The sequence below is a fragment of the Orbicella faveolata genome, unplaced genomic scaffold, assembly GCF_042242905.1.
Source record: "Orbicella faveolata isolate gen_17 unplaced genomic scaffold, um_ofav_v1 contig_36, whole genome shotgun sequence".
Lineage (NCBI taxonomy): Eukaryota > Metazoa > Cnidaria > Anthozoa > Scleractinia > Merulinidae > Orbicella > Orbicella faveolata.
This window is the reverse complement of record NW_028301565.1, coordinates 15466877-15589468: the sequence shown is the minus strand read 5'-3', so window position 1 is coordinate 15589468 and position 122592 is coordinate 15466877. Positions and strand designations below refer to the sequence as shown.

General features: G+C 39.2%; 8 protein-coding genes and 1 pseudogene across 11 annotated transcripts in view; 5 read left to right on the top strand and 4 right to left on the bottom strand.

Annotated features, from left to right (window-relative positions):
• The first annotated feature begins 4664 nt into the window (after window positions 1–4664).
• LOC110055903 (pancreatic secretory granule membrane major glycoprotein GP2-like) lies at window positions 4665–8090 on the top strand. Its single transcript, XM_020762329.2, has 4 exons — window positions 4665–4921; window positions 5957–6262; window positions 6967–7331; window positions 7942–8090. The coding sequence occupies exons 1-4, from the start codon at window positions 4825–4827 to the stop codon at window positions 7945–7947; spliced, it is 774 nt and encodes a 257-aa protein (XP_020617988.1). The 5' UTR covers window positions 4665–4824; the 3' UTR covers window positions 7948–8090.
• Window positions 8091–10328: 2238 nt separating this feature from the next.
• Window positions 10329–17701, top strand: LOC110055899 (uncharacterized). Its single transcript, XM_020762324.2, has 6 exons — window positions 10329–10429; window positions 12671–12857; window positions 15162–15330; window positions 15652–15785; window positions 15898–16281; window positions 17577–17701. The coding sequence occupies exons 2-6, from the start codon at window positions 12794–12796 to the stop codon at window positions 17579–17581; spliced, it is 756 nt and encodes a 251-aa protein (XP_020617983.1). The 5' UTR covers window positions 10329–10429; window positions 12671–12793; the 3' UTR covers window positions 17582–17701.
• Window positions 17702–19276: 1575 nt separating this feature from the next.
• LOC110055921 (uncharacterized) lies at window positions 19277–24269 on the top strand. Its single transcript, XM_020762350.2, has 5 exons — window positions 19277–19703; window positions 21881–22049; window positions 22504–22637; window positions 22721–23094; window positions 24076–24269. Exons 1-4 carry the CDS (start codon window positions 19553–19555, stop codon window positions 23092–23094), a joined length of 828 nt encoding a protein of 275 aa, XP_020618009.1. The 5' UTR covers window positions 19277–19552; the 3' UTR covers window positions 24076–24269.
• On the bottom strand, window positions 23314–25869 carry LOC110055920 (scavenger receptor cysteine-rich domain-containing group B protein-like). The gene is made up of 3 exons (XM_020762349.2): window positions 25757–25869; window positions 24901–25239; window positions 23314–24554 (listed from the first exon to the last, which is right to left on the bottom strand). The coding sequence occupies exons 1-3, from the start codon at window positions 25788–25790 to the stop codon at window positions 24253–24255; spliced, it is 675 nt and encodes a 224-aa protein (XP_020618008.2). The 5' UTR covers window positions 25791–25869; the 3' UTR covers window positions 23314–24252.
• A 5973-nt stretch (window positions 25870–31842) lies between these two features.
• On the bottom strand, window positions 31843–100177 carry LOC110055922 (uncharacterized). 4 transcript variants are annotated; one of them, XM_089274461.1, is made up of 35 exons: window positions 99943–100177; window positions 98843–99090; window positions 98610–98729; window positions 97236–97396; window positions 95758–95869; window positions 94994–95035; window positions 93502–93654; window positions 92079–92169; window positions 90623–90849; window positions 90076–90228; window positions 89606–89696; window positions 83518–83756; window positions 82768–82920; window positions 81959–82049; window positions 81077–81303; window positions 79780–80084; window positions 79293–79431; window positions 78364–78692; window positions 77662–77800; window positions 76689–77008; window positions 76401–76551; window positions 73830–73937; window positions 72589–72702; window positions 72160–72273; window positions 71818–71931; window positions 70883–70996; window positions 70550–70663; window positions 50198–50311; window positions 38573–38686; window positions 38085–38198; window positions 37750–37863; window positions 37467–37589; window positions 36782–36892; window positions 36147–36197; window positions 31843–31960 (listed from the first exon to the last, which is right to left on the bottom strand). In XM_089274461.1, the coding sequence occupies exons 5-34, from the start codon at window positions 95828–95830 to the stop codon at window positions 36169–36171; spliced, it is 4320 nt and encodes a 1439-aa protein (XP_089130587.1). In that variant the 5' UTR covers window positions 95831–95869; window positions 97236–97396; window positions 98610–98729; window positions 98843–99090; window positions 99943–100177; the 3' UTR covers window positions 31843–31960; window positions 36147–36168. The 4 variants fall into 4 exon arrangements, with proteins under 4 accessions (XP_089130587.1, XP_089130588.1, XP_089130589.1 ...); XM_089274462.1 differs by lacking the exons at window positions 31843–31960; window positions 36147–36197; window positions 36782–36892; ... (6 more) ...; window positions 98843–99090; window positions 99943–100177 and adding exons at window positions 65331–65485; window positions 66311–66361; window positions 66929–67039; ... (1 more) ...; window positions 68964–69077; window positions 69788–69901 and having other exon boundaries at window positions 97236–97369; XM_089274463.1 differs by lacking the exons at window positions 31843–31960; window positions 36147–36197; window positions 36782–36892; ... (7 more) ...; window positions 98843–99090; window positions 99943–100177 and adding exons at window positions 65331–65485; window positions 66311–66361; window positions 66929–67039; ... (1 more) ...; window positions 68964–69077; window positions 69788–69901 and having other exon boundaries at window positions 97236–97369.
• On the top strand, window positions 42033–45235 carry LOC149102400 (uncharacterized; annotated as a pseudogene).
• On the bottom strand, window positions 45363–46713 carry LOC149102399 (uncharacterized). The gene has a single exon (XM_089275145.1). It carries the CDS (start codon window positions 46524–46526, stop codon window positions 45405–45407), a length of 1122 nt encoding a protein of 373 aa, XP_089131271.1. The 5' UTR covers window positions 46527–46713; the 3' UTR covers window positions 45363–45404.
• LOC110055919 (uncharacterized) lies at window positions 54037–62188 on the bottom strand. The gene is made up of 4 exons (XM_020762348.2): window positions 62090–62188; window positions 59327–59629; window positions 54683–55180; window positions 54037–54577 (listed from the first exon to the last, which is right to left on the bottom strand). Exons 2-4 carry the CDS (start codon window positions 59599–59601, stop codon window positions 54271–54273), a joined length of 1080 nt encoding a protein of 359 aa, XP_020618007.2. The 5' UTR covers window positions 59602–59629; window positions 62090–62188; the 3' UTR covers window positions 54037–54270.
• Window positions 100178–114830: 14653 nt separating the features above from the next.
• Window positions 114831–122592, top strand: part of LOC110055975 (uncharacterized) — an 11214-nt gene continuing 3452 nt past the window's right edge. Inside the window, exons 1-8 of the mRNA XM_089274513.1 lie at window positions 114831–115305; window positions 115547–115616; window positions 117107–117198; window positions 117573–117630; window positions 118275–118388; window positions 118940–119041; window positions 119332–119377; window positions 119663–119749. Of these exons, the coding sequence (XP_089130639.1) occupies window positions 115208–115305; window positions 115547–115616; window positions 117107–117198; window positions 117573–117630; window positions 118275–118388; window positions 118940–119041; window positions 119332–119377; window positions 119663–119749 (667 nt within the window). The 5' untranslated portion in view covers window positions 114831–115207. The remainder of the gene's footprint in view (window positions 115306–115546; window positions 115617–117106; window positions 117199–117572; window positions 117631–118274; window positions 118389–118939; window positions 119042–119331; window positions 119378–119662; window positions 119750–122592) is intronic.

Genomic DNA, 122592 nt, shown 5'->3' with positions numbered 1-122592 from the left:
CGACACTTGTTATTACATTTCACGACAGGTATTACAATACACAACAAGTGTAATTACAATTCACGACAGGTATTACAATTCACGACATTGTTACATTTCACGACAGCACACATGTGTCGTGACAATATTTGCGCGTAATCCATGTGCGTGTTGGGTGGGGGGGAGGGGTTACTCCCAGAAAATTGGGTGGTGGTGTGCGGCCCGCTTGCCAAAACCCTAACACTATTTATGACCAAAACCTGCGATTTTCCGTACCCTATTTATGACCTCATCCTTATATCAAAACCAGGAGCTCCAGATCAAAACACTGTTTCATTCATTCATTCATTCATTCATTCATTCATTCATCCATCCATCCATCCATCCATCCATCCATCCATCCATTCATTCATTCATTCATTCATTTGCCTTTTTCCTTAATGTACAGTATTTATAAATATTTTAATGTGAGGCGAGGTGACCACTAGAAACCATCAGGCTTTTAGTTGAGGCCACCTCGTACATAACAATACGGTTACATAAATAGTGCAACAGTGTGCGGCTTTGCCAGTTCAGTTCAGTTTTTTCTTGAAATTGGGAAAACTTGACAATGAAGTGATTGTAACAGGAAGGGAATTCCAGATCTTTGGACCTTGGTAAAGAATTGTGAATTTTTTTAGATTAGTCTGGCAATGATGCACGCGATAATCATTGGCTGTTCTGGTGCTATGGCATGAATTTGACAGTTTGTAAAAAAACAAGTTGAAAAACAATGGAGGCAACGGGTTGTTATAATAATCATGGGTACATAAATTTAGCTATTTGAAACGTGTTGATTTGATAAATGTCTAAAATTCCTAATTTGGAGAATAAAGGAGCAGAATGTGCTCTATAAGACCGGCCTTATCGACTCCCGATCGCTCGTTTCTCCAAGGGAAATTAAAAAAGATTCTAGTTATAGGAGTTCGAGCTATCAGAAGTTGAGAACAAATGACCGGAAATATGGAAGAAACGGTGTTTAATGCTTTTTTGTATTCATGCAGTGCACATTTAAATCAAATTTAAGAGACTGTCCGCGTAAGAGGGCTAAAGCAAATTTTGGACCTTTACCGATTGGCCTCATTTGTTCAGTGAAAGTCAACCATTACATCCAGTCTACAAATATCACACTGATTTGGATTAATTCGATTTTTTTCATTTTTTTGCGAGACGGTTTTCAAGGTGACCTCGAAACAGGCTAATTTGCCTTGGGAGACTCTGACATTTAGCTATAAATATCGGACGCTGCCAAAACACGATTTTTTTATTCCAACAGGCTAAATGTTTTACATGAAAAAGTTTTGCCTTTCTTCGATATTTTAAAGGTTTAACAATTATATTCTGTCAACGTTTGACGGAATTATGATTTTTTTTTAAATACCTCCTGCGAACTCAGGAATGTGCGAAGCGTAACATACCAAAGAGTTAAAAGCTATTTTTGCAAATGCATTCATTACCCGTTGCATTGTTTCTTCCTCCAGCTGACATTTTAAAAGACTTAAAAACGATCCGTCCTCGGTCGTGACATCGTCACTTTTTAGGATCGTAGCTTTAAAGATTTCGAAGCGAGAATCGTAGCTTTCAGTATTTCAATGTCCATTGCCAAAGCTAATGTTCCTTAGCTTGATAACTTCCATTTTACCGCTCCACGAAGGTCTTCTCGTTAAAATTGAACGAACGCCGCATTACGCTATGCTGCCACACAAAATTGGTATAGTACGTCCTTCTAGTCTTCCCATGTCCATTTCTCGCAGCTACTGTTGTCTAGCTTCACAACTTTCCATTTTACAATTCCACGGATTGAACCGAAAACCCATCTTCGTGCTGCGTTAATTATAACCGCCATGTGTAAACTCCATGTTATGGGACAAAAATTTCCCTTTCTAGTCCCCCCACCTAAAACCTGCCAAAGGTACAGGACGAAGTGTCTAGGACAAAAATCATACTTAGCAGGTGAGGGATGGGAGAAAACTATTTAATCCGGTTTTAATGAATAAGTTTATCAGAATGGGATGAGTGAGTGAGTGACTGAGTGACTGAGTGAGTGAGTGAGTGAGTGAGTAAGTGAGTGAGCGAGCGCCATCCGACTGCCTTCTAAGTTCATGGATGTTACGTCATCTATGAGCAAAAATGAGGCCAATCGGTGACGGTCCAAAATTTTGCCTGATCCATTCTTACGCGGACAGCCTCTTAAATCTTTTTCAAATGAAAAGATAGGTCCGCAATGCGTACATGTGTGGCCTGCGAGTCCACTTGCAACATGTAATAGAAGTTAAACTGAAGGGGAAAATATGAGCTAGGATTAGGCCATAATAAGTCTATTTGGATTAAATTTACCGTAACTTACATTAAAAACTTAATTCCAGACATTGGAAGAAGTAACTGTCTGGATTTCGCTCAGAGGGGAAGTATGGAGTTACAATGTCTCTCCAGGGATGACCACTACTCAATATGATGGTCAATAAAAAAAAATAAAAAATAAAAAAAAAAACAATCAGAATTGAAATTCTTATATTTTACCTTGAGTGACAATTGTACAAATGGTTAGCAGCAATCAGGATACGGCCTAGTTTTTACTGGATCATGACTGATAGAGTGGTAAACGGAATCAGAAAAAATGGAAATGCTGTCGAGCTTATGACTCTGCTTACGACTCCGATTTTTGTTTATTTGGTACTTAAACTGAAACAAATCAGTAAACATCAGCGTACATCAATACTACACATTGTAAAAAAAACAATAAAAACCTATAACAGCAAAACTATGTAAACTAACCTAATCTAACTAACCCTGATTGCCCGTGAATTCAGGCAACTTGAAAAATTAGTTCACAATGCCAGGCACATTTGTTGTTGTCAATAAAATTGTTTATACGGTAGCGCTTGCTGACAAGTTACCTGTTAAGGTTCAGAAAAGAAATCGCTACCCTTGAGACAATTTCTGGGTCAGAAGGTAGCAATATTGCCAAAATGTGGCTTTCCTTGTACTTTATGGGCTGTGTACGGTTTGCATGGTATTGTGGTAAAATGAACAACCGCCATCTTTTTTTGTTTTGTTTTTTTAATGGGGGATTTAATTTTACTGATGCATACATGGAGGCAACATTGATAAATTTGCCTATTTAACACGACGGGACGGAATTCTTCTTTTCCTCAATAAAGCAGGGACACTCCCAAATGTTGTTATTTTAAAACCAGTTAATAAATATCTTAATTAGATAATGTTACCGCTTACATTGAACAGAAAACTGAGAGAGAGAACAAACGAAAGTATAGAGAGTGAGAGAATCGGAACAAAATATTTTGAACGAGTGCTCTGGAATATAATTTTTCTTTGAAAGGAGTTCATGATAACAGTTTTTGAGGTTCAGAAATAATTAAAGACTAGGTACATTTGCCCTTTAAACAGGAGTTAGTATGATATGATGCTAAATATAACGGAATGGTGTATGGTACGACGGTTCATCAGCGGAACACTTAATATTTTTATCGTATGTAAATTAAAGTTTCATCCTTTGATCATGATCATGATGGCATTATACATGAAACGAGTTTTGTTTCTAAACTAGTAATTTAGGGAAATTTGTTTTACAGGTAGACTGGCATTAAAAATGGATTAAAATATAAAGAGATTCTATAATATCAAGAGATTACATTGATAATATTTTAAAATGATAAAGCTGCGAGTTTTCAAGTCCCCGAACAAATCTTAACAACGTATTGACAATGGCACCGTGTGCACAGAAAGTCTCCGATGGTGAACCAAACTTCCTTCGCGTGAAAACTCAACAGCAAAAACACATAATGGAGGGCGAGCGCGTGTTCAACTATAAATAAAGCTTATCCGATCAGCTGTAATATAAAACTAAAAGTAAAAAAAAAAGTTGAACATAGTGTCTCTTATAGCTAACACGATGTGTTGCTTCAATTAAAGCCCGGAAGAAGCCGCCTCTTCGATCAAAAGCCTGATACTAACTCTTTGAAGTGTTCTAGTTTCTTCACTCGAAAAATAATTGTATCCTGTTCCAAGCTAAACGAACTCGAAAGAAATATTTATTATGTTTTGAAGTGTAGAATTGGCATGTAGAAAAGATTTTTCTGCTGTAATAAGAGAGCGACTTCGTATTAAGGTTACGACAGAGAGTGTCTTGTCAGATCATGAGAAATCTTTCGGTGACAAGGGACAAAAAACTGTGTCCGGTTAACAATAATTGATATTGATGTTTTAATAAAGTTTGCTTTTACACCTGTAGCTGGAATCCATTGAAATGACTTCAACGTACACAATCGGGGACACTGTTTCAACTTCTTTGACATATTTACAAAAGTGTTCAAAGAAACGCAATGCGGGGTATGTTTTGAGCAATCTATCCTCATAAGAACGCCAAGTTTCTTTGAAAATTATAGAAAAAAACCGCAACAGAAGCGATAAGAACGTTGCTGTACACGGAACTCATAAAAATACTGAAAACATACTCTTTCCGACAAAATTTGAACGAACAAAGGGACATGATATCGATATCAGCGGCTGCATGTTTGATGTATCTTCAAATAGTGGACTTACAGTAGCCAGGTTATTAGCAGTCTCCGTATTGACTCTTGATTGACAATTTCAAGTTTTCTCTGTGTAAGCTCCCTTTCTTCAGACAATGTCAACTAGCTCGAATGTTAGCCAGCTAGTATTGTGAAGGTTTGTTTGTTGAACGCGTTGGTGAACTAATGAATTTAACAAAGCAAGATTTAAAAGGTGAAGCTCAGGAAGACTTTGACTCATAACATCGGATTTCTTCGATTAGGACTGATTGTGATGGCTACTTGGTTTGTCTCACTTCGGCTTGTTTTGTTTCTGAGTATGATTCCGTCAGCGAAGAATACAGATCTAGGTTCATTCGATGACAGCGAAGGTAAAAGAAGTATTTATTACTGTTCGTGAAAAAAAAAACAACAAAAACTAATCCTTTGATGAGAATATATGTTCACCCCCAACAAAAAAGCGTAACCCTATTTAGCGATAAGACCCGTTTAGACGAAACAATTGAATAAATAAGCTTGTGTATACAAAATAAATATATAGACCGTGAATTTTGAATTTCTCCGAAATGTGAATTCTATCCTTTGTTTCAGAAGATCGATATATCGCTACTATAAATCCGGAAAATGTATAATTCAGCAATACGGGAGTTTGTGATTTTGTTATTGCAATTCCAACAATTACATATATTAGACTATGTTGATAAGTTTTTTCTTATATGAAATGGGCTTCTTTATTACATTATGAGAAATAGCTAACTGTTAAAAGGTTTTTTTTTTTTTTTTTGTATACGATGGTCTAGTATAAACCAAATCTTGTAACACGTTTTTTTTTGAAACATAATTGCGAAGCTAAAAATTAAACCCCGATTGATCGAACGGATAATCTAACGAAGCGGCCGCCATTTTGTTAAAAGCACACCGTCAGGCTACTCGCTATCTATACTAGAAAAGGGAGTGAGTAGCGTGACCAATGAGAAAACGGCATTTGCAAAAGAATGCTAGTGGCTTAGATACTTACTAACATATGATTTTCTATGATCATGCTAAATATTTGAGTTACCTTTTCCCAATTAACTGAAAACACGTGATTTGCTAAGTTGTTTTTGTCACTTATGGGCTAACCTACTCACTTGTTGTCATACAAATTCATTTCTTTTTTCGTCTTCCTATAATTCCCTTCGTCTATCTCTATCTCTTTCCTTCGTCTATCCCAAATGATTATTGTAGTGTTTTCCTCCTGTTTTTGCTTTTTTTTGTTATATTTATGACATGAATAACCGGAGAAGAACGGTGGCAAGTAATAGACTTGAGTTTAGCAGCTCAATAATTCAAGTTTAGCAGCTCAGTAATTCAAATTTCAGTCATTCATGCCTTTTAAACCATTCTTTTCTCTGCTTTGTAACCAGATATCATTTATGAGAGAGTCGGTTGTTTCAAGGACACCATGGCGAAACCCAGGCCCTTACCAGTTCTTGTTAAAAACTACCGCCGGCCATCTGAGATTGACTGGAAGAACTTAAATAGGACCATAAGAGCATGCGCCAAGGAAGTAAAGGAGGCTGGCTATATGTACTTTGGCCTTCAATTTTATGGCGAATGCTGGAGTGGACCGCAGGCTCATTTAACCTACGATGAAGATGGAGAGTCAAAACATTGCACACTGGGAGTGGGAAAGGCACGAGCTAACTTTGTGTACAAACTTGTTTTTAAAGGTGAATGGACTTGGATTTGCTTTAGGGCTTGGGAATAATTGGCGGCAATTAGGTCCAGTCCTTTTCATAATTGACCAAAAAGGAGGCTTACAACATATCTTATAGCAAAGAGCTAGAATTTACGTGCTCAAGAGTATGATAGAATTCGAAAGTCAGAGGGGATCAGAACGATAAGCCGAGCATGATTTGTCTTTTTAGCGTGAATTTGAAATGCCTTATTTTATTTCCTTCGAGGCTTAACAATATTTATATTCCGTCACGTTCTGATGCTTAAGCCATTGAGGTGTACTGTGTTCTCCATGTCAACTGATTTAAATCCAAACCAAAAGCACACATCATTCAACACAACATAGTGCAACACTTTGGTTCTGGCATGAGAATGGCACTCATTTCGCCACCCTGTTTAACAAGATCTTGATCCTTCTCCTCACAGCATCTTACTACACGATACAACGATGCAACATGTTTGGTATGCTACACGCGTCTGCTAGAGCCTTTTTTTCTCCTTAAAATTATTTCTTTAACTCATTTAATAATGTTGTCTTCGTCTTCGAGCAACGAATATGACCGCGAGCGAAAGTTTCGTCCTGCGCAGACTTTCTCCTAGGTGCGTATTTCAGACACATTTTGTTCAAGGAATCACGAGATTATTCCAAATAAATGCTGACAACTACATTATCTCTGTTAACTCAATTCATTCCCAGAATGCAACGAATACAAAGCTCTTCAATCAGAGGATCGTTCTGTTCACCAATCCTACACCTCCTCTGCAGCCTGTGACGTCAGCCTTAAGGCCGCATGGTACAGATTCATGGGTAAAGCAGGCAATGCCATGGCGAACTCCTGTCCACGACGCTTCCAGTGCGGAACCATTGTACCGGGTTGGCTGAACGGAGAGCTTCCTTCTGTTCAAGAAGGGATCGTTTCCAGAAGGGTTTGCTTTCATCAGAGCCGAAATTGCTGCTACGAATCAATTGGGGCGAAAGTCCGAAACTGTGGAGTGTTTTATGTCTATTATCTTTCCCCTGCACCATACTGTCAACTGAGATACTGTGGCAATGGAAGGACGGTAAGAACGACGGAAGTGTCTATGTAAAAAAAATCTACTACTCTACAGAGTTAAAATAATATACAATGCAAATTTTATTAGCACTCCCCAAGGGGGCTTTTCAGTACTAATACTACTAAGTAGTATTTGCTCTTCATCCTTCATCGTACTGTTACTTTCATTGCAAGCCATTTTGTTATGTACGTAATAGTTTTGCAGATGTATCAGGAAGCCCTAGGCCTGAAACAATGGTCTGAAAAAAAAAAAAACTCACATCTAATCAATGAAAATGTTAAGCCCAATCAAAGTGTTCATATTGAACCTCAAGCAACAAACTTGGAGAAATTTCAGAACATAGTCACGAAAAAGCCTTGATGTTGTCTGGAGAAATTGACTGATGGGAATAATATGGCCTTACGTACATGTATATCTAAAACTGCCCTGATTATATATTCTAACGCGACAGAATTAGCATGTGTTACAACACGTGCTCCAACCATCCGAGAGTACCAATGAGTTTTCATTTTCTTCAGTTAAGTGCAGTATATACTTGTTTTGTCCCATATATGATTTGCAAACTGTTCACAGTAATTTAGCTGAGTCCTTGTTTCTTTTTTTTTTTTTTTTTCAGGATTGAACTACTACACAAAATCGAGGAGAGATAATTTAAAACCACTAAGATGAAAAAAGAAAAAAAATAGGAATATGCAATAAAATGGCTGTGATAATCTAAAAATACTTTTAACCTGGTAAACTAATTAAAACAGCTTTTCAAGTTGCTTTTTTACTCCTGTTTTATATGACTGACATCGTCACTACTTTATCATAAATGCAGACAATTCCTACCCCCACCCCACCCCCACCCCTGCCTTCAATGAAATCAAATCTATCTGATGTGTATTTTAAACCCAAAAAAATTCTCAATAAAAATACGTATATATTATTACAGCAACCTTTAAAACTTAAGAAAGGTTCCAGTCGGGAAACTCTGAGGTAGTTTCCGGCAATGTTTTAGCCTAAAGATTAACAGCATTTCGAATTCAGTTAAAAGAGCATGTTTCCTATTGCTAAACCCGTAATTTTGTGAGATCACGGAAAAGCCTGGGTTTCTCGCGGGACCTTCCGGAATGCAAAGAACGTTTGCGCACTAACAACAGAGGGATTCTCCTTAATAGGTGTTTTTCTGAAGATCTGGGCCATACTAAAAGCCCCTTTTTTTTCTCCCCTTAAACAGTTCCATTTTCGTAACATATCTGCAAGCTACTGTGTACAAGTGCCAAGTACGCACTGCTCTAAAAACCAAAAAATGTAGACGTGTTACGTCCTTGTGACAAATCCAGAGAACAACAAGGTAAGTTGGGATTAAGCGGACAAAGTGTGAATAGTGTGACGCTGCAGTCAAGAAACGATATTATACTAGTCTCATGCAACGACAATTACGAATTTCTTCTAAAAACCAATAGCAAAGAGCTAATCTAAATTGTAAGTCAGTAGCCCATCATGACACTACTAATGGGTTTTAAATTGGTATGACTTAACTCCAATAAATATGAAAAGTGATTTTGTAAAGAAATTTGATATAAACTTCCTAATTAAAAGACGTTCCCCATCCCCTCCATTATGGGTCCCATTATAAGCCTTGAAGTGCCGAGATCATTTTGTTGCACCCAAAGAGCCTTCCTTTACTCCACGCCTCCAACCACCTGCCCTCTTTACTTTCGTCTCCCCTATCTTCGCTTTTGACCTTCTCTGGATCCGTTATCTTCTCATATTACTAGCAAAGTAGTACCTGGGGCGCTTGTCTGGCTAAACTAATACAGCTGCTAAAACCGCAATATGGCCTATACTGTCTTTAAATTGTAGAAACATCAAAGAGTGACGCCGGTCAGGAGAGACGAAAAGAGTATTTTGACGAAAATAATATTTTAACAAACACATCCTGCATTGTGTAAATGGGAGAACTATTATTAATATTTTTGGTAAGAATATAGGGAATTCTCATAAAATTTTAACAAATGAATAAAATGTTCGCCTCAATTGCTAATAATTATGGAATGCGCTCTTTGTGAATTCATATTCAGATTTTAAAGAAATGCAGTATTTACGTTAATGTCATTTTGTGCAATTGCCGTAAGACTCAATTAAAATAATAAATGGGTTCCTCACTGACTATTTGCGAAGCCCACGAAGGTAAAATGGCTCCCACGACAGGGCGGATTTATCAAGGCCGTGACCAAAACCATTCTAAGAATTAAACATAGTCCAAACAGAGGACATCATTAGTAAACCTCTAATAAACTCCTAATCAAGTATCACTGCCCACTAACCGCCAAAAACTAAATGGTAACCGCTAACTAGCCACCTCATTATCTACGCTTAAAAATATGGGTCATTTGTGCGCGTGATACGCGACAGGTAGCGCGGTCTTGCAGAATCTACGTGAAATATTTCAATGTTCATTGCTGTAATCGATCTCAGTCTTTCTTAATCTGAATTACCCCGAGTCCTTGATTTATGGTTCATTGCTATCTCTTTATTATATTTATGGTTTTACGTTGGCAAATGATCGGTTACTGGTTTCCTTAAAGCCATAATACAGCTCCACGTCGCAAAAAGCGGCTGGTAAAGCCCAGGTGTCAGCAAATTAAATAAATCATGGAGGTTTCAAAACAGACGAGAAAACTAACGGTAAAGCCTTTGCAAAACGGCTCTTCAAGCTATGCCCTTAAATTGACTGGACATAATGTTTTTTCCCAGCTGTATTTTGCAAGAGGAAAGCGAGAAAAAGGAATAATGATCTTAGCGCGATTTGGATTTTGAAACGCATTGCTAATTAAGAGCGTTTAAAGACCCATTAGTTTTATTTGTTTCGGAAGGGAGATAGGAAATACTTTTATTTGCATGTCTCTTAATTTCCTTGATTCGTGAGGATAATATTCTTAAGTAACTAGCCAAGCCGTCCCCATTATAATTAATGTTGTTACGATGTTTATTTTACAGCTGTTAAGTTCTTGAGATAGTTTGATCAGAGGGAATTAAATAACTCCCCCCAGCGGTACCATACGACATTTGCACGCGACTTCTAAGTCCCTTAAGAGTAAAGAGAATCCTGAATACAGGTAGGAAAAAATGCTCATTTATTTTTCTAATTGTTGTAGATGAAGCTACTCAAAGGCAATGAAAGTGGTAACAAAATCTTCTCTATTTTAAGGAGACTGCGAGCCCCTAAAGAAGACAGAAACCGTCTTTCAATATATTATGTACTTCTTGATTCACAGTTGACAAAATTTTTTTTCACACTTATCTTAATAGCGTAAATTTTCAATACTTCTCGTAATTCTGTATTGAGTTAAAAATAATTCGCTTCTTACTGCCTATGCGTTAAAATTTTTGACGAGTCAAATGTGTCTACATGAATCGTGAACTGTTTCACTCACGAAGCGGAAGGTGTTTTTTCTTATTTTATTTTATCAGGGAACTGCTCAAAAAAACCTTCCCGAGTTTTCTGCATGCGAGCCGTACAGATATTAACAGTGATCTTGTAACGCCCTCAATGGTGTGAATTGCTATTCTCTGATAGACAGGACGATGTAACGTGAGAGTGAGGAATATATTGCCAAAATCTTTCAAATGCCGCGTTTTCACTTCGTGCACCAAGATAAAATTTTACTCTTTTCAAAACCCATATGTAGGTTTGGATGTTAAAGGAGCTACATCACAGTTTGCGCACCTTGAAAAGTTGAGCCTAAATTTTTCAAGTTTATCGCGGTTGTAATCCGTGTTAATCTTCTCCATCTTTTACCATCCTCGTTCCTTTATTGTTTATGATTATCCCTTTGGTGTTTTATTATCCTAATAAACTACTATTTTCAGGTTTTCTTTCAATTCAAAGGTAATTTTGTACGTCGTTAAAATAACTCAAACTACCGCGACTGAGCTCCTTTTAGACGGCCCCACTGACGCAAATTGTAATATAATTTCGCGCACAGTGACTCCGAGCGCGCTTTGTAAGAGAATATGAACGTGACTGAAAACAAAAATCCATTTCCTAAGAGAGTAAAGGTGAATTTGTAGACTTAATTAATTCTAATATATATGATACAAACAAGAAAGTTCATCTACTATTCATCCTTGTCGTTGCGTTTTCTTGTGCATCTTTTTGCAAGAAGCATTGAATATTATCATGTTGTCAGCAAAAATATGAAGCAACTTCACACTTCCAAGCTCAGTTTACTAAATACTTCATTTTCGGATTTTCTCAAGACAAAAGAGCATTTATCGATGAGTTGAGTGATGAAAATGAAACCTAAATAGCCTTAACTGAACGCGCGCCTATAAAGCACATGCAGAGGAAGTGATAGAAATACTGGCCTTCGTCTCGTGTTTCTTCTGCCTTCTTTTCGCACTCTCGTCACTTCCTCGCGTGCCTCTTAAAAGAAGACGTGTAATAAGAATTCTTTATTTGCTAATTATAATAAGCCTCCACAAAGCACTTTATTTGTAAAATGCGCAATGCGTGCTAAATTGAACGTCGTTTATTTCCTTCCGGGAACACATTAATTTTGATCTCGTTAAGATCGGCCTTTCGGTTAGAGTCTTAGTCATAGGTACGTTTTCTACTACTCAGTTAAAACATTATAACGATTCCAGTCCATTATTTCACGCTTCTTGACAAAACAAAGCATCCTAAGGCTAATAAGAATTTTATTTGCTAGCCATACAAAAAACACATGGTTTAGTTTTCAAAATTCGCAATGTGCGCGACGGCACCTAGAAAAATTAAGGTTTACTGAATTCAATATTTCAGCTAGTTATTGGTTAGAGCTTGAATGTTCTGCAGGGCTCTTTTTATAATTGCTTAGTTAATTTATGACTCAATCGTGTATTTCTAGTAAGTGCTTAAGCAGTTAAAACAAAGGCAAATGTCAGAAGTCTAATGATGCACCAGAGCTATGTCGAAAAATAGCAAGATGTCCCTCGATTTGCTAAAATTCACTTTAATTTACTGTTTTAAATGTGTAGAAAATCGCAAAATCTAGTTTTTCTTTATAACCATGTTCAATTGTAAACTAAGATCAGCCGTATGGTCTGTGGTATGATGTCTTTGTGTTAAAAGTTATGTATTGAGATATTAATTGCAGAATATTAATGACAACTTTGAAAAAAGAACTTATGTAGGAATCCAATATCTAAAGTCGAAATCATTGAAACATCACATGGTACTTTGGTTTCTAATGTTATAAAAATAATATTTAAAAAAATCCCTTGCTTCCAATATTAGGATATAATGTTGATCCACCGACGGAAAGGCGTATTGTTGTCGGACACAGTCAGTCAATCACTTTTATTATTTTCACTAGGTCTACAGACAGCTGCTGACAAGTTATTCATTCACGACGGCCACATCACAAAGCGGAGCCTGAATCGACACCTGTCGTTCACATTTCACTTCCCTCGAGCTTCACTCCATAACATCAACCAGAATGAATTGGCCACTCTTCGTTCTTGCCTCGTTATTTTGTCTCGGATTCCCCACCAGCTCGACAGGTTTGTGAAATAATCTTGTTTCCGAGTTATGGGCTTACAGTGTAGAATTTTGGCCCAACCTTTCAAACCTTGGTGTAAAAGAGGAAATATCACTTACTTGTTATGACAATGACAGAATTACGACACTTGAGTCAGCATGAATGGCAAAAATTATCTTGCCTCGGAAACAATTTAATTTTCTGTCTTTTGGACGATAAACATCGCTAAAAGGGACTCGCAATGGTTCCGGCTTCCTCTTTGTTCTTTTGACTGAGGATCCAAGTTTAGAAAAAGCCTTACTAATTATGAGTAATGTGCCGAAGTTTCCCGTTAGTTTATTTGTGTTTCTTTTTTCACATGGTCAAGTTAACTTAATCTCGGCCCGGCCTAGACCGAATAATCGCGTTTAGAACATTACAGAAAAGCGCACGCAGCAAGAGAAGAAAACCTTAACGTGTCATACAGGAACCTTGAATAAATTTGAAGATATAGCCCACTCACAGCTGTGGCTCACAAATATAATTCTGTCCCAAAGGAAAGTTTTTCTACAATAAGCAAAGGGTCTACAGGTATATGCTTAAAAAGTGTCCTTATGCGTTACCGATAAGGTCTGTTTCAGTGTTTTAAACCTTAGAAATCGAACTAATACATGTTAATTTATCCAATTAAAGAAAAGTCAAGCAGTGCACTTTTTTAATATTTGCGTTTGGGTTCATCGTTTAATAAACTCGTGGCTGAATGCATCCCAGACGTGCTCTAGTAAGTTTGAATAGTGATGATGAATGACACATAAGGAGGACATTTTAGAGATATTCTCACGAGTGTGTAATGTTTTTGTTTTAGGAAGTTAAGGATGTTGATTCATTGATATCAATTTTGGCTAAGTATTGTTTTGAAAAAATATATGATCAATTCAAAACAAGTCAAACAACGAATGCTAATTTTGTTATGTGATATGAGAAAACGGTTTGATTACGATTGTAGATTTGTTGAAAAGATATTGGCTCCATAAGGGATTTATGGATCTTCGAATCAACCGAAAGTTTCCAAATAACCGAAACAAAAAAATCCAGTAACTGCATGGCATAGTATGCTAATCAGACACAAAAAGACGACAAGATTCGCCCATAATACTAATTCACTGAACAAATACGTTTAGACAAGTTTGCTCCGGTCTTCTGTGTTCATAAATCGGCTACTGCACTTATCATTCTTCCGTAAACACAACACGTCAGTAAATGAACGCGATCACTGCAAATTGATAAGCGCACTGCCTACTCTGAATCTCAGCTGCAGAATGCGTGGCAATAAAAGAGCGATGATAAGAGCGATATGTAGTATGACAGTGGCTCCTGGAAAACAATTTTTTGGGTCTTCAGAGAGAATATGTAGGATGCGATTAACTTGCTCTACTGGCAATTGCAAAACAGTAAAAACATTATTCTTGACGTGATATTTGGATGAACTGTTTAAAGGGACACTATCATAATTTTTAGCATGATTTTGAAAATCTCAAAAACATATATCAATCATTGAAAGCTGAACAATAATGGCTTTATTTTGTAGAGCAGTACTCGGCAAATGATTAGAACCCATGAGGAAGAGAGGATGGAACCGAATTGTGACATGGATTAAAAACAAGTTTGGCTTGAAAATAAAATCGTTGATTAAATTTTGCAAACATTTTGCTCCAGTGTGGACTTTCTTCAAGAAATTGCTTTTAATGATTTAGTTAGAGCTAACTACGTTCTTATTACAAAAAGTTAAGGACCATTTCGTGAATTTATAACAGTTTTAAGCAAATATATCGTGACAGTGTCCCTTTAAGGGGTATATATTTGTAGAGCCTTTCATAATGCACGGTAGAGAGGGCGTAGGTAATTAAACGACTGTGCAGTTGATATATTTAACCATAATTCCACGAGCGCGCATTGGATATGAGTTGGATAAAGCCATCACATATCCAACAAGCTCAAGTGAAATAACTGTTTTATTGAAAAACGCCCCCAAAATATGAAAAACTAATATAAAATAAGAATAAAAAAGTCCCAAAAAATCAGGCGTACGCTTACCACCTTTGTAGAGCGCGGTATAATGACTCACACAGTACCATGATGGTTAAGCCAAAAAAGGCTCTTGAATTGCATTATCCAATGATCCCGTTTTTAATAATGTCCTAGATACATTACCCTATAGTAAAAATAACTTTGCAAACTGGGTACGTACTTCAGAATAATAAGCTGGTCTCGAAGGGTTTTTTCTGCCTTCTAGGGTCAAACTTTCCTACAGCATTTTTTGATCACTTACGTTTTTATTTCCCTTTAGCTGCACCTGAGTTTGTTCAAGTTGGTTGCTTTAAAGATATGTCTCGACAAAGAGCTCTGCCAAAACTACTGGTCAGCTATCGTGGAACAATAGATTGGAACACTGATTTAAATTACATTGTCAGGAAATGTGCGCAAGAGGCGAAGAAGAAGAATCATATGTATTTTAGGTAAACAATTAAGTGACTACTTTAAAATTAAATCTAAAGTTAATAGGCTTGAGCAAGATACTCGTCTCTTGTCCTGGAGCAATTCCCCCACCGCCACCCCTCCACCCTCCACCCCCCCCCCGACTCCAAAGAAACTCCCAAAAAAGGATGCTTAACCAATGTGCATGGCATAATGTTTCTGAATCCATCACCATGCTATTTGACATAGTAATAAAGTTAGCATAAATTCAGAAATTTACGTATTGCTTTCAGTGCTTTATTTTGTTCTCTTGCCTGAAGACTATTTCTTTTCCCAATAAAAAATAAACTTTGTGTCTGTAGTGTCCAGTTTTATGGGGAATGTTGGAGTGGAGATACTGCCCCTATGACGTATGACCGCTACGGAAAATCTACTCGATGCACCGCAACCGTTGGTGGAGAGTTTGCTAACATGGTCTACAGATTTGTAGGAGATGGTCAGTCAGTAAAATTGTTAATACTTGTGGCCTGTTTACCTTTGATTCTAGTTACCATCGATTCTCACTAACAATCAAGCACTGTATATATGTATTTTTTTTTTCAATTCAGAAAAAGAGTGTTTAAACTACGCCACACTTAGTTCAGCTAGTCGCTCCTCTACTTATCAGCTGCCCATAGGAAGCACGCCATCTTGTGACGATGGTCTCCCATCTGGATGGTACCGCTTCTCTAATCCCGCGGGCGATAAAATGGCATCCACGTGTCTTCCGTCTGGAAAATGTGGAACCGTGGTCACTGGTTGGTTAGAAACGGCTCATCCCAGAACGGCTGATGGGATTATTAGTGGCAAAGTCTGCTTCCGCTGGGGATCAAACTGCTGTCAATGGTCTCAAAACATCCATCTACGAAACTGTGGAAGGTTCTATGTTTATAAACTAGGAAAAACATTTGCTTGTCCTATGGGCTTCTGTGGGATAACTTCATCGAGACCAGGTAAGCTGCATAGTTTTTATATCGCTGTTTATCTATTATACGTTTCAACTCGTCAGCTTATTCATTTCAATGCGGTTCGTCACTGACTATGTAATATTAAGGGTTAAAATGTTACCTCCTGGACGTACAATGGGGGTCGGAAATCACCCTCACCTCCACCTTGCAAGGTTTTCAGGCCATCTTTCAAAGGTAGAAATTCGTCACTGGTAGAAATTCGCCGCGTATCAACTGTTTCTCCACGTCACTTAACACTGCCATAGTAACAAGGTATCCGCTGACCAGTATCGCGGGCTCAGGTTTAGAGCTAATCGAGGTCGCGTGATTTTTGCAGTTGGCCGGTGACCGTGTACTGGTTTTCGATTGGATCGCAGGCTCAAGTCAGGCTATTACTCTGGGGGAGAAGGAGGGAGTACGTCCAGGAGCAAAATTTGTTCGCAAATTAACCCCTGGCGCGTTGTTGACTTTTTTCCCGACGTATGCCTTGCACAATCGTCTCTTCCAAAGTTCTTGATATATTGCGTAGGTAATTTCTACAATCTTGGGTATGCTTATTGGGTATAGTTTGTTAAATTTAACTGGAGAAAAAAGCGGAATGCTTCCTTTCCAAACGATTGTTTATAGTTGGTGTATCTAGACTTAAATTTGTGTCGGCCAATCCCACCGTAGCATTTGTTCCCCTGTTCTGTTGTTACGGTGGCTTGGTATAGGATGCCCCTTGTGAGGCACTGGTTCTTTAACCGGCACTCCTCAGCATTCAGCAGCCAAACTGAACTCAGCAAACATATATGGAAGTTAAAGAAAGCCAAGGTGAACGATCAGATAGAAAATCCTGGACAGGGCGCAGTCATACTTCAACGCAACTAAAAGATGCAAATTGTGCACCTTAGACACAAAAACTAGCCACTAGCAACAAAAGATCAGAACTTGCGAACACTCGCAGGCACGCAAACAAATTCTTACAGAAAAACACCTAGTATTGTGAAAGCACGTGTGACGTCAAGGGAGCTCTATACAAACCAACTAATTAACTTTGTCATCTAGATCCTAACGAGTGGGAAACACTCCCACGAAACATTTCTGTCGATTGAAAAAAACTGAACGAGAACCAGTCCACTCTCTTTAGACAAAGCTCCATTCCTATCAAGCACTCTCGAGAGCAACTCGACCATATATCGAGAATATTAGTGCTTTTATATATATTCGTTATCTAAAAACTTAATAGCATAATTGAATTACTAGAAAACCCAGAAGATTACGTTCGTTTAAATGTGTCATAATTTCTTTTATATTTGCAGGGTAATTTACTAGGTTAAGAAAGACCAAGGAGCGTCAACAGAGGAAAAAGGATACTCAAATTTAAGTTAAATTACGATGTAATAATTCAATTGTATTTAAGATATTAAAATGATAAAATGAAAAAGGCTTTCGTTTCTAGTGGGTGAATAAAACGATTTTTGTGTCCAGGTCCTTATTTGATTAAATATTTGTTCAATTCAAGAACCTAAACTGTATTTAGTACATCCAAAACAACTGTCCCTTGGCTTTAAAAACTTTTTTCGTGTTTGATAATCTGATAATCAGATTACAACGGAAGATGCTTTAGTAATGAGCTAAATCTGTAAGAAACGAACTGCGCCACACAAACACGCAAAACCAATTTTTATTTTTCTTGTAAAAATCAAAAAAACAAAAAAAGATCTTCCCTGCAACTGACGTTTTTGTTTGATTGTTTACTTTTCCAACGCGACCACAGGCGAATGAAAGCTCACAACAACATAAGAAAGGCGGGAGACAGAAAGAGAAAGGGAGAAACAAAAAGCTGTAACTAGTTGCTTTGTACCCATGCCCAAAGAAACATTCAAAAATGATGATGCCTCGAAGTGAAGGGAGTGTTAGCTGTCAGGATGAAATTAGATCTTTGAGGGTTAGACCATACAATCTCTCAGTGTCGTGTTTAGGCAGAATGCAGACGTTCAAAGGATAAAAGTCACACGATGAAAGGTTTTGCTATTTTTAAGATTGACTCGGTATGGAATATAGTATATAGAGGATATTATACGGTGGCGAGAAGATATAAATTTTATGTTCTCGTGGCAAGAACAATATCTCACTCGTTCGCTTCGCTCACTCGTGAGATATTGTTCTTGCCACGAGAACATAAAATTCATATCTTCGAGCCAACGTGTAATGTTCTTTTTATTATATGGAGAAACCAATTCAACAAAAGCAAAAGGCGGGAATCGTGACGTCATTGAACGATACGACACTCACAAAGGTGACATACGGAAAATACGCCACTCGGGTCCCGAATGAAGTGGCGTATGGAATCTACGAGTGGTTTAGTTCCCAGTAAAACACTCTTCTCCATATAATAAAAGATAATATCAAACGATTATTTCTGTTATCCGAAGCCGAAACGCTGTTATGATCAGATATCGAATCATATTTTACAGAAAAATAAAACTTTCGGTGATTGGCGCTCATTTCTGCTTGATCTTTCAACCAAGCTATCTAAATATTGGCTAAACACATGCATCAAACAGTTAACCTGTTCTTTGAAACGCCTACCACAAAGTAAACTAAGACATAGCATTTCGTTAAGAGTCTTCGAACGAGAACCGAAAACTGAACTAGCAAGAAAAGAAAAGCGGAAACAAAAATGAATTTATTCGCCGTTCACTGTCAAAGTGGAACTGAGAACAATGTTTATTGTTTTAGCAAGGAGGTAAACGGTCGAAACACACTTTTTTGTGCATTTGGTCAATACGCTAAAACATTACATGCAACGTTGATAATATAGCAGTAAAATAACGCCTAAAATCGGTTACTCTATACAACCTTCTCATCTGAAAGAGTCATTCCATTCATCAAGAACAGAACTTTTTATATTCAGAAAATAATTCGTAAAGACATGAATATATCTAGGGCATTCATTGAAACCCGCTGAAAATCCGCGTAGGACTGGGGCGCGCGTCTAGCAAATACTTGGTTAGCCTTCGTACAGGCGCACACGCGTCTCAAATTTCCTTCCTGTAGGTTAATGCTCGGTTGTTGCAACGATTAAAAAAAAGATAGGATGTTCTAGAGTTCCGACAGCTCAGAGCAAAATCGTTCGAACCGTGAAGAGTGTGATATCACACTTTCATTGTCAGTGATAATTGCTGAATCAGCGGAGGAAAAGGACTTTGGATGAAATAGAAAAGGAATCAGAAGCCAATACAACTGATAATTTTCACAAAGTTACCGGACACTCAGGGACAGCTGACACGTCATGATTAAACCCAAAATTTGGACACCTGACGCTATTATTTTATTTCTCTCCTCACTGTTAGAGGGTTCACAACCTCAAACAAGAATGAAGAACATTTTGATTGTTCTTGTCGCCATCCTCTTTTGTTTGGGATATCCTACCAGCTCTACAGGTTTGTAAAAACACATTTGTTCCATACGACTCATTTAAATTTCGGACACGGACAAAAGAAAATGCGTAAAACTTAATTATTAGTACTAAATGCATTCTGTTTAGATGCAGGAAGACATCCGAGTGTGTTTTTATCGGGTACTACTAAAGATTAGCCACGCCTTGTACAATTTTCAGCAATATTCTTGTATGCTCTTTCCTTGAAATTATTTGGCCCGTTGAGATTCTCGTTAAGAATTGCTCGTCCTCCGTTGTTCTTATTCTCACAGTAATTTCAAACAGCAAAGTTTGAGCTATTAGGACGACACCCCTTTTAAGCTCAGAAAACTCTTGACAAAAGATATGGTATCTGAAGAGTCACCTTTTAAGATCAGTGAAATGTAAAGTTATTAGTAAAACCTTGCATAGGTTGGAAGAGGATCTGATGCTTGATAAATGTCTCCGCAAGTTTTGTGTATCTCTGCTGTTTATCAGTGAATCTGTAATCGGGCAAATGTAAGCATTATAGCAATTGTGTGCGGTAACTGCGCTGTTTTTAATTTTTTATTCGTCCAAGCCGGATAAAAAGTGTGAAAACTGTAACTTCAAAGTCTTCTTCGCACGTTGGCAGGTGTACAATAAATGAGACTATTCAATTAAAAGAGAAGAAGACTTCCTTTTTCATTTTGCGTAAATGAATTCTCGTCACGCGCTGCAAGTTTCAATGGTGATGTTAATCTGTATATCGGAAACACATTTCAGATATGTTGTTAAAAGAAGTTCCTAACATGGATGGTTTGATAAGATAAGCATGTCGACCTGATGTCAGTTGTAGCTAGGTAATGTTAAGGAGTCAACTAAAGAAAATTACGAGCTCCTTAATTACCTTACATCACAATGGCCTCTTTTGATCAGAGGTGGGAATCATGATTAATTAACTTTCTCGGATGCCGGTCTCAAGTTGTCTTCTCGGGCTTGATCCAAGTTCGAAAAGCGTATACATTTTTTTTCAAATACAAAAAGCGCAAAAATTGTCGCTCGGGCGCCTGGATTTACCATAGTAGGTACGCATAAACAGTTTTCAAGGAAAGATCATCACTAACCCATTGGAATACCTGAAAAAGGAATCTTTACATACGTTTTTGTTTTTAGAAACCAGATCGGCGCAAGTGTTACTGTGTATACCGAACTGAATACCAAACAACAGGGCAGAATAAATTCGCTTCTTAATAAAACTCACCAAATTTGACATGCAGAGGACAAATATTTAAAGAAGATGTGACTAGATGTTTGTGCGTCAGTACCAAACTAAAAGTAATAGGCGGAAGTTCAAGCTGCTCTGATCAAATTTCTCTTCAGTTGTCAAACTTAATCACCAAGAGAGTTGTGTACGTATCTTGCAGGTTGCTCTTTACAATTATTGTCTTAAACTTTCTTAAGAACGACACCACCAATTTTGTTTTGCCAAAGTTGTTTAAAGCCCAATTCAGCTAATCGACGATTAGCGAGAATTTTTATTTCAGTTTGCAGCTTTTCGGTGATGTTTTCTGTTTATTTTGTTGATTATTCAGTTTTGAGTTTGAATAATCTCGAACTACACGAAAGCATAAGAATAAGCATTGAAAAACATAAACATTGAAAAACATTGTTATACAAGAAAAATTAATTCTTCGGTTAACTTAAATCCTAGGTTAACGTTATACGGCTTTCGAACAACCCGGCTCTGGAGTTTAGTGCTCCTAATATAACAGAAGAAAACCAATGCTCGTGTTTTACATCGAAAACGCCACATTGAAAACGATGTCCAGGATGGAAATATTAAAAACAAAGACCGTAAGACGGCACTAACTAGTCGAGCGAAAAGGGACGTTTTTGTAAACGCTGATGTCATTGCTCTATTTGTCGCATGCGCAAATGATGGTTGTGGTGTTTTCGAGGAGCGCATTTGCGTTTTAGCGTGGGAAAAACGCTTGCATATTAAAACAGTGCGGAAACGCGCGTGTACGCTTTGTATTTGGTGGAGAAGATAGTTGTCCCAAGCTCGTATGGCAACTGTTGCATGGACACACAATTTATTCTTCAGCAATAATAATAATTTTTTATTGTTAGCATCATCTCAGTATATTTAAGTTGATTGTGTTAAGGATTTCGAATTTTCCTCTAGGATTTTTTATCGCTTAAGTTTTTATTTCCCTATAGCTGCAGCCGAGTATGTTCCAGTGGGTTGCTTTAAAGATACATTTCGACAAAGAGCTCTGCCAAAACTGCTGGCTAACTATCGTGGAAATATAGCCTGGAACACTGATTTAAGTTATATTGTCAAGAAATGTGCCCAGGAGGCGAAGAAGAAGAATTACGTGTATTTCAGGTAATTAAAGCTGTGTAATAAATCTTTATTTGCAGCCGATCGATAAACTAGGTAGATAGCAATAACTAAATACTCGACTTAATCATTCGCAGCGTATAGCTTCGCGACCGTTTAAAATTTTGTATGCAATTAGAGGATTTTGAAAATTTGAGACGTTTATAAGGGGAAGTGGGTTTGACCACAATGAAATTGCGAAGGGCTTCAGTCTACATGGGGTTAGTTGTGTTATTGTCGTTTGTTTGCGCCTTATCAACCGAGGTAAACCGTCGCATTTTGGTCCAGGTATGGGTACCAGACTTTAGGGCTATCACCACTTTGGTTTAGGGTTGGTTGTGATCTATTCTGGTCATCAATGAAGTTGAGTTTCATGTTGAATCAATTGAAACGAATTGCTTCTTGAGATTTGGGAGTTTCACGGAAAAAAGCATTACTAATAATATGTGCGTTCCTGTAGCGTCCAGTTTTACGGAGAATGCTGGAGTGGAGAAATTGCCCAACAGACATATGACCGCTATGGGAGATCTTCTAGATGTACCAGTCATGTTGGCAAAGAAAACACCAATATGGTGTACAGATTAGCAGGAGATGGTCAGTATAGTTAAAATTTATGACGTGTTTGCTAGTATCGTTAATTTAACTAACAATCAAGCAATTCTGTTTTTCTTGTTCAGAACAAGAGTGCAAAATCTATTCTAAACTGGACACAGATGATCGAGCCGCCTCCATCATGACAGGCTCTACCGCATTGTGTGATAAGCAGCTTGCAACGGGATGGTACCGGTTTCTTCCTCCCGCCGGAAATCGGATGGCTTCCGAATGTGTTCCGAGCAGGAGATGTGGAACTGCAGTCACCGGCTGGCTGTCATCCTCCCACCCCAAAATGACTGACGGGATTGTTGATGGCACGGTCTGCTTCAACTGGAAAAATGAATCGAATTGTTGTCAGTTTTCTCAGAGAATCCAGGTTCGAAACTGTGGTAGGTTCTTCGTCTACAAGCTGGTAAAGACGAAAGGATGTCCAATGCGTTTTTGTTCCGAGACCTAGGTAAACTCTTCATGTCTTTCAATTCCTTTTTGAGCATTTCGTATGTATGACAATTAGAATTTCATCTGTCTGGTAATTTTGCAAGTTAAGTATCATTGATTCGTTACAGTACCAAGCTCTCGTTGGACTATTTTTAAAGGAGCTATACCCCACGGTTTGTACATCTTGAAAAGTTTAGTCTAAATTTATCAAGTTCGTCGTTTGTAATCCGTGTCAATCTTCTCCATTCTTAACCATCCTGGTTTCTTTATGTTTTATTATTATCTCCTTGGCACTTTAGTTTTTCCATCTCAGCAAACTACTATTTTCATATTTCCTTCAATTTTAAGGTATTTTGTACGTGGTCGAAATAACTCAAAGTATCGTGATTGAGCTCCTTTATGCTATTACACGCAAAGTAATTTGGGTGAGCATGCAATCTGATTGTTTAACCACCCACTACAGTCTGAAGCATTATATTTATTTGTAGTAGCGGAGAAGCCAGAATCAAGTGCCTTTCCTTTTTCCCTGTTGTTCTTGATTTTCAATGCGTAAAATGGACAGTTCGCTCGTAATTGTTCAAATGATACAGCTTCGGTGAAGAATATCTCTTTCTGAATGCAATTCTCTCACGAGCTGAATTTTAAATCTGGAAAATTTTTAAGGACCGGGTCTTTCTGGAAGAAGGGAACCATGGCCACTCTGAAGAGTCAAATAATCTGCGATACTATTGTTAATTAATTTTTTTAACAAATTTGTGCTATTTTTCCTAGGCGAATACACAACATTGTTTGAACTGTATAGGCACGTGATGTTCTGGGATTCTCTACTGATGCACGTGTTTGACAGCTAGTCCAAACGATCTTATTGTATGCAAGCACTCAGTGAAATAAATAACTGGCCTTCTACTAAACTTAACAATTTATGGGTAAAATGTAACGGATTGTGTGGCTTTATCTACATGATTATTCGGTTTAATAAGTTAATTTTTGCTCTTTTCAGTGAAATTTCTATGGCTGTTAAAGCCCCAAGGAGCCTCCATCGATGAAGGAAAAAGGGATCACCGCGTTTCATTTGAATCATACTGTAAATTAATGCCTTATTTGAGCTTTGAGCGTGTAAAGTCGACATTTATTAAAAATGAATTAAGTAAAATAAGTGAAAATAAAAGCTTGTCCGTCAGTAATGACACTTGACTCCAGCGTCATTTGAATGTGTGCAGTTACCAGTGTTTCCCCAACCAGCGTGCTTGCATCGGAATATTGAATCATCGCTTGCTTGACAATTGACATTGCTAAGCCATATACGACCAGTGCCTTCTGCATATTTGGGGGTTGTCAAGGCATCGATGAAACCTAGATTCCGACACAAAACTCTTGCATCTGTGAGATCCCAGCCTTTATCGCAAATTGTTCCCCACTGACGAGCATAAAACACTTCTACTCGGCCTTCATTGCGGCTTGCTCCACCCACCAAACGGTCTGGAAGATCATTAAAAAAATGACATAATAAATGACTTCAGTCGCAACCCCTATTGTAAGGATTGAGGTTTGGAGTGGCAGTACGTACGGTACGTATTTAAAACTCGGATATTCGTCCTCTCTATTTTTAAAATTTTCAAAAATACATAAAATTTTATTTTTGATTTCCCTTACTTTGAAAAAGCGGCACCTTTGCAATTTTCAAGGGAGGATTAATGACAAACGGGTGGGGAGGGGAGAGTACAAGAGGTGTCCCAGCCATTATTACTTGTAGCTTGGTAACACAAGCAGAAAGTCTTAGAATCAGGCTGTTTAACAGTTTATCAAAGATTGCATGTTTATTTACATGGTATCCTTGGCTGTGGCTCAACTGAAGCCGCTCGGCATGCAGCGCCAGCGTCGTTTGAGTGACTACAGTCGCTGTAATCTTTGTGAGAACAAAGTGCTATATTCGTTTCGCTGCCTTTGCATCTAACATCACCAAGTCGGACACGTCCTTTTCCAGGCCCATACTTAGCACCTCGATACGCAGCTAGGGCACCTGGGTAGCCTAACATACGACACACAACATTCGCATCACGCATGTCCCACGCATGGTCGCAGACTGTGCCCCAACTCCCTAGATGTAGCACTTCTACTCGGCCCCTTCTCGAGTCTGAGCCGTTTACAAGACGTACTGTCATATCTAAAATGAAAGAAACTGGGGAATTATTTTTTTAAAAAAATCACTTTCATCATTGATATTAAGCCTATTCAGTTCTCACCGACGCTTCGCAACTTGAATCAACATTATTCTTAAAGTCACGTGAAACAATGTTCGTCGGTTGTCAAGTCTGGTCCGTTGAAACATATTGTTCAGCTTTGGTCCTCGCTACAACACTATACGCGAAGCTCGTCAACAGTGATTGGTTGATTCTGCTTATTTCGGGAATAAGTCGCATGTCAGATCGGGTAGTGCTTGAGAGAAGTTTGCTCTAAGTTAGCGTACCAGTTTTGTTGTAAACAGTTCGTACTGTAAGACCTGAAGCACTAAGCAGAGTCCCATCCAGTCAATTCTCTGTTGTGTAAAGTCCATGATGTTCGATAGCGGCTGATCAAATCGCCACTACTTCTCTTTCGTTTGTGTTTAGTCAAATGTTGAGGTTTCTAATACAGTGTCTTCCGTGCCTACTTTGGCTTATAAAAAATGAAGCAAAATGTACCTCTCTTTACGAAGGCATAAACAAAATTTGCCATTTTTCTTCCCACTCCATAAATGCATCTGGTGGAGGTTCCTTGTTTGTTATACGTGCGGTGGGCATTCAGTCCGCTCCAACATTCGCCATAGAATTGAAGACCAAAATACCTGAGACCTTTCTCGCTAACCCTACGAGCACAATCGGCTATGGTGTTATTCAAATTAAACCAGTCGATATGACCTCGAAAATTAGCGATCAGCTTGGGGAGTGGCCGGGGACTCCTACCACGGTCCCTGAAGCAGCCAACTGCTTGGAATTCAGGGATGTTGTGTCTCTGCAACTCGTGTTCCGTGCTATGTTCTTCATTTTGCGACAGACAAAAAAAAAAAAAAAAAAAAACAGGCAAAAAGGAACGATTACTATTATTATTATTATTATTATTATTATTATTATTATTATTATTATTATTATTATTATTATTTAGTGTTATTTTAGTTTTCAACCTAACATAACTTCAATTTCATGAACATTATTTTCACACTAAAGCGTGTTCATTTGAAAGCGCATGCAAAGTTTTGGATCCGTTTTCGTCACACTGAGATGATCAAAAACACTCATCGTGAATGAGGAGTTCTCTCGTATGATTATGATGGACAGTGAGATCAGATGCGGTAAAAAACGCTGACATCATTTACATTACATGCATAAACGCCGTAGCGGTTGCGCGTCAGCGCTTCTCAGTTTCAAAATGGAGACAAGAAAAACGTTGTGAAAAGTGTGGACGCGAAGCTTGTGACAGGTTTAAGCTACGAAAACAGCTCACCAGAAATTTTCCCTCGTGTTTGTTACAAAAAACGGGTATTTTATTTTGTTTCCTTTTTATTCGTTTCTTGGTTTTTCTTTTATTTTAATGATAATTGGCTGAATATTTTATTCGTAATATATTTACTTGCCAGACGCAGACTGAGAAGAGGACTACCAATGAAATTAAGAGTCGAAGAGACTGACGCATCAGCAAACCAAACATCAATTAAGTGTTGTCGTTGTCGCCTGAAGTCAAACAACTGATCAACACACAACTGATCAAGACACGACATAGAACAAATTCACCTGTAGCTTCCATAACTTGGGCACACAGAAACACTAGTCTGAAACACAAAATAGCCAATGCAGAGGACGTAACTGCAATGTTACCCTAAATTGAAAAAAGTCAATCATAGTTGAGTCCAGTGGAAACTATATTTCGATAGTTAAGTCCAACGAAGACAAAGAGTGCTAAATGGAGTTCGGCAGGTAATTCGGTTCAGGGTCAATAATAAAAAAACACACACAAATAACACCTCACGGCCTATATATATTATCTCGTAACAGGATTTTCGATCCAAAGCAGAGAGAGAGAGACGTTAAGAACGGCCGGTGGGTGAACTCAATATATACAAATTGTGCTTAAAAGTCAAACATTTGGATTCAAGAAGAGAGTCCACGCTCTTGTTTTTGAATTTCTTTGCTCGAACTCCTGCTGTGAAACGTTGGGCCTTTGGTTACACAAGCAAAATACTTTATGCAGTCGTAGAATCGTTTCACACATAGCCTAGCCCGCTTATTTTCTCAAAGGCAACTAAATTATCAAATAGAAAGTGCCAAATATCATAATGGAGAATCACATACCATTTATTCGGACGCTGTGACGCAAATGGCGCAAGCAAGAACAGTGTCCAAATTCGAAGTGAAAACAGTGAACTGCTGCGTTGAACCAAAAGAAATGATGCTTGATTTTCCAGTAAATGAAGGGAAACTTGTACAGAAAAACAAGTCAAATTTAAAATGAAAATTTTTTCAGCCGTATGTAGAGGGTACATACACCTGTAACAAAGACAATGGACACTTATCTTTCAAATCAACAACCTGATGCCATAAGGCCAAGCTTCGTGGCAGATGACAATCATCACAGGATATATCACCAACTTAATAAAAGTAAGAACAATGTGGATGAACCGCCAATGCCAACAACACACCTACAGGTGTAGGTGACAAGATCATAGCTGGATTGAGGTGTAAATTTCCACAATCGAAACAGTATTATCTCTTATAACCATCATGATTGTAGCCTTCTTTCAGCTCACCTCAAAGAAATCCAATGTTACTTATCTCATGAAGCTAAAGAGGAGATTTGCCTCATCGATTTTAATCATGATGAAGTTCTGCCGATAAGCATGTAAAGACTGTAAAGTGCGCTCTAATACAGCGTAATCTAATTTCCTGGGTTAAAAATTGTCCCCACCGATTAACTATTCAAACTGAGAAGATAAAAAGTGTTAGAAGTTATGATAGTTCTAAATAGCAATAAACAAGGAGAAATAATGTAGAGACTTAATAGTAAGGTGTCTTAAGATCAATGACTTGGTACAACAAATATCGTAAGAATCTGTTGAAGGTAATAAGTCCGATGACCACGAAAGCCAGACTCGGACACCATTGTAAGAGACGTCACGTGTTACCGAAGGCGCTTGCTCCATCCCGGAAGGCGTTACTAAGAACCGTTTAAAGCAGGAAAATATCCGCTCGCTTCAACACTGGTAATTATTTTCAAATTAAAGACAGAAGCTGGCTTCTTTCTTTTTTCAACTGAGAAACATCGAAAGACCGAACGCGTGCAAAAATATTTTTTTCCTAAAGAGGGAACTTCAAAATTTGGGAAAACTCGTCAAATCATATTTGTCACGGCAACCTCAAGTTCTGTTGAATATGTGCCTCATATAGATTTAAAGATGGAAACAAAACCACTGAACGGGTTTTATCTAGAGCTAAACCACTTTTTTAAAATTCTGAAGAAAAAGAAACCTTGTAGTAAAAGCTTAAGATTCTCCTCCGAATGCAATTTGTTGAAGAGAAATTTACACTTAAGATCTTTAGAGTCACTTAAGATCTGTAATAACCTTTTTATTTGGTCTGGGGGATATAAAAAACATCATAAAACGCATCCACGATAATAGCAAATAAGGTTTAAATTAATTTGCGTGCGTTCATTTTATAGCGGAGCTCTTGTGCGCCGAGGGTGCGCGAGTGGAGCCCCACGACTGGGAAAATTTGGTAACCTATCGAGCTAAAAACTGTCCGTCCGCACGTCCGTTCCTGTCGCCCACTGTTTTACGATCGTCCCCAACTACAAAGAGCCTGAAACAGGCTACCGTCCTTCCTTTCTAACGTCCGTAGACACGTACGCTACTTACACAAATTTACAAGCTATCACGGCCTTGTTTTCGTTCAAGAAACAAAAAATTACCACTTTTGGTGTTAAATGGAAATAAAAACACCAAACAATGTGTTTAAGCGGAACCGAAGAGGAATATCATGAAGTAGAGTGGCATAAAGACCTTTCTGGTACAGAATTCAACTGTACGTCAGTGTTTTGAGGCTTTCAAGATTCCCAAAAAAATGGTAATGCACACTATTGTTTTGAAGTTGGATTCGATTTTTTAAAGGACAGGTAAAAGGAGTCAAAGTGATTGGGCAAAAAGCATTCAAATTACGTTTTAGCGTAATTAAATAACAATTATTCACCACAGTGGAGGTACAAGGTATTGGTGGATATTGTATCCCATGCATGCACTAGCCTCAGACACCGAGAGAAGCAATTGTCCAGTTAGTATATAGACCCATACCAAAGCAGTAGGATGAAGTACCCGAAAAACATTGACACAGAAGACGACAGAAAGTCCTCCGCGCATAAAATGTACAGCGGTGCAAGATTAAGTCACATGATTCATCAGGATATCAACAAGAGAAATTACAGATGCGTTTCGCCTGTTTGGTGAAATTACAAAACGCGAGCAACGCGGATCGTAGATCTATCGAAAAGAATAGTTCAGTTCAGTCCTCACAAAGTTTACTAGAAGTTAACGCCCGTCGCGTTTTCTAAAACTTAACTTGCAGGCACTTGTCATGTTGCTTCGAAAGGAGTTGCAAAGTCTTCCGGATTTGAAACCATACTGTAAGACATTTTACAAATATTTATTGTTTTAATTTTTCTACCATCTAAACAACGACACTTGAGTTGCTTTGTCCAAGTTGTCGTCTGAATTGCAATTGTAAACTAATAAAAGTTAATCTTGTGTCGGTTTTCGCCGAAAAATCTCACGGCAAAAATAATACAGCGGCATCTGTAAATACCGCAAAGCTTCTAAATGACGAAGGAAAAAGGCCATCCACAGCATGTACGTAATTTGAAACGGTTTGCATTTGCTTAAATCATAGGTAATCCAAGCATAATATTTGCATTAATGATATTTTTTAAAATGAATGAATTTGTATGGAATTTAGAATTGACACTTTGTGCCGATAAATAATATCGATATCACGAAATACGTTCACGTAACTTTATCTAGTGTTGCTTTCTATCGCTACGTTGTCTCACTAGCTAATCTAAACGAGTTTTGGTCAATGTATCCTACCTTTTGACTGCCATCGTTGTTTAACTATGCTGCCACGTGCCGCCACAGTTTAACTTGCTGAAGATAGGACGTTGCATTTTGGACGAGTCACTATATTACTTTTTTGCTATATAACTGGTATAACTGGCTGACTGGAAAGTGTATAAGCGATTTGTCTCATGTCTCCTGGAAGAAGGGAAATCGCACACTGCAGCTGATGTCGCAATAGCGAAGTAGCACGCATAATATTTAAATTATCTCAAAAACATTTGCATATATAATCCACAGGGAATTATATATCTACACCAGTGGCGGAACTAGGGGAGGGGCCTGCCCCCCCCCCCTCCCTTATTTGGGGTGAAAAAAGAAGAAATGACTGAAGGAAGAAAAGTCGGCAGGGCAAGTAAATCAAAACCGCCCCCCCCCCCCTCCCCCTCCCTCTCTTAGCTCAAAGTCTGGATCCGCCACTGTACACCTATTATTTTTAGTGAAAGGAATTCTCATTCTCATACGTATAATAACGAAGATCATGAACAAGAAAACAATACCGTGAACTGCCGTAACAGCTCCCCCTACACTCCAACTACAGTGGAATCCCGATTTTTCGAACCCTCATGTTTTCAAACCTCCCGATAACTCGAACCAAAAGTCATTTCCCTCTCCTCAGTCGAACGCTGTCATTTTAATTTACCCCCGATTTCTCGAAATATCCTATTTTTCGAACCAATTTTCGTTTCCCTTGAAGGTTCCAAAAATCGGGATTCCACTGTATATAATTATTATGACAAAAAAGAAAGATTCAGCCTAACCTGTTAGTAAAAACCAAAAACAAATTTGATAAAAATGATTCTACTAAAAGAGCAGCACGCCAACTGCCTGCCCTTGGTAATAGAACATTAAGTTGACAAGCAAATAATCAGTTTTCCCTTTGTATTTAGAATCAACCTTCCCGAAACTTTGGTTGGTAGCACAAATGGCCTGAGAATAAAAGTACTTCCGCTAGCATCTCAGCATTCAGTAGGCACATCTTGATATGTAGGCTGCACACTAAGGCGGGGATTCTGAGAGTGACTGGTATCTATTCTGAATTTCTGTATCTAAAGAAAATTCTCAAGCAACCAGTATATTTAACAATTATTCCACGAGCGCGCGTTGGCTATAACCATCTCATATCCAACAAGTGCGAGTGGAATAATTGTTTTATTGAAAACGCCCCCAAAATACAGAAAACTACACTAAAATAAAAGTAAAAACGCCCCGAAAAATTTGTAGAGCATGGTATAATGGCTCATAACCCATGATGGCTAAGCCAATGAAAACTCTAGAATTACATTTACCAATGATCCAGTTTTTAACAAAAGTGTATATTTTATCACCATGCTCTACAAATATGGTAAGCGTACACGTGATTTTAGGGGCGTTTTTATTTTTACTTATTTTAGTTTAATTTTTTTTATATATATATTTTGGGGACGTTTTTAATAAACAATTAATCCACTGGCGCTTGTTAGTTGTGAGATATTTATAGCCAAACAAGGGCGTAGCGCCTTGTTGGCTATCTATCATTTCATATCCAACGCAAGCTCGTGGAATAATTATTAAGTAGTTCTGTGTTTTCTGCTGACCCAGCTAACTGAAAGCTTTGTAAAAATAATAATAAAAAAACATGGCACAGGTGTATTTATTTTCCAATGGAACTTTATTGTTTCGATCAGAAAAAGCGGGCTAAAATGTTGAAATCCTGTATTATGAATCTTCGTTTAAGTATTTGCTGTCTTGAAAATCTTTTTTTACGAACCTAAGAAAAAAAGAAAGTAAGTTTATTAAGACAAATAATACATTTTCATCTAAATAACGAGAGCGATGTACACCAATCTTCAATCCCAAAAGGTATTTCGTTTTACCTTTCTTTTAATTTTTAAACTAGGATATTAGCCAGAGTGGCAGTGAAACGATCAAGTGATAGACGAAATCAAGTGGGGATAGTAAGATAGGCAATGGAGTCTCGCAATCCAAGATGATGTTCTTGAGGCTTACTAGCCTGCAGTGCAGGCGTCTTATTGGGGCGAGTTAGCGTTACAACCTTGCGACCGCCTTTTTAGACCGCCATGTTAGATGGTGGGGGATGGGGGAGGGGAAAAATGAGAAGACGCCTGCCCGAAAAGCCCGTTAAAATGCGAAACACCTCCTGATTAGTTGCGCTTCACTGCATTTCCGGAAATGAGCGGGTAACCAATCAAAATGAGGTTTTCTCGACACCGGAAGTCTCACAAGGGTACACACCACGAGAAGTTTGTACTAAGCCGTAGGATGTCTTGCATTCTCACAGAGGTACGTGTTGCGCTAGCGACTTCAGACGTACAGAGTACTTTAGAAATACCGGCAACTGGTGAGATCCAGATGGAGGATCGAAACCATGGTCTTGCCTGAACTAAGCCGAACAATGGCATATAAAACACGCAAAACAGTTAACGGGACTTGCGCGTAAACAGCTACACTTGAGTCATGTGGTGCCAGAACAACCAAAGGAGGAATAAACCTATACATCGAGCAAGAGAAACATAAGCTCGATCAGATAGCTGCAAGAAACATAAGAATGTCTCTAGAAAAACGTATAGCTTTCTCAAAGTAAAGCTACAGCGTCTCCGAAGGAAATCGCACGAGAACAAATATGATATCCGTGATAAGGATCTACCTACTGTGCTTGTAAACAGTTCTAGTCACAGCCGGGCCCGGTGTCACAATATAGAATGCAAGTAAGCAACATGTTCACGGTAACGAACAAACTGGAAGGACAAAAAGCTCGATGAAATTGATGCAAGAAGCATAAGAACTTCTCTTTAAGACAGACTCATAGCTTTCAACAAGGAAAGCTACAGCTATCTCTGGCGAAGCCGGACAAAGATAAATATGACACCCGTGATAACAAGCAGCATAACTTGCAACAGTAAATCAAACAGCCGGGCCCGGCGTAATAATACAAAATGCAAGTAACCAACAGGCTATCTTTAAAACAGGGAACGAGGAATCGGGGAATGGGAATGGGGAACGGGGAACGGGGAACGGGGAACGGGGAACGGGGAACGGGGAACGGGGAACGGGGAACGGGGAACGGGGAACGGGGAATCTTTAAAATGAGGAATCTTTAAAAGCGGGAATCTTTAAAATGGGGAATCTTTAAAAGCGGGAATCTTTAAAATGGGGAATCTTTAAAAGCGGGAATCTTTAAAATGGGGAATCTTTAAAAGCGGTAATCTTTAAAATGGGGAATCTTTAAAAGCGGGAATCTTTAAAATGGGGAATCTTTAAAAGTGGGAATCTTTAAAACGGGTAATCTTTAAAGTGGGGAATATTTAACAGCGTTAATCTTTACTGAAAAGTGAAAGAGAATCTCTCAGTTTCCCACCGGAAGCTATTTATTCTCTCACATGTATCAACTCAACAGGTACAGAGACAGTTGTGGAATTTATTCATTGCAATTTTTTTGCACGCTATTAAAGCACATCGGTTTAGCGGGATAGTGGAGCGGTTCAAATCTCGATTCTCACTCTGAGATCCGCTAGACCGACCAAAGAATCTAACCGCCTGGATTTATCTTAACTCCGGACTGTGACGTTTAGTTTCGCAGCGATGGATATTTGTCGTAGCCTTATCATGTGCTAATGGAAGGACTTACGACTTAACGACAAATATATGGCAGGGAAAACACGTTTTTGATTGTTTAATCGATAAATCAACAGTCCCCTCACATGACGTCGCTAAAATTCAAACTACAAAACTATCAATCATACTGAGATTTTACTTTCATGATGTGTAGGAACAGCTGAAAACTAATAGTCATACAAATTTTTGCTCCAAGTGGGTTCTTGGTTTTGTAATAGACTGCGCTTGAATTTCTAATCTTTTGCCTGACGCGGCATTTATATGACGGGCAAGAAAGCTGTCATGTTGGTTAAAAGAGTGACTTATTTCGGGGAATTTGGCTATCTGAACAGTTCATGTATTAAAAAAAGTATTATTTTTAAAATGTTTTTGAGTTCCTGAAGAGATAAATTCACGCTTTTGTAGCAAAACTCAGTGACAGATGTTTCGGTTGGTTTCCGGCCGCCATCCGGATGGGCGCCAGCATGGCGTCTCCATCAAAATCTCTATAAATTTGGGTAAAAAAATTCTCCACATGTCTTGCGTAAGAAACATTGCTGTGACCTGAATCTTAGCGAAAGTCATTGCATATTTACCTTCTTTCTCTTCAAGATTCTGGACTTTATCATTTGAAATGTTTTGATTTTTATTTTGTTTATTTTGAATAGCATGACACTGAAAACCGGCAATAAAGCAATTCGATGCTCGATGCCCGAACGATGTGACGGCGAATTTCGCGTATAATCCGTCATTGCGTGCTTAATGATACCTCTTTCTACGCCATGCAGTCATGCGAAGACAATTTCAAAGTGCCCATTGCATTCACTTTAAAGAGGAAAGAATCGGTCGCTTTGAAGGTCTTCCACAGTTTAAGTGGAATGACCTCGGCGAACAAGATGTGATAGGGGAAGGGTCGTTTGAAGCCGTTTTTATCACAAAAACCAGGAACAAGGACGGAAAGTCAAAACAGTGGTTGACAAGAAATCACCCGCTTTTAATAAAGATTCCCCATTTTAAAGATTCCCGCTTTTAAAGATTCCCCATTTTAAAGATTCCCGCTTTTAAAGATTCCCCATTTTAAAGATTCCCGCTTTTAAAGATTCCCCATTTTAAAGATTCCCGCTTTTAAAGATTCCCCATTTTAAAGATTCCCGCTTTTAAAGATTCCTCATTTTAAAGATTCCCCGTTCCCCATTCCCCGTTCCCCGTTCCCCGTTCCTCATTTTCATTATCCGATTCCCCGTTCCCTGTTTTAAAGATAGCCGTAACCAACATGCTCACGGAATATTTCAAACTTTGTCCCTCCAGAGCTAATATTTAGAGAGCTTAGAACATATCTTGCAATCAAATGAGCCAAAAAAAGTAGCACGTGGCCAAAAACAGAGGTGTCAAACTCAACAAATTACACGCGGATAACAGCGGAAACCACGCAGACCTATGACCTCTAACGGCTCTACTCTGGTGAAATGTCCTCCTAAAAACAGGATTACTGCTCAGCGAAATATTCAAAGATCCCCCTATCGTACAATACAAAAGGGGCAGATCCTCAAAGATATACTAGTTCGAGCAAAACTCTCAAAGCGGCTATGACACGTGGATAGGGGTTGTGTAGGCCTGTCAACCCATTGTTATCACTGTAGATCTTTTCCGGATACCAGTGTGGAAATTGCGTCTTTTTGCTCCGTTCGTAATTCGCGAGACATTCCAAGTTCACATAAACGCTTGAGAGATTCCTCGAGAGCGGAATCGAAACTAACAACATCACTTTCGACAGAGTTTGCCATGTTTCTTACCCGCACGAACGAAACGAAACTGACTGACAGACAATTGACAGGCAGGGTCAAGCCGCACCAATCAGAAACTCCGTTCGTTGGCAGAACAATGACCTCGGGCAGGCGAGACTTTCTTCGCTCCACCCCTCCCCTATCCTTCCTCTTGCCTATCATTCACCCCCTTGGTAAAACTTTCTTTCTCTCCCCAGTCTTCCACTGCATGAAAAATTCAAGATGGCGGCTAAACTTTTTACGATGTGAGCGCTCGCTCGAAAAAATCTCGCCTGCTCTGCAGGCTAGAGGCTTACCTATGACAAACATTCACTTTCCGCACGTTAAAAATTTGATTAATTGGACGCAAAACACATGATTTAAGATAATTCCTTTTAGCCTGATAAGCCTGGGTCAAATGTCGAATGAGTCGAGCCTATTGCAATCGAGCAAAGCTATCACTGTTTTTGCTCACTTGCCATAGGCTTGTCTGTGACTCAAATGAGGTTCGCCGTTTGACCATGATCGTACAATTGCTATTTTCCAAAAGGAAGTCGCTTATTTCACATATTAATTTACCTGTTCTTGGGAGCATGGCATATTACTCTTCACATTCATCTATTTCGGGCTCTGGACAAAAGGAATTAAATCTCGTCAAGGTATGGAATAAAACAGATTAATTTACAAAATTATTTCGGAATACCACACTTATTATACTTTGTGAGATTTTAGTGGGACATAAAAGCGACTTTAGCATCGCTAAAAGGCAAAACGTACGGAAATTTAAACAGAAAACGTGACAGACAGATAAAAAATGAACTTAATAGAGTTTCAGATAACCGAGCCTAGATCTTTACCTATTGTTAAGGACCTATATCAAACCTTTTTTGATATTTTGAATTTGAACGTTTTAACGAGCAATTGATTACCGTGATGTCGTTAAGTAATGAAATAGATGCTGTTTTCAATCTGCTACAATATGTGTTTAAACTGAATTCCGTGATTCATAAAGTAATTCCTTTTTTGGCTCTTTTGTGGAAAAAAAATCACACGGAATCGATAACGGATCATTTGGTAATGAGAAATCTTCGCCTTAGCAAACTCAGATTACTAACTTACGAAATGCACAGGAGGTCTAATACGGCTATTTACCCTTACGCTATTGATCTTGTTGTAAAAAGAGCTATGTAAGCCAATAATTTATCATTAATTACCCTCGCAAGTTGACCCAAGCCATCCAGTAGCGCAGTCACAGCGGTAACTTCCAATGAGATCCACACATGTCCCACCATTTCTGCATGGAGCAGGTGCACACTCGTTGATATCTGAAAATTGGAAAATTGCACTCAGCTACGTTAGCCACCTATGCACAGAAGGTTTAAAAAAATTTACGTCTGAAAGCGGTTTAGGTTTGAAAGGTTTAGTGAGCGATATCGATCGATGATATCAATATGTTTATTGGTCCACCCCGAAATAGCTTTTTAGAATCACTACAATCCAAGGGAGGCAAGAATTTTGGAGCAATTAAATTCTGAATGACTTATAATTATAACCATTATGGTATTTTCACAAAAGTGAAATTCTTTTAAAAAATTTGCACATAATTTAGTTAGAAAAACGACTTCAGATTGTTACGAAACATTCTCCCTTCCTCTGCCGATAAGTAAAACGACTAGCTGGCGATGAAGCCAAGATTGACAAAAGTGGATCAGCCACCCAAGCGCCCTTGAAAAACGGACGTTTTGAGCGTGGCCCTTCGTCGGAGTATAATAGTGTAACGTTCGACACTCCAGCTTTTCAAACTGAGAACAAAGGTTAACTTACTCTAAAAACTATTGACGGTGGGGGAATGTCAAAATTCACGATCCTGCGACGATTTTATGAAATTTTAGTACGTACCTGTTTCACAGTTGCTTCCAGAATATCCCGTTTTACAATCACAGCGGTAACTTCCACCAAGATCCACACATGTGCCGCCATTTTGGCAAGGATCCGGTGAGCACTCGTTGGTAGACTTGATATCTGTGAAAATCGCTTAAATGGATTAGCAAACGACTACAATGTAGTTTACAGTGCATAGACGTTTGAATGAAAGTGCATGTTGCTTGTCAAAAACTTCCTTTCGATTCTCAACAACGGTTATTAATTCATGCGTTTCAATTTTACAACTGACTTATCACACCTGTCTCGCAGTTGCTTCCAGAATATCCTGTTTTACAATCACAGCGGTAACTTCCAACAAGATCCACACATGTGCCGCCATTTTGACAAGGATCAGGTGAGCACTCGTTGGTATCTGAAATAGTTAATTTCAACAAGGGTAGTCAAAACCTTCAGCCCTAAAAGAGACAGTAAGCACCCTTAGCTCCGCACAAGTATATCGATTGTCCGGCAATTGTAGATTATGTAACGTCCGTAGGAGAAATGTTCCCGATATATCTATGGATAATGCATTCGTGCTCAGATCAAATGAAAATAATCAAATCGAAGGAAAGATCTCTCTTAGGTTGTTATCACCTGTTTCACAGTTGTTTCCAGAATATCCCGTTTTACAATCACAGCGGTAACTTCCAACAAGATCCACACATGTGCCCCCATTCTGACAAGGATCAGGTGAGCACTCGTTGATATCTGGAAAGTGGAAGTAACGGTCAGAAAACTTTAGCTACAAAACATAAACACTTCAAACCTTTAAGAGATGAAGACCCATTTAGCTTTGTGCACGGATTGCCCATAGTTGAGATCGTATGACGTCCTTGGAGGTTCCTTTACCTCTATAAGCAGTCCATCCATGCACAAGTGAAAATGACTACATTTGAAAGAAACAACCTTAAAGAACAGCTCTCGTTTTATGAGATTGTTATCATTTGGCCATTACGCAATATTCTCTTATTTAAAGCAGTTTTGTACTTCTGTCTGATTTTGTATTTTTGTTCATTAAATGAATTTTATGTAACATAAATAACCGTAAATAAATTGAATTTAATTGAATTTAACTATATCACCTGTTTCACAACTGTTTCCAGAGAATCCTGTTACACAATCACAGCGGTAACTTCCAGCAAGATCCACACATGTGCCGCCATTTTGGCAAGGATCGGGTGAGCACTCGTTGATATCTGAAAATTAGCGATAACTCAACACTTTCAGCCCTAAAAGACACAGTAAGCGCCCTTAGCAGCTCACTAGTATATCGATTGTCCATTGGAGATTATGTAACGTCCTCTGGACAATTGTTTCGATGTATCTATGGATAATCCATCCATGTTCAAATAAAAATAACTAAATCGAAAGAAAGAAAGAAAGAAAGAAAGAAAGAAAGAAAGAAAGAAAGAAAGAAAGAAAGAAAGAAAGAAAGAAAGAAAGAATGAAAGAATGAAAGAATGAAAGAAAGAACGAAAGAATGAAAGAAAGAAAGAAAGAAAGAAAGAAAGAAGGAAAGAAAGAAAGAGAGAAAGAAAGAAAGAAAGAAAGAAAGAAAGAAAGAGAGAAAAAGAAAGAAGGAAATAAAGAAAGAAAAACAGAAAGACAGAAAGACAGAAAGACAGAGAGATCGTTTCCCAAATGTCCTCGTTCCTTTTGCTACTTTTCGTTAAATCTGTTAAGTCTTAGATAGAAGTTGAACTGCAATTTCCCAGTCAATATAAAATTGAAAAACAGCAACGTTGTTGGATTTTGAAACAAAGTTGAAAAATTAAAGGTAAACGGTCCAAACTGTTCTCTCACAAGAAGACACTTGACTGAGACATGGAAGGGAATGACTAAGTTAAATCTGTAAATGGTTTGAACCCAGGAGTATCAGTAGTTCGTATAGTGTGATCGTCCGGGTGAGTGTAGTTCTGAAAAGAACTGTTGTTGGTGACTGACGTTTCGACAACCTGAGCCGAAGTCATCTTCAGAGTCAAGTGAATAGTGTTTGTCAGTCGATGATCTTATAAGTCTGGTCCGTTGAACGTGATTGGTCAGTATAGCCATGATGGTATTGGCTGAAAGACTCGTGTAAAGTTTGTCATCAGTCATTGGTGGGTTTCGATCCGTCTATTGTTAGTCAAGTAGGTCGGTTTTGGTCCGTGTATTGTTAAGTCGGTCTGTTAGAAGTCCGTTTGTCGGTTTCGTTTCTGTCGTGGATAAGTCGTTTGTAAGGCGCCGGTAGTTGTTGACATCTGTTAAGAGGCGTTTGTTCTAGGTTAGTGTACCAGCTTTCCAGAGTCAGTCGTTGAAAATAGTTTGTACTGTAGGTTAAGCACTGAGCAGAGTCCCAGTCAATGTTGTGGTTTGTCAGTTGATGATGTACAGCAATGTGATTGTTGGCATCACCATTTCTCGTGGCTCGTTTGTGTTCAGTCAGTCTCGTGTTAAGGTTTCTGCCAGTCTCACCAATGTAGGAAGCCTGGCAGTCGGAGCATTTGATCTTGTAAACTGCTCCCTGTCTGTCGTTAGGTTCGTCTCTGTCTTTCACGGTAGTCAGTAAGTGTCGTAACGTAGTTGTAGGTTTGTGGGCTACACGAATGTTGTAGGGCTGTAGGATCCGCGAGATGGTCTCAGAAGTGCCCTTAATGTAAGGTATAGTCACTGTAGTAACAGGCGTTGGGTTCCTGTTCGTAGCGTCAGCTTCAGTAGGTCGGTAAATGTTTCGTCTAATAAAGTCAGCGTTGTAGTTGTTTTTGTGAAAAACACGTTCAAGGTATCTGTTTTCGTCACGTAAGCTGTCCGGTGTGTCACAAACTAGTTGCGCTCGTCTCGTCAAAGTCTTTATAGTCGTGGCTTTGTGTGAAGTCGGGTTGTAGGATGATTCGTCAAGTAATCTGTCGGTATGCGTTGGTTTTCTGTACACTGTCGTTCGTAGTTCGTTGTTGTCGCGGCTTACCAAACAGTCTAGAAAAGGAAGTTTTCCATTTTCTTCGATCTCTTTAGTAAACTGGATGTCGGCGTTCTGTTCGTTTAGGTGGTCGTGAAAATCGTCAATTTCGTCTTTGTGAACGGCGGTAAAGGTGTCGTCAACGTAGCGTAACCAAAGCGGTATCGTCTGTCGGCAAGTTGCAACATTCGTGTAGCCCACTGTTACTACAGTGACTATACCTTACATTAAGGGCACTTCTGAGACCATCTCGCGGATCCTACAGCCCTACAACATTCGTGTAGCCCACAAACCTACAACTACGTTACGACACTTACTGACCACCGTGAAAGACAGAGACGAACCTAACGACAGACAGGGAGCAGTTTACAAGATCAAATGCTCCGACTGCCAGGCTTCCTACATTGGTGAGACTGGCAGAAACCTTAACACGAGACTGACTGAACACAAACGAGCCACGAAAAATGGTGATGCCAACAATCACATTGCTGTACATCATCAACTGACAAACCACAACATTGACTGGGACTCTGCTCAGTGCTTAACCTACAGTACAAACTATTTTCAACGACTGACTCTGGAAAGCTGGTACACTAACCTAGAACAAACGCCTCTTAACAGATGTCAACAACTACCGGCGCCTTACAAACGACTTATCCACGACAGAAACGAAACCGACAAACGGACTTCTAACAGACCGACTTAACAATACACGGACCAAAACCGACCTACTTGACTAACAATAGACGGATCGAAACCCACCAATGACTGATGACAAACTTTACACGAGTCTTTCAGCCAATACCATCATGGCTATACTGACCAATCACGTTCAACGGACCAGACTTATAAGATCATCGACTGACAAACACTATTCACTTGACTCTGAAGATGACTTCCGCTCAGGTTGTCGAAACGTCAGTCACCAACAACAGTTCTTTTCAGAACTACACTCACCCGGACGATCACACTATACGAACTACTAAGTTAAATCTATCAATGTTTCAAAATCCGTGAAATCCGTCTTTTCCGCCGTGTTTAGTAAAAAGTTTCACTTAACTGCCTCCCAGTACTGGAAGTTTCCACCGAAGGTTTTTCCTATTAATGGCGGAAAGGACGGATTTCGCGGATTTCGCGGATTTTTTAAATTGGTTTTATTTAATTCTTCTCTTTAAGACTGTAAGTAAAATATTATTAATGATATATTATAATATATTATTTATATTATACTTACAGTTTTAAAGAGAAGATTTAAATTAAATTAAAAAATCCGCAAATTCCGTAAAAAGCGAAACACCTTTCAAGGCTTACATCGTCGTTCAAGATGCAGAGGGCTCGTTATCCATGCCGTCAACTAAACAGCAGGACGATAAAAAGCGCTGCGTTGTGCTACTTGAGCCCGGTAGTTCTGGGAAAATGTAGTATTATCAGTGCAAAATGTGCTTGCAAAGTTCAGGAGGAAGGTTTTGAAAATGCGTGGAATGGCGTGTGTCGAACTAGAGATGCCTGTGATAAAGCTCTGCAAGGTTTGTTTATATGTGTGTTGTTTGAAATGTCGAGCTTTTCTGTCGTTGTTTTGGTGGAATAAATTGATGCAGATTCAGTGAATGATATCTTGTTTCGTCTATTTTGCAGGCATAAAGAATGTCGCATTCTTTTTCAGCGCCATTAGCACGCAAAGTCTAAAGAAAGAACAAAGCAGGAAAAAGCACAAGTCGAGGAAGAGGGGAGCGATGATGCAGACGAATTTCCAGATTCGAGTCAATTGGGAAATTCAACAAGCCAAGAATGGGTTGCAAGTCACTCCACAATCATAAATCAGAAGTTGTGCCCATGTGTGAGTTACTGGATCGCTCTGACCACGCCAAATGGTGCGCCGTGTAGTCCTCTTGTTATCCACCGTGCCCTCCTGGAGTGCAGCGTGGATGTCTTCGCAACTCAGGTAACAACTTTATTCCAATCGTAAAATTGACATAAGTAACACTAATCAGTGATAAAGTGTAACAACTCTTTTACCGGCTTATTACAAGGCATGAAAAAAATAATAATAATAAATAAAAAATAGCGAAAGTCAGGCTTTACATCAAACGTATAAGTGCCCAAGATAATTCCAACGGTTAGATTCAACAACTTTTATTTAGCCTGGAATTTCAAAGTACACTAACGATGAATTTCCTCGGTACTGAAAATCACTGATCACTTGTTGACCAGGCGAATGCTGGTTATTATGAAAGAACCGGAATCAACCTCTTAAGTATTTCTCAATCTTAGGTCCCCTGTCACGAGGGTAAAGAAACCGGAGCGATGAAAGAGCTGTTTAAAGTCCTTAAAGACCACAAGAACCCGTTTATGGAGGATTTGGTGAATTCGTCTTACCAGTATTGCTTTCGGGATGAATTTGAAAGTTTCGTGGGGGACGCTGATTCAGTGGATCTCGACGAATGCGGCACGGAGAACGTAGTCCGAATTTGTCTCGTCGATCCCTCGTTTTATTCCAGTCTTTCGTGGGCTTTGAGGAAACTTCAAGATGTAAAACTGGTCATCGACCAGTTCGGCTTCCAATTAGACGGCTCGGCTGTTCCAAGAGAGAATGAGATCGTCTACGAACAGGTAAGATTGTCCGATAAACTCACAGTGCTTGTCAATGACATCGGTATCGCCATGAAGAGGCTGGGCTACGCTTTGTACGGTGGAAAAGTGTACAAGAAATGCGACAAGGCAAAGTACACCTATTCCTATAAGTGCGAGGTGGAGGCGTTCGTTAATAGTTTGGCGGCTAACGAATCCTTCAAGGCGCGACTTCTAAAGGACATGAAGAAAGTCATCGATATCCTAGCCAACCCGCACTGCGAGGTCATTCGACCACTTTGCGTAGATTATAATTTGATTGAGGTTAACGATGGCAAGTGCTGGTCAATCAAGGAGCGTCGCTTCCTGGAGAATGTGATCGCGGACAAGGACATTGGTCATGTTACACCGCGAGCGTTTTTCCCGTACGATCCAACAAGAGAGCCAGAACCGAAGTATTTCAAAGAAATTTTGGAAAACAGCCTCAGAGAAGCTGAAATTGAAGAATTCTGCGAAGATTTCTTGAGGCTCTTGAATCACAATCAAAAGAGACACAAAGACAAAGTTCCTTGCCTAATTGGCGCTGCTAATAGTGGAAAGACGAGTTTATTTCAACCAATTCTAGGCCTGGTACATCATGGCAACATAGCGACTATCACTAAACGGCGCGTCTTCAATAAGGCCATGATCAATCACTTCACAGAAGTAATCTTCGTGGACGAAGCGAATCCTTCCACACTAGATGTAGATGACTGGAAAATCCTAACGCAGGGAGGTTACACGGCCTGTGACATCAAGTATCAAACAGCTAAGTCATTCATTAACCGTTGCCCGATGCTTTTAACAGCGCAACAGAAACTTGAATTCGGACCAGAAGATCAACCAGCAACGGACCGTAGGCTAAGGAACTATGTCTTCAAGAGTCTGCCTAACCCAAGGAAGAAAGCTGCAGAGTGGCTCAGAAGGCACTCCATGGATTGTGTTGTGTGGGCCTCGACGAAAGCGCGTCCGACGACAGACCAAGAAGAAAGCTCCGACAGCAGCTTGGAAGAAGAGCAAATCGGTGACGGCGTTCTTAAAGACGAGGATAAGGACGCTTTACGAACACTGCCTCTCGCAGACGTCTGGACTGACGCTCTTGAAGAGACGGGCGAGCCAGCCACAACAGCTGACGCTGCCAGTGACGATAAAGTCGACTCGGATGACGACCAGCGCATTCGTAACTTGAGGACAGCACTTGGGCTATCTTCCCCTCCCTCCCTCCCAAATTGCCAGCATCTTGCACACGCGCATCAGAGAGAAGGAAGAAGAGAATCGGCGGAAACATGAACTACATGAAGCAAGAAGATATTTCCTGAGAGAGAGGGGTGTCAGCAGCGAGATTGCCGAACTGTTGCCAGAAGACCCCGACGCAGCGATGCCAAGTCAAATTCAAAGACAACTGCAGGAGCACTGCGACGAACAAGAAGCGCACCAAGGGCAAGAAAGACGCGAGAAAGCCCGTCGAGCGTTCGAAGGCACCTGGATAAGAGCCACTGAGGTCGAGCTAAAGAACTGCTGCGACGAATATCAACGCAGTAGCGATCCCACGGTTCGCTTGAACGTCAAAGATTGGATGAAGGTCCTGTGCGACAAGTTAGAAATGCATCACGAGTCCTTGGGCACTTTCAACACTGCCGAGGCTGTCCAAGAACGAATCAAGGTGTGCACCGCTCTTGGACTGCTGAGAAAAGAGCAGCACCACCTAGTCACAAGCGTTGCTGAAAGGCTGCCTGTGTTGCCTGTCCTCAGTTCAGAAACCGAGGGAGTACAGCAACATGCACATGAGACGGATGACGAGCAGAGTATTTTCATCGCGCAGCAGTGTAATGGAGTGGATGAGACGGAAGAGGTACAGAGTATTTTCATCACTCCTCTTCCGAGCACAAGTGGTGCGTCTGTGCCTCATTCAAGCTTCGACGACTGTGCAGTCTCTGCTGAACTACTTCGAGCTAGTACTTCTAACAAAAAGAAGCGAAAGAGGCAATCCAGCAGTCAACGAGCACTCAAAAAATCCCAGAACGTTCTAACTCGATACTTTACTAGTCAAAAGTAAAAGCGGTTTTTTTTCCTCGTAAGATAGGCTGTAGGGTGGTCTTTTTCAGTAGTTTGATAATTAGGATAGAATTAGAATTAATAATAGATAGGATAGAATTAGGCACTCAGAACGCTACATGTACGTACGATAACTCGTTACAAGAATAGACTTTTGTGTCCAAGAAATTAGAGTTTATTACAGTTTGATCATTTATAAAACGCGTTCCGTAGATGTGTTAACAGGCTAGCTGTTTGTTGAATTGCGATAATTAAATGGTCCAGTTTCCTCTGCATTTTAGTTGGTGTGCATTTGTTGTTTTTTGCCAGTTGAATTGCTAACCGAGTGGCATTTTCATTTCAGCCCTTTTCTTTAGAGAGTCTGCTGTTCTTCCGTCTTGAAATTGGAAATCGTCATCTCTCAAAATAGCAGTCCACTGTCCAAACCCGTGCTTGGTTATCCCTTCCTTTAGAAAATCGTCCTCTTCTTTTGTGAATTTCAAAACACGACGAATGTTCCTCTGAGAGCGCAAGATTCTTTTAGGCAGGGCGTCCTTATTGGGGGAGGAGTTGATATTTTGCACTCTTCCAACTGAAGGCCCGGCGTCGGAAGTTGAATCTCCGAGTCTTGCGTGGATGTCCTCGTCCACCTCTGAACCCTTGGCACCTTGAAGTTTTTGTAGGCACTCGTGACCCTTCAAAGCAACTTCACGGGATCGTTGCTTTTGATAGTGAACTTTGGCAACAGCAGAGCTGTGTTTTTGGTCTTCCGACAAAATCCTCTGCTCCTCGCTAGTGAGCTCATTGAGGCTCTGCGTTTCAACAATTTGGCGATAACGCGTGGGATGGATGTACTTTCCAATTGCATCAAACACCAGTTTGCTCATGATCTCCCCCAATTTACCATGTCGGCCTCCATTTCTGTTGACGAGAACGAAATCGCACTGGGGTTTAAGCAAAGGTCTGACGTTCGAGATGTAGCCATTGAGAACTTGCATGTTTGCATCGGTCAGAATCAAAGAATCAAATCCATACTTTCCAGCAGTCTTGAACGTTTTCTGATCAATGAATCCACCCTTTTCCTTAGCTGTAGCAATCATGTCCACCGTCAAATATTGATAAGTCATGGGACGCGACCCCTTCACTTTGATGAACAGATACATGGCAACGAATTTCGTGGCAAATGTCAAGTCTGAAGGGTTAACTTGAGTTGGACTCGATTTGCAAATCTTCACGGTATTCTCGTAGCGCGGCAGATGGAATTTCACCACCTCCAACAACTCCTCCATTGTTGCCCAATGGCCTCTCGCTTCTAGTGTTTCGATGTCTAAATCTTGTGTCCACTGCAATCTCATCATCTTAGCAACCGTCTTTCGCGCTCTTTTGAGGTACAGCTCTGTTGCAGAGAACTTTCGAAAGACTGCCTCTGATGCGCCATGAAGCTTTCTGAAGTCGATCATTTCAGAAATGGCATCTATGTAGCCTAAACGTCCACCATGTCCAAGCTTGCATTCGTCTTGTAAGTAGTCGATAAACTTGAACAACAAATTTGGAGAACACAAACTAAAGTCCACCACGTCAAAAGTCAACTCTTCCTCGTCTTCACAACAAAATCTAAGAAACTTAAAGCATCTTGTCACTAAAACTTAAACTTAAACTTAAAGCATCTTGTTGAGCTGCGCGATCTTTCTTCCAACCGCCACCACTTCCAGTCAACCATCTCGTGAATACTTCGCCAATGTCACACGACAATGAAAATGAGGGAAGTAACTTTCCGGCATGTTTTGTAGTCTCACTTGTTTGATCTTGAATTGTGTTCACCATTGGAACATTTCTTGCTACCTTTAGCGAATCTGTGATTTCTTTCGAATTGGGCTTTTCATCGAAATAAAAGAACCAACTGTGCTTGGTATTAAGGTTACAATATACCTTCGGGTCGGCAATTTTCTTCAAATTTGGATTTTTGGGTCAAAGTAGTGGTCGAAGAATAATCTCTAATTTCTGAAAAAAAAAATTGAAAAAGGCTAAATATAAGCGGAGAAATGGCCGTTTTACGTTTTCACCGGAAGTAAAAGTGTACCTCTTGATTGACAGCTCTATGGTGCGTATGCAATCAACCGAGACGTATTCGCGGGAATTGCCTGTATGGATGTCACGAATTGACTACTCAGTTGATCAGCATTGTTGTTCTGACTACCCAGAATTTTTGGTATTAGGTGTAACTCTATTAAGTCATAAGTAGACATAGACCACGTTGAAGCCATGGACCAATTCGAAAAAGCGAAAACAGCGAAGAACGAATGAAAATACATCAAGGAGTGAAGAAGCGAAAGTTCGCCTCGAGGATGAAGCTATAGCTATCGTATAAGGCGGGCAAAATATTCATGGAAAGAGAAAAGAAAGGTTCCGTATAAAATTTCGGAACTTGACAGCAATAACAGGGATGTTGACAGAAACTCTTCTGATGAGTACGATATTGACGAAATCGCCGGACTCATTGAGACCATTTGAAATATTATCCATGCACAGTTGACCACACACAGTTGCTCCCCGCGCTTTCTTTTGGTTGTTTTCCTCGCTCAGCCACTCTAGCGTTCGTATCCTTTTTAGTCTTCCCCATTTTGCCAGACCACTGAGCTTCAAGAAAAACCGAGCTACAGAAAAATTACCTCTCCGTCTTCGGTTCCTTGAGCGCATTGCAAAACACAAGAGTTTTTTAGAGATTCGCGCGTAAATTTCACCAGGAGGTTAACGGTAGTAAAGTTTCCCTGCACTGATTGGCTCAGTTATCTGAGAACCCAGTTGAAGGCGTTTGTGGGTGGAGTTTGTTTGCGAAGCAGAAAATTTTTCTTAGCGCTGTTTTCTCGAATAAATTTTTTCACTTGAAGCAGACACTTTAAAGAGTTCTAACTCAAAGGGAATTTGTTCAATTGCCCTCAAATTTGAACAGTAGCTAGCTTAACATATAAACTTAAAAAGCGTGTCTGGGAATTGTTAATTTCGAAATATCTTTTCTTCGAGAGCGATTTTTGTACGATTAGTCCACATTTTTTAAATCCTATTTCGAAAATGTTCTGTAACTTTTTACTGCAATTGAATATGCCAAAACGCAGACACGTTTTTTAAGCGCTTTGGGCCCTGAAGCCGAGGAAAAAATTACATTGGCGAAAAACGAAATTCGCTTTGACTTGTAGCTTTCGAAAGGTGATTCGGTCGCTCTCATTTAGTGGTCGTGAAAAATTCGACAATTCATTTTATTTCACAATTCTTGGTATAGTTTGATAGCCAGCTCTATAAGCTTTAATTTGATATAGGGGTTTAGGTATCTAAAGCTTAAACTGCACGCGCTACATCGCTCGCACGCAAGACACCCCTGAAGGTATACTGTAACCTTAACGTGTTTTCTGCACCCTCTTTGACTTTGAAATCCACCATGGTCACACTCTTGTATTGGGCAGTGATACAAGCTGTCGGTTTCATCCTTTTCCAAGTGAAGCCGTTTTGGTTTGGGTGATGCTCCATCGATATCCGACCAATTGACCTTGCACTTCTAGCTCATTTTGCCTTTTGAAGAGCATTTGGCCAACACGATCTCCTTTAAATCTGACCCATAACCAAGGAGCCGATGACAAGCAAAGGAACTGCATATATGTTTGTATTTGCCAAGTCATGCCCTTACTTGCCCGCCCTCATTACTATTGTGCAAAATTCATGACAGTGACATGCAACCAAACTTGCCCAAGCAGGTCTGAGCGCGCCCTATTGTTTGCCTTACAAAGTACACCTCCATTTTGGAACAAAATAGGAATGCGCAGAGAAATGGTCCGAAATCTGGTCCCAAATGACCAATTTGGGAACAATGTGTTCCATTCACAGAGAGGAACTCGGAAGAAAAGGTCCTAAATTATCAATTTGGGAACAATATGTTCCATTTACAGATAGGAACTCGGAACAAAACAGTCCTATATTTCGTAATAAGTGGCCAATTTGGGAACGAACTGTTCCATTCACAGATGGGAATTCGGAACAAAAATATCAATTTGGGAACGGTATGTTCCATTGGCAGATGAGAATTCGGAACAAAACAGTCCTAATTTACCAATTTGGGAACAATGTGTTCCATCAACAGATAGAAACTCGGAACAAAACAGTCCTAAATGACCAATTTGGGAACAATGTGTTCCATTTACAGATAGGAACTCGGAACAAAACAGTCCTAAATGACCAACTTTAGAACAATGTGTTCCATCAACAGATAGAAACTCGGAACAAAACAGTCCTAAATAACTAATTTGGGAACAATTTGTTCCATCAACAGATAGAAACTCGGAACAAAACAGTCCTAAATGACCAATTTGGGAACGATGTGTTCCATCAACAGATATCAACTCGGAACAAAACAGTCCTAAATGACCAATGTGGGAATAATGTGTTTCATTTACAGAGGGGACCTCGGAACAAAACAGTCCTAGTTTATCAATTTCGGAACAATGTGTTCCATGCACAGAAAGGAACTCGGAACAAAACAGTCCTAATTTATCAGTTCGAGAACAATATGTTCCATTTACAGTTGGGAACTCGGAACGAAATGTTCCTCTTTTACACTAGTGTGAACGTTTTGTTCCTACCATGTAAAAAATCTGGTCCTCTTATAGTCAATAGGAACACAAAAACGAGGAACAGTCGATACTTGAGGAACGTTCCTTTTGGAATATAGGAACAGCCAACAAAACTTAAAATCAGCGAAAAAACGAGGCAAAGACTAAAGAAAAACTCAAAAAAGCGTAAATCGAGCGCTTAGGTGAAAAGGAAACAATCTTTAAAAACTGGTGAGGTTTGTTTCGCTCAAAGGCAGCGAAACACGCCATGATAAATTTTTGGGAAATGTAAAGGACAGAAAGACAGAAAGACAGAGACAGAGACAGAGACAGAGACAGAGACAGACAGACAGACAGAAAGAAAGAAAGAACGAAAGAAAGAAAGAAAGAAAGAAAGAAAGAAAGAAAGAAAGAAAGAGAGAAAGAAAGAAGGAAAGAAAGAGAGAGAGAGAGAAAGAGAGAAAGAAAGAGAGTAAGAAAGACAGACAGAGAGAAAGGAAGAGAGAGAGAGAACCTGATTAGGTTGTTATTACCTGTTTCACAATTGTTTCCAGAATATCCTGTTTTACAATCACAGCGGTAACTTCCAACAAGATCCACACATGTGCCGCTATTTTGACAAGGTGCAGGGGCACACTCGTTGATGTCTGAAAATTAGAAATAACGGGAAATAATTTTTCATTAAATTAGATTTAAAAAGATCCATTCTTAAAAGAAACAGTAAGCCCCCTTGGCTCTATTTTAAGTGTACATTTTAGATCATGTGGCGCCCCTGGAGAATAGATCATGATAATCTCTTTGCGTAACGCATGCTTAACTTTTTACGTGAAATTATTTCAATTAAAACAAACCACCCTCTAAGGTTGTTATCACCTGTTCCACAGTTGCTTCCCGAATATCCTGTTTTACAATCACAGCGGTAACTTCCAACAAGATCCACACATGTGCCGCCATTTTGACAAGGTGCAGGGGCACACTCGTTGATATCTAAAAATTAGCAATAGCGAGAAGTAAATTTCCACTTGGGTAGATATAACAATTTCAGCCCTAAAAGAGACAGTCTTCACACGAGCATATAATTATATTGATTTATTGCTCATTGCAAATCACGTGAAGTAACCCGAAGAATTGTTCCTGATACGTCTTAAACTTGCATTCATGTTCACCTGAAAATAATTAATTGAAAAAACCCTCTAAAGTTGTTATCACCTGTTTCACAGTTGGTCCCAGAATATCCCGTTTTACAATCACAGCGGTAACTTCCAACAAGATCCACACATGTGCCGCCATTTTGACATGGGCCAGCTGCACACTCGTTAATGTCTGGAAAGTGGAAGTAACGGCCAGTAACCTTTATTTACAAAAAAACACACTTAAACCCTATAGGAGATAAAAACCCAGTTAACTTTGTGCATTGATTGTATGCCCTTTTATCTCTGTAAGTGAAATGACTACATTTGAACGAAACAACCCAAAGGAGCAGCTATCGTCTTATGAGGTTGTTGTCACCTGTTTGACAATTGTTTCCAGAATATCCTGTTTTACAATCACAGCGGTAACTTCCAACAAGATCCACACATGTGCCGCCATTTTGACAAGGATCAGGTGAGCACTCGTTGATATCTGAAAATTAAGATCTGTTGTAATCTACATGCTTACAAATGTTCAAAAGGATAGTGGTGAATCACATTATGTCAAGTTTCAGCTCATTAGTCTTTATATTTAGAACAAATTATTTTACCGTTAAATAGACTCTGATATACGCCAGGGGAGATAAGACATTTGGAGTCACAAGAGTAAAAATTTGTAGATCATCCAATGGCAAACGTAAACAGAATGAGACATTTAATCATAGGGAAGAAAAACTGATTGTTAAGTTCATACCCGTTTGACAGTTGTTGCCAGAATATCCTGTTTTACAATCACAGCGGTAACTTCCAACAAGATCCACACATGTGCCGCCATTTTGGCAAGGGTTAGGTGAGCACTCGTTGATATCTGTGACAATCGATTCAATAGATCAGCAAGGAACCAGTTTATAGAGGTTTGAGTGAAAGTGCATGTTGCTTTTTAAATAATTTTTCCCGATTCTCAGCAAAGGCAGTATTAACCCTCGGTTACGCAGCAAAATGTAATAATAATCGCCGCAAAATGTAGTAACATTGACGCAAAATGTACCAGTATTCAACGGAAAATGCTAAAGGTAATTTTTTCTAACTTATAATGTAATAACACAAAATTTAAAGTTTCCGAATGACACGTGTGATACTTCGAAATGAGTCTCATCAGAACTCAGTTACCCACGTTAACGCGAATTGAATAACAGGTCTTCAGGTTTTGTTCTCAACTCTTAAAAGCAGGGCATTAGCTAGCAAGATGCAAGACGAGGCATTTTCCTCGTCAAGACTTTATCACCAAATTTGTAAAAAAAAGTAGTTGGTTAGAAAAGTATCCCTTGGGTTTAGCCCCACCTCCAAAAATGTCTTACTGTTCAGTGATGATCCCCCACTCTGTAGCCCCAGCCCATCCCCAGAATACACATGCCATATGCATTTTCACTGTAGACCATGATTTGGGACTTTGACTTCAAGATTTGACTTGTTTTAAATTATGCGTTAAAAAAGTTATTACTTTTTGCGCAAAAAAGTTATGACATTTTCCGTTGAATACTGTCTTACATTTTGCGTTAGTATTACATTTTGTGGTTATTGTTACTACAATTTGCGTCAGTGTTACATTTTGAAGCGCAACAAACCCTCGGACGTACAAGGAAACTCGTACGCCACCGTGGTACAAGGTGGGGGGAGGTGGATGCAACCCCTCCCCTGGGCTTCGCTCTGCTAGGGCGAAACGGAAAATTTGCATTGAGTAGATAGGGCTGTTCTCATACTCTACAAGATGAGCCCATTTTTTGCCTATGAAGTCATCGATCCGCCATCTTGGATTTCATTGTTCAAGAAATAACGAAAATTAATACAAAATCAACCCAAGACACTCATGAAAAGAAAAAAATCAAGAAATCATGCAATTTGATGAAGAAAACTGAAAAAAATAGTGAATAATGTCACGAAAAGTTCATTTTTGCCCAGACTTACACGAAATTTGCGGTTGTAATCCCCCTTGATAAGCCTAGGTGCTTTGAGGGAAAACGTGACAAATAGGTTTTAATTAAAAAAGTGCGGTTACCATGGAAATTCTAAAAATCATAGACATGCAGCTGACATATCAAAATTTCCGCGAAGTAATATATCAAACACGAAAGACCGTGTTTGACCACATTTCCAAACACCGAGAAGAGAGCTGAAAATACGACGCGCAGCGGAGTATTTTGGACGAACTTCGAGGTGTTTAGAACTGGCGTGTCATACTTGTTTCACAGTTGTTCCCAGAATATCCTGTTTTGCAATCACAGCGATAACTTCCAACAAGATCCACACAGGTGGCTCCGTTCTTGCAGGGATTGTTGCTACACTCGTTTATATCTGTAAATAAATAGTTTATTCTTAATGCATGAGAATATGGACTGCTCCCACATTACTTTGCATCTGTAAGATAAACTGAAATGTATTTGAAATTATAGCAATTGTTATAGGGCTGTCATTGGATGAGTGTAGGCCATTTTATCGTTAATTCTTAATTTGTACTGCAGCACAAATTAACGCGCAAGCGTGCGCAATTTTCACAGCCATATACTATTGTGCAATTTTGAGAGAATTTTCAGATAATTATCACTCGTAGTGTAAATTCATAATTGCACTCGCATTCATACGATTTCCCATACCAATTAAAAAAGGAGGAAAAACAAAAGACAGAAGATTCTTTCTCACTTGTTTCACAGTTATTTCCAGTATATCCGGTCTTACAATCACAGCGGTAACTTCCCTTAAGATTGACACAGGTAGCTCCGTTCTTGCATGGGCTGTTGGTACACTCATTTACATCTGCAAAAGAAACAACAACAACAACAACAACATAAGTGCAAACGTTGCCGTGTTTGGCTACAACGAAACAACACAATCCGACAGATCTTCATCGGCCTTTTACCGTTTTTCTTTAAACTATAGTGTAACCAAACAACTAGCGGTAAGGTATGCTATAACCAGTGTATTACGCAAAACACTAGAGGTGAAGTACATTTATGTATAGCCGATGACAGAATTCAGAAACATTTTCCTCGCTTATCCACAGAATTCTTTTCTTCATTTGAATGCAGGATAAACATACTAAACTAACTACAATATTATTTCTAAAATACCGTTTTGACAGTTGTTTCCATGGTATCCGGATTTACAGCTACAGAGATAACTCCCGGCTCGATCAGAACAAACTCCACCGTTTTTACACGGGCTCGAAATTTTGCACTCATCTGTAAATTATGTTTGAAAACAAACAAAAAATGAAATGATCAAAGACGATATTTTTAGCGTACTATTAATTTTAAGTTTTATCAGACCTCAGCAAAAGGGTCAAGTTATTTACTTATTTATTTAATTATTTATTTATTTAGTTTTTAATATCACGTCGATAAAATATTGTTAACTGTTGATGCAACATCAGTTTGTCTCTCAAGAAGATCATCAGCCAAGTTGCAATTGCTACAATTTTATTAAACAACATGGTAACGTTTCTCACCTACATTCATCTTGCAACATTTCAACGTCTCAATACAATAGAGTCTATCACAGCCTCCTCTGTAGATTCCAGCGATATAGTAACCCCCTCGCTTGCATTTGCTTAGTCCTTTATTGTCAAACGAAGATAAGATATTCTCGTTATAGCAGTGCTCATATCGATCTGGAAATGTATTCGGTTTACAGCATTTAGCTTCTTCGATGTTATGTAACCAAGCGCCACTGCCCCGATAGAAACCTTGGACAAAGTAACCATTTGGACAAACAGCCCATGAGTTCGTTCTGATAAGAAAACAAGGAACAAAATCACCTCTTGTAAATAGAATATTACAACCACCCTAGAAATCATGGTGTTTGAAACCCTACGATCGTTCTTCCTGTACTTACTTATCGAGAACTCCCCACCAATTGGCTGTTTTACACTTCGATGCCGTGTTCTGATTTGGCGAAGGAGCTGGGCAACATTTTGCCTCCTCCAGTAAAGAGATCTTGTCGTTTGATCCTCTATTATTATTCCTCCAAAGCCCAGTAATATAATGCTTTGACGAGTCGCACTGAACCCAGCCTTTCTTGTCAAAGGCTCCCCACCAGTTTGCAAACTTGCACCCGTCGTACATCATGCAACATTTGAACTTTTCGATGCAGTACAGTTTATCGCAACCTCCCTTGTAGAAACCTGCCATATAATATTCGCTATCACAGTTGCTCCAGCCTTTGTTGTCGAAGGATTTCCCGACATCCTGGTCATAACAGCGGAGATAACTACCGGGCAAGTTGCTGGGCTTACAGCAACGGCCTTCCTCGATGTGACGAAGAGAATTTCCAGTGTTGCGGTATAATCCTTGCAAGAAATAACCATTTGGACAAAGGGCCCAGCGGTTGTTGCTAAGGAAGAATATTTAACAATTAGATTGCTGATGAGCTCGAGATTATTATGAGCTCTACTAGTCGTTTAACTAAGGCTTTAACCAAGTCCTCTTCACAGACACTTGGAAAACTCAACGAGGCGGCCACAATTTTGTAAACATCTGCACACTGCTTGGCTACTCAGTATCCAGAACAGGACATAGCTAGTGAGTAGCGTAGCCAATCAGAGAAAGACATAAGTGAGACGGAGAACGCTAGTTGATTTACACTAAATGCTGATGATATGTGACTGAATTTGGATAAAGTGCCTACTACTCTTTTCTCTTGACCTCTTTTACTGCATATGAAGATTCAATGAATCGTTACTTTTAAGTCACTTTAAATCAACTGATCCCTCGATTGATGTTAATTACGATTTCGTACTACTGGCGTATTACGTGTTTGGTTGTTTGTTTAGTTGTTTGCTTCTTTGCTTGATCGGTTAAATGCGCGTTTATTCCCAGCAGCACCTTCAAAAATTACATTGTGAACAGCAAAAACATAGTCAACCGACCTTATTGTATTTCTCGATGGTTAGAAACACAGCATACACATGTAGCGCCATTCCTTTTGATGTGCTAACTTCCAACCATAATAGTCAAAAAGTATATCTATATATATATATATATATATATATATATATATATATATATAAATGTTTGAAAGAAAATTCGCCCTGAGTGGGATTTGAACCCACGTCCCCCCGCATACTAGTCGGGTGTGATATCCACTACACCATCAGGACAACCATGCTGGCAACACGGCAATCGAAGATGTGATTTACGTGGCATGGAACGTGGTCTCCCGGGAAATTTTCTTTCAAGGTGACAAGGTAGGGGAAGCCTATAACTCCGTTTTGGTCGTGTATCATGAACTTGATCCTTAGTTGGATTTCAAAACGGAGTTAAAGGAACGTTAGTGATAATGGAAATTTGTGTCCTCTGTGGTTGGTGATTCTCAAATCAGTTTGAAATAGTGTCGGAGATACCTTTTAGCTGCAATGCAGTTGGCCGTGAGCTGTAGTGAGCTATACTTTGCTCGCTACTGTGCCCTGATACGGACTGGAACATTCGCATCGGAAAGCAAGGTTATGTGTTTTTTTAACTGATTTTAAGAAGTGGTTTTGACGTTTCATTCCAGACAATCTCTGTGTCAACAATTATTTTGAGACTGAGAAAACTTCAATGTTTTAAATAAATTAATCTCATAAACATTTTGTTTATTGGGTTTGTTAAATTCGAGATAAAGCAATGGTTTACCAAGACTAATTCTGTCTGCAGGCATTTGATTCTCTCGAATGGTCCTTCATACATGGAACATTAAGATCCTACGGTTTTGGTGCTTCGCTAATTAACTGGGTGAAAACCCTGTATAGTCATACTGAAAGCTGTATTCTGAATAATGGATGGGCAAGTAATTTTTTTGAAATTCAAAGAGGTGTTAGGCAAGGCTGCCCGCTCTCACCTTATTTATTTATCCTATCGGCAGAAGTGCTGGCCACGGCAATTAGGAAAAATACTAATATAAAGGGAATCTCTGTAAATAATGTGGAAATTAAGTTAAGTCAGTATGCCGATGACACAACACTTATATTAGACGGGTCACGTGAATCTCTCCTTTCATCCCTTGCAATGCTTGACGATTTCAGCAAAGTCTCTGGCCTCAGACTCAATGATAAGAAAACGGAAGCTCTATGGATTGGCGCAAGTATTGGAAGTGATAAAATTCTGTTATCAGGAAAAGAGCTTAAATGGCCAAAAGACAAAGTAAAATCCCTAGGTCTATGGATTTCAACAGATCCCGAACTATCTGCCTCTTTAAACTACAATGAGAAACTTGAAAAAGTGAAAGAAATCCTGAGATGCTGGAAATACCGCCGACTCACATTGTTAGGGAAAATCACTGTTATCAAATCACTAGTGGTCTCCCAATTGGTTTATCTACTCTCGCCTCTTCGCTCAAACTACAGGGTTTTAAAAGAAATAAATGATTTACTCTACACTTTTCTATGGAATGGTAAAGGCGACAAGATAAAACGGAAGGTAATAATCAATGATTTCGGTGGTGGTGGCCTAAAAATGATTGATATTAGTTCCTTCAATAAATCTCTCAAAACCACATGGATTAAAAAATATTTAGATAACAACAATAAGGGAAAATGGAAAATCTTTTTTGATATAACCCTAAAAAAATATGGCTGTCAAAACTTTTTTTCCTACAACCTCAACGTTAGAGACACCTTATCGACAATAACAACTTCGGATGCCTTTTTAAAAGAACTATTAGGAATCTGGGCGGAAGTTAACTTTGAACCTGAAATAACATCGAAAGATCACTTTCTGGATCAACAACTTTGGCATAACTCCCTAATAAAGATAGCCAACAAAACAGTTTTTTTTTAAAAATTGGTTCACCAAGGGAATAACTCGGGTGAAACATCTTTTAGGACCGGACAACAACTTTCTCTCGTTAAATGATTTCCGCTGTAAGTATGAAATAGACCCTCGCCCTCTCAGCTTCTACGGATTAATATCGGCTGTAAAGTCTCTTCGGACTGATTCTAATTTTCAAGATTTACAGAACACCGACCACGAATATGAGCCACTTACAACAAGAATTTTGCAGGTCAAAAAAGCAACTACAATAATATATAAAAAACTGATTAGTAACAAGAGTTTAACCCCAGAGTCAAGTCAAAAGAAGTGGCTAGAGGATTGTGGCCTACCAATAAATGACAACATAAATTGGAATGCTGCCTATATTTTAGCTAAAAAATGCACAAAGAGCACTAAGCTGATAGAGTTTCAGTTTAAATTCTTACATAGACGTGTACCAACCAATAACTTTTTATTTAGAATAGGTCTACAGGGCGATGAAAAGTGCAGTTTTTGTCACACCTCCTCTGAGTCAATAATTCATCTTTTTTGGTCATGCCGTCAAACATCTCACTTTTGGAATAAACTTACTGAATGGCTGAAAAACTTAAATTTACTTCCTAGAGATTATGCTTTGACAAATATCACTGCTTTGGGTCTGAGGCCAAATATCTCTCAATTTGCGCTTCTTATAAATTACTGCTTTCTCTTAGCACGATATCGCATATGGCTCGCTAAAACAAAAAATGATCATCCAAATCTTACGCTTTTCATATGCACACTAAAATTACAATATGAGATAGAAACAAAAAGTGGAGACACGAAGAAATGGAAACCTCTTACAGGATACATGAGGATTTAATTAATATTTTAGATTATATTTTCTGTAGGGTTATCTATCTCCTACCCATTAATCTATTTCTAATCTCCTGTCAGATGCATAACTCATTTTACTTTTAATGTACCACATGCCTTTGGTTTGTTTTTTTATGTTTCTGTACTACAACCTCAAGCTGTAATGATAACTAGCTATTTTTCTTCTCAGTTTTTTTTTTCTTTGCCCCTTGTCGTCACTGTATTTCTTAATTGTGTAAGTCGTGTAACTGTATTTGTTAGTAATGTAAGTCGTTTAGTTATTGTAATTTAAATAGTGTAAATAATTAGAGCAATATAATGTAAATAGAGTTAGTGTTGTAAGTAAGCATTGGTTTCCCTTGTGTTATCGCAAATAAATAAATAAATAAATTAAAAAATAAAAAAAAAAATAAAAAAAAAAGACTAATTCTGTGTTTAGTTTAGTCTCGCTCGACTGCCGACTGAGACCGCTCGAGTATTTTTTCTGAGTCATTTTCTACAACAGAAACGGCTTTATCTTTCTTCTTCCTGCTATACTATGCTTCTGGTACCTGTTCAATGCCTGGACAAGACTTTCTCGTACCTTATCTTTTGCCCAGTCATGTAAAACATTATCTAAACTCTCAAAACTTTCCGCCATTTTAAAACACAGAGGGAAAAACTTTGTAATGATGACGTCAATCGTGCGTCTGTCCTCTAATAGATCATAGGCGAGAGCCAATCAAAATGCGAGAATAACTTGGGTTATTATATAAATATATATATATATAAAAGAAAGCCACGTACTGTTCGCTCAGCTCCTCGTGCGAAGGGCAACCTTCATTCAATACGAAATCAACATTTTTCCCGGTAACTCTTATTTTAGTCGAGGTCGATTTATAGTAATGTTACTAACCTGTCCAACACCCTCCACCAGTTTGCATCTTTGCAAGTTGATGCTTGATTTTGATTTGGCGCGGGAGCCTTACAGCACTTTCCTTCCTCCAGTAGAAAAATTGGGTCGTCATTACGTTTGTTATTTCTGTAAAAACCGGTCAAGTACTCTGTAGTAGCGCCACATTTTGACCATCCTTTTTTGTCAAATGATCTCCGCCAATTTGCTGTTCTGCATTGACTCCAAACGGTATCCGCCATCAGCAGAGTTACCAACAAGGAAAGGTTGAGTTTCATGGTAGGTCTTAAGCCGCCTCTGCTGTACCTGCATGTCGCAACGATTACAATAAAATAACTGTTCAACTTCCTTTTCAGCTTTGTATACTCTTTCTCTCTTTCGTTGTTGTTTTATATTCCGTCAGGAAATTTTTGGTTTTACTTACATTGGTGTAAAATGAACACGGGACAATTGCATTCGTTAGTGTTTACCAATACCTTTGGGCATTACGTAATGAACACGGGCAATTGCATTCGTTAGTGTTCACCAATACCTTTAGGCATCACGCAATCCTTTTGTTTTACTTGCCATCGTACATTTTTCATATATTAGTTTTTCGTTCATAAAGTTAAATTCTAATCCTCGGTGTGTGCGGTACGAATCGGAACTTCTTGGGCATTTTCGAATATCGAGGACACTTGGACTGTAAGGGCATCGTTTAAAAGTTTGGTTTATAAAATCGTGTAAAATAGAATAAATGTTTAATCTGGTAAACTAAAAAAACCTCTAAAGTTTTTCTTTTCGTAGTTATTGTTAGAGTTAGGGTCCGTTATGTTGACGTCCTTGTATACTGATTTTAGTTTTTAATAACAATAACAATAATAATAATAATAATGATAATAATAACGACAATAATCTTTAAGCAGGGTGCGTTCATCACAGTAGTGGTTTTCAGAACGGTCCTACGTTACAAAAAAATGTGTAAATAGGCGTTTAAAAAAAAACTGCAAAAATAGAAATTATAATATACAGGTTAAAATGGCAGATAACAAATATTAAAAAGTGTAAAATCAATTATACTGTTCAAGCATTTTAAAATGAAGATACACCGATGCATATACCTTCTACACTCGTAAGTGTTATAGGTACTGACTTACACCGAGGATGAACCAACTTTTCAACATAGTTGAGGAATTTCATGTTCACAAAAAAAGAAAACGCTATGTTAAATACAAAGGAATATTAAACATTTTGTGTTGGACTTCCAACTTCATTTGATCACGAAAAAGACAGATGGAGGGAAAAAATGAACTAATTTAAATGCTTGCTCCCCAATTAGAGCTCTTCCACACATGGCAAGGTGAAAATATAATCAATCCACTTACTATTCTTTCGTTTAGTTTTGTGTGATTTTGAATTAGAACTGATTTTTGGGTCACAGGGCGCTTTTAGAGTTTAAAACGTGCATGGCATTTCTTATCTGATTGGCGTGAAAAAAACAAGGTATTATCATTCTTGTAGCGCGACTCTTTGCTTAAGGTTGTGATGCAGTTTTTTTTCTCGCTGTTTTATTCCTACATGTATCTTCTCATAAGTTATATCAAAATCAGTCTACTGTCCAAGTGAACTAATGAAACGTCGTTGTTAAAGCTTGTGTCCTAGCGTGCTCTTAAAGGAGCTCAGTCGCAGAATTTTGAGTTATTTTGGCGACGTACAAAAGTACCTTTAAATCGAAGAAAACCTGAAAATAGTAGTTTAATAAGATAGAAAAACGGGTAAGAGATCATGATGAATCATAAAGGAACAGGAGAAGTTAACACGGATTGCAAACCAGGATCTTGAAAAATTTAGGCTAGACTTTTCAAGATGACTGAGCAAACCGTGACGTAACTCCATTACCAATCTTGTCTTCTGCGGAGTCATTGCTTTTGATAGAAATCCGAATTTTAATGCCATGGAAAGCATGAAAGAAAACATGAAAGAAAGCAAAAGACAATCACAACCACGAACAAATTTCACAGGACACCTTCCCGGTTCATTTTCACAGCTACAACTTTAAAGAAGACATCTTCACGTACTGTTTTCCTCTGTCATGGAGGCACACTAAATAAGTAAAGCCACCTGATATGATTGGAAATGTGTAAGACAAAAACCCTACCCAACTTTAACTAGCTTTTCTGTAGTTTAAATTCCCCACAGTGAAAAAGAAAAATATCATGATGTCCACTGCATAGTTTTCATGTTTCTTAGTTCAGTGCATGTATAAGACCAAAAACGTTATCTTAGTGTTAGTTGAAAAAAGTGGTCCATTTCAAGAAGTCTTTGGACACTTAAAATTAATACTACTTTTTGTTTATGTCACGATATGGTAAATGTCTTTAAAATGGAATTGAGCAGAAATGACGTTCCCTCCGTAACACTACAACACAAGCCCAAAGCACATAATCCACACAAGCTTTGCAGTTCCGACGTAGATCCAGTTAACACAAGTTATGCCTAAACAATTCATTCATCTCTTAACACATGAATAAAATGTCCTTTGTCGATCATCAAGTATATTTACCGAATCGGGGCTAATACTAGGCGATATAGTAAATTTATTGTCGTTCATGACCACAACAGCACCAAATTCGGAGGATTTCGTGTTGAATATTCTATACAAGAATTTTTAAATCTTTGCACGTACGTGAAAATAGCTTACTTGCTCGTTAGTGGTATCACGTAAATAAGGTATAATAATGAATTCTGATCCTTTATAGACCTTAGTGATCAGAAGAACCAACGTACCTTTGTATTCCCTTTTCACTCACTAGCAAAATATCGTTTTGGTCTTTCAACAGCTAACGCCGAAGTATTTGATGGTGCTTAGAAAAATTATGTGGTCTAACGAATGCTACTAACAGCTGAACTAATATTCTTTGTATTGAACGTTTATTAAGTTTTCACTAAATGCAATTTTTTCTCTGGAATGTCAAAACATTGCATCCCAATTACGTGCACAAAAGCCAAAAGTTATTTCTTGTTTTCAGAAGCGTTTTGATTCTTGTTAAACAATTCTTAAACATGTTTTTGATTCAATTGCTATCGAAATGACTCTTAACCTGTTGCTGTAAAGAAAAGATTAGTAAAACATGTTATAAGATTTTGAGCACCATTAATTATCACAGCACTGTGCTCATTAACGTCATTCAAGAACCTAATTATAAGAAACCCACTCGCGGTAAAGTAGTAAAATAGGGCCTCTATTAAGATCCATTTCGTATAAGTAAATTATTTCAATGGGCGAAAATAATATTATATATCTTTTAATTACAATTTCATCCGCGTAAACTTTTGTCGCGAAATAATCTTGAAGGGTAAATAAATTACACGGCTCACGCTTTACTTTAAATTTCGATTTAATCCTAGAGGTTTTAAATTGTAAGATGAATTAAGACAAATTTAAGCTACTTTATGAAACGTATCTGAATTGTATTTGTGATTTTACAATGCCATTCATCAAGTTTCTCTTAATTTCGGCAAAATGACCATTACACAAAGCGTGACAGTATTAACAACATTTTTACTTTATGTCAAAAGAACTTAGAAGTGTCACTCCACCGTCACGTTCAATTGGTTCAGAAACCTTGCGAAAATCTAAAGTAATTTTTAAGTTTACATTGCTGCACGAAATCGTGTTGGTTCAGCTGGCACTGAATGAATATTTTCAATTTATGTGTTTTACACCGTATGCCGTTTTCTTATTACCCTTCTCCATTCGTTTGAGCTTCCCAAAATAAATGGCTAAATTCTCAGTTTTGAACCCTTTAAGGGAAGTTTAATAGGTATGGCTCTGAATTCCTCAGAAAAGTAAACAGAAAATAGGAAAATAGGATTTATTTTTTTTAATGATCATTTCTTTCTTTCGCGTTCTTATTTTCACATAATTTGTCAAGATCGTATGCGAATGTATGTTGTTGATCATTAGCTGCACTAATAACCACGTCGCATGTTCGTGAAAAGATAATCTCGTAGGTTAGGCAACTTCAAGCCCTAAGTCTGAAGTGAAAATTACTTGATAAGCCGTAACCATTGCCTGAAACATTGATATCTAAAACGGCGATGAAGAGGGTTGATACTCCAGCAAATGCTCCCATGTAAATTTGTGGTTGGAAAAAAGACCACTTTACAAAAGTGATTAATTGAAGCAGGACGAAAGCAGTCAACAGAAGTCGAAACAGGATAACAAAATAAGTTAGAATGAGTAGAATATAATCAGTCGACCAGAATACGAGATGAATCAACAACCCACAAACAGAAAAAGAGCGTGTTTGAGAAACACAATCCAACACAAGCAAAACGAGAGCGACATTTAGCTTAATCATAACATTTTTACTTTATCGTTCCCTACGAATTTACCCATTTTAATGATCTACATAAGCGTGGGCGTTTTCATCGCTTGTGTGGATATGCATACTTTAGATGATAGATATCCCAATATACAAATTCAGCCAAGCCTAAAAGTGGAGATCCTGGTAACAAATAATTAATCATAAATAAATGAGGATTTGTTTTTCTTGGATCAGAAACTCAAAAAATGATCAATTGTGAGCACGTGATTGTTCAGCGAGTGGTTTCACTATTTTTTTCCAGTTACATTTTGACAAACTATAGAGAGATTAAAAATGACTTTACGTCAAACGGCAAAAATTAAACTTTTGCCGTCTGTTCTCAGCTGTCTGAACGGTAAAGTGAAAATATTTGTATTTGTGGTAAATAGTAGGAGACATTGGTCTATTTTTGTGTGATTTATTTGAGGATTACAAGAAACGAATAAAAAATCAGAGGTAATCTTGGCCGTTTAATGTCTGCAGTAAACATCATGCGTAAACTCTCTTATACCTAATGTGTACCCAAGATTGCAGAAATTACCTACGCAATACATCAGACTTTCCAAGAGACGATTGTGCAAGGAATATGTCGGGAGAAAAATCAACAACGCGTCAGGGGTTTATTTGCACCAAAATTTTGCCTTTGCGTCTACTCACTCCTTCTCCTATAGAGTAATAACCGGGCCTGAGCCCGCGATCCAATTGAAAAACCAGTACCTGGTCGCGGTCAACTTCAAAAAAAAAAGCTCTTGGCCAGAGCCCGCGATATGGTCACGTCATACTGGTCAGCGGATACCTTATTTTGACAGCTGTCAATTAATCATAACATGACCTATTAGTCAAGGTATCGGTATGGGGGTAGGTGTACGGACGTACGTACGGACAGCCACGTGACAACCAAAATTTTTGAGATCGATGGGTTACCAAATTTTCTAAGGTATCGGGCTCCGGTCGCGCGACTTCGGGGCGCAGGAGCTCTGCTATTAAATGTGGTGACTGCCGAAAACAATAAGCCAACCCATAAACAAAGAAAAGCATTTAGCCGATGAGTTTTAGAACAAAGGCAACCGTCTAATTAACCTTTCATGTAATTTGCATTTTTCCATTTTTGACAGGTTTGTGGCTTACGGGGTTTTCCGGTGTCGACATCGAAAAAAAAAATTCCAAATCAAATTCTCGAAGTACCAAAGATAAAAGAGTACCCGCGTGCAAGCCACTCGAAGGTGTCCGGAGTTTGAGAAAATTCCACTCAAATATAAACGAGGCTTGGCCTGGGTTAAATTTTGAGCATGTTGCTTTATCATACATAATACCCATTGAAAAAATTATATCACCTTGATATGATAAGAATTTAAGTTATCCGTGGGGAGACTTTAGCAGCATCTGATGTTTCACTCTTAGTTTACATTTATCATTCTTGGCTCATTTAAAAATTTATTGTGAGCGAGATGAAGACACCTTAAGAATCGCCGATGGCCAAATTAATTACCCTAAAAGATTAAGGATGCTAATTACATATTGATTACATATTAATAGTACATAGTAGGATCATTACCTAACCGAGATATCACATCATCGGTCAACACTCCGCTTTAAGAGAATAACCAGTTTGAGACAGAACATTAAATTCGCAACTCAAATAAAAGATAAACACAGGCTTAGTTTACTCGTGTATTTATTTTGCTTTGTTGTTCACTACAAGTTTACTATATCAGCAAGTGCATCTTTATCTCTTTTCTTGCATATATGCTGTTGAAGTATTACATATCCACATATTTATAAGCCTGCTAACTACCACATGTAACGAGCCAACCTACAAACAAGGAAAATTAAGTGTAGTTGAATGAGGTTGAGTTTTAGATTGAAATAGTTTTCTTTCAAAAGCAAATATAAGACTGCCGGAAAAACTAGGCATGGTACATTGTTATTTGCACAGCACGTTGCTTTGTTCACCTCTTAATTTTAATTTCTTAAATGTAAGTGTGTTTTATCATTTAGCTATTGACGTTGTCATTTTTTATAGATGCTTATATCAATTTTTATTCGAAAGGGGGAGGTGGTGTCAAGATTTATAAATTACAGTGATTGTTATATTTTAATGTCCTTACTTAGTAGGAAAACGCTACTTCACTTGAAGTAAGTTGTTACTGTTATGTGTTATGGTATAAACAGGAAAATTGTCCAGAGGATAGAAAAGATATTATACATGGGCAATTATTGGTAGGTGAATATAAAAAGAAAACAGAAAGAAAACAAATGATCAAAAAACAATTAGAGTTACATGTACAATTCAGTTCAATTCAAGCCAACTTATTTGAACTTATTTTAGTTACATAAAATTCATTAAATTGACAAAAATACAAAATCAAAAAAAAAAAATGCAAAATTGCATTACATAAGAGAAAATTGTTTAGTGGCCAAACTAGCAAAAGCTTTCGAGTTGGCAACTACCATAGTGGAATTATCCACGATTAGAAAGGATGAGGGTTGGACAGAATGATCCTTATATTCATACAAATATTCAACTGTGAGCAATACAGGAAATATTGTCTGGCAACAATCCTAGCCAGATTATTATCAAATTTGTAATTATTCTAGAATGTTGGCAAGTCGCCAAAACCGAATAAAGTTCTTCTACCTGTAGTCTTTGCTCTCAGACGTTACTCTTCACACTCATCAATCTCGGCTTCTACAGACAAACAAAATTGGGAAAAAACGAATTGCTATTCATAACAAGCTTTTTAGTATTGCAGTCGTCAATGAAGATAAAAGAACAAAATCGGACAAAAGAAATGTAATGTAGAGTGTTTTCCCTCTTGTGGCCAGCAGCCATGCAAATTTATTGGAACAAAAAAAAGTATTTACATAACAAAAGAGTTCAGTTCCCACAGGATCTAGTGTTGCGATCGGTGATAGACATTTCTTTAGGTTTTTGCAATCCGATCTGTTTTTCTGTTCTAAATTTGGACAGCCACACCGTAAACGAGGGAAAACCGCTCCCTCGCCCTTATGTACCGTTGATGAAAATCAATAAAACGACAGCACACGGGCTTGTAGCGCGAGCAATAACGAGCCTTAAGCATAGCAGCTCTGATGAAGGTGGACAGAAGCCACTAATATTAAGAACAGAAAAATAGATCGGTTAATGAAAACCTTAAAGATTCCAACAGGATTGGTTAGGGTCACCAGCATTGAGGCGTTTCATTGTTTTGGGACAACAACATACATTACGAAATGCGTAGATAAAGCAATTTACCCTCGCAAGTTGTTCCAATCCATCCAGCAGGGCAATCACAGCGGTAACTTCCAATAAGATCCACACATGTGCCGCCATTTTTGCAAGGTGCGGGTGCACACTCGTCGGTGTCTGAAAATTAAGAATTACCACCTATATTTAGTGATTATCTTTTCTTCTCAAACTTATTGAAATTCACCAAGGAAATCATAACTGTGACGGAGTTTGGATATTTTATTCTCATTAGCATAGATTTTTACGATTTTCTTTTTCTCCATTTTCTTCCTTAGTTTTAGTTTCGATTGACAAGAATTATCAAACACTTGAAACAGTGTCTGACCACATTCCTAAACACCTCCAAGATCGCCATTTATGTTACGATGAGCGTCTCTGCACTCTCTCTGAAAGTGTGGTAAAATACAGTTAGTTACAATAACTGTCGAATTTCTCGCGCGCTGATTGGCTCATTTTTATCATCAATAAGAGAACAGACGGATAAAATTTTAATTTATGCAGGCTTTCAAGTTCAACTTTCAGCTGTCAAACTGTCAACTTTTTAACCAATGAGATTTTATTGACTTTTTTAAGTAGCCAATCAAAAAGCGAGAAGAGCTATTGACAATGTTGGCGTCATTTTGAATAAAATTCATTTATCTTTGTTTAAGGCAAGTTTACGGCGTCTTTTCTCCTCATTTATTCCCGACATTTGACCATTTTGAGGTCTTGTTATTATAAGAAACAAATTGACGTCAGTTTTTCATGTGTCTGTCCTCTTATTGATGATACCATAAATTGCGTCATAACATTGTCAAAGTTTACTGCGAAACCACTCGCCTGCGGCTCGTGGTTCTACAGCCACTTGAACGATGTTATGACGCAATTTATCATCAATAAGAGGACAGACAGTCATTTTTTAATTCGCGTGCCTTGAAGAAAAGAATCTAATTTATAAGATGCACCAAATAAATTCATACGTACATAACTCTTATTATTTTTTTACTTTACATCTTTAGGTCTCTATTGTTGCTTCCCCACTGGGATGTTTACACGTTCGATATAATTTCGTCAAAACATTCTAGGGAATTGTCACCTGTTTGACAGTTGTTGCCAGAATATCCAGCTGCACAATCACAGCGGTAACTTCCAACAAGATCCACACATGTGCCGCCATTTTGGCATGGTGCAGGTGCACACTCGTTGGAATCTGAAAATTGCCATTTACAGCTTCAAGTTGCAAACCATTACATCTATTCGATAATTAAAAGCTCCTGAATTATAAGAAATTAAAAAGAGTTTTTCCTTTCCCAATAAAGAACTTTGCTTTCTTGCTTACTTACTTTGAAAGATCAGTAACAGATAATCGATTACGTACAAAAAAAAAAGCAAGCAAGCATTCATAGCTAGTTAGTTACAAATCACTTCATCATCACATACAAGTTAATATCTAAAAGTTGCCATTCAAAATTACTCATAGTTTCTCAATCATTTCCGGTACAAGGGAAACGCAGACTGTCTTCGTGAGGTGATATAGAAACAAAAAGGGAAAAAAAAGAATTATCCTTTGATGGGTCGGTCTTTATCCAATCTTCTTTCTTTGAGATGCTAAACAACATTTTTGGTTGACAATCCGTTTTCCGTGAACTCTGCTAAAGATCCTCCCTTTATCCTCTGGGTGGACACAACTACCGTCTACGCGCGCATGAGCAGAATACTATTTGCAACAAAATCAATGTCAGGCGGTAGTACGCATGAACAATCCATTACTTGTAGGCAGCTATCTACAAATGTATCGCGACGTGGGGTGCAGACCAAAGGGAAGAAAAACTTCAGTGAAAGATGATAGCTGTTTTGGACATCTAAAGTTTAGTCACAAGCACTATATTTGAATGGTCTTGTTCTAGTTCGAATCAATCAATCTATTCCTTATTTAAATCAATGCTTCTTTGCACCTAGCTTCCTAAGTAATAGCTAGACGCTCTAAGATCATCCAGTGGCAAACTGAAACAGAATGGGACATTTAATCATACGGGAAAAAAACTGATTGTTAAGTTCATACCTGTTTGACAGTTGTTACCAGAATATCCTGTTTTACAATCACAGCGGTAACTTCCAACAAGATCAACACATGTGCCGCCATTTTGACAAGGATCAGGTGAGCACTCGTTGATATCTGAAAATTAGCATTTATAGCCGTAAGTTACAAATCACATCCTCATCACATACACGTTAATATCTGAAAATTACCGTTCAAAACATTGTCTATCGTTATTTTACATACATGTCCTTGCAACTGCTATTGTTTTAAGGATACTTTGAATTTTGCTATATATTCTCAATTATTCTAGGTACACAGGAAGTGCAGACTGCCCTCTCGTGAAGTGATATAAAAACAAAGAGCAAAAAATAAATTATTTTTTGATAGTGAGTCTTTATCCAATCTTCTTTCTTTGAGATATTGCCGAAATGCTTAATGACACTTTTCGATGACATTCCGTTTTCCTTGAGCTCTGATAAAGAGCCTCCGTTTATCTCCTGAGTGGACACAACTCCGTCTACACGCGCATGAGCAGAATACTACTTGCAACAAAATCAATGTCAGACGGTAGTACACATGAACAATCCATTACTTGCAGGCAGCTCTCTACAAATCGCGACGTGGGCTAAAAGCCAAAGGAAAGAAAGTAAAATTTGTTGAATGAAGATAGCTGTTATTTGAGGGAGCAAATCCTAGTTCGAATCAATCAATCTATCTATTCCTTATTCAAATCAATGCTTCTTTGCAACTAGCTTCATCAGAAATAATAAATGTTACTTTTCACGTTATTTTATGCATGGTTCTATGAATTCAGTTTTTCTTACAATATCATAAGTGACTGTCACCTGTTTCACAATTGTTTCCAGAATATCCTGTTTTACAATCACAGCGGTAACTTCCAACGAGATCCACACACATGCCTCCATTTTGACAAGGTGCAGGGGCACACTCGTTGATGTCTAAAAATTAGGAATAAAATGTCAGATTGAAGTTTCCTCGAAAAGACCACTGGTAAGAGTGAGAAAGTCTTGTCGTTGATTCGTCTCCCCGCAGCTGCTGCATCGTTCGACTTTCATTAGCCACGGTACGCTATATTTTCTACCGTTTTTTTTTTTTTTAATACGGTTAAGCTTCTTTAACTGTGATTCATGACTCAGCGTCGGCTTCGTCCTTTTACTTCACCAAATTCAGGAAAAGAAAACGACTAAATCCACTTTTCGTAACATTTCAAAAAAGGTCTCCTTTATTCCATCAATATCTCATCTACAAAAGCCCTATGATAACCACTACGAAACACAAGCATGAAGCACGTAAACTCTAAACAGGTATGCGTAGTCGGCCATTTTCTGGTCATTTTCTTTATTGTTAAACCATCGGCAGCCTAATTAATAATTAAATTTCGCGCGCACTCTACATTTAAGTCCCGGATGTGTCGCGGCATTCTGCACGATGTACGTTGTTACCAACTGTTCAAATCAATCAATCTTTCTATCACAATATCCTCAAAAAGCAATCACGACAAATTTGCAGGCTCTATACTTGTTTGTAAGTATTCTCTCAAAATAAGAATAGATTCGGCTATTATCAATTAAATAATTCCCCATGACCTGTTTCACAGTTGGTTCCAGAATATCCCGTTTTACAATCACAGCGATAACCTCCAACAAGATCCACACATGTACCGCCATTTTGACAAGGATCAGGCGAGCACTCGTTGATGTCTGAAAATTTGGAATAACGGATAGTTAATTTCAACAAGAGTAGTCAAAACCTTCAGCTCTAAAAGAGAGAGATGGCACCCTTAGCTCCGCACAAGTGTATCGATTGTCCGGCATCGCAGATTATGTAACGTTCGCTGGAGAATTGTTCCCGATATATCTATGGATAATGCATTTATGCTCAGATCAAATGAAAGAAAGATCCCTCTTAGGTTGTATCACCTGTTTGACAGTTGTTTCCAGAATATCCTGTTTTACAATCACAGCGGTAACTTCCAACAAGATCCACACATGTGCCGCCATTTTGACAAGGTGCCGGAGCACACTCATTGATGTCTGAAAATTAGAAATAACACGTCTCTTTAGTAAGTTATGTATCAAATTCGCCTGGAAACATATCAATAATTTTTCTGGACTCAAAAAGTTTTATTTGTACTGTAGCTAAATTTATCTGGCTTAGATGACAAAGGAACAATTGACCTTCGACACCCGTTCTGTATCAAGTTTGCCTATTTGTTTAGTTTGCACCCAGCCTTAACATTGTTATAAGCCGGATCGCAAAGAATTTCTCTGTTGCGATAAATTAATAATGAAGGTGAATTTTAAGCTCGGCAATGAAATGTGAAAAGTAAATTGATCAACATGACACCAGCGTGAGACAAAGAAAAAATCTAAGTCCTCGACAGGAATCGAATCCATGACCTCCCGAACACCGGGCGGCTCTATCCAGTGAGCTATGAGCACTCAAGGAAAGCAAGGTCATTTAACAGAGTTCATATGTGACAGGCGTCCTGCATACTGCTAAGATCAGCACTGTCGAAGTCACCGTGAGTAGTGATAAGTGAATTAAGGAGATGAATTTTAAGCTCGGTAACGAAATGTGAAAGGTGAATTGATCAACATGACACGAATGTGGGACAAAGAAAAAATCTGAGTCCCCGACAGGAATCGAACTCGCGACCTCCCGAACACCGGGCGGGTGCTCTATCCACTGAGCTACGAGAACTCAAGGAGAGCAAGGTCATTTAATAGAGTATCTGCCATTTCAGTTGACATGAAGTCCCCTGGAAAACTGTTATTGGTATCTCTAATAATACATTTATGTTCACGTGACCATAATTACTTTGAAATAAATAAACCTCTTCGGTTGTTATCACCTGTTTCACAGTCGTTGCCAGAATATCCTGTTTTACAATCACAGCGGTAACTTCCAACAAGATCCACACATGTCCCACCATTTTGGCAAGGTGCAGGGGCACACTCGTTGATATCTGAAATTAAAATTAGGGTTTACCGCCAGTAATTAATTCCACTAATTCCATAATTTAACTTAGAAGGAAAAAATATGAATTCTTTTGTCAAATTGACAAGTTTTACAAGTTTTTTTCTTATGTTTTGCAGCTCTCATTATTCATCAACACTGCATGAGGAAATCAGCACCAATTAATTCCACGTTTTCAACCAATCTCGTAACACAGAAACTTTAAGGATGCTGTCACCTGTTTGGCAGATATCTCCAGAATATCCTGTTTTACAATCACAGCGGTAACTTCCAACAAGATCCACACATGTGCCGCCATTTTGACAAGGTGCAGGGGCACACTCGTTGACGTCTGAAAATTAGAAATCTGTAGTTAACTACATGCTTGCAAACGTACAAAATGATGGTAACGAATCACATTGTTAATGAAGCTGAATGTAAAAATTAAAGATGTTTTGGTTTAGAGTTCAAATGGTGTTCGCAGTTTCTGTCCATTATAGTCTTTAGAAAAAATATTCTTAACTTTTTAAAAGACTCTCAATATAAGCCAGGAGAGATAAGATATTAAGAGTCACCACAGTGAAAGTTTGTAGATCATCCAATGGTAAAGGTCAATAGAATGAAACTTTTAATCATACAGACGAGCAGAAGATTTTTAAGCTCATACCAGTTTCACAGTTGGTACCAGAATATCCTGTTTTACAATCACAGCGGTAACTTCCGACAAGATCCACACATGTGCCGCCATTTTGACAAGGTGCAGGAGCACACTCGTTGATATCTGAAACATTGCGAATTACTGTGAGTGAATTATGAATCACTTTATTTAGGAGACGTACCGGCATATGAGACTGACATATTTGAACTTGAAACCAAACTAAAGTACATGTCACTTAGAAGGCAATAAGTTTTGATTATTTAGTGGTTGTTCATAGCTGCCCTTACCTGTTTCAGACGTAATTTTACGTTGAACCTTGTATCCTGTAGCTACAACTGGTCTGAGATGTCGGGATATTTTTGCTCGATTAGCTATTGCTACCGGTGACAGCAACAACTATTATTTGTAACTGACATTTACTACCTATAACTTACTTGATAATGAAAACAAAAAGGTAACCTCCCATGTTTTAAAAACTAGACGTCAGCCCGTCAGAAATGAATTCCAAATTCCAGTTCTTTTTTTAAGAAATGGAAAAAAAAAATTGAATGTTTGAGAAATCGCAGTCGAATATCGCCTATTTTCGCTTTTCAATTTTCGGCGTGCTACAATTTTGACGTATATCGGTTGCTGCAAATTTCAAGAAATAGAAATCAACGTTGTCTTGCATGGAGCACTGACATCAGCTGAAACACGTCATAATTATTCAACATGGCGCCGTGCTGACAAGTTAGTACGGAAATGCGTGATCTTTGTATCAATATGTCGTCTCTTTATATCTCCCTATCGCTTGGTAGACAAAGAAATTGAGTTTAAAACTTCTTTAGACCAAGTTAAGGCAGAGCCAATGGCAGCAGGTCTGTGCTACTATTGGTTCTCCGCTTAACCTGTCACGACAAAAAACCTTAATTTATCAATGAAAGTATTTCCCAATCCGTCAATCACTCGATTGATCAATAACTTCATCGTTGGAAATAGTTTTAATAGCAGATTTGCACGTTGTTGTCATTTGACTACAACTACCAGATTTCCTTTCGTTTTTTCTTGATTATTTTAATTTTGAAGCCCTACTGAGGGCTTAAATAACAATTTCCCTAATTAACATAAGAAGCAAGGATTCTGGTAGTTGTAGTCAAATGCGCCATCATGCAAATCGTCTATTACAACAAAAAGTGGCCAGAATTACTTTTCTCGGCCAAGACATTTTTAATTCTCCATTTTAGCATAGCATTTTGGTGGTCAGTCATCACCTGTTTCGCAGTTATCTCCAGAATAACCAGTTTTACAATCACAGCGATAGCCTGCCTGAAGATTGACACACGTGGCTTCGTTCTGGCATGGACTGTTCGCGCAATGGTCTGCAACAGCAGAGAAGTAAGAAATATCAGTCTTAACGCATATTTAATGCATAGTTTCGCCATGGTAACATGTGCAATGACTTTTCTGCTACTCCTTACTGTCCTATTAAATTCGTATTTGGGCTCCCCTAGTTTTTTTCATTTAGGTTTAATGGGTTTTCCAAAAAATTCCGGATATAAATCTCTCCTACCCCATTTATAAGCATCCGGTTGTTGGCCCACCTATATATGTAAACAACAAAAATTTATTTGCGCCACGGATATAAGCCCTTCTTTCCCTTTTTTTTCCCGTCATATTATCACTCTCATAGAGAGAGTAGAACAATGTATTTCTTACTATCTCGTTAAGTACCTTAAACGAAACTGTTTACTCTCGAAAGTACGCAACAGTTGTTGTTATACCTCCCAACTCAAATACGTTTTCCGATTGGCGGAGAACGTGTCACGTGTCGTGGGTCAAAACTCATTAACTCCCTAGGGCGAACAAAACTACCTAGGGAAACAACAACTTGAACTTTCGACTCGCACGTGATCAGGTCGTGCTCCTTAAAACCGCGGCTAATTTTTCAGGCAGCCGGCCTCAAGCAAACGATTTCTTCGCAGTTTTTTTTTTTTTTTTTTTTTTAACCGCGCGGCCATGGGCCGAGCGCGGTTCATGGTTTACCCGTGGTTTTTTCTTTTCGACTTCGGTGCGAGCAGACCCAAGCTTCCACTCGGCCAAATTTTGAGTCACGAAACCTGTGATGTTTACTCGCCAAAAGCTGTTGAAACAATAAATCTCATCTTTCGCGGGAATAAATTAAAAACCCAGCGCTCGTCAAAAATTATATTTTTTCACCAGAAATTTAGCTCGGAACATATACATATTTATATTTGTTTGAATCGTCGATGAAATGACCTTTTCCGGATATTTTTTCCTTCGGGGTCAACCGAAACCTCCGATTACAAAATCACGCCGAACCCACATGTTGCAAAAAAATCTCTTCAAAACCCTGACTTCGAAGCGATATAACACTTCAGCGTTAATAGCTACCACACATCGGCAGGCGGTAAATCTATTCGTTAACAATCCAACTTTATCGTGTTAAAATTTCAGCGAAATCGAACAAAACCAGAATTAATTAGAATTTTTTTGTGACCTCACTTCCCAGACTTGTCCTAACAAAGGAAGCAACGGTCGCCCATAGCAACCGAAAAACACCAACATAACAAAGCCGACGTTTCGGCCAAAAAACTCCACAATTATCGCCTGAGAGTTTAAACTTGAATGGGAACATCTTTTTCGAACCTTTTTCAACTGATTTAGACGAAAGACTGGCCTCGGCGGGCTACAAAAACGACAAAGAGAAAAAACAGAACAAGACAGCAGAACAAGCCGATAATATTTCATCGCGTGGCTTTCGACACGAAAACGAAAATACAGCTTACTTCTGGATAAATTCAGCCTTAGAAGCCAGCAACTGGTCCCAAATTACTTTCTGTATCCTTACAAATGTCCTGATTTCCATCTCCGAAAGATTTTGCCCCAATTTTGAGCAAATAAACATTTCGCCGGCGGCGACCGCCATTACGGTGGCTTGCATACTAAATTAGCTAACTTAACAAAATTCTCCCGAGGCGGGGGATACGACAAATTTGGTGAGAATCAAAAGTAACGCCAATTTTCTGTCACGTTTTCAATCTGTGGTCACTGGAGTGACCAAAATCGATACATCGGTCGGGATAGGGTTTTTTTATGACTTGTGTGACTACTTTGCTAGCCCTTTACTCGTGGAAAACACCAATTAAATTTAATCATGACTTTTAAGAAAGAAAGCTGTTGTTAATAGTGTTATTATTGTGTCGTTGATATCGTTCATGCCCATACATATCCCGAAGAAAGTTCTAGATTAAGACCATTAAGTCATCGGAGATTTGTCAACGGCTACCACTGATGGTGCAATAATACAGTTTGTGTTGATCAAGTGATGTGATGTCTACAGTAAGAAAAGAATCATCAATGACTGCTTTGGAATGTGCACTGCGTTCCGACGGTAGTGCTAAGCGAACAGTTAAATTTTAAAAGCGCGGTTATAAGATCTAACAGATCTTCTTGTTTTTTCTAGTTTTGAGTTGGGAGATATAACAAAACACTTAATGGCTGGTTCTGCGGGAAACAGTGAGTTTTGTTTCCCTCGACCTCGATGTTCCCGTCGGCTTCGCCTCGGGAAACATTGAGGGTCTTGGGGAAACAAAACTCACTGTTTCCCTTGGGGCCAGTCATTAAGTGCTTATTAAAAGCCGGTATCCAGGCCATCTATTAAGCAGGCTAAAACGAGTTTTATTCGTGTGGTTCCACTGTTTGTCACTACGAGGAAGCTTCAATAAATAGCCGACTGTCGAAGACTGAATAACGAGGGCAAATCTAGAAAAAAAAGTTTTGAGTTCGAAATGACATATTTGAATTAGGGTGTCCAACTGTACCTGGGGATACGCTTGCACACCCATAGAGCTCCACCCTCATTGAGATGTGATTTTTCCAAGTGACTGGTCGAAAACGCACAAAACGTGCCTCAACTGGCGGGTTAAGTTGATGACTAACAACAGTGTCCCGATCTGTGTTTCCAGGAAACTCCTAAACCAATAAAATATGAATAATTAAAGTACTATTCTCGTTGATAATTTAGAAATAAACAAGTTGAACATAGAGAGAATCAAAAATAATTTTTAAGAAATTGAAAACAATTTACTTAGGGTTTAAGTCTAGTTCACCTTGTTTTTGCCTTGTTCCTGGTAGTACTGGAAGTTCGTTCCATCTGTACTGTACTGCAACTTGTATTTAGTGACCCATTGGTCGTGGGCATTCCTTCCTTGGCTTGCCACATGTGTCAATGTAACGTACCCATTCAAATTAATCTGAAGCCATTGGTTTACATCGTTGGTACGAGCTGACCAAGCTCCTTGCTTGCCTCCACCTGCTTTAAAGTGCAATCTGCCCTGAACGGCGGCGTGATTGGCGTCCCATTGTGAAGAAGCACTGATTTGTCCGTCAGTGATGACACCACTTTCCATTCCAAGAGCATCTCTACATCCTTATTTTCAATAAAAATTCAATACAAATGTATTGTAGCCATGTAAATGTTTGGAACAAAAGAAAGTGTTTACATTAAGAAAAGAGTTGATCTCCCACATGATTGGTTTGGAACACCAACATGGCCACCGTTTCATTGTTTTGGAAAACCAATTTTGCTGTCGTCGTGACTGAAGTTAAAGCGCTCTACAAGGACTCTTAAATTCACCACCACTGTAGATTTACAGATACCATTTGCTTCATTCATACGCTCAGTAAGGCATTGGCGGATCTAGGGGGGCCGTCCCGCTACCTCTTTATTTCGGGTAAAAAAAGAAAAAATCACAGATGGAAGAAAACCCGGCTGGGCAAGCAACAACCCTCCCCCCCCCCCCCCTCCCCCCCTCTTAGCTCAACGTCTGGATCCGCCACCGTAAGGTTTTTTAAAAGCCAGTCCGAAAAAAAAAAACAACAGTTTCACAAATATGGTTTGCCTGATTCTGAAGCGCCTCTGCACCCCCGCACCCCCAGAAAAGACACACCCCAGTTAATAGTAATAGTCTTAACGTATAAACATATGATTTCTGACGGTCTTATTTACCCTTGCTCAACGAAAAATGGTATACCTTCTGATTATTGTAGGAGATTGACTAAAAGGAAAACAAATTGTAGTACCTTGACAACCATAAACCTCGACCCTCATTGATACGTGATTGTGCCAAACGAGTGGTCGAAACCGGATGTAACGCGCGCTAACTGCTGGATAGAGTGCATGATAAACAACAGTGTTTTGGTCTGCGTTTCCAAGAAATTCCTACAGAGTATAATGACACATTGTTAGGACTCTATCACTTTAAAAACTTCTTTACCTAAGGAGTAAGTTATGCAGCTATTTCATATAAGGTAATCGGATGAATGTGCTTCCACAAGGCTATGGTGGTCCTAGACACATGAAATTTTTTGTTTCACTACGATGCGGCCTTTTTTTCTGTAAGTTTTCTTTCAGTGTTACCCAGCTTTGACTACGGGAAATTCTTCTTTCCAAGAAGAAAAAGAAAGCGTGGTCAAAATCAGTTGCCATGTTTGCGATTTAACAATAAGTTTTATGGACTCACGTCACCAAAAGAGACAGTTATTCCGATCTTTTTGTCGCCGTCGTAATCTGGAATACTACAACCTTAAGGTGGCTCAAACGGTTTCCAGCACTTTCCAAGACGTAGATTTTGATGGTCTTTATGAACACTCTTGATCAGTTGATGCTACAATCACGGTATCAAGTAACATCTTGGAAAGTGCTGGAATCACTTCCTACGTGAAAAAGAACCAGCGTGCTCTTAAAACGTAGCATGGAACAGATTAATTGAACGCCCACTCTACCTTGTCTGCGGCTTGTCCTTCGTCCTTGTAGTATTGGAAGTTTACTCCATCTGTACTGTACTGAAGTTTGTATTTAGTTACCCATTGATTACTGCCTTGTCGACCTTGGCTTGCTACACGAGTCACTTTGGTGTACATATTACCTAGATCAATCTGGAGCCACTGGTTTACATCGTTGGCACGAGCTGACCAAGCTCCTTGCTTGCCTCCACCTGCTTTAAAGTGCAATCTGCCCTGAACGGCGGCGTGATTGGCGTCCCATTGTGAAGAAGCACTGATTTGTTCGTCACTGATAACACCATTTTCCATTCCAAGAGCTTGTCGACATCCTGTCATTTAAAAATACGTCAACAAATCTGGTATAGAACAACTATAAGTCATGGTCGTGTAACGGTCAGTCGATCTACTATTACAAAAAATAATTACAAACATTGGCTCGATTTATGACGGTAGTTCGTTTTGACAGACTCGTGAACTGTGATTGGCTTACCAAGCAACTGGATAGTCAACAAAAGTCGTCTATCCTATATTTCCTTGTTCTTTTCAATAGCACATAATTGCGACCCGATTTTGCCGGTGCAGATTTTTGCCGCCTACAACTAACATTGCATGTCACTGTCGACAAGAAATAAATTTCATTTTATTTTAAGGCTCGTCCTTGACGCGATAATCGCACGTAGTCTTGTGAGAACATTACGCTTACGAAACTTTTGTTGAATGTTTCTAATGGTCGATGCGCTTAGCTACAACTAGCTAGTTCTCAGGCATGCCACTTAAACTGAAAGAAAGAGATATTTCAAATAGACATAATAGGCTTGAGAATCCCAACCAGCGGGAGGCAATCCACTTGGCTATTTAAAAGCATGACCGCTGCCTTCCGTTCTAGAGTAATTGTCAATTAAATGCAACACGTGCAGGTAGAGAATTACCTGGACAACCATAGACCTCCGCCCTCATTGATATGTGTCCGTGCCAAGTGAGTATTTTAAACCGGATGTAGCGAGCCATAATTGGTGGAATGAGCACGTGATAAACAACCGTGTGCTGGTCTGTATTTGCAAGAAATTCCTAAATCGATAAAAAAAAGAAACAAATTCATAACCATATTACTTACTTAACAGTAGACTAATAAAATATGAAATTAAAACTGACTTAAGACAGGACGCAGCTTACTTCAAACGCTGCTTACATTTGCTGCATTTCATGTAACATACCATTCTCCATACATAAAAAATCTAACTTGGCTACGAGGCTTGGGGGGAATAAAACAAAAGAAATTAATGACTCATCCCTGATTATACTCTGAGATTCCTTTTGTTTTATTCCCAAAAGCCTGGGGGCAAAGTTAGAATTTTAATATATCGAAAAGGGTCTATTGACAGTTAAGTTTATCAGCTTTTCGGTCTTATGACTAACCTTCACTGCACCTTGTTCCCGATAGTAGTTGAAGTTCACTCCATCCTTACTGTACTGCAGCTTGTATTTAGTTACCCACTGGGGGTGATCACCTCTTCCTTGGGTGGCTGTACCCGTCACTTTGGTGTACTCGCTACCCAAATCAACCTGGTACCACTGATTTGCATCGTTGACGCGAGCTGACCAAGACCTCGCAGAACGTAGTCTGCCCATAGGGATATTAAGATGGGCGTCCCACTCTGTAGAGGCACTTAACTGTCCGTCAGGGATTCCACCGTTTTCCAAGCCAAGAGCACCAAGGCAATCTAAGTGATTAATGTAATAAGTAGATTTTCATTGTAAAGTACTATTTGAGAAGATGAAAGCCTGAATAGTCTTGAACAACCACTATGATTATACTGAAAATAATAGTTTCAAATCAACCAAATACCATTTTGCTAAAATACAGTTATAGCGGTTTTCACTCGAGTGTTAAAAGCAATTCTTATTGCCTTTGGTTTTGCATTACAGTAAAAAACCGCAGATAAGAGCCTAGAATTTTCGAGGTCAGGTTGAACAGGTTCTTATATCTTAGGGTAGTTTTTCACGATTCAGGCTGATAAGGTTCTTAATGGGTCCTTATTTTTCACTTTTTATCGTAGTGTAACCACTGGCAGACTTATTGCACTACTAATACATAATGGTTAAGCACTTGTATTTTCAACAACAAAAATGCTTGCCAATATATTTCTATAATTTATTTTATAAGATATATAGATTTTAAATTGTCTATATTGACTGTAGCTTTATGGAAAAAATATTTCTAGTGAAAATCTAAAAGAAAAAAATGTAAATCGAAGAAAAGAAATACACACAAACTTTTTTTCATAAGTTTCTCATACAATTAAATTCAGAATTTTCACCATCAAAATCGGAGTGACTTTTTGTATAAGAACGTATTTTTCTTTGCCAGGCTAAACAGGTTCATGTATATTTGGGTATTTAAATGCCAAATTTCAGCCTGTAGATTCTTCAACCACTAGGTTCTTATATGCGGCTTTTTACTGTTCTACGAAAGGCGATTGGCTTAAAACAAACCTCCCACGACTTTGTCATCCAATCAAAAGTAACTCCAAAACTAATCGTGACTCACAGACGTCTTCCCGCTCCTCACGTCAGCTACATGTATTTGTTTGGAGTTTTGATTGGTTAGCTAGATTGTCTGTGGCATTTGTGATTGTCCCGTGTGCGGATTACTTTGATATTGGTTTTACGACACCAAAGAGAAAACCGCTCTAACACACACGTTCTTACGCACTTGATGAAAGCGGGATGTTTATGTTTATCTCGCTAGGTCCTTCGGCACTTAGTCTCCTTTGTTGTGTAATCCACGGTGGGCTGACCGTTCGCGGATTTCCCACAAGAGCATATGATCCACGATGGTCTGGCGTGACGGGATCAACAGCGCCCAGCCTCTTAAGTGCGTCAACTGCTGAAGACATGTATCGTGAACCTTCATCTTGAACTGCGACCAAAACGATTTTGCTGCGTTAAGAATAAAAGCGCTGAAATAAATAATCGCACGGTTCACCAAGTACAGTTTGTGAGCTGCTTCTACTTCCCACCTCAAAGAAAACTTATCAGACATTCGTACTAAATGTAAATTGAGAAAGACTTTGTTTCACAGACATAATATTTAGTAGTAGTTCTTGTTCCTTTCATATTTACATTTTTATTTTTCTCCAAGATATTAGCTTCTTAGCTTCTCTGTAAATTCGAGATAAAATAAAGGCATGTTTGTTTGTCTGTCTGTCTGTCTGTCCGTCCGTCCGTCCCGCCGTCGGTCTGTACATTATTCAGAGAACAAAGCTATACAGTAAGCAATAGGGCACTTTTTCCCTTTGACATAGCTTCATCTAAACACGGGGAGGGTTGGGAGAATTTGAGACAGTTATGCGAACCCTCGACTACATCTCGGGTTTGCATAACTTTCGGAAATTCTCCCAACCCTCCGAGTGTTTAGATGAGGCTAAGTAAACACGGAAAAAAGAGCTATATTGCTTTTATAAAATAATTCTCAAACATACGTGCGAATCTGAAACGTCACAACCGTGTTTGCATACTCTCATCTAAACACACCTACGACCAATGAGAGCGCGCGTAGTGGCTCAGTTATTTTATAAAATCAAATGTTACATACTTTTCTTGTATATTGTTAAGAAAGTCTCTGAGGCTGTTACCAGCCGAACCAACTCCATGAGTATCAAATGCTTTAGCATCAAGCACGGAACCTACGTGAAGTAAAAGTATCTACCTTATTTGTGTCTTGTTTAGACACCTGAAATTAATAACTGTAAGTAAATCATAAATAACACTTTATTATAACAAAAGACAAAAATACATAGTTACATGATGATTATGTTGCATGACATTTAATTAACTAAGATATAAAGTCAAATATTGGCCTATTTACAAAAGAGTTCTGTGCAGCCCGCGACAGCTAAGCGCCTTTTGTTTAAAGGAATAAGTTGAAGACTTACAATCGTTCTAGACATTGAATTGCACAGCGGAGAATAACATGTATTTCTTCTTTCTGTGATATTATTCTATTGTATATGTCTCAACGTAGGAAAAAAAACAGCATTATACTTATACTTACAAGCAGTAAAGCTTGCTAAGCTGTGTATTAAAAATGAGATACCAGCCAAACTACCATGCAATACAACAGCCAATCAGGAAGCAACGAGGATTACTGTGAACATGCGTCTAGTGTCTCTGTTAGGAAGCTCACCATTCACCCGCAAGATATTCCAAAGCAAGCAATAACCACTACCAGGGACGACACGAACCTCTGTAGCACTACAGTGTTGCGCTACTCTTTAATTTATCAGCTTTGATTACCGAGTAAAGGAAGAAATATGCGCCAGAGGCAAGATGTCTAGTAACTCAGGACACCTCCTGTTTTGTTCTGGTTAAAAACTATCGAATCGGCAGCACATCTTATATTACCTGTAGCCTCATCCAAAACTACAACATTATGTCCCCTGATATGAGGAGAGTGGTCCTTTCCATTCACCCTAATGTAAGCAATTCCGCATGTGTTGGGAGTTTTTTGTGGATCATTGCAACCTTCACTTCGAACGTCAACATCCACAGAAGGAGCTAAAAGCAAACAAGCAATACAGAAAATCCGTTAGTGATGTAACAGGTATAAATTTTACTAACTTTTCGACGCTCAGATTCTGCAATTGGTGAAGACCTTGGTAACGGCGGGGAATCGCTTCTTAAAGACATTTGAAAACGCTTCTGAAAGTTCGAGCGAGAATGTTGACTGTTTGTAATAATCGCAGTGCTCCCATCTTTTACCATTTGCGTGATTTAAAACGATTTTTTTTTCTGAATGAGCATTATCATCGGTAGTAATGAATGAATGAAAGACTTAATTTAAGTGTCAATAGTATTTAGCTTAAAAAATCTAATTGGGGACACTATTTACACAATAAAATATACCTTAGCTAAAGTTATATGTGCCCACACTGGTGATCGCGAACAGAAGCGAAATTTGCATAAGATCTCATCGATCAGAGTGACAGAGAGTTAACGGGAGTTTAAAACGTAAATTAACGGTTTTCATACGATTGCGCACGTTTTCCAATCACGTCAAGCTTTACTTAACCAGAACAAGCTTTACTTTACTTTGCTTGAATAATAGCCTAGCTAAACCCAAACACAAAGTCTTAAGATTAACTTTATCCTTACGCCTGCTTGGTGAGAGTGGAATTCTCGACGAGATCACGCTGGGTCCCTGGGCTCTTCCTCGCACTTGCTGCGCAATCCAGACTGGTCTATTTGTGGCTGCGTCTGCGTATCCGACGAGAGCAAATGATCCTCGGTATTCTATCATGACGGGATCAACACCGCCTACTCCTTTGATAGCATCAACTGCTGGTGACAAGAACTTTGTACCTTCATCTTGAACAGCGATCAAAACGATCTTACTGTAATGAGAAAAATGAGAAAGTCCTAACAGGTGACAAGTCTTAAAAGGTGACTACTCAAAAATGTGGGAGACGAAAGATATTACGATTGTTGATGCTGTTTTACATTAGGAAATTTGAGAATGATTCTCTTTATTGGAGGGGAACGGAGTTTGTCAGTGAAAAGTATTTCATTTGAATTCGAGCAAAATGCGTTCGTGTATACTCTAGAAGAAAATAATATTTTAAAGGCAAATTACGGGTTTCGTCAAACTTTGTCAACAGATCATTGTAAACAATTCTAAAAAAAAGCATAACCTATTTGTCAAGCACATATTTGGCCGCAACATAATTTGTTGTTATGTATTCATTGATTTATTTTTTTGTTAATTGTTATTATTTCTAGTTAACAACGATAATACAATATCCTTATCGAGAATCTCCAAAAAGCAACAATTAAATGTAAAATAAAGATCAAGGAAGTGAATTTCTTTCCTTCCCAAGTGAGGTAGAATTGAGTCTTTCTTGACTCTTGGTTTGCAAATTATTGCATTAATCCTATCTATAACAAAATTCTCAATCGTGATTGGTTCTCCGCGCGCTATGTGCCACGTAACCGACGCGCGATCACGAGAGTGTCCAATTACAGGTATCCAATAACAATGTTTTGTAAGTGGATACCTACACCATTCGCACGTCAATTACGCGCGCTATAATTTATAGTTTCACACAACTTTTAAAACTTATGGAAAGCGCTACTTCCGTTTTCGCTCAAAATAAGTTCTCAAAATACTGTTTTTGTAGTGTATTTGAGCCAGCGGTTGACATTATTAGCATGCGCACTTATGCGCATTCTGTTCCATGTGCTTCGATTGCAAAAACCAAATACATGACAGTGGCGACGAGGATGAAGTTGTAGGAAAACGTCGAAAATATGACTGCTATCGGGAAGATAGAGAGTTTCGATGAGACACAAGAGAAATGGGAAACTTATGCGGAACGTGTAGAACAGTTTTTCTTAGCAAACAACATCGATGAGGACCGCCAAGTGCCAACCTTGTTAAGCTTGATCGGCAGCAAAACGTACACATTGTTGAGGGACCTTCTTTCACCGGATAAACCAGCCACGAAGAGCTTCCAAGAGATCGTCACGACCCTTCAGCAACACTTAAGTCCTAAACCATTGGAAATAGCAGAACGCTTTCGTTTTTACAAACGAAATCAGCGTGAAGGAGAAACCGTGTTGGCCTACGTAGCAGAACTGAAGAAACTAGCGACTCACTGCAATTTTGGCGCGAACCTTAACGAAGCTTTACGGGATAAATTGGTATGTGGCCTTCAAAATATGCAGATACAAAGGCGTTTGCTTTCAGAAGCAAAACTGCAATATTCCAAGGTTTTGGAGATAGCCGTAGCGATGGAAACTGCCGTTCGTGATGCTTCGGAATTGCACAGTGAGCTGCACGCAGAACCTCGAGTTGACAAGATCTCAGATAACAGCAAACCACCGCCACCGCCACCGCCGCCGCCGAACCTCACGCCTAAAGGTTGCTATCGATGCGGAGGAGACTCGCACGCATCACACAATTGCAGATTCAAGGACCAGACATGTTATCATTGTGGGAAGGTGGGCCATATTTCCAGAGTTTGTAACTCGAGACGACAAGGTAAGCCGAAGCAACCACCCAACACACCACAAAACACTCAAGTCCATACTGTTCAGTACAGTGAAAGTGATGAATTTGAAGATGTGTTAGGAAGCATGAAGATACACAATGTGAGGAAACCGAGCAGTAATGTAATCTGGGTAGATCTGAAAGTAGAAGGGAAACCGTTGAAAATGGAACTGGACACAGGCTCGGCTGTGTCGATCATTCCAAATGATTTGTACAAGGAGAAATTTAACGACAAACCCTTGCACAAAACGGAACTAATGTTGAAAACCTACACGGGGGAAAGCATTGTTCCACTGGGAGTGCTTAAGGCAAATGTTGAGTACAAAGGTCAGCAACCCTTACTGTTGGATCTGTATGTGGTTAAGAATAAGGGCCCGGTGTTGATGGGAAGGGATTGGCTCTACAAGATACGCCTGGATTGGTATGCTATTAAATCTCTGAAAGCTTCACAAACCCTACCAATTGCTAACGAGCGTCTGCAGACCATGCTAGACAAATACTCTGATGTTTTTGAAGATAAACTTGGAACATTCAAATCAGCTAAGGCAAGGCTAACCCTCAAAGAAGATAGCCAAGCTCATTTCTGCAAAGCTCGTGCCGTACCTTACGCCTTGAGGCCCAAGGTTGAAGAAGAACTGAGAAGACTTCAGAATGAAGGTATTCTCACGAAAGTTGAGTGGAGCGACTGGGCAACGCCCATTGTACCTGTCCCAAAGAAAGATGGGTCTGTCAGAATTTGTGGTGATTACAAAGGCACAGTGAACCCAGAACTACAAGCTGAGCAGTATCCCTTACCCCGCATTGAAGATATCTTTGCAAAGCTTAGTGGTGGGCAGAAATTCTCAAAGATTGACCTTCGTCAGGCATACCACCAACTAGAGATGGAAGAAGGTTCCAAGAAATACCTGACCATCAACACACACATGGGTCTGTTTCAGTACAACAGACTGGTGTTTGGCATCACATCAGCACCTGCAATCTGGCAGCGCACCATTGATCAAGTGCTGGAAGGAACATCTGGCACAAGCTGTATCCTTGATGATATGATCATTACTGGCAAGGATGATGCAGAACACCTGGCTAACTTAGAAGAAGTTCTATGACGGCTTCAGCTTCATGGGTTGAGAGCAAACAAGGCAAAATGTGAGTTTTTCAAGGAGAAGATAACTTATTGTGGACATGACATCGACAAAGATGGCCTACACAAGTCAGCAGAGAAGGTAGAAGCAGTATTGTATGCGCCACGTCCAAACGATGTAGTTGAAGTGAGATCTTTTCTCGGGCTAATCAATTACTATCACAGGTTCCTGCCTAACCTATCGACAGTAGTGCATCCCCTGACACAACTTTTGGAGAAGAATCATCAGTGGAAATGGACAGAACAGTGCGAGATAGCATTCCGCAAAGTGAAAGAAATGATCACGTCAGAGCAAGTTTTAACGCATTATGATCCCAGCCTACCACTAAGGCTTGCTTGTGATGCATCCCCTGTCGGTATTGGAGCGGTGCTGTCTCACGTGATGCACGACGGTACCGAGCGACCCATAGCTTTTGCTTCAAGGACACTCACCAAGACTGAGCAAAAGTATGCACAGATTGACAAAGAAGCCCTGTCAATAATCTGGGGGGTAAAGAAGTTCCATATGTATTTGTTTAGCCGCTCTTTCACATTGTACACAGATCATCAGCCCTTAACGTCAATCTTTCATCCGCGGAAAAGCATCCCTGTGGTCACTGCAGCTCGACTGCAACGTTATGCCTTGTTCCTGGCGGGCTATGATTACACCATTGAATACAAGAACACTAAAGTTCACAGCAATGCCGATGGTCTTTCCCGCCTTCCACTCGTAAAGGAATCCAGAGATGAAGAAGTTGTCGACCCTGTGGGTGTATTTAATTTGATGCAGTTTGATCCACTGCCAGTCACAGTGGATAACGTTAGGCGAGAAACACAGAGAGATCCTGTTTTGGCTCAAGTGTATGAGATGACCAGTAAAGGTTGGCCACACAACACTGCTCCTGCACTCAACCCCTATTTTGTTCGCAAAGATGAGATCACATTAAAATCAGGCTGTCTGATGTGGGGAATAAGAGTCGTAGTACCTCCAAAGTTGCGCCCTCAAGTTCTCGAAGAACTGCATCAGGGACATATGGGGGTCGTGAAGATGAAGGCCCTCGCCCGAAGTTACATCTGGTGGCCTGGAATCGACAAGGAAATTGACATGACGGTTAAGTCCTGCTCAGGTTGCCAACTAACACAGAGAGAGCCCAGTACAGTACCGGTACACGCATGGGAGTGGCCTTCGTCGCCCTGGCAACGAATTCACATTGATTTTGCCGGTCCGTTCCTCAACAGCATGTTCTTGGTGGTAGTGGATGCACATTCAAGATGGCTAGAGATAGAGAGAATGACTAGTACAACCTCAGAGAAGACCATTGAAGTCCTTCAGAAGTTATTTGTCAGATATGGAATACCAGCCCAGTTGGTAAGCGATAACGGGTCGCAATTCACATCAGAAGAGTTTCAGCAATTCCTTAAGAGAAACGGAATCAAACACATCACGTCAGCACCTTACCACCCTGCCACCAATGGGCTGGCGGAACGCTGTGTGGGGAGCTTCAAAAGTGCGATGAGGAGTGAAACTGAAATAAAATCCTTGAATCTTAAGTTGGCAAGATTTTTGCTGGCTTATCGGAACACTCCTCACTCAACCACTGGAGAGCCACCATCCCGGTTGTTCTTGGGAAGAAGATTACGCACTCGACTGGACCTTTTGAAACCAGATCTCAGCGTCCAGATAAACAACCGTCAGATAGACCAGTCTGTCGCCAAGGGTGGTTCTGTAACGCGGCATTTTACCATTGGCCAGAGAGTAATAGCACGAAATTACAATGGAAAATCAAAGTGGGTACCAGGTACTGTGCGTGCACAACTAGGACCCCTGTCTTATGAAGTGGAGATTGGGCCTAACCTAGTTTGGCGTCGACACACAGACCAAATCAAAGATTCCAATGTTCCTGTTGCAGACAACCGTACACCAGTTATCCAGCCGTTGCTGTTCCCGCCCCCCGTCGAGTACCATGGTGACCAGGTAGCTGAGCCGCCTGAGCAGACAGAAGCCGTCCCACGGGAAACGGGCTTTCAGCCATCCAATCCAGCGGCTAAACCTTCAGTTAGCAGCCCGCCGAGCCAGATTGAACATGTTCCTGTTAGAAGATATCCTACCAGAGAGAGGAAGCCCCCAGCCCGACTGGACCTTTGAACATTGAACTGCCCATTTCTAGGGCTCTGACTTTATTTTTAAGAGTAGCATGTTGTGGTGAACTTTTGGGGTATGAGACTGGCTTAAGGGGGAGGAGTTGTAGTGTATTGAGCCAGCGGTTGACATTATGAGCATGCGCACTTATGCGCATTCTGTTCCATGTGCTTCGATTGCAAAAACCAAATACATGACAGTTTTACTTTCAAAATTTGTTACAGAAACGATTGATTGGTCACTGGACCTCGTGTCGTAAAATTCAGGGAGTAATCGTAACAATTATAATTTCCTCATTTGTGATTGGTGCACAAACTGCTGTATTTTGCTCTAATTAATCTGCAAAGTAATCGGACAGTGTAATCGGACAGTTGGCTGTAACCGGACACCTGTAATCGGACAGTTACATGAGCCAATCATTTTAAGTCCTCTCTACTAAATCCACCAATCAAAACATTGATTACAATCACTATAGTAACCAATTCAAGAGACTGACTTTGTAAAATTGTGGAGGTGACTGCTCCGGTGACTGTTCTGAAAGAGACTTAAAAGCCATTTAGCAAGCTAATCTCCATAGTTTTAATCATGACATTTAAAAATGACTATTAAAAGCTCTTTTTCAAATGAAACTTTTACATTTGTGCGAAACTGTAATGGTTATGACTAATTGGTAACAGGACATCGTGTCGTCCAATCCAGTCTGTAATCATACTCGTGATTAACAAATCAAACTCCCGCTTCGCGGTCATCCGATTTTGTTAATCACTCGCATGATTACAGACCGAATTGGACTCCCCTCAGTCCTATTGCCATTATTTATCTTATCGTATTTCACTGTCGTGAAATTTCAAATATCAAATGTGTCTCACTTTCCACGTTGCTTGTCAAAACGAGTTCAAAACAATACAAATATCACAAATAATCAAAAGTTACATACTTTCCTCGTACGCCGTTGAGATAGTCCCTAAGGCCGTTACCAGCGTTATTATCCCCATGAGTATCAAATGATTTAACATCAAGCACGGAACCTACATAAAATAAAAGTATCCTCCTGGTTCGTGTCTTATCTGGACATTTTAAGCAATGTAAATGTACATGCAGTCAACACTCGCTCTCTAAGACAGACACCATCGGGACCCGCCCAACTGTCCGTCTTAGAGAGGTGTCCGGTTTATAGAAAGTCGAACTCGAGGCAACGTGTCCTTCTTAAGTCAACGCCTAAATGGATCGCTTTTGAAATTCTCCATGTGGTCTTTCTCGACCTTCGAGTGCTTGTCAGGTGAAAAGCAGCTTTTCTATTACCCTTGGGGTAATACATGTAGATCTCGTGTCCAAGGTGAGCCGTGCAATTATGTTTTCCTTAATTAACTGGCCTCTTGCTGAACTCTCAAGTAAGGCATGCATTACCTGTTCCAGCATCCACGATGACAACGTTATGTCCTCTACGGCGAAGTGAGCGCTCTGTGCCATCTACATTAATGTAAGCAATGCCGCATGTGTTGGGTGCCTTTCCTGGATCCTCGCAGCCTTCACTTCGAACGTGAACATCAACGTACGGATCTGAAACATAGAGCAATTTAAATGAATTTCAAGAAATGACTTACAAAAATTCTCAAACTCATTAATAATTCATCAAGTTTATCGTGAGCATGACGGTGTTTGGATATCTGGTCTTAATAGTATGCATTTTTGCGGTTTTATCTTTATGTTTTCTCCTTAGTTTAAGTTTCGATTGCGAAGATATATCAAACACTCAAGACAGTGTTTGACCAGATTTCCAAACACTTCGACGTTCGTCAAAAATACTCCGCTGGGCGTCGTATTTGCAACTCTCTTCTCGGTGTTTGAAATGTGGTCAAACACGGTCTTTCATGTTTGATAAATCACTTCATACACACACTTGATTCAACGTTTTTGCTTTACTAGAATAATCTTGTTTATTATTATTACGTACGTGGTGTAAACGGAACTTTGAAAGATATCACGCTGGGTCCCTGGCCACTGTTTGCTTGTTGCTGAGCAACCCATGATGGCTTTTTAACTCGTGCGTACCCACAAAAAGCGAATGATCCTCGGAAGTCTGTTAAGATGGGATCAGTAGCCCCTAGTCTCTTGAGAGCATCAAATGCTGCTGACACGTATCTTGAACCTTCATCTTGAACGGCGACACAAGCGATTTTACTGCGGTGAGGACGAAAATTGCACGTGTGAGTGTGAGTGAGTGAGAACTTTATTAAAGTGTCAAAAAACCTTATAGCCTGGGAATAAAAACACCATACTAATTAGGGGACACTGCTAAAAAAACTATACTAATACTAAAATTAATACAACAAAAAAAATAAATGACTTGAAGGGCATTATGTGCAGCATAGGATGCAGCCCTTACAGCCGGTGTCCATTAAGCGAGTTATATCCCTTTTGCGAATATAGTTTGTAAAAGCCTGCAGTGTCTTGGCTGATCTGTCAGCCATAGACAGTTTGCCCCAGAATTTGGGTCCTACATAACGCAAAGAGTGCTTCCCATAAGTAACAGTGTTGTATCTAGGAGTAGAAAAATCTGATTGTCTCAGGTTGTATGCAGAAATGTGCTCGTTAAGAACGTTACAGATGCTATTAGGACATAGTCTATGTTTAACTTTATACATGAGAATACAGATTTCTAGAGTTGGCATACGTATAAAGACATAAAAATGTTCAAGAACGAGAAAAAACTAGCGCTAAAAACTGAGGATGTAAATGAAAATAATAAACATAAAAACTATAAAGAAAATTAAATCGCCAAAAAGGAACAGCAAACCAGTTAATGAATCACCATTCGTGAAAATGCGGCTGATAATGTTGGCTCATTAATGTACAAGAGAGAGAGGAAGACTACAAGATATCCCTCTTTTCACGTAGTAGGTCGACCCAGAAGCGATAAAAAAAGCCCTCAAGTGTGCATGCCTAATTTTCTTCGCTTTTGAATTTCGCTAAGGAAAACTAAGAGAGACTGATGGTACTCAATAGAAGGACGTCCATTAAAGGAATGGGGGCTTTCATAGTGGCGCGTTGGGCCGACTACGGGCCTGCACAAACAAAGCAGAAAGCCATGTAATAGACAACGTATTAACCTCGAACGTTCGGTCCTTACAGGAAAATCTCAAACCTCGTCCTTGCCGCATTGACCTCGCTATCACCCGTTTAATACAGCAAGGTCATGGTTTTAGATTTTCCCACGTAAAGACCTCACTTTCGGTTAATAAGTTGTTAGTCATTTGAAGTACATTACTTCAGACTACGATATTTTGCACTTTCATGGCAACTATGTTTAGCTAGGATGGAATACCCAAACTGTAGATAACCCAAATTTATTCTGGGATTCGAGTAATAGCTAAATAAAACGTTCAATTAACAGGAAACAAAACACTTACTCTCCATGTATTCCGTTAAGATAGTCTCTCAGGCGGTTACCAGCTCCACTATCCCCGTGAGTATCAAAAGACGCTGTCCCAGTCACAGCCCCTTAGAAGGAAATGCACAAAACGTTACATGCATTATTTTCTTGAAGTGCTCATGTCTGATGGTAGTCGCTGTCTTGGCAGTTGTCCCTATCGCTGAAGCGGATGTTGTTGTTGTTGTTGTTGTTGTTAATATTGTTTTTTATTGTCGTCGTTACTCCCTCTGTAACTATTGCTGCTTTACTTTGGGTGCAAGGGATTTTTCTACACTGCGACGAGTTTACTGAGCGACAAACGAACGGGAGAAAAGCAGCTCGTTGAAAAACAAAAACCTTTGCACTGGTCGGCAATACTATGTACCAATTAAGCTAATGATTCTTAAGGCACCTCCCAAAGACCAACCTCTAACCTCCTCCCTCGTTGGAGGTGGGCAACAGCAGAGTAGGGGACTGCCTGTCAAGGTGAAGTACAGTGGGACTTAGGGCCCGGGGCCGCTACGGTAGCTGCAAAGGCCTGGCGGGAACTCTGAACAAACTGGCTAATAGGGGCTCTGTCAAGTCTGCAGAGGGCTAGTCACTCCCTCAAACTAATGAGCGACTACAGAAACCGACAAAGGAAATTTACACTGCAAGACGACTGGTCGCCAGAAAGAGGACCACTCTGGGATGGTAGTATGACGCTCCGTCAGCCGAAACCCCCCTCTTTTCTGGGACCTAAATTCATAACCAACATTGGCTGCTGGAACGTCAGAACGATGTTCGAATGTGGAAGGGTGAAGTACAGTGGGACTCAGAGCCCGGGGCCGCTACGGTAGCTGTGAAGGCCTGGCGGGAACTCTGAACAAACTGGCTAATAGGGACTCTGGAAGGTCTGCATGTTCGAATGTGAAAGCTGCACAAGTGGCCAAGGAAATGAACCCGGAGGAAATGGACTTGGATTGGACACATACTGAGGAAAGACCCCAGCGACATTGCTAAAGAAGGTCTATTCTGGACACCAAGGGAAAAAGACAACGGGGAAGGCCTAGAACAACCTGGAGGAGGTCAACGGAGAAAGAACTGGAGACCTTACACTTGACCTGGGGTGAAATCCGTAAGGTGGCACGAGATCGTTCGCGCTGGAGAGAGACTGTGAAGGCCTTATGCGTCCGATGGCGCGATGAGGACTGATGATGATGAATTCTAAAGGCAAAGCGAAAACCACTGAGGCACTTCGTGTCATCCCTCACTAAGAGGCTGTGTCCAAAACGGTTGAAATGTCTCTATGGAAAAGCTTACGTCTAGCGGGCAACATTTTCTGCAGTTCTACATCACGGGAGAGGTGAGGTAGTGCTCCTTTAAATTGTGCTAATAGAGTAACAAGAAAACATATTGACTGCGCTTGATTGCTGCATTACCTGTTGTAGCGTCCACAACAACAACGTTATGACCCCTGACATGCGGAGAGTGATCACGTCCATTCACCTTGATGTAAGCGATACCACATGTGTTGGGTGCTTTGCCTGGATCATTACAACCTTCGCTTCGGACGTGGATATCCAAGAAGCCAGCTACAAGGAAACGCAAGTAAACAGAAGGAGACAGGAAAACGAAATATCATTAACCTAAAATCGCTTTGGTTTCTCCTCAAGTCTTTGTTGCTTTCCCATTTTAGGTTCGCGTGGAGTGGGGTGCTAAGAGCTGGCTTTCGTATACGCATCTTCTTTGTATAAAACTGAATATACTCAAGTGAATAGTTAAGTAGTAGTATTTCAACCCCCCCCCCCCCCCAAAAAAAAAAATGTCTGACGCGAAGTAGCCGGACTGTCAATCTTCCACATCTGTATCGAGCACGTAGTTCTTTGTTTGAGTAATCATCGATTAAGAGGGAATTTGTTTACGTCTTTCACCCTTTTTGCCTTCGCTGTACACTCGCAAACAACTTTGCCACTTGCTTCAGTTTTTATTTACCCAGGAGGTTAGTGGATTATCACAAGATGGGTTCAACTTAATCCGCTGTTTAACCCGTGGACCACTGTATCCATCTTTGGATCATGTGTCTCCAAGGTAACTAGCAGTACCAGTGTTTTCCGTGTGTTGAAAATGTATTCCAGGAAAACAGCTTACTTAAACAAAATTTTTCGTAATTCAGGTGTACAAATAAGAGCGAGTAATTGTTGGATAAAAACTATAGACTAGAGTATCCCAGGAAAGTAGTTTATTCGTTCGATGCTGGAGTTTAGAACAGCCACTCGTAAACTGTCAGGCACCTCTCATCCCTAGCTTTGAAACAGATCAACGTTACTTAAGCTGATGACAACGTAATCGGCTCACAACAAATATGCTTTGCCCAAACAAATATCCATTATTTCAAATGTGTGTTTACCTGTATCCAAACTATCATTCATATTATGGTTTGAATCCAAGAGTATCAGTGGTTCATCTAGTGTGATTGTCTGAGGTTGTCGAAACGTTTGTCACTAACAACAATTCATTTAGAAACTATCCTCAGCCAGAAGATCGCAGTAGGAGAACGATGATAATACAGTTCTCTTTATTTCCATTTTAGGGTTAGGATTGATCATATTTGTATCAACCATAAATATTATCAGTAGGCTTATATTTATTTATTTATTTATTTATTTATTTATGAGTAATAACGAAGAGGCAAGATTTGCTGTTACTCCGAGTTTCGTGCTTACGCACTCATCAGACAGTATTTAATGATAAGCATTCCTATCAACTAGATATATATACACGGTATTAAACAATAGGCTAATTGCTGGACTAGTTGCATTACAATAAGTGATAGTTATACTGGAAAACAATAGGTGTGAAGACAGAAATTACGGGATCTGCTACTTCCTCATATGGTTATTTATTTATTTATTTATTTATTTAATTTTTTACCTGGAGCTACTGATCTACGTTTTCGCATTCGTGCTATAAGATCTGCAATGAATAAAACATCCCAACTGAATTAATAAATTAATTCCAGAACATTACACTTGAAAACTTCAAAATGTAGAGTAGCATGGTGTGAACGTAATCAATACAAGAGATAAGGCTCTCAAAGCTTGTTTCGTATTTATATCCATTCTTGTGATCGTTTTCTCAAATGTCAATTTTTCTTCCCTCTATATCATTTCTTTTGTTGTAAACCTTCAGTGTAAAAAATCTTCTCAAAGTCATGTACCTAAACTGAATCAAAAGATGCCAGATACACGTATAAGGATAAATAAGGAATTCCTTGATTAAACGCCACTGCAAAGAATGTATAGGTAATAACAAGGATTGCAATTAAGGATTTACACCACGAGAAACATTTGAAAATTCTCTCAAAAATGCACAAGCCTTTAGGCGAGTGTAATTTAAAAGAATTTTAAATATGCCAAAGAAAATTAGCAAATGAGATGCAACACAAAACGGACAATTTTCGTTGTGACTTTTAGTGTTTTTGTTTTTGTTGTTGTTCTTATTTATTTTAAATAGAGCTGATATCAGTAAAATCATTTGGAAAACATTTGGCAATAGTAAAATGATTGATTTTACAAACGCAGATACGAACTGAGATAAATGAACAGCGAAAAGAAGACTGCATTTTATATATTTTACACTGGAATTCAATAGTGTGAAATAAATTCCGTATCAACATTGATTTTACAAGTATGTACCTTGCCATATTCGACCAGCACTGCACACATCCGCCATCAACAAACTCATCAAACAGAACAGAGAAAACTTCATTGTTGAAATCCTGCCAGCGGCCTCAACCTGTATTTTAAACTTATAAAATAAAGTCGCGTCAAGTTTTTTTGTCAAATACTTATTTTCATTGTATTCTATCATTAGAGGCATTTTTTTCTTCCATTTATTTGGTCAAGAGCCAACTAAGTGACCTGCAAATAATGGTCTGCTCATGGGCAGTACGTCTAAATGTGTTTTGCTGCAAATAATATTCTGCTCATGCTCATGCGATGCATGATGTGGCGTGTGAATTTGCGTGCGTAGTAAGGTTGCGCAGAAACAATTAGCGCGAACGTCCTTAAATCCGAGTTGGAGATACATTTGTCAGAAAAAGTGAGACGAAAAGAATACTTTTAATAAGAAAATAGAGTGGTTTTCAATTGAGTATGGAAAGTAAGCAAGCAGTTACTTTGGCTTTGGTTTTACTATGCATTGAGATTGCCTGAGTAGTGTAATTGGTAGAGCGATTTTCAATTGAGTGTCGTTAAACCAAAACCAAACCAATTACTTGCCAATTAGACTACTCAGCCAATCTCAAACCGTAGTAAAACTAAAACAAAAGTAATTGTCTGATTACTTTCGACACTCAATTGAAAACCGCTCTAAGTAACTCACTCGGATTTGGTTTTGGTTTCCCGGCACCCAATTGAAAGCCGCTTTATATGGCACTTGGTTTACAAAAACTGGCCTTATAAAAGTGGATATTCAACAGAAAAATGGACGGCTTGCTGTTCTATAACGAATTAGCACTTGCCAGTTGATTTAACTAGAGCTAGATGAATAATAAGTACTAAGAGCTGATACATCGATGTAAAATGACGTGACTGAAACGTAGTGATATGAATACGAGTTCCAATTCAAAAGAGAAGTCACGATATTTTGAGGTTTTTTTGTCTGAAAACAAAACTGCCTTTAAATTAAAGGAAACCTGACAATAATAGTTTACTAAAGATAGAAAAACATGTAGAGATAATAATAAACCATAGAGAAACAAGTATGGTTAAGAATGGAGAAGATTGACACGGATTACAAACGACGAACTTGAGCAATTTAGACTAAACTTTTCAAGATTCGCAAACCGTGACGTACAGTGGTTCCTTTAAGTATTACCAAATAGAAAACGTTCAATCTTAGCCCTGTTTACTAGTTAGTTCCCTTTACAAGGGTTTTGACTACATGCCTCATATTCCCTTAGTCGAGTTTTGAGTACAGAAAGGTGGTCTACTGTTCATTTTGAATGAGAAATATTAGCAAGCAAAAAAAGAGTCCTATTTAATGGCTTGTGCCATTTACAATAAAAAAGGGTGTTTGACAACTCGAGTCGAGTTCAAAGCACAGAAAGATGACTTTTTTGTCAATTTTAGATAACTATGATTAGCAAGAAGGAAAGAGTGCACTAACATACCCTCTAAAACACCTGGTGATGAACAGTTCCCCACCGAGTTGAGACTACAGCTGAGAGTTCTTTTCTGCATAAGAGACGATGACAACGGCTTCCTCTTACCTCAGCGGATCAAGGTGGTAATTCTTGTGTAAACAGCGCCTGGGAAAATCCCTGTTGAACAGCTGAGAGAGTTTGCATTTTCAATACATTATTTATCGTTTTGTTTTGACATTAAAGAGCGTAATTAATAAGATCATCTCGTAGGAACAACTGATATACAATTTTAAGTATCGCCTTCTTAGTAATAAGCGAATGTTGTCAATTTCTTATTCTCTTTACGTCGTTTTCTTTCAAGAAGACGTATCCAGTTTACTAAGAAATAAATATTGCATGGTAAAATTACGTACACGTGATTGAAATGACAAATAAAACCGCTAAATATTAATATCATGTGTACATGTATAAACACTTTGCATTGCATTTGAAATAAGCTAACAAGCAATAGGAGATTTTCCATTAAATGGCACTGTGCTGGATATGAAAAAAGAGTGAACGAAAGTGTACTTCAGTTACATATTCACAAGTGCATTATTTTAATTAATTCCTTTAGTGTTTAACTCTGTTAGGCTACTGTCACGAAACTTTACGTGTGAGTAGGAAGAAATGCTATTAATTTGGCAAAAGTTATGCGATTTGACATAGTCAAGCAGCTGAGGAAATATCTATTAAGACTAATTTGCGCTTAGACGTAGTTAAGTAAGCGTGGACGTTGATTTAAGTCAACACAGTCATTGATTGCTTCTCGCGTAGTTACATTCTTCACTCTAATGTCAAACTATTTTCCGCCGTTTTCTTTTCTTTTTTTTTCCGTAAAATAAATTCCATTATTTCTTCCCCTTGATTGCTGTCTTAGGCGTGCATCGGGGTATGTAAATGATTCTTAACGTGATGATAAATTCCTGTCAACGTGAGATCAACATTACTTATTGACACAGCCGTTTAAACTTAGGAGTTTAAGGTAATTCTTATTTTTTATCACGAAGAAAGTCTTAAAATGCATTTTAGATTCGAAAATGATAGTTATATGAATACTTGGGGGCTTTTTAGAAAAAACTAGTTTACAGAAAAGAGCAAAAAAAAGAGCAATCTGAAGATCGGTGGATATGTTCATGTGGCTTGGTGTTTCCATTTATTGATCGCTATTCCTTTTGATATAGTTCCATCTTAGGTTGACGTTCCGCTTAACTGTGTTTCAGTTTGGGCCTTTGACAACACACAAAACGCAATAAAGTTTTCAATTGCGTCCTAGCCATCAACCAATGCAAACGTCGCGAAACGTAATTCAGTCGAGACTGTGAGCGCGGGACAAGAGATTGCGCGCGGTCGTAGACTGACCTTTCCATACACATCTTGGGATCCTTCTTTGTTCCTTTGAATTGTGCTACGCTTGATTACCATAGAAAGAAAACTTGTGACGTATGCCAATTACACATTTACTGACAGATAATTCACCACCTGGATTGCAAAACAAGACAATTTTATGAGAAATATACGCTCTTATATCAAAGATCAGAGAGATACGTTTGAAATAAACATACTACTGCTGAATCAAAAACTTTTCTACCAACCTTGGAAAGTGTAACCATGATTTGCCCAAGGACCTCGCTCCTTCACCTTTTTCTTTGCAATCACCACTCTTGCAATATTTGTTTATTGCCTGCTGTAAAGCTAGCTGCAGTGTACGTTACAAAAGCGCACTTTGCAGTCGAATGCTTAAGGTTCCTTTTAAGTCCATTGCAAATTGCAAATTTTCCTTCAGTTGCATGTGGAATTGTTCCATTTTAGGAGTCTCTGTAGCATTCCACACTTTTACAGTCTATTTAAAGTAAACAGATCGTTAGATTACTTATAACATAGAGTAAGAGATTATTAGATGTCAGAGCTGAGTTAGAAATTTCTGCACATTAACCTATTTGCTCCTGAGGGGAATACCACAAATTGGTAGTTTGGTACCTAAAGACTCAAACGCCACTTAACAATTATATCATTTGCAAAGTATTGTTAATCGAATACCTTAAATCGTACTAACAGACATCGGGACTGTCATAGCTTGAATTGAAAAGCATTCAGAACAAAACAATAACTATGTTCAAAAAGATCATACTCCTCTTTTAGTTGGGGTATACTCTTAAACTATTTAATAGTTTTATTTGCAGCTCTTGATGTTTGGGTTATTGCAAGATATAAACTTTACCTTAAAAGTGTAAAACGAAAAGTTAAAAGGTATAAAGTCTCATATAGTAGGAGGTATGATTTTACTCTATCAAAAAGACAGATCTGTCCAAGACCTTTTTGCTGTCCAAACTGGATACAAGTTCAAATATTGACTATTTGTAATAGCATTTTTGGGCCACAATTTGGCACTCTTATGCATAAGCATAAGCACAAGAAAAACGAACAGTTCTGTTTTTCTTGTGCTTTTGCTTATGCTTATGTGGAGTGCGTTACTAGTGAAAACTGCAAGAGACAAATGAGTGGGTTCGTTCTTCTTTTGTTTCTGCTTATGCTTATGTTTATGTCGCGGCTCTTTTCACTTGTGCTTATGGTTATGCTTGTGCTTGTGCTTATGCTCTAGTGAAAACCAGCCTTTACGGCTACACTGTTTTCCTGGACTTTTCATGTTTGTTGAACATCTTTTCAGATTCAGCACTTGATGCATGCCACTCACCATGTTGGAGAGCAACACTTTAAATATGCCTTTCCTAACTGCCTTGCAGCATTCATTCTTGTCCCTTGAGGCAGCAATCCTTTTGGTCAGTGATTCTTGGTGCTTATCAAAACAATCATGGCCTCTGGGGACAATAATATTGTTAATTGCATCTTTTCTTTATCAGAACATGTAACCTCCAGGCTTTTTCTTTCCAGTGTTGCCACTGCCCAGTTTGAAGTGCCTTCATAACAGTCAAGTGTCTTGCATACTGATGAATGAGAATATAGTTTAATTTTAAAATCAACTTTGGCCAGCAAGATTTTTGAAGATTATTTTTACCCTGTAAAAGTGTTCTTGTTGATTGGGATAAAATTTTATAGTGTGCTTCGCTTGTTTTGCCCAACAATTTACACATTTTTATTGGGGGAGGGGGTTGAGATGGACTATAGAAGAAGCTCTAACCAAAAATGTACCTTTTTGTGATTGGAAATATATGTAACAGGTTAAGTTGAAGTACTTTGTATATACAACTGTAGAAAAAAAAATAGGAAAAAAACTATTGATCATTTAAGTTATTTAAGGAACCTTTCAAAATACAGTACCGCCTGAAACTATGGACCCATTAGGCTGCGGTAAAACCTCGTCTTTGCCGCGTGCTTCCACCTCGCGTCCACCGCGGGTGAAAATATGGAGCACCGCGGTAAAGACGAGTGCGATCGCAATTGAAAAAATACCGCGGTAAAACAGACGAGGTAAAACCTCGGGGAAGTAATGTATGTGTATCGAGTAGAGTGGCATTTTTTCATCAACGTTGCTTGTAAACTCCATCATAATCCGGAATCAAGAAACACTCGATGGAAAGTCGAACGGTTAACATGTAAATGCCTATCCTCTAGTTTGTGTCGCTCTTTCGAAATGTACATGTGCTGACTATTAGTAAGCTCTTTTACGAACTCTGGCGACACTTTTCGTAGCCGTTTTAATAGGGTTCGCAGGTTTTTGAAGGTCACTTGATTACAGCGGCAACTGGATGGAGCGGTCTACTACTGCCGAAATCAACAACGCGTTGATCCGCAATTGCGGCTACACGCGCTAAACGCTACCAGTTTCAGGTAAAAATGTGATTGTTCGTCTTCTAGTTCGTTTTTTTTTTTTAATTTTAAAATTGATGCATGGAAAGTAGTAACACAACTTCGTGATTTAGTATCGGAAACAACAGAGGTCAGGAATCAGTGGAAATCAAACATGAAGCATCTTTTGATTTCTGCGAACGGTGACGTGAAATGTTAAGAAAAATCTACCAGCCTAAACTGGTGAAACGTTTCGATTCTCCTTTTGATCAAGTGTATAAAGGCGAATAATATATTTCCCTGTACGAATCTTTGCCGAAAGGATGATTACATGTGTTGAATGCCTTCAGGAATAAAGAAGAGTCGCCGCTTGAAAAAGCGCTTATTAATAAATTCTTTGTCGGAATCAGTGAATATCAAACGGGTATTATTCTATCATTTGGAGATACAGATAAACGAAGCGGGAGAAACTACGTACACACTGAAACTCTTCGAAAGGTAAAAGATAAAAAAGGAAACAGTTGATACCCTTACTTCCAAAAAACCGTGGAATTCAAAATGAAAATAGCGGCATGTCTTTTGTCGGCAAAGCAACCTTTGAGCTTTCTCCAACATTTTGATCAGAATTGTAACAAGCCAAATAACAAGCCTTATCGCGACCACCTATGAAGGTTGTTACTTTCCCGCTAAGCCCTCAATGAAGACAGTAGCCGAGATATATCTTATAAGATATCGCATTTGCTTTTAAGCCAAAAGCTATTTTGACCACCGTTTATCTCGTTCGCGATAAATTTCGCGGCAAGTATACCGTGGGACCAAGCGAATTTCATTGGTTGCCACAAAGTAATTTGACGAATTACAAAGCGGCTAATTGATCGACCGATAGGTTTTCGATTTGCAAAACACTCACGAGTTTATAAATGGCACTCTTTGAAATTTAGTCTAAAAAGAGCTAAGATTCTTAATTTTACATACTCCAAAGTGCAGACCATGTTCAAAGCAAAAGACTTTGTTTGACGATGTAGTTTCACGTATGTTTTGATCACATGTCACCGACATGTCACCGACGCAGTCAATCAAAACGAGCTGAGCGATAAATGGCGGTTTGGTTTCGTGATCCGTTCTTGCATCAATTTTGTGCTATTAAAGTTATGTTACATTTGGAGGGCTGTTATTAAACAGGTAGATGTAAAAAAGCCGATGAAGATTTCTCTTACTCCTGGTTTGGTCTCCTGAGAAAATGTTTGAACTTAAGGAAGGGTTCCACGAATATTACAGTTAGTAAGCTTACATCTCGATCGTCTGCAAGGAACCAAAGACAAAACTTGGACCAGAAAAACTCGGATTGCTGATTCGATGACAGCTATACAAGAAGGCATAAACAGCAATTGCTGTTTTTACTTACTAGTAAATCAGCGATCGGAGTTGACCCGGTTTTGTAACTGCCCGCTACAAAGCGCAGCGGATATAAACAGAGAAGTACGCATGTTATTACGGCAACGCATTAATCGGAATTGAAGTTAAATGTATTGACCCGGTTTCTTCTCACCAAAGTGAATTTCAGAGCCATTCCGGCCTTGAGCATTTAGTCGTTTCCCGGTCGTTTGCATGATGCGTGGACATGGAATAGCGAACACATCATCGCTCTGTCGCGTTCTTCTCGGCAAAATGGAATGCTTTTAAAACACAGCGTTTAAGAACTGAGACACTATATTTTACCAAGTTACAAATATTTTTGGTGTAGTTCATACAATGCAGCTACCAAATGTTTTTTTGTGTTATCAATCTTGTAACTGACATGAATGATCGGCTTTATCAAATGCTTCTTTGGGATGAAAAGGCGGAGATTCAAGAGTGAGCATTCAAGCACGCTTTGTCGCGAAGATACAGAAAACAAATTGCTATCCAAACCTGACGCGTCTTCTTTACCGAGGTAATACCTCGTCCAAACGTTGCCGCGGCAGGACGAATGCTGACCTCGGCTTTACCTAGGTAAAGACGAGGTCGAGTGCGGGAATACCGCGTCAATGACGCGTGGAGGCCCCGCGGCGAGAACGCGGGAAATGGGTGAATATTTTCAGGCGGTACTGTATTTCAAAGCAGAGGCGCCTTAGGACTTCATCGTCTAAGTTTTTCAAAGGTTAATTCAAGCAAGATGCTTAGAAAGAGATGTAGTGTGTCTACTCCAGGTGCTCTAGGTAAAGGACAACCATTTTGTAAGGTATCTGTAAGGATTCCCTTTGTTTCCTACCTGGTGGGTACTCCCAGAAAAAATTGGGTGGGGGTGTGCAGCCCACTTCCCAAAACCCTTACACTATTTATGTCCAAAACCTGTGATTTTCCCTACCCTATTTATGACCTGACCAAAAATTTGATACCCTATTTATGATTATTGCAGGTGGCACAGTTGCCCTAAACATAATTTATGAAAGGCTTTTGATAATGGGCTTATCAATAATGATGAACAAGTAGCTTCTCCTACAAAACAAACCCAATTAAAGACTAGAGTGCTAAAGACATGCCCTATTTGTGACCAAAATGGCCAAATCAATACCCTATTTATGATCAAAATTTAGTTGAAAAGTTATACCCTTTGGGTCGCACATACCCATATAGCCCATGAATGGGAGTTTCCCCCCCCCCCCCCCCCCCCACTGGGGTTTCCAAACAGGGCTGTCATTAAGGGCTGTAACCCGTAACACCTGTTACAGCTAAGTATCCCTGATGACACCTTGATGTTATGGATGAACTTGCCTGTTGTTGATACAATTCACCCAAAAAGTAACAATTTTGTTAAAGATGTAAAGACCACAGCAATGGGTGACTCAAATCTTAAGGTTACTTCCCACCTCCAAGGTTGTCCTTCCAGAAAAAATCCGTATGCGTGCCAGTTTCAATAAAACCCAAACAAACTATGTATTAGCAGAAAGCTTCAAAATAAATATAGTTTACCATAAAAATACAATTTAAGTAAGTTTTTATTTTAGGAAGTGTAAGAAGCTGGTAAGGAGTGAAACGACTGAGGGTTCTTGTATGGAATTTATCAGGTACCGGATGCTGCAACATGAGCAAAATGGCTGCACAGTCTTATTCACCAAGGATCAATCAACAAACGTGTGTCAGCCTTTTTCAATATTCTGAATGGTTGTCTGCAATCCTGGCCAAACGTTTGGGATACTTTCTCATTTTTCCACTGTTTGAGTATTTCAATTTATTCCCCCTCTCCCCCTGGACAATGTTGGTTGTCAGGAGTCACGGATGTGTCACATATATTCTACAATCAAAGAAGGACTTCAACATTGTTCAGGGGGAGCGGGGGAAAACTGCAGGCTGCACACCAGACTTTTTACATTGCATCGTGTTACCATTTTTATTATCAAGAACTAACCGTAAACAGGCTAATCTTTCAGTAACAGCGTTACTGACCAGCTAATCTGAGCGTTATTCAGGCTAATCGCTATTCGGGCTAACCGGAACTCAAAAATTCACTCCGAATAACTTGCATAGGCTCAGTAATGGAAATATCAAAAAGTGAAAGTCTGCGCTTCTATTAGGCAGAATAACGCTCTTGTTTGCCTGAATATCACAGACGTTAGCTCGCTTATACTACGGTTAGCTCTCCATAATATGGAAATGATAACACGATGTCTGCGTTCTGCAATCTGAATGTTACCCCTGGTCTGTACTCTGCATTTTACCCTCGGTCTGCATTTTGCCCGCAGTCTGCCGTCTGCAGTCTGCAGCCTGCAGTTCACAGTCTGCGTTTTAAACTGACCGCTTGACTTGTCTTTCCCGTTCCACCATTCGAAAGTTTGTCAGGCTAATTGTGCAAACGGACCCCTGCAACGTGCACAAAAGCTCGATGTCGTACTTGCCTTAAAACTTCTAGCTGGCTTGTACTGGAATGTTAACATCACTCGTGTGAGCCGGTATAGCCCTTGCTTTACCTCGTTTTACTTCTCGTGGCGCGTCGTCCAGTCCGCCATATTTTTTCCTTTTTTTTTTACCTTTTTTTTTCCAAGCCGCTGACCATTTACTGTAGCTTCGGAAAATCTGAACATTAAAACAAGGTCCGGACTAAATAGGGTGAGGACAAGGGAATACGCCACTTGTAAATCCGTTTGAATTTCACACTTGGTGTATTTTCTAGTAAAACAGTTGTGTCCGTACAGCAAAACTAATTCTTCTCGAGTTATTTTTATCCCAAGTTTGTGAACTGAAGCGAAGTCAGCCATACACTATCGAAAAAAGACCAATACTTTCCGAGCCCCCGAACCCCCGAACCAAACAAAATGCGTCAATACAAATAATAACGGCTTTTAAAACTCTGAAGATAAATTATGCATCCCAACGATCCATTTTCGGTAAATGCGAGCGCCAAAGTTAAATTTGCAAAAATTGGAGCTAAAAGGAACTCTTAGCTTGGCAACTAATTCTAACAATAATTCCTCGACCTGAACTAATACAGAAGCGGTCCATCTCGATTACAGTAACAGTGAATCAGTAAGTCATTCAGTAAGACCCAGAGATTCAGTTCACGAGGTTTTCCTCGCCTGGAACTCTCCAAATACGCGTCCGAAATCTTCAATTCGCTCGCGCTCGGAATCTCTCTAAGTACGTAAGTTCTCGCCTTTGAATTTGACCTAAACACGTGCGTGGTCATTTTCGTTTTCTGTCCAGCGCGAGATCCTATGGGCACCCACTTTTGGAAAATCCTGGATGTCAAGAGTATGCCTACTTTGTTAGCCCTCTTTAGTTTAGGCCTCCTAGTTAGAAGTGCTTTTAGAGACCTTGCGCGTCATTGCAACTGTTCGACAATCATGTTACTACTTTTTCTTACCTTGAGAAAACCTGATGGTCAGCTATCGCTAGACGAGAATTTAATATTGAGCCCAGTCAACATGAAATATTCGTTTAGTGAGTACAATGCATCATTGTAAAACAAGATGGACCTCTAAATCAAGACGCATCAAAGGCAACGTGTGTTTCCATCCTCTAAAGGACCATTTAATCTAAAAATAACAAAACTTATTGGTTGGGTTTGACGGTATTTTAGCCTCTAGCTCATCAATTTATGCACTTTTTTTTTTGTCCTAAGCATTCTCACATTTGGGCAGAATAGAACAGGCATAGCCGGGGATGGGAGTTTTTGGGACTTTAGGTCCTGGTCAAACGGCGCATCAGTGATAGCTGATTCGCCCCTACCCGGCCATCATCAGCTACCATACGCGTAGTCAAACGAGATAAACTGTCATCAACAAGCATGGGGGATTTGAGCAAGCTTTAATAGTTGATGACAGTCGATGATCGTACATATTAGTTGATGGTCAAACGGAAGCGCACGCTACAGCTATCATCGACAATTATGGACTGTCATGCACCGTTTGATCAAAGGTTGAGAGATTGAGGGTTCATCCTTTCAAAATTGATTACGTTTTGGCAATGATACTGTTAAAATAATCCTACGACAAAGCTCTAGGCGGATCTTGGAGCAGGGGCCAGGATAGATCGGGTCATATTTTTTAAAAAACTGAGAATATTGAACCTTAACTAAGAAAGCAATGCTTTAAAATGACTGACACATGAGTTTAGATCAAGCAAGCAATCGAAATTGCACTCGGCTTCTCTATTTTACTTTGTAACAACTGATTTTGCTAACACCAACAGCGTTAAATCACCCTATGTGTTTCTGAAAATACATCACTAAAGTGACTGCAACTTTGAATATAAGGGACATCCTTTTTCATTAAGTGATATAAGGCAGTGGTAACACCTTCTGACTTCAAGAAAGCCGTCATTTGCATGTGAATCTGAATAAAGAAAAATGAAAAGAATAGAACGTTATAATACAACAAAAAGCCGATGGTGCAATTACCAGAGGCCTACACCATGAAGAATTCTTTATTGTGGTTAATTATGGGTCTTTACGACCAGTGGTTCACCAATCTAACCGTTAATTATGTATATATTCTAAATGAGTACTTTATGATAGAGGTACCACTGTTTTTGATGTTACAAAGCTGTAAATAATACATGTATCTAACAAATGCGATCGACAAAAAAAATGTAAGATGGTTTTTACTTATTTTCTACAGCGTCGCAGCATCAGTCGTCACATTCGTCAGTTTCTTCGCCTCCTAGACCTGGGAACATAAACAATAAAAAGTCAGCACTAAACAAAATCATTCAGTGGCAAATTATTCAATCATTTCCTTTCATCCAGATTATATGCAAGAAAATTCGAACGTTAACATATCTTACCTGCAATGATGGGTGGAGCTGTAGTAGGAGCTGAAATGATAAAGCAACTGAAGACAACTATCAATTATCGTTGAATTCTTCATTCTTCGCTTACCAAAAAATGAACAAAAAATGTGCGAAAACTGCCAGGTGCTTATGGTTTGAGCGTACTGACTATAACTGTTCTTTTTGCCCACACATGTATTAAGCGACAAAAGAAAACCAGCTAGGGAAACACACCTCAGGAACAGTAAGGAAAGGGTTTTACACTGTCAGCACAAGTCTACTCACGCCTGGGACTTAATCTCTCGGTATTAGAATCACATCTCTTTTACGATGTCCGCCATCTTGACACGACGTGTAACGTTTTCGGTCTAATAACTTTTTATGTCACGGTGCTTGGTAGTTTTTTGGTGATATCAAGATATAAATTTTTCACTTAGGACTTTATCTCTCGGCGGTCGAATCTCATCTCTTCAGCGGGTGAAAAAGAGCACGATGTCAAACATCGGCCATGTTACTCCAATATAGCAGCCATTTTAAAACGAAGTCCAACATCTAGGGTCTAATAACGTTTTTCCTAGTACCTTGCTAGTTTTTGTCTTTACATCAAGACATTCTACTCTTGCCTGGGACTTTATCTCTGGGTGTTAGAATTCCTTCTCTTTTAGAGGTTAAAAAGAGAATGATGTCAAACAACAGCCATCTAAGTCTAATGTGGCCGCCATCTTGAAACGAAGTGTAACGTTTTCGGTCTAATAACTTTTTATGTCGGTACTTGGTAGTTTTTTTGTGAATATCAAGATAGAAAACTTTTACGTAAAACTTTATCTCTCGATGATAGAATATCATCTCTTTAACGGGTAGAAAGAGAATGATTTCGAACATCGACCATGTTACTTTAATATGGCCGCCATTTCAAAACGAAGTCCAACATCTCAGGTCTAATAACGTTTTTCCTAGTACCTTGCTAGTTTTCGTCTTTACACCAAGGCAGTTTACTCTCGCCTGGGACATTACCTCGTGATATTATAATCCCATCTCTGTTAGGGTTTAAAAAGAGGATGTTGTCAAACAGCGGCCATGCAAGTCTGATATAGCCGATATTCTTAAACGAAGTGTAACGTTGTCGGTCTAATAGCTTTTTATGTCAGAGCTTGTTAGTTTTGTTGTGGATATGAATATATAAAACTTTTACGTAAAACTTAATCTTAAAAATTATGTAATTACAAAATATAGAGTAACTCATTTAAAAGTGATGTGTTGTAAGTAGATAAGTAGATTAGTATATTAATGCAATAAGTACAGTAATGTAACAAGTAGAGAACTGTAGAGTAATGTAAGTAGACGTTAATGTAACGTAATCTTACTCCTGTACGAATCTTTTGTCTTTAAATTAATGTTTACTTAATTAAAAATTGTTGTCACCTGTTTCACAGTTATTTCCAGAATATCCTGATATACAACCACAACGATAACTTCCCTGAAGATTGACACAGGTAGCTCCGTCCTAATTGTAATTAGGACTGGTAAAAATCCATATACGCCCGCGTAGAGTGAGGCTCTGTGAGAGTAATGTCTTGCCCAAGAACAGAGCGCAGTGTTCCCGGCCAGGGCTCGAACCCGGACTGCTCAATCTGGAGGCGAGCGCACTAATCATGAGGCCACCGCGCTTCTTACAGTAACAGTAAGATGGCTAACAGTAAGCAATCTAAACGTCACAACGTCTAGTGACTACAATGTCTAGTGACTTAATCGTGAGACAAACGTAATCTTCATTATTAACTTTAATTTCTTTCTTTCTTGCGAATTCACGTCAAAAATAATGCATTTTCTAGAATTGAAATGAGCAAAAAAGCTCATATGATGCGTGACACTATGACGATAAACTAAATATGAGCCTGAAGGCTATTTTAGGTGTCAAATAGTAGCTGGCTTGCTAAACGTTTCGGACTTAGCCCTTGTTTAGTAGATGAAAATAAGAGAGCCGAATTGCATTCGTTTAAGTTAACAAAAAGTGCTTATGTGGTAATTTTGGAAACGTTTCAGGAAAAGCCCCTTCACCAGTCGCAAATGAAGCGTTAAAACCTGTACGCGTAAGCAAATGCACGCACGTATACGTGGCACGCGCGGAAAGCGCGCCCACCAAGTACAAAGTAAACAAAGGCGTGCTTCAAAGTGCTGCAATATTTGAAAACCATTGTTTTAGCACGCGTATGTGTAACACGCAATGAAAACACAGTCACAAGAATAAAAGTTAGTTTTTAATTAATCCATTTGGTCTAGGCGTGTCCGGCTTAACGATTAAATTCATTTCATTTTGCTTGCGCTGATGTTGCCACCACTGCATTGCTTTAAGTCACAGACCATGATATCATCCAGAGAGTGGGAGATGGAGTTGGAATTTTCAGCCACGAGAAAACCACGAGATCGGTTTTGAATACTGCGGAGGTGTCAGCATTCGAAACCGATCTCGTGGTTTCTTTTGTGGCATGGCTTGCTCATTTTATCTACTGAAGAAGGGCTAAGTCCGAACTTTTAGCAAACCAGCTACTATTTGACACTTTAAAGAAACTTCAGCCTCATATTTAAGACCTTTTCTAACCTATTTGGCAGTTACTTCCACTATACCCGGATGTACAATCGCAGCGATACTTTCCTTGAAGTTCTACACAGTTAGCTCCGTTCTTACATGGATTCGTCGCACATCCCACAATATGGGGCAAAAAGGCTGCTATATAATACTTATTTGGAAATAGCGATTATAACGAGTTCTTCTGGTTGCTGAACCTCCCTGTTTGGGGGGGGGTACTCTTGTATATAAGCTATATGGCTATATGTGGCTGTGAAGAGTTTGGTTTTCAGGCAGTTTAGTCTGGGATAGGTCATGGAAATCAGACAGTTTTGGTCAAACGTGATCAGTGTATAAACAATCTATGCAGAATAGGGGTTCTATAATAGAAATTGAAACTCAGAAGTGACTTTCAAATATATTGGTTAAGGTAGCTATAAAATGTTTAAGCAAGCAACCGGAACGATGATCCTGCTGGTATACGTTGGATCAATAGTGATCTAATCGGCTTTGTTGGAATACGGCGATAGCCAAGGAAACAAAATAAAAAAATGACCGGTGGAAGATTCAAAGCAAATAGACTTACGCTATACTGGCGTTTACTTTTGCTTTCCCTTACGGACTTCAGCCGGGGACTTAATCCATCATTATTATAGGGAGCTTAAGCAAACCACGACGACGAACGTCACCAAACAAAATATTTAATGAGCGGCAAAACAATAGCTTGCACGTGCGTCATAAATCTTTGTACATTTCTTTGCCGTTCTCTGCAAAAGAAGAACGTGAAATGACCAAGTTCTGCGTAGTCTGAGGAAGGCAAACGACGACGGTTACATTTTCGTTTTTCCATTTGGAATTGAACGCTGTCGTTTCATATTTAGCCTGAGCACATTTTTAGAGCCACTGGCGTACTGAACAGACCTAGACAACTGCGAATTTCGCTGGTAAAATATAAACTCATTTTTGACTAAGTGTGGTCCTAGGCGTCGCCGTTGTCGTTGCTTAAGCTCCTTAATAAGTTAAGTGTGATAACTAAAGCTAATTTTAAAGTAACTGTAAAAGCTAAATTTTTTTTAATATTCAACTAACTACGCAACATTCTTTCAAAGCCTGATCAGTCCAAAAAAGATCTTCATTGACCCATGTTACTTTCAGTTAAAATGTATTAGAAAAATATTGGAACTCGAACTCACTTTGATACATTTAACAGCATTGAACCTTCTCAATGCAGCAGAGCTTGTTGCAAGTTCCCTTGAAGAATGCTGCCATGTAATATCCAGGATCACAGCTACTCAGACCCTTATTATCAAACGAGATTGTGATGTCTTTGGTTACACATCTTTTGTAAGAACTGGGGAGTCCGGTAGGCTTGCAGCATTTCCCCTCTTCCATGTTGTAGAGCCAATGATCTGAGGTGCGATACATTCCTTGCAGGAAATAACCTCCTGGACACGCCGCCCAACGGTTTGACCTTTATAAGAAAACAAACGAAATGAATAGGCTATCATATGAGTTTTTTCACTACCTCTGTGTGAAACCGAGTCTTCGCGCGCGAAAATCATGCATATGAAAATGTGCTTCACCAACACGTTCATTATCACGTACATCAGGCTTATTTGCATATGAAACGTTCAATACGGACTCGTTTTGAAACAGAGGTACACGTGAACTCGGAAATGGTCAGTCACATCAGCCACTGTAATCATTATTATGCTATGTTCTCTCTGATTTCAAGGTGTGTATAGAGAGCGATTGCATGGTTGCACTTCAGGGAATTCGCTTCAAGCATTTCATTTGTCGCAAAAAAGTGAAAAGGTGAATGAAAAGGAATACGGCCAAGGAAAAGAAAATCAAGGCTGTACTATGAAAAAGTTGGGGTAAAGAAATTATTTTTTTGACAGCTAAGTAATTAATCGCTCTAGTTTCCTCCCCCTCAAAAATAAGGGACGGTAAAATCGGTTGTAGTATATAACTAGAAAAATAATACGCTAAATTTCGATTATGTTCGAAATTACTAAATTGATTCAACCTTGACCAGGCATTAAAACAAATTAAAGAACTCAAAGGAGATAAGTTTTAATACTTACTGAGCGAGCGTGCTCCACCAATTGGCATTAATGCAATGGGATGGGCTGTTCAGATAAGGTGCAATAGCCTTGCAGCACTTGGCCTCCTCCAGTAAGTAAATCTTATCATTACCACCCCCGTTGTTATTGCGTTAAAATCCTGTGATGTATTCTTTACTTGAGGAACCACAGGTTTGCCAGCCCTTCATGTCAAACGTTGCTCACCAGTTCGCCATTCTACACTGACTACAGCACAGATCCACCGTAAGGGAAAAAAGCAACAAGGACACCAGTAACTTCATCTTTGCCGCTGATGGTCTATCGTCAACGTTTTGGCCAAATACTTAGCTCTGGCGCATTGGAAAAATATATTGTTAAAAACGATAACAAAACACCGTTCTCAAATGCCTCTTTTAAATTTCAGGATCACCCTGACTTAAGCAAAGATTCAGTAACGTTCCACAGCCGATCACCTGGCCGAGTTGAAATCTTTTGTGTAGGGTATAAGTCATGCCGAAACACATCTTTTAAAAGTTACATCGTCGTATTTATGTTATATTTTTCAAATTATAATCAGTTATACTTCTGCTAAAAAGATGAGATCAAATCCTAACTTGTATTTAGTCTTTTTTTCCAACAGTTTTGTTATACCGCAACATTTTACGTAGGCCATTAAAAACTAAGAGGAGAGAAAGAAATTTTCACTTAGTTCCTCTGAATTGCAAATAATAGCTAGAGAACTACTATTTTGCCTTCACAGAAACAGTGGGTCGGATCAAGCTGATATTTCATGTAAAAATCTGACTTCTTTTACGCTACAGCATACCTTTCGCTCTTTCGGATGTTCTAGCTAGAATCCGTGAGCCAATGTTGCTTCTGGCTTCCCACAGTTGGATATGAAGTTGTTAAACAAAAACCACGGTTGTTGCCATACGTCTTATTTACTTATTTAAATTTCCAATCACCTTTGATGAGCAGCTAGGCAAGTACAACAATAATTAAATTAATTAAACAATTATGTAGCTCAGGTGAACCTGAGTCGAAACCTTTGAAGTTTAAATCCTCTCCCCCATTTTGTATACAAATTCTCTTTCCTTAATCTCTCGTTTGGTAGATGGGGTAATTGATTCTAATGTTTATCGGTAGTGTTTAAATTATATGTCTTTCCTACTATGGCTTTATTAGCAACTTGTTCCTTTGCCATTAGGCCGGTACTATAAATGACTCTTTTAATTCCTAAGCGGCGATCCTTTATAAACGGCTAAGACTTTTAGTGGAAATTGTCTTCCCAAAAGCGGTTTTTTCAGCCGATAAAAATTAAACCAGCTAAATAGGACAAATAGATAAATAGCTAAGAGAAACATTCATTCCCTCCCCCCCCCCCCCCCCCCCATCGCGAGCACCTGTTCCAATCCTCCAGGGTAAACGAAATATTTGCAAGTGCTTGTTACTCCTAACACTCCATGACGGAGTTAATTTGTTGGTGTTAACAGGAACGTCACCATTGAAATTCTTATTCATGCGTCATAAAATGAAAATAAATGTATTTTTGTTTTTGTTTTTGTTTTGTTTTTGTTTTGTTTTTTTAAATTTCCGCCGAGCTGTCCATGAGCACGACATGAAGTACAATAAGCCAAGCGTTTTGTCCATTTTTCTTAAAAAAAAAAAAAAACTCCGGGTATTTTTTCTGACTTTATAGTAGGTCAACAGCATCTTTGATACAAACTTTTCCTTGATTTGAATGTTTATTTAATCACGACTTGCCCACAACGCATTGAAACAAAGGATTAATTTTTAAAACAAAAAGATTTGCATAGAAAACGTTTTGACATCGCTTTCTTAACCAAGAATCAAGGAAAGGGCATTTTCTGCTGTATATTTCTACTGTATTTCGAGGAAGAGATCATATTCTCTTGATTTTGAGCTAATAATAATAATAATTATTACGCATACGATACAAGGACAAAATAGCAATAAATTAAAACAAGCTTTCAATCCACAGATCGGTTTGTAAAGGCTGGCTAAGTTTCATGTGATCGCTATGATCGATCCTCACGACTATCGGTGTAGGTAGTCGTAAGGATCGATTGTGCTCCAGTTTGAGTCTGCTTGCAGGCTAGGGCGTTCTCCACTTTTCAAAATGGCGGGCGGAAGAATACCTTCTTCTTCCGACGAGCCTCCATTTTGAAAATCGTCGAGAAGGCCCTGGGGAGAAGGTTGGGTAGTGCCAAAGAATTTCTGACCGAGGGCGCGATCCATTCAGCCAAAATTTCCGGGCTGAGGTTCGAAAATTTCTTGGTGTCGAATAGACCGCAACGGGTCCGAACGGTCTCGCTCCATTCCACTCGCAAAACGAGTTTTGCGCTCGTTTAAAATGGAGGACGTTGTCGATATCGGATGACTGTTGCTCGTACTAGCGCTAGATGAAGATTTCGACAGTGATATCAATGATATTGTGTGAGTTGTTTCATGCGTAGTAATTAAATTTAACCATTGTAACGGGTTATTTTGAGCAAACCGTTCCCAGATATTTGCCGTATAAGTTCAAACACCACTTTCGAATGACGAAAAGAACATTCCGAATTCTCTCGAAAAATAAATCGTCGTTAAAAGCCGTTAACAGCCAAAACTATTTTCCCTCCATCTTGTACATGGAAAATACCGAACAGCGAGGTACAGGGATTGAGAATGCGTGAGAATGGTCCATTCAGGAAATGTGTCGGAACGGTCCATTTCGATCGGACAGGTCCAATCGAAAAAAGTTGTCCACCTCGAAAGGTGGACCGATTTTTTCGAAACCTTTCTGGTTGGACTGAACCGATGCATTCAGTTTTAGATCGAAATTTCCAGAAATTTTCGTTGAATGGATCACGCCACGAGAGACCTGAGGAAGTAGTATGAGTCATTTCAGTAACAGTACACAACACATTTATCTCTAATTGTTCACCTGCTGGACATGTAATGTAGCCTGCGTTAACAGCAGTTTCCGTTGCCAAAGAAAGCCAAAGACATTTGTTTTCGCTCAGAGAAGGCGGTAATCTGACTTTGGGACGCCAAAAGAGGAGCGATCAAGTCTCTAAAAATCTTCTGACCTTTGTGGACATTGCTTACAAATTGAAAACGGCCGAGGACTTTCAAGCAGAGAAAAGTGAACCAGCTGGAGCACCAAGCAAATGGTCGCTATGGCCGGTGAAGTCCAGTATGTCAGTAAGCTTATTCTAAATTGGGATCGAAGATAACGTAAGAGGCATCATTCAGTTTTCTCAGTAAGAGAAATCATGCCTGGATTTTATATGAGTGACACAGCTGTTGCGTTTGCGGTATTGATCTGACTGATGGAGTTCTCCTTTAACATCAACGAGTTGCTGCCTGATCTCATCACACTCGTCGACGATAAATTGGCACCATTTCGGGCTCGAGTGAAAAATGACAGGTGTGTATCATCGTTAAATTTTGTTTCTTAAAGAACGCAATAATTGACGGCTATTGACCTATCTAATTGTTGTTGATATTGAAGAACTTTTACTATGCAATGTGTATGTAGCAGCTGTTATCATATAATATTGGTTTTGTAAGCTTGTTATGATTAATACCTTGTTCATGTGCATTACGTAAGCTTACATTTTCTTGGTGAGATGAGCTTAACGGTTATTATCGAATGTTTTGGTTGAAAGGTATGAATTTGCAAACAAGCAAGCTCAACTCAAAACAGTGATTGATAAGATGGGTGATGCTTCTACAAGGGTGAGTTTTACTTGTTGTTTTAAAATGTTGGAAGAATTATGAATTGCATGACTTACTTTCATTAAGCTTATTTATAACATAACTAAAGCAAAGCGCACGCTCTGATTGGTTAATTTAGCGGCTACTATTTGCCCATGGGTGTACACTGCTGACGTGTGTGCTAATGTTCACAAAGCAAATCTTTTGACAGACATTGTTTCCAAAGTAATGGCCGACGTCCTTCTCCCAGAAATGCGAAACTGTCTTCACAGTTGTATGAAGATGAAACTTTATCGAGTTACTGGTGTGCAGTCGGTTGTCATGAATGAATTTTCACGCGCTTGTTTTCTCTTGTCATGTAAGACTACATTTTTTTGTGATGTAGCTCAATAAAAGGACTTCTGTTGTTCCAATGTTTCAATGTTATGTTATAAAACAAATGGTAAACACCGTAGCGTGTACTATTGAGTTATGAATGCACTTGGGAGGTTTGCTAAGCACTCAAGAAGCTAGAGTCGCACTCGGCTATCGCCTCGTGCGACTCTTACGCTTCTTTCGTGCTTAGCAACCTCCCGCGTGCAACCATAACTCAATAGTACACGCTATGGCGTTTACCATTTGTTAATTATTTTCTTTTTATCGGACAGTTTGGCTCTATAAGAGTGTAATATAACTTATTGCCTCTCAGTAGTGGGAGTTGCTAGGGTGGCAAGAGGGTTGGGAGGGGCGGGGTGGTTGGGGAGAAGTTCAGTATACCATGACAATACAGTATAAATCTCCAAGGTTACATGTACAGTGTACATAGACATCTGGGGCAGATACAGGATTTTAGAGAAGGGGGTTCAAGGTACAGACTACCAAAGGTGGTCCCCTGTGGGGGGTCTGGGGACATTGTCCCCCCAGAAAACTTTAAAAATTTTGGTCCTCAGAAATGGGATTTGTAGCATTCTGACACCAAGTCAGCATGTTATAACATCTCTTTTTTTTTTTTAATTTAGGGGTTTCAACTGAACTCCCTGAAACCCCCTAGATCTACCCCAGGACATGTCCCCTCTACACACCCCTCTATCCCCCAGTCACTGTACTGCCCCAAACCGTTGCTAACACATGCTACTGTTCAAATGTATGTAATGAGTTTAAGTGCCTATACTTGCTTCTCATTCCCGCAGTTATTATCAATCCTCAAGATGCCAAGCAGTGCATCATGAAGGGATGAAAAGGATGTCCATCCATGAATACTGATCCTATTTGCAAGCCATGATATCTAATTCAGATGTTGATCCCTAGGGTTCAAGCCATGCTGCTGATACAATGTGAATTTCTAGATCAGTAACATCCATTTTACATAAGTAACTTACAGATAATGGTCTATCCTCCTGGGGAATGGAAAAGACATATTTGTAAAATCTAATTCTTTTAATTAAATATGACAAAACGTAGTAAAATTAAGGTAGCAGAAGAAAACTATTCTTTATTATCATTTTATTTTTATCATTAACAAATCTTTCCAGGCTCAAGGTTTGCGTGCACCTATCACCAGTGCAGTAAAACTCCAACATTCAGACCACAGGCTTTACGTTATGAAGGATCCATCAGCAAACAGGTGAGTGTCTTATTCTCAGGATCTTTCTGTAATATAGTCATCTTGTACCAAAGGGTGGGGGAGGTGATGGTAGGGGAGTGACAAATGGAGGATTTGAGTGTCAGAAAGTCTACGTGAATTTTCTAATCATTCCAAGGACTGTATTACAAACAGTAGTAACCAAAATTTTATTGGTCTGTAGATGGTTCACTGTGGTATGAATTAGAAGTTACAAGACAGTAATTATTGTAACACAACTGTTTGAGGAAGTCCTTGTATTTATTTGTGTGCAGTTGTAGATTCATCATCAGTCCTTCTTGTACTGTGGGACGCATAGGCCTTACAGTTGTAGGTTCACTGTAGGTATAATTAATGCATTTATCTCTTGCCTTTAGTGATTTAGGAGCAGTTGTTGGGATTCTAAAAGTTGGTCATAAGAAGCTCTTTTTACTGGTATGTAATCCAATATACTGATCTATGACTGCCTATTACAGTATGAAACTATGTATTATACCAATCTATACAGAAGTTGAGAGCAGTGCTCACATTAACATGTACTAATTGAATATAATTGTACTGTTTTGACTTGAGGCACTTTAATTTACGAACACTGTCTGTGCAATACATGTATTATTAGGGAGCTTAAGCAGACCACAGACATAACGGCAATGAGAATGCCACCAAACAAAAGGGATGATGAGCAAAACAACGGCCGTGCATTATAGCTCTTCAAATGGTACATTTCATAGCCATCCTCTGCAAAATAACAATGTGAAATGACCAAGTGCTGCATAGTCTGGGGAATGTGAATGAAAGTGGCTAATTTTTCATATCTCTTTTTGGAATTGAACACTGTCATTACATATTTAGCCTGAGAAGGTTAAGAAGCCATTGGTGTACTGAACAGATCAAGAAAACTGCAAGATTCTTAGTTAAAATATAATTCAGTTTTATTAGGTGTCATCCTTGGCATCACTGCACAGCATTGTTGCTTAAGCTCCTAATTGGTTTATAAGGACATTGCAAGTCAAATGTTCAATGGCTTTTACAAGAAAGTTTTGCTTTTTGAAGTATACATGCTGTGCTTATATCATCAGGACACGCAAAGTGTGCAGTATGAGGTTAATCCCTTGTGTGTACTGGATTTCTACATTCATGAGTCTCGTCAAAGAACAGGGTGTGGCAATAGGATGTTTGAGCACATGTTGAAGGTATTAATACTAAGTGAAGTTATTTTATTTATTATGTGGCTGCAGTTGTAGCTCCACTGGCAGGCAAGATGAACTGAATCCTGCACTGTGATTGGCTACCCAAGCAGGCAAGATTGTGCTATCTTAGCTGTTTGGAATTGCCCACTATGTCTCGCAAGAAAATGTTCAATGTTCTTTTTCCATATTAATAATAAATCCTTTATTGACCAAGCTTCATCGGTCAAGATGGCTGGATATTGACCTTGTTCTTGGTCTGGGTATTATCTGTTTAAGGACCTTGACTCCACGTCGAGCCATGAGAACTCAAAAAAAGACCTTGGCCATCTTGACCTCACACTTGGTCAATAAGCCAGATATAAACAAAAGTAAAGACTTTTTAATTTGTCTGGAGCTTGAAACTAGTTTTCCTCATGATTGTACATACATAGTCAACATGGGCATTTACACATATAGTCACTTATGGGCCAGTGAAATATAGATACAGGGTTGTAGTTGTAACAAACCTGCACTTACATTTGTATACTTGCATATATTATGATATATCTTTTTAGATGGAGGGTAGAATGGCACACCAGTTGGCTATAGACAGACCTTCTCACAAGTTTGTCTCTTTTCTGAAGAAGTACTATGGTCTAAAGAATGCTATACCACAGGTTGGTCAGAAATTACTATTCCATGGGCATTTCATGAGAATTACAAGAATTCCATAGAATTCTGACCATAGAATTGTTATCCTCATCTCAAGGTACAGAAAAATCCCTACTCAATGCACATAACTAGGTCTATTTGTCTACTGAAATGAAAAATCTCTGAGATTTACACCATCTGTTTGATTAGGATAATGTTTACTCTGAACAGCTATTTTAAAATGTATGCACACGAGGCTATGGCTGTTCCTAAATGAAATTGGTAGGTAAATGCTGACTAAGTGTCCTCTTTTCAGGCCAATAACTTTGTTATCCACGAGCACTTCTTCTCTGATTTGCAAGGTAAGAAATGACTGTTATGGCTGTAACAATTAGGCGTCGCTAAGCCTTCTTTGTACGCTTGTGTATTTTGCATTGCTGTTGGTCATATCGCGCGGAAGTAAAGCCGCAAAAGAAGCCGCAAAGACAGCATTATGTAAATTTTGAGACAAGAGTCTTCAACTAGGCAGCTACGTGGTTTCCGTGCGTGTTTACGCGCTCGCTGACCCGTTAAATCGTTTGTGTATTCCTTCAACCTGTTCATTCGTCAATTTTTCTTTTCTTTTTTTTTTTTTGCATGTATTGTAGCTGTCGGTCATGTACCTCGTCGAAGTCAACGCCTTGCTAATGCTGGTCAGTCAGGAAGGCCTCCAGTTCATCCGTACCGAAGAACAAGTGAGAATAGAAATTAATAAAATCGCGTACCAAATTGAAAATCCCTCAAATCATGTGGCTATCCTTTTGCAATCAATTTCTTCATGCAAATGTTTGGCCATTATACTTAACTTGTAACCATAACACTGGGTAACGTGGATCCTTTTTTGCCATCTTCGGTTTCTCCAGCTTCAACTATAAATCTCCCTCCCCCCCTCCTCCTCCCGCCCCTTCCTACCACTTCAAGTGGTCTTCAGAACGAGTAAAACTGGGGTGCGTAAAACGTTTTCGGTAGATATTTTAGTTCTAAATCTTGTTAAGATATGACGCGATCAGTGATTGTATTGCAGTACATTGTACTTTATTTGTCGTTTTAGTACCAATAATTACACTGACTGACTTTAGCTTGTACGCTTAGGTTCCCTCACTAGCGAGGCAGGATGTATAGTTCATAGTCTTAACAGAATATATACAACTTTAGCGGGTAACGTGTTGACAAGAACATCTGCAACATCTGGGGTTGAAATCCAGAAGTATCTGATAATTTGCAAAATTTGGGATAAAACAATAAAGAAGACGAAAGCGAGGATTGTTGTCATTATTGAAACCAAGTTTTGGGTTAATACAATGAGGAAGCGTTGACAATACTTTGGCTCTATTTAAGTGTCATACATGTAATTAAAATAGAACAAGTAGACAGCTTTGAATTATACCAAGGTTAATTATATAGAGTGGTTTTCAGTTGGGTGTCGTAAAACCAAAACCAAACCAGTTACCTACCAATTACACCACTCAGACAATTCCAAACTGTAGTACAACCGAAAACAAAGTAGTTGCCTGATTGCTTTCGACACTCAATTAAAAACCGTTCTAAGCAAGTGATGGTATAGCATAATGCAATCAAAGATAAAGATCTAACTCTCTAGAGGCTTTAAGTTCTTGATGTAGAAAGCCCCAAGAGACGCTAATATTGCGACCAATTTTCATTGCGGTCAGTGACCCCAAAGTTAGTACGAACAGCAGAAAAAATGTACCCATTGATGTTAACAACTATAGATGCTGAATCATTATGTGGCAATCAGGTAATTTGTACAAAGTATCTACTTCATTAAAACTAGTGCCGAATTCATTGGTTGTTTGGCCTGGTAGCGTGTTCACGAAGCGTAACATCTAACACCGATGTATTATTGTACACAACCAGGACAAGAAAGTTTATAAATTACGCTAGATTTCAGCGGTGCAGGAACTAGGTCCTTGTTAGAACAAAACTTTGAAATTTTAGCTGTATCGTAATGCAAAGACCAGTAGTAACGTACGATGATCATTCTTGTCTTTACATCTTTCTCCGCAGTTCTAATATGTGGTCTTTCATATACAGTGTTTTTACTAGCGTGCATCGTAATGTATTATAAACTTGGCCTTTTCACTTAAGTTATGTTTGTTAATGCAATTGTTCATTAGCAGTCCTTTTTTTTTTTGCCAACATAAAGTTGAAGTGTTGACAAAGGGTAAAGTGTAACTTGACAAGATGGCAGCTGGTCACTGTGCTCTGACTGGCTAACATTATTATCTCCTCAGAGCTTTATTATCTAGCTCTCTGCACGCACTGCAGGCCTATGATGCCCCCTCATCATAGGCCTGCAGTGCGTGCAGAGAGCTAGATAATAAAGCTCTGAGGAGATTTTGTGAGTTAATCATCTCCCTTCTTTGGACGAGCTTCTAGTGATGATGCCGATGCAGGAGGGGATCTATAAAAGCATGTCAGACGGCAATCGGTCTCCCTTTTGCTCGAAAATTCATGGAAAAGAAGGCTAGGAAGAACGCAAAGCAACATGAGCGTGCGAGCGTGACATGCGAAACTGCGAGCCGTAAGTACTGGCCGTAAGTACTCGCGGCTCGCGGCTCGCGGCTCGCGGCTTCACCGCTCGACGCTTGTATGTCACGCTTGCACGTTCACTTGTTTTGCGTTCTTTTTTCCTACGGATTTTCGAGCAAAATGGAGACTGCTCTGAGTCAAAACGCATGCTTGAAACAGCCCTATCTTCCATGAACATACGGATAGACGAAGAAGTCAAATCAGTCGCCAAGTTAAAAGCCAGTCTTCAATACTCCCAACAAGATGTTGATGACCTGATAGAGTCTGTTGGCTGGCTGGCGTCAAAGACGAAGCTGATAAGATCCTGCGTGTTTTGAACAAACATGAAAATAAAATGGAATACCTCGAGAATCATACGTCTTCGAAATAACATCCGAATTGATGGTATCTCTGAAGACGACAATGAAACCTGGCTTACCACAGAAGCGAAAACAAAGCAAGTCTTGAAAGAAAAGCTGAATATAGAGTTTGCACCAGAAATCGAGCGAAGGCACACTGGGTGCTACACCGAGATCAAGTACCTCCAATGCAGCTGATGGCACCACAACTAGACTAGGAACTATAGTTTGCCGTTTACGTGAGAAGCAATTCTTCGTGCAGAAAGAAGAACCAAACCTTCGGGCCTGTTTGTGAATGAAGAACTGGTAGTTAAACCATCATGGAGAAACGGAATAATCGACTTGAAAAACTAAGGGAAGCTAAAAGAGCAGGAAAGATGGCATACATATATTTTGTCAAGGATAGACTGATCGACAGACTTTCTGGTGATTGGCTAATAATCGGGGGAGAAACGAAGATCGGACTCAAGAGTGCGGCGGTTAAATGGTCATTACAATAAAATGTTTTAAAATAAGGGTGGTATTAGAAACGTCTTTTCAACTCTCGCTACATGGAGCTCGAGAGCACACTGAGAGAACTTTCTTATACGTATCTCGCTTCACTCGGGCCGTATAAGAAGGACCCCAGGCAATAATCTTCGATTGCGAGC

Excerpts from the sequence above, each read along its gene's own strand:
- LOC110055903 (XM_020762329.2), top strand. The coding sequence starts at position 4,825 with ATGGCTACTTGGTTTGTCTCACTTCGGCTTGTTTTGTTTCTGAGTATG. Across the intron at positions 4,922-5,956 it reads TTCATTCGATGACAGCGAAG|ATATCATTTATGAGAGAGTC; the intron begins GTAAAAGAAGTA and ends CTTTGTAACCAG. Across the intron at positions 6,263-6,966 it reads GTACAAACTTGTTTTTAAAG|AATGCAACGAATACAAAGCT; the intron begins GTGAATGGACTT and ends ATTCATTCCCAG.
- LOC110055899 (XM_020762324.2), top strand. The coding sequence starts at position 12,794 with ATGAATTGGCCACTCTTCGTTCTTGCCTCGTTATTTTGTCTCGGATTC. Across the intron at positions 12,858-15,161 it reads ATTCCCCACCAGCTCGACAG|CTGCACCTGAGTTTGTTCAA; the intron begins GTTTGTGAAATA and ends ATTTCCCTTTAG. Across the intron at positions 15,331-15,651 it reads AAGAATCATATGTATTTTAG|TGTCCAGTTTTATGGGGAAT; the intron begins GTAAACAATTAA and ends TTGTGTCTGTAG.
- LOC110055921 (XM_020762350.2), top strand. The coding sequence starts at position 19,553 with ATGATTAAACCCAAAATTTGGACACCTGACGCTATTATTTTATTTCTC. Across the intron at positions 19,704-21,880 it reads ATATCCTACCAGCTCTACAG|CTGCAGCCGAGTATGTTCCA; the intron begins GTTTGTAAAAAC and ends ATTTCCCTATAG. Across the intron at positions 22,050-22,503 it reads AAGAATTACGTGTATTTCAG|CGTCCAGTTTTACGGAGAAT; the intron begins GTAATTAAAGCT and ends GCGTTCCTGTAG.
- LOC110055920 (XM_020762349.2), bottom strand. The coding sequence starts at position 25,790 with ATGGCAAATTTTGTTTATGCCTTCGTAAAGAGAG. Across the intron at positions 25,240-25,756 it reads TTATGCCTTCGTAAAGAGAG|ATATGACAGTACGTCTTGTA; the intron begins GTACATTTTGCT and ends CTTTCATTTTAG. Across the intron at positions 24,555-24,900 it reads GCCACAGCCAAGGATACCAT|ACCGTTTGGTGGGTGGAGCA; the intron begins GTAAATAAACAT and ends ATGATCTTCCAG.
- LOC149102399 (XM_089275145.1), bottom strand. The coding sequence starts at position 46,526 with ATGATCGACTTCAGAAAGCTTCATGGCGCATCAGAGGCAGTCTTTCGA.
- LOC110055919 (XM_020762348.2), bottom strand. The coding sequence starts at position 59,601 with ATGAAACTCAACCTTTCCTTGTTGGTAACTCTGCTGATGGCGGATACC. Across the intron at positions 55,181-59,326 it reads TGGTGGAGGGTGTTGGACAG|CAACAACCGCTGGGCCCTTT; the intron begins GTTAGTAACATT and ends ATTCTTCCTTAG. Across the intron at positions 54,578-54,682 it reads TGGTGGGGAGTTCTCGATAA|AACGAACTCATGGGCTGTTT; the intron begins GTAAGTACAGGA and ends TTTTCTTATCAG.
- LOC110055922 (XM_089274461.1), bottom strand. The coding sequence starts at position 95,830 with ATGAAGTTTTCTCTGTTCTGTTTGATGAGTTTGTTGATGGCGGATGTG. Across the intron at positions 95,036-95,757 it reads TGCTGGTCGAATATGGCAAG|ATCTTATAGCACGAATGCGA; the intron begins GTACATACTTGT and ends TATTCATTGCAG. Across the intron at positions 82,921-83,517 it reads TCCACTCTCACCAAGCAGGC|CTCCTTCTGTGGATGTTGAC; the intron begins GTAAGGATAAAG and ends GTTTGCTTTTAG.